Genomic DNA, 121,896 nt, shown 5'->3' with positions numbered 1-121,896 from the left:
AGCCATGACCCCCACTCTCTGCCTGCAGGGGTCCAGAGCAGCCATCCCTCCACCTGACAGCTCCACATGTGCTAGAAGTTTCTACCTCAAGCCAAAATCTGCCTCCCCATCATTTTTACCCATTGGCCCTGGTTTCACCCTTTGTAGCAACAATGCAGACTCAAATTTTCTTAACCTTATGGAATTTCTTCATATATGTGATAAGTATCCTGTTCCCCTTCGTCTTCTCTTATTGATATAAAGGCATTGAGACTGGGGCAAGGGGTGAGGGGAGGGGGAGGCTTTGAGGGCAGTGCAAATGAGAGAGAGAAGCAGTGAGCAGGAGGGGCAAAGGAAGAGAGCAGAATTCTAGCTGAGCTGGTGTTTTCCACAGATGGACAAAGAAAGTTGGGTTGGGGTTGGAATTTGGTGGACTTTCGCATCTCCATTCTCTTGTCCTCCCATCTCTCTGCTCCCTTTGAGATTCAGAAAAATTATGGAGTGGTTCAGAAAAACACACTGTATGGTGTCACTTGGAACTTCCAGGTCTTGTCTCCCACCACCCCCATCCCTAAACCCCAAGGAGGTTCCCAGGAAAGAGCACAGAATGCGTTGGGCAGAGAGTGTTAATCCTCACAACATCTAGGTGAGGTAGAAGAGGTGGAAATGGGGATGCACTGTTGTTTCTCCCCACTGTAAGGAGAAGGAAACTGAGGCACAGAGAAAGAAAGGTTATCAAAGAGTCAGAGAAAGAGCCAGAGGCTAGGAACGCAGGGCCTCCCAAACCCAGCCAAGGTGGTCTCTGGGCCAGGGACATCTCTGAGGGACTCCATCAGGATTTGAGACATTCCAAAGGAAGCTCAAGATCCTCCTCGAGGTCCACGGTGTTTGACCTCAGCCCTTGCGTGCTAGCTGAGAGCACTTTGGCCAAGACCAGGTGTCCATCACCTATGCTACTTTATCTTTAGCATCTGGTTGATTTTTTGCATTAGAGAGGCAGTGGCCAAATTGCCTCTTTGTGACAGGGCATAAGCACAGCCAAAAGGAAGAAGCTGGCGTGAGCAGGGGTATCCTGGCTCCGAGGAACCTGGGGCAGCTCTAGCTGAAAGCTGACGCCTCCTGGTTCAGTGTAGAACTGGGGGGAGGGGGGGATGGTTGGAGCTAAGTAGATGGGCTCTGGAAGTGGGGAGCCCTCCTTCAAGACAGACTTCTCCCCTTCGCCTACTCAAATGCTGCCTTCCCAACCCCGGCTGAGCCCCTCAGAGGCCCACCTAAGTCCCCATCTGCTCCTTTTCCAGTCCTCCTCTTTCCTGGACGCCCCTCCACGCTCCGTGCACTGTAAACATGAGAAAAACAAAAGCCAAGAGAAAACAAAAACAAAAACAAAACGAGAACCCCCTCCCGCCTCCCAACCTGGGTGAAAAAAAATCATCCTTTTTCATCGTAAACAGGATTTGGCTTTTTTCTTCACCTTTGATTCCTTTTTCCTTTTCTCTCGTAAAGACGGGAAGATTCGGGCTGTCGTTGGTTGGTTCAGTCAGGCACCAAAACAAGAAACTCAATGAGAACTATTTGGTGCGGATTCGGTAACAGCGACATGTCCACCACAGATGACTAGAGCACCACACACGACATTTTTCTTAAGCTAACATGCTCTGGCTGCCATCCACAGAATTAGCTAGAGACCCCTACATGGTTTCTACGTGGTCAAGAGGTATATATACAATCCTTCAAAGGACAGGATTGAGGGGCCGGGCTATCAGCTAGGACCTGCAGGATCACATCTAGATTCTCAGCAGCATGGGCCCCCCCTTCCCACCCCTGCTCCGGGCACTGCCAGCTCCCTCCCTCCCGCAAAGCAGGCGGATGGACATGGACGGACGGACGGGGCAGTCACCACTCTGGACAGGTGGGCTTCCCCCACCCCCTCCTTTCCTCAGACACGGATACCACCAACTCCTCTTTCCACAAAATGTGCTTGCAGGCTTATCCTCTACATCAAATGGCTCAGAAGGCAAAGTTTGGCTGCAAGGGCTATGGCCGTGGGGGGACCTGGTGAAGGAAAATGGGGCGTCCACTGGCTAATTCCCCCCTCAGCTGTCAGCTCCCAGTTGTGTCTCAATGTCCACTCGGCAGATGGGGCATTTCTTGCTCATGGCGAGCCACTGGTCCACACACAGTTGGTGAAAGAGATGCATACAGGGTAGGCGCCTGCAAGAGAGGAGGGTAAGTCGGAGGAATGGTCAAGGAGAAGGGCCCCAGGCTGTGCCAGGAGCCAAGGGACACTGACTGCTCGGGGAACCAGGAGACTCACTCCCAGGACCACTGGGCGACTGGCCAAACAAGGTTTTGGGGGCTCTGCCATGGAGTGAGGCTGTGGCTGGGATGGGAATTCATGACAGGAAGGAAAGCCCCAAGGCCCTCCTCCTCCTGGTCCTCCAGATCAACCTGAAATGAAGCCAGGACTTTGTCTGAGATCCATTCAGGCCAAATGTCTCTCTGTTCTCCTAGCTTTGTGTCCGGTAGTCCACACCATGGGCACCACACATCTAGAATGTTCCACATCCCACCTTCCTAGGTTGTCCTTCCTAGGACAACCACAGAGCACACCGTGCACACTTGGCACGTTCACACACGTGCACAGGCAAACAAGCACCCCTGACACACGGTGCAGGACTGATCACCAATCCCCATGAAGGAAGAGGGGGGACTCAAAAGGTGGGGCTCCTACCTCACATCTTCTCCATCTTCCAGCAGAGACAGACAGATTGTGCATTTCTCATCTGTGTCTGACTCCTCCCCCTCTTCCTTCTTGCCCTTGCTGTCCTGGGGTCTTCGCTGTGTGAAGCAGAGGAAGAGCACCGACTCACCTGGTGGCCCCTGTCTTTCATCCACAGCCTCCCCCTCCCTTTCAGCCTCTTTTCCCTGTGAGTCAGTCACTTTTTAAGTTCTGAAGTAACACCCAGACTTCTGTGCGCTTCCCAGACCCTTCTCCCTGCCTCCTCCCCATGCCCCCTCCTTGCTTCAGGATACAGAGTGCAGGAGTGGAGCAGAGGAAGAGGCCAAGCAGTTTTTGTTGTTCCAGGCAATTTATGTCCCAGGTATAAACTTTATACTGTCCTAGAGGCATAGAGTTTAGAAAGGAATTGAGTACCTAATGAACCAATCTTTGGAAAACTATGGCTTGTGCATAAACAGCTTCCTCTTCTCTAGTCCCCTCATGCTGTCCACTCCTCCTTACATCCTTTCCAGCCTATATCCTTGCCTCCAGACTTCTCCCTCCACTTTCAGGTTCAGCATGCTTCATCTATCCATCCGTCCATCCATCCTTCCATCCATTCATTCTTCTTTCCCTTCCTTCCTCCCTCCCTCCCTCCCTCCCTCCCTCCCTCCCTTCCTTCCTTCCTTCCTTCCTTCCTCTCTTTCTCTCAACTAATGTCTATTCACTTATTCATTCATTACTAGATGAAGGCAGATTTCCTCCACTGGGCATTACCTCCTATAATTTTTTTAAAAAGGTATTAATTTTTAAAAAAGGTAAGCACTAGTTCTAATACCATGTTAGACATCATGCAAGCACTCTGTTTATACTTGTTGACTTTAATTGTCCTGTTTTAAATTCTGTGCTAATTATTTGAAGATAGTTAACTACTATGTAGAAAGTTCCAGGTTCTTAGATGGTGTGGACCATGGCTCACCCTTCTTTAGATACTGCCCCACACTTGGTCAAGTACAAGGCACATCATTGGTGCTTAAAAAAATATTCTGGGGAGGAAGGAATCTAATCAGTGAATGGAATCAGCCCACTTTCTTGTTCCCATCTCCATGCTATGCAGTGAAACATTCTGATAATACCCACGGGAGGAAAACTAAACCTTTTCTCCCCTCTCCAGGGATAAGCAGACTTAAAGGTCATTTTGCCAAGAGAAATCTGAAGAGTCACAAGATAAAGACCACCCAGAGAGTGACTATGACCTTCGGGCCAGGCCTAAATGCCAGGTCTCCCCGGTCTGGTCCCTGGTCCGCAGCTCCGGAGTCTGAAGTAGTCTGGGGAATTGTGTAACCTCATTAGAACATACAAGAAAATCTATACCTTCTGCTCTCAGCCTCCCTGTGCCCTATACACCCCACTGCAATAAGTTTACCCTTAACCAGAAAATCAGAATTACATCCATAGTCCCATATAATTGTCATGGGTTTGGAGTGTGAATGGAGTCATGATGATCTGCCTGCCTAAGAACCCAGCTCTGTTTGCTGGCGGAGTGGCCTTCTTTTAGTTGGCCCTTTGAGAAAAGGGAGTTCCATAAAAAATACCATTGAGACGATTTTCTATTGTTTTCTCCCATCATTATTCAGGATTTCCTTTTTTTTTAATTTTATTTATTTATTTATTTATTTATGGCTGTGCTGGGTCTTCGTTTCTGTGTGAAGGCTTTCTCTAGTTGTGGCAAGTGGGGGCCACTCTTCATCGCGGTGCGCGGGCCTCTCATTATCGCGGCCTCTCTTGTTGCGGAGCACAGGCCCAGCAATTGTGGCTCACGGGCCCAGTCGCTCCGCGGCATGTGGGATCCTCCCAGACCAGGGCCTGAACCCGTGTCCCATGCATTGGCAGGCAGATTCTCAACCACTGCACCAGCAGGGAAGCCCCAGGATTTCCTTTTTATAGTTAATAATTTTAACTTAATAGTCCTACGTTGTTTTACTATATCTAATCTATATTTCTTTAAACTATATTGTCTCTTTTCAAATCTTATTCTATTTCTTCCTTTGTATTTTTAATCTTTTAGGTCTTCCAGTTTTTGTCTTCTCTTTTCATTATCTATGTAACTTTTATTTTAACTATAAGTTTCTTCAGCATTTTTAATTTAGTATGTATTTTAAAGGTTCCCACACAGAACCTTATGTGGGAACTGTCCCTTTTGCCCTTACCTTCTCATTTTCATTAACATTCCATTTTCACTTTGATGTTATTGACATTAATTTTGTATGTAATTTTCATATCTTTTCCTAATTCTTGTTTTTTTATATTTTCTTTTTGACTATATTTTTATTTATTCTTATCGTATCATTGCTATTTTAAAATATCCTTTTTTGTTTTATATTATTTTACTCTCAGTTTAAATTTTTTAATTTTTTTTATATTTTGGGGGATCTTAAATGTTATCATTTTGCATTTTTAATTCTTCTTATTCCTGTTTTTATAATATTTTATTCCCCTAAGTCTCCTTTTATTCTCATAATTTTTTTAGCTCAACTCTTTATCTCATTGGTTCAGTCCATTTTCCCTTTTCATTTTTAGCATTAGTTCTTTTCCTTATCTCCTCTCGGCCTGTTGAAGTAATGACAGCTGAAGTGTGCATCTCTGGCAAGAGTGAGCCTACCCTGGTCAGGAAGGTAGAAGTTCTTCCCGGGCTCCTGAACGCACCTCACTCCCTTCCACGTCCTTCTCCAGAAGCTTCAAGCTCTCCCTCCAGAGAATGATCATTTTCTCCATGCAGATGACACGCTTAATTACTGAAATACTGTTGTTTCCTCTATTAACATACTATCCATGACTGACACATAATAGATGTGTCAGTAAATGTTGATTGGAATCACTGATGGATAAATCCAGTGCCTCCATGAGGAGCTGCATTGACCAAGGTTCATGTCTTTGACATTGACACCATGGGTACCTGGGCAAGCCTAGAATCAAGGTGAGAGCAGCTCCCTACTCCTGAGCACTCACCAGGTACTGGGCACTGTGCTAAGCCGTGTATACGCACTGTCCCACTGAATCCCCAGAGTCCCCCTATGGCAGCTACTAACATATCTTTCCCATTTTGCATGAAAAAGGGCAAGGGAAGGGCCAGAAAAGCCAAGTAAGTTGTCCGGAGTTACATAGCTATAAGTGGTGGTTAGGGACTGAATGTTTGTCCCCCTCCCCCAAATTCATATGTTGAAGCCCTAACCACCCCTCCCAATATGATGGAGATGGGGCCTCTGGGGGGTAATTAGGTCTAGGTGAGGTCATGAAGGTAGGTCCCCCATGTTGGGATTGGTGCCCTTATAAGAAGGGGAAAAGACACCAGAGCTTCCTGTCTGCCATGTGAGGACACAGCAAGAAGTCAGCTGTCTGCCAGCCTGGAAGAGAGCCCTCACCAAGAACCAAATGTGCCAGTGCCTTGGTCCTGGACTTCCCAGCCTCCAAAACTGTCAGAAATAAATGTCTGTTGTTTAAGCCACCAAGTAGAAGGTATTTTGTTATAGCAGCCCAAAGACAGTAGTAAAACTGAAATTCAAAACTGGCCCCGTCTGTTTCCAACATCTAGTGCTCACAACCATTGCAGCCTATGGCCTCCTGAGGGGGTGAAGATGGGCTCCGGCTTGACCACCGGGAGCATTTTCCTGCTCCAAGTTTCTCAGTGCTTGTCAAGCTTTTAATTCCTAATTTTTAAAAAGTATTTATTTACCTGTTTTCATAGCAGACTTTATTTCATAGAGCAGTGTTAGTTTATTCGAAAACTGAGCAGAAAATACAGCGTGTTCCCTCTCTTCCCCTCTCAAAACTCACAGAGTTTGCCCTATTAATATCTTGCACTAGTGTGGTACATTTGTTACAACTGATGCACCAAGAGTGATACATCATTATTAATAAAGTCCATTAATTTACATTAGGGTTCTAAGGGTTTAACAAATACATAATGTCATGTCGTGTCCACCATTACAGTAGCATAAAAAAATAGTTTCACTGCCCTAAAAGTCTCCTATCATCCACCTATTCATTTGCCTATCCCTCTCCTAAAGCCCCTGGCAACAATGGATCTTTTTACTGTCTACTCTTACCTTTTCTAGAAAGCTGTGTATTTGGAATCATACAGTATGCAGCCTTTTCAAGTCAGCTTCTTTCACTTAGTAATATGCATTGAAAACATATTTTCTGCATCACATCTATTCATGGCTTAATAGCTTATTTTTTTAAATCATGGAATAATATTCCATAATATGGGTCTACCAAAGTTTACTTACCCATTTACTTATTGAAAGACAGATTGGTTACTTCCAAATTTCTTATTTATTTGAATTTTTTTATAATTTAACTCCAATTCCTGGGCTCCAATCCTACTCCAGAGTCTTGAGCAATAACCCTGGAGAGTCTTCCTCCACAGGCTTAGGGTAGAGCCTGTGAATCTGTGGCTTTAAAAGCAGCCCACGTGAACCTGACGCTCACCGAGGACTGGAAACCTATGCTCTGAAGCCTTAGCCGCCTGTTTGTCCACATGCAAGATTGGACTTGGAATCTTTTCTAAGGCAAATCTTAGCCTTCAGTGCAGGTGCTCCCTTGGCCCTCCTCATTCAGATACAAACATTCATCTGCCTGTACACCCACTCACAAGTCCACATGCACACACACATACCCAGCTCCCCTCCTGGTCACACCTGGCAGAAGCAAGGGAGAAGACCCTGGGAAGGTAGCAGAGCTTCAGAGCATCTAGCCAGAGCAAAAGCTTCTAGATTTCGGACCGTGCCTCTCGGTGGAAAGCTGGGCCAGGGTCAACTAGATCGTCCCCACCCCAACCCCAACTATGCAGGCTGACCTGCTGGTTGGCTCACCTTCTTGTACTTGTGGGGGAAGGTGAACCTCTCAATGGTGTTCTGTACAGCTCCCCGAGTCACATTTCCCAACCTGTCCTCGAGCTGCAGCAGCTCCTACAAAGAGAGAACATGTGGATGTGTGCATTCTGCACGTGCAAACACGCACATGCACTCATGATAAGGAGGAGGGGCACTGACAGACTTCTGCAAAGCATTCACGTCGTCGGGAAGAACTTGTCAGATGCTCAAAGACTGCGAGATCTCTACTCACTCTCTTTTTCTCTCTGCTACTCTCAACCCTGAGGCTACGCCTACCACCCATGCCCTCACCACCAGCCAGGGAAGGAGGGGACAGTGGCATCTCCACCAACCCAGCGGGAGCCAGGCTGACGGGAGGGTCCCCAGACAGAGGGGCGGGGCGTACCTCATAGCTCTCCCGCACAGCGGAGGTGTGTCTGCTGGCGTTCAGTCCCTGGAGAGCAAGGAAGTGAAGCTGAGGGTAAGGGTAGTTTCGGATTTCATGGACGACCTGTTGGGGAGAAAATGCCTCAGACAGGATTCCAGGCTCCAAGAGCCCAGCTTCTGACTCCCCCTCCCGTAGCCAATCAGCACACCCCTGAGATGTTGCGGTGTTCGGAAGCGCTGTGTTTCCTCCTCCTGTGTCCCCCTCTCCTCATCAAGAACCAAGCCTGGGCCGAACCAGCCCCAGAAAGAATGACAAAATCAGTAAAGTAACAACTAGCCTGAGTGGGCATTTATTTCATGGCAGGCACTGTTAAGCCCTTCAAACGATTAATTGAATCATCTCACCTGATCTGTAACCTGGGTGCAATTGCTATTCCCATTTTGCTGATAGGGTAAGTGAGACACAAACGGATGAAGTAAGTGACAGAACCGTGGTTTCAAACCCAGGCAGTCGGATGGCAAAGTTCACTCCCTTCCCCTCTGCTCTGTACTGCCCAGAACAGGGTGGGGCAAGTGAGGGCACAAAATTTAAGAAGACACCGAATGACTCGGTAACCAAGATAAATAATACTTTAATGTAGTATTTTTAAATCAAAATTAATGCAAAAAATCCATAATGAACAAATTATCAAAATTTTAAATAAAAACAGGATCTGATCCTTTCCTTGCACGGCCCTGCCTCACTCGCCTCACCCTGACCCTCACCCTGTCTCCAGCTGTGAGTCAGACCTCCTCAGCTTACTCCTGCACGATCCTGGACTTAATCTTTCTATGCCTCAGTTTGCCAATCTGTAAAACAGGGATAAAACCTTCTGTGTGGTGTTTTTGCCAGGCTAGTGATTAGAACAGTGCCTGGTATGCAGTGAGTGCTCACTAACCACTAGCTTTTATTCTTGGGAGATGGTGCCTCATAAGGCGAACCTTAGAACTTCCGAGCTGACAAGGCTTCTGGGATTATTCATCCAAGCCTCTCATTTTACAAATGAGGAGACTGAGGTGCTGAGTGGTTAAAGGGCAAAGGCAAGGGCTGGAAGGGCCGAATTATGCTCTAGGGCAGCAGCATGAAGAAGCTGTCTGGAAATAAGATTTTCAATCAGCCTTTCGCTGCTTTAGTGGACTATCTTCACCTTCATTCCACACAGCTCGGGGGGATGCCAGGTATGTAAAGGCCCCAAACCCAACCGGATCCTCCCACAGTCGCCTCACCCTGCAGCGCTGAAGGCCGGCCCCCTGCACAAGGCAGCACCAGATCAGCAGGCAGCCCCAGGGGCCACTTCTGGGGTCTCTTGTGTTCTCCACACCAGGCATCTTCATCCCATTTCACGGATAAGTAAAACCAAAGCCCCGGGAGAAGCTGACCCAATAAATTAACTAAATGAGGCCACATGGGGTCCAGGGACTACGCTGCTTGCTCTTAGCCCTGAGCCTTCCCCCCACCCTCCCTCACTCCATCCCCACCCCCCCAGACCGGGGCCTGCCACAGGGCCCCTTGCTCCACCCCCAATGCCCCACCTCCTTTCTGCAGCGCTGGCTTCTGGTCCAGCAGCTTTGCTTTCTTTCGCCTTCAAGCCCAGTTGGGAATAGGAGCTGGGAGGGGAGGGGAGCGGCTGACCTGCCTGTGCTCAGGACACAGCCGGGCAGGACACAAGGGAGCCACAGGCCTCAGCCCACCATTGGCACCAACAGGCAGCAAGGGAGTCAATTTCCTGGCAGAGCCTCTCACTCACCATCTGCGTGGAGGAGGAGTTTCGGGGAAAGTGGTGCATTCGAGGAGTCGCTAGGTAATGCTGATAGTGCTGAGGCATGGGCCGCACCTGGAACTGAGCGGGACTCAAGCCGGTGTCCACACTGAGATCCCTGCAGGGACACAGCCACGGTGAAGCACAGGTGATCCGGCCATCGGGTTGCAGAAGGGACCTCAGACATCAAGCCCGTCGAGTAGAATCAGAGTCACAAACTGCCAGAGCTGCAAGGGATTCAGTCTCGCCTAGCCCTGCCCCTCTCTTTATGGCGTAGGGAACCGAGACTCAGAGAAGGAAGGGCTCTGCTAGATCGAAGGAACTAGAATAGTCTGGGCCTCATACTACTTGAGACTAGTGCACCAAAGCTCCCTCCCAAGACAAAGCCCATCCCTGAGAGAAATGCTGAAAGAGGAATCCAAATAAGCCGATCACAGATACAGAGCAAAGGAATGACAGCTCCAGATAAAGTGGAGGGGGGAAGAGGCCATACTTTTACCACTTTGAGAAAATAATAGGAGAGGGACCTGCAGCTGTGAGGCAGGAAAGCTCTCCTGGACCACCGCCCCTGCTCCTCACCATACAGGAAACTCATTTCACTTAAAAATCAATCAACTGAAAAGGATCCAGTGTTCCTTGGAAAATGGCTAAGTTCCAGTCTGAGACAGAAAAAAAAAAAAATGTGCAAAATGAGATTGAAACATCTTGTCATAACTAAAAGCAAGGAAGTTATCAAGGTCAAGTCAAAAGGATTCGGGAACCATCCTGGAGAGGCTCCCACTGGCAGAGTTTGGGCATTTTGTATCAATGAGTGTAACTGCAATAGACTGAAATACATCATATAGGTTCCAATCCATGAGAATGAAATGATGCTAAAGAAAGCTGGTCCCCTTTGAAGGATGCTAGGGAACCAATGCTTCATTTTGAAAACTAATAAATAAAAGGGAAGAACCAAGCATTTATCCTGCCTTTCCTCTGTTAACTGTACTTCAGGGTAACCAAATCGTGGATGAAGGAAAATTGCTCTTTATGAAAGTTTTCTAGCTAATAAATGAATAAGGAATGACAATTATTTGTCACCTTCTCTCATCCCCTAAAGAAATAAAGGATCTGGGAGAAGATTATCAATTGCTACTAATATCACACAGGAGAGACAGCCAGCTATCTGCTGGAAGAACATAGCACCTCGTGTGAAGTGTTTTTTGCCCAAAAATGCAAGCTGAAGCTGAATCTGCTCAAGTTGCAACCTGGGTGCCAGTGTAGAGTGAGTTCAGCAAACCAAGGGGCGTCTGAGGTGACACCTCCAGAGCGTAACCAGCAAAATCCAGATGAGGGGAAACTACAGGAGAAAAAGCCTGATTCAACAAATACATTTTTTTTTAATATGAGGAGCATTAAAGGAATTTCTGCTTCCAGGTGTGATGTCTATACAGCATGACATATATATATTCCTACATTTCCTCTCTATATTAGCCCACATCCCTGGAACAACTCCGGATGAGTCCGTCACTTGGGACATGAGGTAACTCTTGGAGCCAGTTGGAAGCAAACTCAGAAATTCTTAGTCCAGCCCCTCACTTTTGCAGGCCCAGCGGAGGCCTGAAGAAGGCCAGTGCCTAATCCACGGCCCCGGGCTAGCCAGTTAGGGGCTCCAGGGTTTCCGATCCTCGCCTGGGCTCACCCCATGACCTGCCTCGGGGAAAGGAGTTCCCCGGGGCACCTCACGTGGCAGAAACTCTGACTCTTAGCACCTGCCCAGCAGTCCCAGGGAATCCAACAGATTCAAAGTAGCAGAGAGATGTTCAGGGAATTCTACCAAAAGCAAAGTCCCAAGGAACTGGGAACAGAATCCCTCCAATTCTAGGAATGCTGCGTGGAGAAGCAAAAGGCACCTCAGCCCTCAGATGAGACGGGTGATCTGCCCAGGTTGGGCCTGAGTGGGCTCTGGGATTCCCTTTTATCTTCTCATCAAAAATCCCTTCCCAAACCCAGGATCCTCGAACAGGGCTCCTTTGCTGAGGCCGAGCTGCTTGCAGGGGAAGGACGGTAGGAAGCTCTCACCCCTAACCCCCCTCTCCCAGGTGCCCAGGCAGGGCTAGGGCTGGGTGGCCGAGAGGGCTGCCATCTGCACTGGGGGCAGAGTCAGAACTGTGAAGCCAGGACTGAGTCAGAGGAGCACGATGAGGACGGACACACTGGAGCAGGGCTCAAGGTCAGGGTCAAGTTATCGGGCCCAGGCCAGAAAGGGGGGATTGGGGGGGATTTATCCCCCAAGGCCTGCTGCTCCCACACACCCCCAGGCCAGGATGCTCAGTGAGAGCAGCTGCTTGGGTAGGGCTAGAATCTCCTAAAGTAAGGCGGGGAGGGCCAGGCAGCCTCAGGCCTGGGGCTGGCCGAGAGCTGTTGGGGCATGCCAATTCCTGGAATGACTAGGGCAGAAGTCAGTGGCTTCTGATGATTCTCTAAAGGAAAGGGGGGTGCGCAGACAGACTCCCCACCTCCTCCCTCCCAGGGATCCTTGCAGAGGGTGGGAGCAGCCCCTCCTATAATGCATTTCCTGTCATCTAATTTCCAGACCTCACATCTCCTGGCAGAAGAGGCCTCCCTGGAAAAGAGGGGTGGGATGAAAAGCCCCTCGTCACCACTTGGCTGGCCCTTGCTGGAGCAGAGCTGATTACAGGGAGGAGAAAGGGCCTCCTACTTGGGAAGTGGGGACAGGACAGGCAGAAAGGGCCCAGGGTGGACCCGGGCAGGACTCAGCCCAGGGGCCTCCCAGCATCCCCTGCTGGGGCACAGGCCAGCCTCTCAGGGCCCCAGCCTCTATGTTTCTCCAGGCAAGCAGGGATCAGGAATGCAGAGCGACAGAAATGAGTGAGGAGCACAGGAGATTTGGCCAAATAAAGCAAGCTGGCGGCCTAACCCGCACCGCCCCTCCTGCATCTCAGCAGCAGCCCCCTCACCGCGTCTCCCATCCCCTCCCACTTGCCACGCTGGACCTTGTTCAGATCCCTCAGCCGTACACAAGGACCCCAGGTGCTCTGTGTGCTGAAGAGAATTAAACTGGATTGACTTGCCTGCTGAGGGACAGAATTTCATCCAAACAACGATTAAATCTTCCTAATTTGAATCTGCTAATTAGAAAAAGGCTGGGCTGAAGTTGGCCGTGGTGCAATCTATCTTTTAGGAGAACGGTAAATCTAACAGAGAAAACCTGAGAACTACCAAGGGCTGGAGACACGGAACCTGTTAAAGCAACAATTTCCTGCACCTAGAAGCGCCTTTAAGCATCCAGTCAACCAGAACTACCCTTTTGAATCATTCCTGGGTGTCCGGTCCTAGGCTGCTTCCAAAGCAACCTTTGCCCACACCAGTTTGCCTGACTAAATGGCTGAGTAATGACACTAATGCACGTCTGTTTTTTAAATAGCCCATCCCTTTCCGTTGAGGTTTTTTGTTTGTTTTTACATTCTTTAAAACACACACACACACACACACACACTTTTTTACCTCAAAGTTGCAAAAAATTCCTGGATACTCTGCACTCAGATTCCCCAAGTGTTAAAATTTTACTACCTTGCTGCATTTCTATTTCCTTCTCTCTCTCCATGTATATACATCCATACATACAAACACACACACAGAGTTCTCTGTGGATTTTTTTCCCTAAACTATTTAAAAATAAGTTGCAGGCATGATGCTCTTTACCTCTAAATACTTTAGTGAACTACACATCTTTTTCAAGTGTTCAGGTGTTTAGATCCAACCCTAGTTTAGGTCAGCCCTCCCCTGAGCTAGAACCTGTGAGTAGTGTGGGACCAAGTATCCAAAACAAAGCAATACTGCATCCCAGGGCAACAAAGACCTCTGTCCTGAGTGCAGGAGACTGTGGGAAGACTTCACAGGGGCCCGCTGCCTACAAAGACACCACAACCAAACCCTCAACCACTCCCCAGCCAATCTCCCCAGTCCTTGCCTCCAACCCAGCTGGCTCTATCTCCATGAGCCTGTTTTGCCCTGGCACTTCTCTCTGGACTCCTCAAGTCCCATGCCCTCCAGGAAGCCTTCCCTGACCATGCTAGTTCCTGAGACTCTCCATTCCGCCCCCCTCCCAGGGACCACTGGTTCACAGCACTCCCTGAGCTTGGGAAATGCTTTGCATTCCTGTCCCCTCCTCCCCTGCAGTACCATGAGCACTGAGCCCAAGGCTGGGCACATGATGGCACCTAGCCACATCTGAGCTCATTGCTGGAACCAGGACCCTGGGGGGCCATCTGGCCCTGAGGGTGGACAGGGCAAAAGCTGGGGCCTGAAGACTAGGACTCCGGCATCATTGAAGTGAAGGAAACAGGAACTCCATGGATCAAACAAGACCCTCCTCCCTCCCTCCCCCAGGGACCCCACTCACCAGTCAGTGCCCTCAGCCAAATACCTGGGCTGAGGTGTCTGTAGTTGGTGGCCGAAGTCGAAGCTGGGGTGGAGGCGGTGAGGGTGGACAGACACTCGCTCCTGACTCCGCCTGCACCGGAAGGGAAGGAGGAATCCAGGTGTCAGGGCTGCCCAGGGCCAGCCCAGCTCCCAGGAGTGCTCAGCAGCCCCAGCCCATAGCCTACGTATGGAACAGTGGCCTTCAGCCCTCTTCCCAAACTCCAAGGAAGCTTCCTGGGCAGCAGCCAATGGCTCAGAAATTCCTGCTGTCTCTGGGCTGCCCACTATACTGAGCCTCTCCCTGGGTGTGACTGCTGCAGGTCAGCTGTCTCACCCAGTCTCTTTGGCTCCTCTGCTCCTTCTCCTACTACTCCCCTCTGTCCTTGGTGGGATGTATTCAGGACACACAGACCGGCCTCCTGTAGGCTCTCCCACCTCTGTGCACCCCCTCTGCTCCCACCATGCTCTTCTCCTCTCCTCCACCCTTCCCACACTCTTCCCAGTTTTCATGGCCCAGGGCAAAGCCACCTCCTCCAGGAAGGCCTCCCTGAACACTCCAGATCATGGTGACCTCTCCTTCCTCTGACCTCCTACAGCACTCACCTTCTGTCCCAGGCACCCCAACCTCTATAGACATGGATGCTTGGGGCCTTAAAGATCATCAAGTCCAGAGGTGCTCAAAGTGTGCTCCAAGCACCCCTGGCAGTCCCTGAGACCCCTTCATGGGGTTTGCGAGGTCAAAATGATTTTCATAATAATACTATCATGTTATTTGCTTTTTCACACTCATTCTCTCACAAGTGAACAGTGGAATTTTCTAGAAACTACATGACATGAGATTCTGCCACATTTGAGTGCAGAAGAAGACTTGAGAACACAGCCATCTTCTATTAAGCCAGGCATGAAAAAGATTTATAAATATGTATTTTTAAAAAGTCACTCTTTTCACTGATTTAGATGCCAAAAATACAGCTATTTTTTGAAAAACATAATATTGGTGTTAACATATAACTTTGTTCTTGTTATTTTTAAATGAATTAATAAGTATTTTTAAATTTCTCAGTTTTAATTTCTAATAGGGTAAGTATCAATAGTCATAACCCACATAAACAGAAGCTTGCTGTAATCCCCAGTAACTTTTCAGAGTGTAAAAAGGGTCCTGAGACAAAAATGTTTGAGAACCACTTAACTTGTACAGCTCCTTCTCTTAACAATTGAGGCTCAGAGAGGTGAAGTGACTTGCCCAGGATCCCACAGCTACTTCAGCCCCATTTGATTAGTATTGTCTCATTTTACTCTGCACTTGTTTCATAGCTGGTCTCTCCAACCAGACGGTGGGCTCTTTGAGGGCAGGGCTGACCCAGCCCTGTCCTGATGTATCCCTTAGGGACCTCCAATGTTAGAATCTGGTGGCCATGAAGTTTGAGGGGACGTGAGGGGTCCCCTAGTCTAGTCTCCCACAGCGTTGAAAAGTCCACTGTGAGCATCCTAGCCCACCACTTACCCAGCTCCTGACCAGTTATCTGGGCGATATGACAGGGACACACACTAGCAACAGAGGGAAACCGTATCAGGTTAAGGCAGCGCTCACTGCCCGAAACAAATGCCTCTAAGTGGAGCAAAAGCCGCCTCCTACACAGAGACTCATTTGGTGACTGACTGCTGGCCAAGCCTGGCAGGGCAGAAGCCAGGGGTCCAGCGCTCGGCCCCGCCCCGGCCCCGCCCCGCCCCCGCCCAGGTAGCACACACACCTGGGGTGCGAGAGGAGCCTGCGGTGCTGGGCTTCCAGGAGCTGCTGCTGCAGGAGGTATTGCTGGTGCAGGGCCTGAGGTAGGAAGGAGGGACCTGTGACGTCCTGGAACTGCAGGGTGGGCAGCGGGGTCAGCGACTGGTGCAGGGCGCCGCTGTGCTGGTGGGCCGGGGCCATGTGGGCGCTGAGGCCCGGCTGCGACTGCACCGGGTGGGCCAGGGGGAAGTCGGGAGCGAGCTGCTGCGGCTGGGGGGGGCCCAGATGGAAGTGGCGGCAGGAGGTAGCGTGAGGATGCTGAGACCTTTGAAAGGGGGCACCTGGAGAAGCAATGACAAAGACTCCATGAGGACCAGCCCTGCTCCCCTCTCCCACAGACCCCGTCTCCCCCTACCCACAAGCTGCAGCTGGTGAAACTCGAGACCTTCATTAGAACACACAGTGTCATCCCTTTTGTATACAAATGATCATCGGTGCTCCCTAGTAAAGGCTCTGTGCAGTATGTGTTGGGGGGGGGGAGTATTTTGTTTAATAAATAGATAAGCATCCTCTTTTAAATTAACACACTTGTTAAAGGAATTTTAAGGTCCCTGGAGGCAGTTTGGCTTTCTTGAATTTCTCCCATGCAACCTTATTGACCCTACTACCTTTTTAAATAGATGCCTAGAGAAAATTTAGTCCAGCCTAGTCAAGTTCTGAACTTTACTGAAGACTTGGCTAGCCAGGACCCAGCCGACAGGGAGCCCAAATTTCCAAAGAGAAAACAACCAGAAGTTGTTTTCCATGCAATTTTAAGAAAAATAAAAAAACTAATCCCACAAAATTTTTAAGTAATAATGAAATAATTTGTTATAATTTATTTAAAAGCAAAGATTTCCAGCAATAAGCTGGGCTCACGCTGCATTTAATCTAGTCTCCACTACCTTCTAAATAACATTGACCCTGATGATGACAAAGCCTTACAAATTTTCCGTAAGCAAAGATCCAGCTCTCAGTGCTGGAGTCCTTTAATAAGGAAGTGGACTTGGCACCTCAGGAAGCTTTACAGAGGCTTCCTGCTAAACATGGCAGGTTCAACATATATCTGCTCCTTCCCAAACCCCACTGAAATGAGAGCAAAGGCATAAAGAGAAAATAAACAGACAAGGACAGAGAGAACAGGAGAGGTGACATCAGCAGGCAACAAATGTCAACAGATTTTTGGAAGGTGGAAAGCAGATGGAGGAATTAGCAGAGCTGAGGAATTGGAAACCAAGCACCTAATGAAGGCGCAGTCAACGAGAAGCGGACAGATCTTGCCACATGTGCTGGAAGGGTCAGGACAACTCCTGTGGTGGCAGGAGAGATGGCGGCGCTGAGAACAGGGAGGCTGGTGGCCAGTCTGTATGAGGAGCAATTCTGCCCAGGGCATCTCCCCTCTCCCATGCAGGGCAGGGACTGCCGCTCCCTCGCCCTGGCATTTTGCAGGGAAACTGAGCCAGAAAGGCTCCAGTAGAGGAGGACAGGGGTGCAGCACCGTGCTCAAGCAGGGGGGGTTAAGCAAAAGTCTTATACATGGAACTTTGGAAACCCCTGCTCCCTTTTGCCACTTGGTTCAGAGGGTGCTGCCATTCAGGTGCCCCTCCCCTGCACACCCCACAGCCCCAGGCTGGAAACTGGCCCCAGAAATAGCTCTACAGTTCCTTCTGGTTGGGAGTACCCCGTAAAATGGTTGAGTCCCCAACTGGCGACTCCATAATACAGCCCATAAGTTGAAAGGTCCATATCCATACACACACACACACACACACACACACACACACACACACACACACACACACACAGATTCTGGAAGTTATTAGCGACCTACTCTTCAATATTAACAGACAGCCAAGGATGACCAGTCTCTTGAGGAAGATTACAAAGTGAAAAGAGAGAAAGAATACACTAAATTAAAAAAAAAAAGAAAAAGAAAATAAACTCAGAGGAACAGAAGTAATGCAAGGATCCGAAAAAAATAAACTTCAAAACACTTTAATTAATATCCTCAGAAAAATGATGTTGGATCCATGAGACAACAACAAGCTCCTTTAAAAGGAGCGATGAAAAAACAAGAGAGCTCTTGGAAATTAAAAATATGAGAGGTGAAATCTGAAATTCAGCAGAAGGGTTGGAAGATAACGCTGGGGAGATTTCCCAGGAAGCAGAACAAGAAAACAAGGAGTTGAGGGAAAAGATGCCAACGTTGAAGGATGCTGTCAGAAGATTCCACAGTTTTCTAGTAAGAGAGAAAGAATGGAGAAAATTATGGAAAAAAAATATTTAAAGTATTTCCCAGAACTGATGGTCAGTTTCTAGATAGAAAAGGCCCTCTGAGTGCCCAGCAAAATGGGGGGAGGGGGAGAAGAACCACACACCAAGGCATCTCCCTGGGAAATGTCCAAGCAGTGGGGCAGAGAGATGATTCTGACACCTTCCAGAGAGAAAGCAAACTGGTCCCATTCGAAGGGTCTGGAAGCAGGATAGCACCAGATTTTTCAAGAGCAACATTGGAAGCTTGGAAACAGTAGAGCAACTGCTTTCAAGGTGCCAAAGTGGTGTCGGGGGAAGATTTTCAATCTAGAATTCTGTGCCCAGCCAAACAATCAGGCATGAGAGTAGAATAAGGCCATTTTCAACCATGGAGGGTCTCAAAAAAAATTAATCTTCTCACACCCTTTCTCAAAGAACTACTGATGCAAACCAAAAGAAAGGAGCAAAGAAATAAGGGGTGACCCCTGGAAGAGGGGGCTTTCCCAAGCACGTGGCTGTACAGGGCCTCCAGCAATCATTTCAAGGTGGGGAGGAGGGAGGGCGCTCTGAGGGGTAGCTGGGGGGTGGATCAAAAATATAACATTACCATCAGATTTGGCCACATGAAAATAGTATTTGAAGGAATTTTCCAATTTTGTAGAGCATTTGGTAAGAATTGGTAAAAATGTCACAGAAAGCAGGCACTTATTACCTCTAGGAAGAGAAAAAGTTGTTCAGAAAGTGTAATTATTACATACTACTTGGTTCAGCAGTGAACAATATTTATATATTAATAATACAACAAGCATTAATAAACTATTTTAGAACAGAAAAGGACATTTCTGCCATAATAAGAAGAAAATAGGCAATGTCAAAATTGAAAAATCAACAAAGAGCAGTAAAAGAATTTATTTAGAAGTTTTCTTAGTAATGTATGTATTTCAGGAACTAAATACTTGAAGAAGAGTTGGAAATATTGAGCTTCTAGTGGTGGGACTAGGGTGGGGAGGGCAAGGGGCAGACAATTGCTGTTTTACTAAATGTGTCTTATATTGGAGCTATCTGACTTTGTAAATGACATGCATGTCATTGATAGATTTTTTTTAATCTTTTAAAAATAAATATTTGCAAAACAAAATGGAAATAAAATGTATTTCTGGCTCACTGCAAGTGAGCCAGAAAAGAATGATCTAGAACCTTAATTCCCACAAGCATTCCAGATCAGTAGGGCCTCCTCTGCCTGGTGAATTCTGGCTTCCATGAGTCCAGGGGCTGTAGCCTGAGCAAACAGTCTCTGGATTCCCCCTTCTCCCTCACCACCATCTATCATACCTTAAAAAAGGAGGAGAAGGTCCGCATGACCAAAGGAAGGAGGGCAAGAAGGGAAAGGAGAGCTGTCGAAAGCTAACACAGTGAAAGACAGGCATGACTGCAGAGGAAGGGAATGGGGTTTAAAAAAAAAAGGATATTGTAAAGACTCCAATCCAGCACTGTCTATTAAATTACAATGTGAGCCACATATGTAATTGTAAATTTTCTAGTAGCCACCTTTAAAGAAGTAAAAAGAGACAGGTGAATTTAATTTTAATAGTATATGTTATATAACTCAGTATATCCAAAATATTGTTTCAACATGTACTCAATATAAAAAAATTATTGAGATATTTTACATTGGGTTTTTTTTCATATTAAGTCTTCAAAATCCAGTGTACATCTGGCACTTACAACACACCTTAGTTCGGAGAGCCACTTGTGGTTAGCGGCTTCCGTGTTGGACAATGCAGCTCCAAAAGGAAAAGACCAACTCCATACATAGAGCAAAGAATTTTAGCCAAGTTTGCTAACTGGTCTGCCTTCGGAGGGGGAGTCCCCATTGCTTACTGGTGAGACGCACACCCCTTAGCCTGATCCTCAAGCTCCATCCCCCTGATCCCCACGGCCCAAGCCCTCCCCAGCATCAAATCTCCAGACACTCCAGACATCAAATCTCCAGACACTCCATGCACATTCCCACCCCGGGGCCATTGCTCATGCTGGTTGCTGCCTTCCCTGTCTTTAAAGGTCATCTCTCAGCAACTCAAGAAATGCCTCCCCTGCCTGCCAGCCCCCAGGGACACCTTCCTCCTCTGCATTCCTGTAGAAGGCCCTGTCACTACCACTCATTTGGCACCTGGCAGTAGCTACCTTGAGCTGTTTCTTCACACTCACCGCCCCCAGCTGGCTGAGCTTCCTGTCTTGCTGTTTCTGGATCCCCACGCACCTCCCTGGAGCTGGCACTCAGTAAATACCTGGTTGGCTGACTGCTGGAGGGGCTGAGGGAAAAGCAGTGGCTCGAGGGGACTGATGCACTGGGGCTGGTTGAAGGCAAACTGATTTGAAATCGAGAGGGAAAGAGAGTGGCAAGTAGGCCCGGGTGAGCTCCAGGTTTTAAAGCTGCAGTGCACAGGGGCTGGGCAGGCAGAGCAGGCCAGCGTCCTCCCCTTCAGGGGCTGGTGAAGCCTCTCCCACCACCAGGAACAGCAGCTGCCTCCCTCCCACAAGCCCCTCCTGCCAGGAGGGCGCCCACCCTGTGAGGGGGGCCCTTCTGGTTTCTATGGAGGCCCATTAGGGAGAGGACCGACCACCACCCTGGAGAGGTTTCCACTCTCCTGTAACCTGTGTCCTTCAACTGACGCACTGGGCAGTGAGAACAGCTGGCCTCTCTCCTGGATGGGCAGCAAGAGAAAAGTGAACAAAAGGATCTATATGTCTCATAATATTTCAGGCAATTTCTACCTGCAAAAGTCCTTTGACTTCTGTTCTGGGACTTTGTGCCCCTCTCCCCTGTCATCTCCATCCCCAGAGGGTTCTCAGTCTCATCAGCTCTGCTCAGAAGGGCATTAAAGGCAGGAGATATCCGTTCTGGGGCCCCTGACTCTCCCCAACCCTGTGTGCTGTAGGGTCTGTGAAAGTAGCAGCTGCTGTATTCGGTCTCTAAGACCAGAGGAGTGACGTTCTTAGGGTAGACTAGTCGGGCCCATGACAACCCAGTGACCAGTGACAGCTGAGTAACACATCCCCAAATGCCCCCATCAACAAACAACCTACAATTTTTCCCATTAGAGTTACTCCTTTGGGTTAAAAAAATAATCTCCAGGTGTCCTTGAATATATTATCCATTTATCTTATTTCCCCAGGACTGAAATGCCATCAATTGGAGGATTCATCATGAACTAAATAGCATTCTTAGGGAGTGAGGAGAAAGAGGGGTTACATTTTTTAAAAAACACCACATTAAAGAAACACAGCAAGTGTAAGACACAAATTAGTTTCAGAAATGTGTAGAAAAACATGTGCACCTTAGAATTCTGGAAATTGATGCTATAGGACCCCCCTGAGAGCTAGCTGGGAGGACCCCCGAGAGCTAGCTGGCAGCACCTTCAAGCAGGGGTGCTCCCCGGGGGCCAGAGCAAGGCAAGGCAGGGCTGGGGCAGGGGGAGGCCACTGTGAGGGGGCTTGCCTGACGGCCACCTGGCACACGCAGGCGCTCCACAAGAGCTGGTGGCTGATTCGTTCCTCATGGGCAGGGAGCCAGAGAGGCTGGCAGCTGGAGAGGGGGCGGAACAGCAGAAACCACACAGCCCCATGAGGAAGGGAAGGTAAAAGAGAAGCGGAGGACGTGGGGGCCAAAGGCTATGGGCAAGGTGGGTGGAGATGACAGTGACAGAGGTCTCGAGTCTCTGGAAGGTTCATTGACACTCATCTGGTAAACGACAGAGCAGAGATTTGAACTGAGGTCTTTCCTGAAAGCCAATTGTCAATGGGAGGGAGGGGCAGAGCCAGGGAACTAGAAGGCTTGATAAAGTGAGGGGCCCTGCTGAGGAGGAGAGCAGGGCAGGAACAGGGCCTGGACACCCAGAGGACACCCTGGGCCGGTCCAAGTTTCCTGGGGACAATGGGGATGGAGACAAGGGGGCCAGAGGAGCCTCAGAGCTGGGCCTGGTTGGGAGCTGAGAGGAGCCAGGGCAACAAGTCAGAAAGCCAGAAACGTCGGTGGAGACAGCAGAGCCATGTGGCCTGATAGGCTTCTCCGAAGCAGGCAGCATCCTGAGCTGGAGGAATATTCTAGCTGTATTCTAATCTGCACCAACTTGGTCACCTCAAGGTAACGCGGCTTTCATCCTTTAGACTCCAGGGCTGAGAGGCACTGCCTTCAAACCCTCAGGTGAAGAGGGAAGGGGAAGAGCAGGCAGTTCTGGGGGCAAGGACCAGGGGGGGCCTGCCTCCCACCCCAGTGCCCCAGGTAACTGCCTCCTGCCAACGGGAGCCTCAGGGACAAGGTTGCAGACCCACGGGCCAACCAGGCCGAACGTCCCCCACTCCTCCCAGGGATGCAGGACCCTGGGAGAATAGGATGGGAACCAAACCTTTCGGCATCTCCAGGGAATCTGGCAGGTCCCGTCCTCCCCAGGCCAGTTCTCAGGTGTCAGATTCCCACTGTCCTCAGGTCATTGACCCGCATCACTCTCCCTTAGAGGTGGGGGCAGAACAGGAGGGCGGGGCCCACAGCAGAGTCACAAGGGAGGGGAGGGCCAAAGAGAGCCCCTCCCAAAGGCCCTGGGATGGAGGGCAGCCAGCCAGCAGGGACAAGAGGCTGATATTTGTCTCTGCTGAGCACTTCCTTGAAGCTGGGCTGGAGTCAGAGTCTACTCCTCTCTGAAAAGCCAGCTCTCAAGCAACAAAGAAAACGAGTTTTTTGAAAGCAGATTTCTGCCCACAAGAGGCCAGGGAGGAAGGCCTCTGCTACCAAAGAGGCTTTCAGAGCCAGGCAGAGTCACCCGGTGTAAGGGCTCCGCCTTAGAGGCCTGGGTGCCTCCCCTCGCTGTCAGACCAGGCGGGACACTGGACTTCTCTGGGCTTCAGTTTCCGAGACCGTGACCCACAGTGATGTGCCTGATGCTACACACCTGCTAACATCTCTCCGCTGAAGGGGCCACAGGCATCTTCTGGCCTGGCCTCTCCTCTTGCTCGCGGGGAAGCCAAGTAAGAAGCACAGGAAGACCTTGCGCACTGAGTGTTGTGACCGCCCCCGGAGTCCCCCAGCAGGCCAGGCCAGACCCAGGTCTCCTGCCCCCCCCTCCTGTTGGGACAAGCCTGTGTATTCTGTCCCATGTCCAGCACCGGAACTGAGCTCAAAGCAGGGAGAGGCAGAGTAGACTGGTGCTGAACTTCTAAATCCATCTTCCAATGGCTGCCACATCATCCTAAAGCCAGTTCTGAGTGTTCCATCCCTTGCACACGCCCCTTCTGGCCTCTCTCTCTCACTGCTCCCTGTGACCTTCCCTCTCACCTCTCCTGGAGCCCCAGGGGTCTTACCTGCCCCCTGGCCCCATACCCTACCTCCCAGGGCTGTTGCATTCTGTCCAACCTAGACCACCCAGGGCAGATGTTAACTCTGGGATGGAATCTCCCAGCAGATGAAACTCTTCTCTCCATCAGATTTGTGGCATTTGCCTATTATACTTGGCATTTTATTTCTGGACAAATTTTATCTCCAATAATCAGCTGTAAAGTGAGTGATTTCAGGACAAATACCATGCAGTAAACGTCCTTTGTTCTGGGCTTCCCTGGTGGCGCAGTGGTTGAGAATCTGCCTGTCATTGCAGGGGACACGGGTTCGAGCCCTGGTCTGGGAAGATCCCACATGCCGCGGAGCAACTAGGCCCGTGAGCCACAACTACTGAGCCTGCGCGTCTGGAGCCTGTGCTCCGCAACAAGAGAGGCCGCGACAGTGAGAGACCCGCGCACGGCGATGAAGAGTGGCCCCCGCTTGCCGCAACTGGAGAAAGCCCTCGCACAGAAACGAAGACCCAACACAGCCAAAAATAATAAATAAATAAATAAAATTTAAAAAAAAAAATGTCCTTTGTTCTTAGAAGGATTAAGGAAACTTCCAAGAAATGAGGGAGAGAGAATGCAAGAAAGTGAGAGAATGAAAGAGAGAAGGAAAGAGAAAGAGACAGGGAGGCGTGAAGAAGAGAGGGAAGAAAAGAAGAAGGAAGGAAAAAAGAGAAAAAAGACCTTCGTTATCTTGGAAAAGTTAAGTATTAGATTATTAGCTAGCAAGGAAATACAGTTCCTCATGAAATTATCGAATATTCAAGCTAAATGAGGCTAAGAGATCATACAGCCTTTGATCTACAGGATGAGAACCCCGAGGAGGCTGGAAAATGGGGGGTGGCTTGTCCGAGGGCTCCCAGGTCGTTATGGCCGAGTTGGGACTGGAGTCCAGGCCTCCTGAGTCCCAGTGCAGTGTGCTCCACCTTGTGCTGCATTTCAGAGTCGCCCTGCCCAGCGCCCAGCTCCTCATATGCCCACACCCAACCACACATGCTACCCCAGAGAGAGGAACCCGCCTGCCCAGGCCCTGGTGGTCCCACCTCCCCTCCCCATGCCCATCTCCATCCCAAGCTCCCCCAGGAGGAAGTCTTTCCTTCCTAGTAACCATGAGATAACGAGGGACCAGCTGCTGGTGCCCATGGGGAAGCAGTCTGAACCTCTGCTGTGAGAGATGCTGGGAAATGGCCGTGGTGGCTGACGTCGCGTAGGTTCGGCCCAGTCCACATTGACCAGCAGCCCCCGGCCTCTTCCCTGGCCCGAGGAAATGCCAAGGACAAGCCCCAACTTTAATGCAGTAGACCCAGGTCTTTCCAGCCCATTGGGTGCTCCTGTCACAGGCAACTCCTGCAGGGTCCCTGGAAATCCTGTGAAAAGCTTTAGATCATACAATTCATAGGGTTTAACTGATAGAGAGGGATGGAGGAAAATTCTGGGGTCTTGGCACAAATTCTGGGCACCTTGTGTTAACATGGATGGGGATAAACTGGAGTCTGATGAGGAGACCAGGGTTGGGAGGGGACTTGAGTTGTCTAAGAGGAGGAACAGCTGAAGAATCTGGGTGTGAGCAGCAAAGAGGAGACTCAGGGTCAGGTAATAGCTGCAGGCAAAGGGATTAGCTCTTTCTGGTAGATCTGGGTCAACATAGGAAGACATTTCTTAGAATTCACTTTGTCCTCCAAGGTTCCTCATCACTGGTCGTGTCCATGCAGAGGCTGGCTAGCTGCCAGAGAAGTGTGAACACTGGAGGGGGAGATGGCCCGGAGCACCTCCAGGGTCCCTTCTGTGCCCACCATGAGATGATGTAAATTCACCGTAACATCTACCCCCTGCCTGAGCATAGTTAGGCCAAACTGGTCTTTGAAAGCACAGAAAGGCTGGTCTGGGTGATGGGGAAAGGAGGAAGGAACAAGGCAGCAAGCAGAGAGCACACCCGAGTACTCAGGGCCCAAGCCTGCAGACGCAAGGAGGAGAGGCAACCCACAGGCAGGAGTCCAAAGACAGACTCCCTCTTCTACTCAACATGGCCCCAGGAGCCTCCTCTCCCGTCTGCACTGATATCGCTCAGAACTTTGTTTCCTGCATATTCTGAGCCTCCCAGCGGCCCCCACCAACTTCTCCAGCTTGGGACACGTTCAAGTTTCATGTTGCTAGGTAGTGCATCCTTTGTGAACCACTCAGATGCCGGATGGTTAGAGAGGTGGTACAGGAGAGATGGAGGAGGGGGCAAATTGTGGGATGTCTGAATGGCAGGACCAGGGGCTGGGGTATACCTCGTGAGCTAACTACTTGAGTGCAACCCAGAGAAATCAGAGATGAAGAATATGGAAAGTGGGTCATCTGCCCAGAACCCAGCTTCCTAGACTGTTCTTTCTGGCTTCCTTCCTTACACCAGGTAAATCGAATTAACCTCTTTTGCTCCAGTTGATCACCCCAGAGAAGCCTATTCCCTGGCTCAGTTTCTTGGCTGCCAGAGGTCTGCTTTCCTCCCTCTGCGTAGTTTGGTTCCCTGACCAATGGGAACAAACGGCCTAGAAAGGAAGTGATATGACCAGAGGGATTCTTTACAGCCGCTTTGTGAATGCTTCCCCGGGGCCAGCCTTTGATCTCTAATGAAAAGCTCAGCTTCTTCTGAGGAACTGAATTCCTGGCTCTCAAAGCATGGTTGGGAGGGAACTTTCCATCCTAAGGAAGCCTACTTGCTCATGGGCATGAGACAATTAAACAGCAAACTTCCAGCAAGCAGCAAAGGACCAGTTCTCCAGTTGTGGTTGCAAACCAGGGATAAGGGAAGGGAGCCCAGGAGCGGGAGGTCAGCTAGGGACAGGATGCAATTACAGAAGAGGAAAGCGCCTGTAGGTAGTGGGACAGTCTTCTCGGCATCTTCCATCCCAGAAGATCCTTTTTTCTATCTAATGCCAAGGAGCTCTATGAAAACATTCCCACTATAGTCATAAAAGGGCATTTTGTAGAGGGTATCTACGGTCAGAAGACCTCACCCCATGAGGGCAGGACCTGGCTCTATCTCATGCACCTGTATTCCTAGAGCTTGGCACAGATCTTAATACGTAGTAAGAACTCATGGAAGGAAGGAAGGAAGGAAGGGGGGAGGGAGGGAGGGAGGGAAGGAGGGAAATGAACTGTTGAACATGTAGGAAGTAGCATCTTGCTAAAAGCATTGGGAGTGTGCAAAACAACTGCCTCCCAGCATTTCAGCACTGGGGGGTTTCATGGTAGCAGAGGAACAAATGTGACTCAAGGAGGTAAAGTGTAACGTAGAAAGACTGATGTGGGAGACACTGCAGACAGAAAGACTGGGAATTCTTTCAGCAAGTCTAGGGATCCAGTTGCAAATCCAACGTGGACTGGGGTGGCCCAGCACACCAGCTGGTCAGTGTGAATTACAACCAACGAACCCAGAAGAAGTGCTTTCAAACCCAGAACAGAAAGCCTCCTGCCATTCCTGACCAAGGAGGGAGGGGTCTGCACTGTTGACGGCACTGGTTAACTTTCTTGTAAACCATATGTAGTTCGTCCTAGGTCATGAGTTTAGATAATCTTCTAATATTCTTGATAACGACTCAAGTAAATTAAAAAAAAAACAAAAACCCAAGCCTCAACAACTTTCAAGAAGTGTCAGGGCGGCTACCTGGGCCCATCTCATATTAGCATTGCCTGGTATCCAAAATAGGCAGACCAAGTTCAGAAAGCCACTTCAACTAGGACTCTATTGAGGTTTGCAGCACGCAGGTTACACCCACACAAAGGCCCAGCCCTAGGAATATTGTGGGCAGGGCTGAGGGTAACATCATTCCTCGGTCTCCCATTTCCCCAAGGAGAGTTCTGTTCCTTCTGACTCCGTGTTCTCCTATGCCTCCTCCGCCCTGCTGCCAGCCTGGCTCTCAGGGCCCGCTCACTGTGATGGGCAATGACAGATGTGCAACGATGGCTTTCCCCAGGAGCAGTCATGTTTTAGCAAGGTCACATCATGAAGTCCTAATGGTGGGATTTCAGATGACAGCCAGTGAGTCTAGGCACAGGGTGTGGGGGGCTCCCGGCCTCCCCATGCCCTGAAATTAAATTCCGCCAGCGGGTGGGGTGTACCTGCTTTCAGAGTGAGCCAGAGGGAATTAAATTAGATTCCCAACTGTTACTGCCCATGGGCACCTCGGTCTGGCACCCTGGGATGCGGTGTGTGTGTGGGTGTGTGTGTGTGACGGGGGGGGGGGGGGGGGAGGAGGGAGTGAGGGAGGACGTTGGTTGAAATATATGAGAGAGGAGAAAGGAAGGCAGGAGAGTGGCTGTAGGAGAGAACAGGAAGGGGGACGTCTAAAGGGAGAGAGGGAAGAGACAGGAGCGCAGGAGGGAGACGATGCCTGGAAAAGACCGCGCTGTCACCATCTCAGAACTAGCAGGCCCCAGATGCCGAAAACAGCAAAGGCCCCTCTCGGGTCACCTCAGGGGACTCTGTTGGCCCTGGCTTGGCCTGTGATGGCATCTGCTTCCACCAGCATGACCGCCCCCCACCCCAGGCAGGCCATGTCTGGCTGTGCCCATGTCCACTCGGCTCATCGCCTGGTGTCCTGTGTAGGCATCACCCCAGGCCAATGTCCCTTTGACCATGTCCCCCCAGTTGGACCAAGAGTCCCCACAGGCCAAGACTGTGCCTCAGGAGAGCAGCTGAGGCACTTCACTTCCTAGCTCTTCACTGAGCTTTCTGATATGCAAAATGAGTGCATAGTGGCTCACCTGGCCACCTGACAGGGTGACTATAAGATGCCAGCTGTGAAAGTGCCTTACAGAGGACAAGCGCTTCTCACCCTCCACTGGGCTGGCTGCAGGGAACAGGCTCAGGGAAGACCTACTTCTTCCAAGTCCCCCCTCTCCCCATCAAGCCCCAAGCACGGTCTACAGTGAAATGGCAGCCAGAGGACAGTGGCCAGGGCACCCAGCAACCAACCACCACCCAAGACCTCCCTGTCAACGGAAGCACCCTGGCTGGCCTGCCGCTCCTGGGGTGAACTTAGGACACGAGAGATAGTCATGGGCCAGTAATAACATTCCCACTGGAGGCAAAAATTCTCCAGGAGGGAGTCATTGCTTTGGATTAAGCATTACTCTCTCTCACTCCTGCTTTTAAGATGCAAACGTCCCCAAGAGGGTATCACATTAAGTCCTTAATGTTGGGTGTGGATGAACTTGCAAGGCTTTCTCTCTGTCCAGAAAGAATGGAAAAGTCACGGAGATGCTGAGTAAGGTGGCAAAGCTGGGAGAGAAAGACTGACTTTATCTCCTTCACAGCTCTGCCCCTGCAGCCCTAAGGATGAAGACAGCCAGACAACAGGTCTTTTCTGGGTCTAATGCTGTCTGGCCACATGCATTTGATTGGCCAATTGCATTTGACTTTAAACTTGACTTATCCACTCACCAAATATTTGCTGCATGCCTATTACTTGCCAGGCACTGTTCTAATGCTGGGATTAGCCGTGAATAACAGTCAAAAACGTGTGCCCTCATGGGACTGTGATCTCGTCCTGCACTGCCCTGTGTGGTCACCACATGTGAAAGTTCACCCCGTGAAATGTGGCTAGTCCAAATTGATAAAGGCTGTCAGTGTAAAATAAGCACCAGACTTCAAAGGTTTAGTACCAACAAAAAAATGTAAAAAATACTAAAAACTTTGCAAATGACTTATATGTTGAAATGATAAGTTTGGGATATATTGAATTAAATAATGTATATTATTAAAATAAATTCCATACTTTTTAAAATGTAACTGTTAGAAAAATTTTAATTTTATATTTCTTATGTTGTATTTCCATTGGACAGTGCTGGTCTAGACAGTAAGTAGGTATAAAAGAAAATATGTCATTTACTGATGATGGTAAGAGCTAGGGAGAAAACCAACAGGGAAGGAGGATGAGTAGGCAGGGGGTTAATTTTTAGACAGGATGGCAAGATGAGCCTTCACTGAGAAGGTGACTTTTCCATAAAGAGCTGAAGGAGCATGAAGATATCAGGAGAAGAGTTTTCCAGGCAGACAGAACTGCAGGTGCAAAGGCCCTGTGGTGAGAGTGTGCCTGGCATTTGAAGGCCAGTGTGGTTGAAGCAGAGTGAGATAGGGGAGAGTGGTAGGAGTTTAGGTGAGATAAATATTGGGAGCTCAATAAATATTGAGATCATGCAGGACCTCATTGGCCATTATAAGATGTTGGCTTTTACTCTGAGTGAGATTAGAAGCCAAAGGAGGGTGTCTGAGCAGAGAAGTGAAAAAATTTGACTCCCTCTGGCCACCATATTGAGAACAGGCTACAGGGACAAAAGGGCAGAAACAGAGACCAAGAAAGAGATGATTGTTCCTTGGACGAGGGTGGGAATGGGGCAGAGAGAAAAAGAGGCAGTCACATCCAAAATATATGTCAAGGGTAGAGGTGACCAGATTTGGATGGATTGGACATGGAACATGATAGACAGAGGACAAGGACTCCAGATCTTTTGTCCTGAGCAACGAGAAGGATGGTGTGTTAACAGTTTGCAAAAGTGGCCCCAATCCTTCCCTCCTGGTATGCACACCCCTTGCAAGGTGACTTTGTAGCCCCTCCCACCAAGAGGCGGAATCTATTTCCCCACCTCTTGAATCTGGGCTTCGCCATATGACTGATTTTGACCAATGTAGTGGAAGTGGCATCATGCCAGTTCTGAGCCTGGGCCTCAAAAGACCTTGCCGTTTCCACTCTCATTCAGACTCCCATATGACCGAGCCCAGGCTAACCCACTGGAGGATGAGCGAGCATGTGAAGCAGAGATAAGTTCCCAGCTGAGGCCATCTCAGAGCAGTCTGTCCCAGCTGATCGTAAAAATATAAGTGAACCCTATAAGACCAAAAGAACTCCCAGCTGAGCCCAACCCACTAAATTGTGAGCTGAATAGATGGTTGTTGTCTTAAAGCCAAGCTTTGGAATGGTTATCATGCAGAAAAATGCAAACTGATACAGACGATGTTGCCATTTATTGAGGTGGAGACTCAATTTTTTATTATGCTGTGATTGTTTTGAATGTGAGTCTGGATGCTTACAGAGCAAAAGCCTTGTCTTCTCTCCCTGCAACACTGAGAGCACCCTCAGGAAAGGGCTAGATGGAATCTGGGTGCTCAGTGCACACTTGGTGAATGGATGGATGAATGGATGGATGGATGGATTCATTCGATAGATGACTTATTAATCGGCTCCCTAAGCACCAGCCAGGTCCCCGATTTACCCTTCTCCTGACAAAGCCAGAAGAGCTTTAAATGCCTCTCCTCCTCCCCGCCACCCGCCTTCTACTCTGTCCAGAGTTTGCAGTTGAACCTCGATTTCCTAGAGCTTTCATCAGCGATAGCAACAGAGAATTGAAACCCACAGATCCGTGTGTTTCCTTGAGAACCTGAAGCACTGATTTCTAGCCTGTTTTGACCTCCCACACCCAGCCTTTTCCCAGATGTGCTAGCAAATAACAAATCAATTGTTCTGAGTTTTTCTTTCTCTCCACCCCCATGACATGTTAATTAGCGGAGAAATGCCAACAGCAAAGTCAAAAGGGCTGAGGACAATCCCCAGCCCTGAGTAGCCAGCTGGTGCAGCACTGGGCGTTCTGACTTTCCACCCAGGGCTGGTGTCCTTTTCCAGGGCTTAGGGCACTGTTTTCTGCTTCCCTGCTTGTCTTTCCTCCACCCCAGGTGCTCCAGGTCCCTCAGGAACCCCACACGGGTGCCTCTGTGATGCTCTCAGTAATGCCGGTGCATCATGTCACCTCTTACAAAGCATTTCCCAAATGCAGCCAGCCCCACAGCCATCCAGCTCGGTGAATTATGACACTATCCCCATTTTAGAGATGAAGGAACTGAGGCTCAGAGGGTTAGGCAGACTCACCCCACATCATTTGGCCCAGGGCTGGGAGTTTGGAGCCTGGTTTTCTGATTCCAAACCTGTCTTTCTTTCACTGTCAGCACCATCAAAGTATGTTCTCAATAAAGGGCCAGATACACTGAGGAGGCGGGGAGGGGGGCTCCTTAGGCAAATTGCTGGTAATTTTAGGTTAGGTCTCCCATGGATATTTAACGGATGTCAATCTCTGGCCGAGGTCATCCAGGCCTGGGGTGGGGGCACTTTGAAGAGACACGGGGACTCTCCCAGGCCCTGAAACTGTACCAGCCTGCAACTCTGGGGCTCCAGCTGTCCTCTGAAGCTAGCGGGGTATCCAAGAGCCGAGAATAAAGGCCAGTCGCCAGGTTCTTCAGAGGCCTCATGGGACTTGTAGCTCCAGTCAAGACCTGATCCCATCCACAGTCCCCATTTGTAAGGCTGTGGTGGATGAAATGAAGATGTTTATTGGAGGCAGGCTGGCCCCCACCAAACCTAACATGGCCTCTCAAGAGACCCTCCCCAGCTACCAATGCACCTCTCCCTCTCCACCAGGGCAAGGGACTCCACATGCTATGTGCCCTTCTTGAGTCTGGGGGGAGGCGTGTGGGTGTTGAGTGTATGTGAGTGTACACATGTATCCACAACCTGCCCCATGGCCTGCTGGGATTAGTCAGGCCTGCCTGTTGGCAGTGCCTACACACAGTCCAGGTTTACCAGGTCAATTATTTTTTGTTAAATACCTGCTCTATACCCAACACAATATGGGGGAGTGAAGTATTTTCCCTCAAGGGAAAGGCAAGTTGCATTTAAATGGGTCTTAATCACTCACTCTCTGTGTGGCCTTAGGCAAGTAGCCTAGCCTCTCTGAATCTCCACTTCCCAACCTGCAAAATGGGCATAAGGATATTGCCATCTCTACCTCCAGGATTGTCCTGCATTCATTTGAGATACACTGGGGTAAAACACCTTGAAAATTGTAAAGTGACTTACACATAATGAGGCCTAGTATCAAAGATGTTACAACAAGCACATAGATGGGAAGAACCTGAGGATGCTGTAACAGTTTGAATTACATTGTGTGGTTTAGATTTCAGCACATGTGCAGCAAAAGCAAATACTCAGATGATTTCTGGAAGGATCCATGAGGCCTGGCAACAGTGGTTCCCCACGAGGAGAAACCTTGGGTGGCTGGGGGCAGAAGAGGGAGGGGAATGGGGTTTTATCTGTTTGTATACATCATTTTGTGCCATATGACCTTTGTACCACGTGTATGTATTTTGTGGTTGTTAAAATACAGAGTAGTTTTAAAAATAAAATAATAAAAAATGTCCGTATAGCAAAATAAGAAAGGTGGTCAATCTTCAGGGTTGTTCTGCCCCCCTTTCTCATCCTCCCCCTCCTTCATCCCAGGTTCCCAGGACCTCCCACAACTGTCTCCCATTCCTCTCCCCAAACTTCAACTCTTTGTCTCTCCCCACTTAAAAGACAAGCAGGCTGAAGCGCAAAGAAAGTAAACACCTTGCTGTCACACCTCCCAGGTGGCAGGGCTGACGCAAGGTGGATTTGGGCTCAGTTCTGTGGAGCTTCTCTGTTCCACAGAGCGTCCACCACCCCCGATCTGAAACTACAACTCAGATCTGCTGAGAAAGCGTGGGGAGGCCCTGTAGCCGTGAGTTCAGGCCTGACACCCACAGCAGGTGTACTCTGTGGTGGAAAGGGTCTTTCCAGAGCCCCTCGGATGTCACCACATATCTACTTCAGGTTAAGGCTGTGTTCCGGTGACGTTGCTTTACAAAAGGTGCTTGGGTGTGAACTTGGGAATCAGGGCCGTTGGACAGGGTCAGGCAGCTGCCTTATTCTAATTCCACTCGGGAGAGAAGAGGCCTTGGCAGGCTTCCCAGCTTACAATGTTTTAACCAAACAATTTTGAAAACTGAGTTCAAGACCTGTCACCCGAAGCAGCAAGCTTTAGCAGAGTGCCAAGGAGCCTAGCTCCCCCTGGCTAAGGCGGGAAGGCCAGGAACACCTCCAGCTTCTGAAAGAGAGGGAGGTATTGAATGTGAGGCATCCCTCATTTGAAGCGGCCCAAGGCCTCAGGAATTCTGTGGGGAGTGGGGGAGTTGAGAATACTTGTCAGGGACAGGGAGGACCTGCCAGTGACCTTGGCCAGGGGCTACACTTTGGGCTTCTGTGGCCTCATCTGTAACAGGGCACAGTGACACCTAGCCCACAGGTGTGACGTCGGGAGCATGGAAGGCGTGCACTCCATGTTGGTTGCTGGCAGTGTCTCCACTTCCATGACAGCTCCTGCAGAGGTGGCCTGTCCTCCTCCGAGAGTGCGGGGTGGTCAGGCCATTTGGCAATTGCCATTCCTGTCTGCCCTGCCTCCCCTGGAGAGGGAATGTTTCACAGCCAACGTGTGTCTCAGAGACCCCGCAGCTGGGGGAGCTGGGGAGAGGAGCGCGGCGAGTGAGAAGCAGCAGACAAACGAGGCAGCCTCCCGGGCAGCATGACTGAGCGCCGGCCTCCCGGAGCCCTCTCCACACCCTGAGCTGCATCAGCTCCCAGAGGGAGGTTTGGCAGGAGGGTGCCTGCTCTCTGCTCTGACTCCCGCTGTCTTCAGAGCCTGACAGGCAGCTATGAGCTGCTCCTGAGAGTCAAAGACAGTGGCAGACAGGCACGGACATGTTTGCCAGCAAGCTCAGTGGTGAGTCTCCGAGGCTTCCAGGCAACAAAGAGACCAGGGTTGCTGGCTTGTCTCCTGCCAGCTGAACAGTCAGCCCAAACCAGGATGTGTCTCCACAACCCTGAGGCCCCTGGAGTCCACACTTTCCCCAACCAGGACACGCGGTCGTGGCAGGGTTCATGGACAGTTGCCCAGTGTGAGATCTGATTTTGAAGGATGGGGGTGGGGAGACTCAAGCTTGGGGGCAGGGACTGCGCTTTGATTCCCAAGGCTCTGAGATGAGATGAGCCGTCCTCTCCTGCTGAGCTTGAGATCTGCACTTGGGGAAGAGAGGGCGTTTAAAAATAGCATGACTGACTTGAATACCTCTGCTTCCTGCCTGCTGCAAGTCAGATCCAATTACTCTGCTGACAAGAGGCTTTTAGCCCAGGGAGCCTGGCATCCTGGGTGCCACTCCAGGGTGCTGGACACCATGGTGCCCTAGACCCTCCCCTCCCAAAGGGCATCCAAGGGTCCAGGAGAAAGGGACCAAGGAGAGGCAAAGGTCACATACACACATGGCCCAGCCCAAGGTCATCATTAGGGCACATCCAGCTACTTGATTGAATCTGGTTTCCTTGAACACCCTCCAACTTTTGTTCACATTGCGTGAACAGTCCTAAATATCTGACCCATGCCTGAGATTCCACCAGTAGAGCTCCACCCCTTCGGAATCCCTCTCGAAGATACAAGTGACCCTCCCCGGGATAGGTACTTGCTCAGAGTTGAAGACACACATAGAATGTCAACTCCATGAGGCAAGACTTCCATGGTCTAGTTCATTGCTGGCACACAGTCGGTACTTAACAAAGCTGTGTTGAAATGAATGGATCAGTAGTAAAGGGGATTTGGGAGGAAAATGCAAATGACTCCATGCAACCCCTCTTACTGCAAGGGTGAGAAATAATCAACTGACCCAGAAATACGTGTCCTATTAATCATGGCCGCATGGCATCACCTCATCAGCAAAGGCCTAATACAGGGGCCTCTAGGAAATGTGTCTCTTTCTTTTCTCCAGCCAATGTCACTACATCTTTCAAACTCACCCAGCCCAAAGCAACTTGCCAGTGACCCTGTTAAACCAGCAAATGCTAGAGCTGCGGCTCTCTCCTGCCAAGCCTCACCCCACCTTCTCCATGGAGTGGTCCTCTCCTTTCTACTCTGGTTCTCTCCCTTCCTTAAACTCTCGAAATTATTGGATGCTTGGGGAAGGCAAAGTAAGAGAGCTGTCACTAAGTTGGGGAGGAGGGTGCCTGGAACCATCAGGCATGTGTTGCATGTCTTGTCTATGACACTTGTCACTTTCCACCCCACTTTTGTCACAAGGAGCCTTGTCTTAGCAACTTCCCCAGGGTAGAGGCAGGGTCTTGGTCATCTGCCACCTACACACAGCCAGCACCTGGCACACACTGGTGCCCAGGAGATGTTTAATTAATGAGTGTGTATGGAGAGGACCCCGGGGGGTCCTGTAAACATTACAAAGGCACATGTAGAAAATCAAGGGATTACTTGCTGACCACTTTTATTAGCCTGGACAATTGAAGAAAGGATGCAGAAAGCGAGTTCACCATGTGCCACGTCAGTGATGAAAACTGGGGGACAGTGGCACTTCCACTCTCTGAGTCTGTTTACACTTCCTCTGTGATGGATTTCCACTTGTTTGTCTGTCAGGGAGGCCCTCCCTCGAGCTAAGCCCATGGATGGTTATTGGTGACAGCTTTGAGTGTTTCCAGGCAGGGCTCCAGGTCACAAGCAAGATCTAGGCCCCAACACCTCCCAAAGTTAAAATTCCACCAAGAATCAGGAGTCTCGTGAAGCTAATGAATGATGATCCTGATCCTGAAGGCGGTATGCAGGACACTGGACCATGAGTTCGCCCTTCAGTCTCATGGCCTAAGGGGCTCTGACCTTCACCATAACACACACAGCCGGCTGGCCGGCTCCTCCTCCACCTCCACCCTGACTGTGGGGAGCCAGGTGTGTGGACACAGAAGTTGGAATGACAACAGTTGCTGGCATCTCACAGGTGAGACATTGAGCACCTAGAACTCTCTCTCATTCAATCATTCTCATTCTCTCTCTCTCTTTCACTGGGACCAGCTGGAGAGCAGAAAAGCATGGTGCAAGGAGAGGAGCATGAAGCCAAGCCCAGCTAAGCTTTTGGTGCCTTAAGAAATGCAGCAGAAGCAGAGCAGGACCCTGCCATGTAACCTTAGAGGTGGAGGGTGTATTGGAGGGATCGTCAAGACCTCCCGCCCACCACGCTCGCCACATCAGTGAAATGGCAGGGCCCACAACTTGGCAGTAGGATTCTAATTTGGTGCAACCTCTGTGGAGAGTTATTTGGCAATGGCCATGAAAATCACAAATGCACAACCCTTGTCAGCAGGTAACTCCACCTGGTATCCTACAGGTAAACGCATACATATAAAGCTATGTATGCTTTATACACAAAATGTGCACCATTTCTCATAAGAAGTGCAAAAGACTGAAACAACCAAATGTCCATCAATAGTGAACCGTGTGTTCAGGGAACATTGTACAGTCATGAGAAAGAAGGACCATGATCTCCAGGATGCCTTGAAGTGAAGAAAGCAAAGACTCTGAAAGGCCCTCCAAATCCTTCACTTATTAATGGGAAGGCTAAGACGCAGGGTGAGGAATGAGTTGCAGAAAGCCACCCCTGGGCTACTAGAAGCAGTTCTGTGCTGGAACCCAGGCCACCTGACGCCCAGTACAGAAGTCCCGCCACTGCACCACAATTTCCACCCTACTCAGATGTGGCCAGGAGTCCACAGCCTCTTAGCCTCCCCACCCCGATACTTTACGACCCAGAGTCAAACTAGTCTTTCTCTATGAAATCCAAACTTGTAGTGTCAGTGCCTTAGTCCCTTCCCTCCTGTTCTGTCCTTGACTAAACCAAGGAAGAGTGTGTCACCCCTTTTCCCTGTAGATGTGCCCCAAACCTCAAAGCATCCTTTGATCCCCTGCCTTCCTGCCTTCTCAGAAGATGACACCAGTCAAAGAAGATTGTTTATTCTAGATTGTGGCGGCTGCTCCCTAGAACACCATCCTGTTCGGTCAAAGTATCTCGTATGAACGTGTCCTTTTTTCCCCCCTTAAGTGGAAAAAAACCTTGCAGGCTATCTTTTCTTTTGGGGCAGTGGAGCCATCAACATTCTTTTTCTCAATCTCAAAGGCTTGTGGTTATAATGATGGCTCACATTTATATTGGACCCACTGTGTGCCAGGCACTGTCAGATGCTTTACACATATTGATTCCTGTAATCCTCAGGACTCCATGGTGTAGCTACTGTTATTATCTCCTCTTACTCAGTGAGGAAACCTAGGTAGAGCAAGGGCACATAACGTGCCCACAGACAAACTTGAAGTAGGAAATGGCCCTGAGGGCATCTAGGCAGTAAGTAGAGAACTGAGACTTGAAACAGAAACCACAATTTGCAAAAAGGCCTGTGCAGTGACTCATAAAACAGTTAAATGGCACAGCACAGACTATCTAAGCTCAAATTCTTTTGACACCAGCTCATTCACACCCATATGTTCCAAGATAAGACCACAGACAAACTGATCTGACTGCAATTCCAAATAGGCTTGTGTGTTCTAAAGATATGACTTCTGACTGTTCCAGCAAGGCCCTAGTTTAGCAACTCTGACCAAGACCGTGCTATAATTAACTCCAGCCCCCAAACTCCATAAGCGCCCCTTCTTTAAGGCCCCCTTTTGAGGTGCCCCGCAGTTTCCCATGGTGTGTGCTCTCCCTTGCTGCATCAGGCTAATACGCCTGACTTTGTTTGGCTACGGGTATATTCTTGGTGGTCTTGGTTGGTGGGCTTTAATGGGATAGACCTGGAATTTGAACCTAGGAAGTCGGTCTGTGTGCTGAGTGTTCCACTTCTATAGGTGTTCTACACTCCAGGCTGTCATTATAGATGCCAGTCACATTGGCCCAAGATCAGCTCTGGCTCTGGGTAGGAGGGAGGTTGGGCCAGGGGTGGCAAGGCAAGGCTGCTCCTTGGCAGATCCCCCCTCCATCTCCTGCGGCCTCTTCACTGTTCCTTAAAGCAGACCTGAGATTCCTCCTGCCCACCTTCCCCTGAATCAGCAGCCTCTGTGTCAGCATCTTTATCAGGCACCTCCATGGTTCCCTACTCCTTCCAGGGCAGATGCTACCCTTCACATCTGCCTCCAGCCTACTACCCCTGCCTGCCCAGCTACTTCCAGGCCTCCAGACATGCTGGAGATTTCTCACCTCCAAACATCTCCCCAGGCTGTTTCCCCAGTCTGAAATACAACCCCTCCCCAAACATCCATCTGCAAAGACTTCAAAGCTCAGCCACAACCCCGCCTCTTCCAGAAGGGCTTCTCTGCCCACCCCACTGGGCCTTCACCACCCTGGATTCCTGAAGACACCATCAATCTCTGTGCTCCTCAGTAGGCAAGGCTCTCCCAAGCAGCCTGTGACATTTGTGATGACACAATACCTGTGATGTCAACCAACTTCCAACTCCCCCCCTCACATGGATCTTATCACTTCAAGTGGAATGTATGCTCCTTCCAGGCAGAAATAACCTGACATGCCTCAAGGCATCAAGCCCATTGCCAGCTCCCAGCAAGTGCTTCCCTGCTCTTAATTTTAAAAATCCAGCTATGAATAGCAGCTGTGATTCATTTTTTTTCCCCATGTAAGCCATGGCTAGAGCCGCAGGTCTGGAAATGGCATCTGCAATATAAGGGATTAACCTTCAACTTAAAAAACAAAACTAAACTAAACAAGACCTCATCTGCCCAGAGAGAAAATCTAGAGGGAAGTGCCAACAGGTTAGGCATGGTCCTGTTGAATGATGGGATTAGGAATGATATTTTCCAAATTTATTGTTACATGATTTTATAATAGCAGAAGAAATAAAGCCATATAATAATAATAAAGACAATATGTACTAAAGAGGAAGCACAGGTGAGCAAGCAAGAAAAAGCTAATCCCCACGCCAGCTGTCGGCCGCAGAGCTTGGCGGGGATGTCAGGAGATTGGCTTGGGGAGGGGGGTGGGGGCTTGTACCTCCAAAGGGCTGGGTGGGTCTGCCGCCGATGCCTGGGCCAGAGCTGGTCTCCCACCCTGCGGGGTGAAGGTCGCATGTGCCCTGGAAAGGGAGGCAGCAGCCCTTGTCACCGATCCCCGTACTTCAAATAGATCTCAAGCACAGGGGAATTCAAGCAAATCAAAGGAAGCCCAACTGTATGCAGTAGGATGCAATTTATAGTCCTCATGTCCCCCCAAGAGGTGGTAGAGGCAGGGGCAAAAGAAAAGTTCTAGAAGGTTTTAGATAACTCTTAAATAAGAGCTCCATAAATAGTCATTTTTAAAGGGAAACTAGGCTGTTTGGGGACAGAACGAGGATGATGTCGGGAAAGACAGCCCCGCTCTGCCTACCCTACCCCCGGGTGTCCCCATCAGCATCAGGATTCCGGGCTGGGCAAGCCAGCGCCTGGAGCTGTCTAAGCCCGGGTGCCAGCCATGCCCTGCCCCAGGGAGGCAACTCCCGTGGGACAGGACAGGAGCATAAGGGCCCCCGACATGTAACCTCGTTGCCGACGGGGTGCCCTGTGGCCAACCTGAAAACTTGGGCTCACCTCTGATCCTCCTCTGGTCACCCTTGTCAGCCAGGGCGCACTGAGAGCCCCCTGCCCCAGATCTTGGTGCTCTAGTCCCTAACCTGCCACCAAGGGCAGGGTGACCCAGGCAAGTCAGGCTTCTCATGTCCAACGAGCCAGACAAGAGGCTCATGACGAACTCTCGTTCCGACCCTTGGTTCCACTCCAAGGACACCCTGTCTCGTGTTTCCTGGAAGCCTGGAATCAGGAAGGACAGAAGGGCTGCAAGTCCCTCAGGGGATCGGCCTCAGTCAGCCAGCCCCAGCCAGCACCCTAGGCAAGAACCCGCGGGGTTGGTGGCAGTTGCGGGGGGGAGCCACCCCAAGTGGGGCCCCCTGACTGTGGAGCCCGGCACTCAGTGTCCTGATGGCAGCCGCCCCCAGGAGGACGAGGAGGGGCCGGCTGAACGCAGCCGGAGCAGCTCGTGGGTGGGGGTGGGGATGAGTAAGGGCAGCCGTGTGCAAGGGAGTGCACGAATGTGGGCAAGTGAAGGAGTGAGGGTGAGTGTGTCAGGATGATGGGTGTGTAAATGGATTGCAGGAGTGCATGAGTGAGTGAGGGTGTACACGATACGTGTGTGTGCTCGTGTGTGTGTGTACAATGGGAGTGTGTAAGTGTGTCTGAGAGGAAAGTGGGTGTGGATGTGTGCAAGGGTGTACACTGTGTGTGTGAATGTGTGAGAAAAGTGTGGGCTGAGTGTGTAAAGAGGCACAAATGTGTGGGTGTGTATGTGAGTGTGTGGGTGAGTGTGTAAGGGTGTATGGCTATGTACCCATATGTGAGCGCATGTGTTCTGTGTGTGGATGCGTGTACAAGGGTGCACACATGTGCACAGCCCCAGGGAGCAGCTCACCTGGGAGGCAGGAAGGGAACATCGGTTCTGCAGGGAAGTTTATTGCAGGGAAGGTCGTGCACACAAATAACTGTACGAAACATCCGCCCTCACAACAGTAAACCCAGAATCTCTCCCACCAGCCCAGACCGTAAGAAGCTCTTTGTCTGGGTTTCCCATGTACACTTCAGTCTCAATTCATCCAAATCAAATTGTTTTCCCTTCCTTCCCACCTGTTCCTCTGCCCTGGGGGCCTACAGAACTCACCGGGACCCATGGCTGGGTCCTGGGAACCTTCCAATGGTCTCTCCCTGACTCTCTCTCCTCCACCCTTTCCGTCCACTCCCTCACCCACTTCTGTGGTTCCCGTCGCCTCTACAACTACTGGCCCCCTCCCACAGCCTCAGCTGTGTCTGCTGCTCTCGTTGTCCCCGCCTGGACCACTACTCTGGCCCTCGCTGGCCCCTCTGCCCCTCGGGCCTCCACTGCCATGCACACTCCAGCCAGGCCATCTTCCAGGAGTCAGCCCATCGGCTCGCAGAGCTCCGCGCCTCCCAGCAGCTGCTCCGACTGTGTCCCTGGCCATAGGCACTCCTACTGCTGGGGAGCCTCGGAGCTGAAGGCGAGCTCACCTCTCAGCTAAAAAGTCCATCACGGGACACTCAACAGGTCACTCAATTTCTGTGTCCCAGAGAGCAGCAACCCAGTCCGCCATGCTATACACAGTAGATGGGTTCCAAAACGACAAACTCATGTGATGAATCAGCTCTTACATCAGAAGGAATTCTATGATGAACCTCATCCCGCCCCCATAAAAATGGGTTTTGCCATATTAGACTTAAAGTAAAGCTTAGCTCTGCAGGACGGTAGAAAGAACACAGATTTGAAGCTAAACAAAGCCAGATGTGAATTCTGCATGTATCACATAGCCATCCCAGCTGTGTGAACTTGAGCACCTCCTTTAATGTCTCTGAACTTCTCAGCCTCAGTTTCTCCAACTCAAAAATGGGGCTCTGCTTCATCAAGTTTGGTGAGAGTGAAATGATATAATGAATACTGAATGCATTGCATGTCTGACACAAAATAAGTGTTTAATATCTGTTACTCTCCTTCCACCACCCTTTCTCCTGTCCTTGACCTACATCCATCAAATTAGTGAGAATTCATTGGATTAAGTTCAAAAGAGTAAGGGAGCCACTCAGCCCATTCACTGAACTACATCTTCCAACTACATTAAATTACAGCGCAGCACAAACAAGGAACTTGCCAATGGGACCCCAGAACTACTGTGCAAGTTTTGAGGAAACAAGAATCGCAGCAGAGGGGCAGACGTTTCAGACTGTAAATTGTGTTTAAATTTTCCCACAAGGAAAAAAGATGAAATCCAGAAATTTTAAATTAGAATATAAAACACCTTGACAAATTTTTAATGGATTTTAAAATGGTTTGTGATGACTTAAAAAGGGAAGGGGGAGCAAGAGGGGACTGATAATCACCAGGGACCAGCAAGTTCCCTAAAGAATGAGCTTTTGTGATGGGGTCACCTGGGCTGGGAGATGAAGAACACCAGAGTGTAATGGATCTGATTTTCACCAGGCATCTGACAGATTGCACAAGGAAGCATGCAATAAGTATCCACTGAAATGAATGAGTGAGAAAATTGAATTAGACTGTTATGAAATGTTTGTAGATAAAAATAGGAAATGTCATGTGGGTAATAGATACTACACTCAGACGAGTTGGTCCAATGAGCGTTATTGTCAACCTGCAGGAAGGGAAGAAGGGAGGAGGAGGGGGCGGGAGGTCTCTCTCCAGGGCACGCCTTGGGCATCTGTGCTTAGGCTTGGTCTGTCCACATTTCCACCAGTTACTTGACTGAAGATCTACTGTCAGATTTATCAGGTATGAATATATTCTAACCTGGGAGGGATGGAACTTTTGCTAGGTGACAGACCTCTGCTTCCATGACATGCCAATGGCCTAGAAGCATGAATAAACCAACAAGATGAAATCTCATCGGCATAGATGGAGAAGCCAATGCTTTGTTCAAAACCTCTGCCTGAGGGCTGGAGGGGAGGCCTGCCTGATGGCACCAAAGTAAACATGAGCCGTGAGTTTTTGAGTGTGACGAGCTCAACAGGAGCCATGGGACTTGACTGGAAAAGGGTCACACAATCTTAATATCAATAATTAGACTCATGGCACTGAGACCAGAGCAAGCTCTCTCCAGCGCTCTGAACACCAGGAAGGTTCAAAGCACGTGGGAGCACTGGGACCCATCTTCAAACACCAGAAGGGCTGTCCCAGGACAGAGAACACGTGAATTCTATACAGCTCAAGTGGGTAGAGCTTAGGGTTGCCAGTTAGCAAACAAAAATACAGGCTACTCAGTTAAATCAGAATTTCAGATAAACAATGAATGATTTTTGAGTATAAAAATGCAATATTTGGGGCATACTTATTTAAAAATCCATTCGTTGTTTGTCTGTGATTCTAATTTAACTGAACATCCTGTAATTTATCTGGCAACCCTAGTGAAGCTGGGGTTGGAGAGTAGAATTTAGAGGAAGGCAGGTTCTAACTGAATGTAAAATTGTTTAACAGCCCATAGCATATAGTACATGCTCAATAAGTACCTGATCTAATAAATGAATTAAGTGATCAAGAAGAGCTAACCAACAGGGAAGAGATGATTTCACAGGTATATACATATGTCCAAACCCATCAGACTGTACAGTTTAAATATGTTGTTCAGTGTATTGTCTTTTCTTTTAAATGGAAGAGGGAAGACTGGATTGCCTCACACATGATGGGGGAGACCTTTCCAAGACAAAGTTCAGCTCAAAGCCTCTTGCTGGGTAGCAAGAAGAGGTGTTCTGAGTTTGCATCAGATTTATGGTTTCCAATTTCTTTTCTGTGTGAATAGATCTTACTGAGAACCCCCCCACCTCTGCCCAGCATAGAGTAAATAAAAGCAGATGGCTGCTCCCACAGTGTAAAGCCCCCCACTTTGGCAGGAGACGCTTGCCATGAGCTGGACTCCTGGACCCTGCATGGGTCTTCCTGCCCTATTTGAGGACCATAGGAGGCAACACCTCCAAGGCCTCCTCAACTCTAAGGTCCCAGGTGCCAGGAAGCTCCACTAGGCTGATGCCATGATTTGTCACTTAAAGGGCAGCCCTGCTGGTGGCTGACATTTGTTAAAGAGGGTTTAGTGGGAAGGGCAGAGGACGGGGTGAGACCCAGATCCCTTCACGTGTGCCTTCACTGTCGTCTGACCCAGGTGTGGGCCAGGCCCTGCTGCACTGAATAACAGGGTGACCCCGGGCCAGTCACTTTCTCATTCAGAAGGGGATGAGGCACTTGCTTAGGTCCTTTTTGCTCTCGTGCTCTTGGATCCATTATAGAATTTAAATACAAAGAACCTTCATTCTTAATTAAGGGACACTGAGATCTGGAAAATTCCACAATAAGGAAAAAATGTCCTTGAGTGACCCCCTGTGGTTGGAGAAGTGGCAGCGGGGGAGGAACGCTGCTTCATGGTGGCCTTGGACCACCTCGGCTGGAATCTGCTGATCTGCTGAGTTTTGTGTGGCCTATAGAGCAACTGGGAGGCCCCCGGCCAGGCCTGGGCTGCTGTGGCAGCTGAAGTGGCTCCCTGGGAAATGGACCCACTTCCCGGGTCCTCGCTCTCAGACAGGGCCTGGTAGCAGGCTTTGCCCTCGCCTCTGAGCAGGACCGAACAGGCCCCTGGGGGCCTAGGCCCAGTCTTCCTGCGCCCTTGCCTTCCCCTGGGTTCTAGGCTCATGTCCCATGGCACTAGGACTCTCAGCCTACACAGTACGCCCCTCCTTGCCTTGTGGGGATGTCTGACCTTCCAGCATTTCCAGTACAAGGCTTAGCTTTGATGGTGACAAGCTTTGCCTCTAACGGCTTCAGCCTCCCTATAGCCCATTCCCCCAACACACACACCTTCCACCTGCCCATCCAAAACCCGCTCTCCCCAATAATCCCGGGGTGGGGTGGGGATTGCAAATGTCTCCAAGCCTAATCCTGAGCCCCTAACCAGCATATTTTATTCTAACAGAAGACCAAGGAGGGAAAAATGCAAATGGTGGAGGGGCAGGATTTAGCCTCACAAGCATAGTGACAAGGCTGCTGACAAGCTGGCACAATCTGGGCTGTGTTCAGACCGAGGGAGACGACAGCAGCCCTGGCAGACCCAGGCTGCACACCAACAGACACAGGGGCGTTCCGTACAACTGCGGACCACGCGAATAGGCGCGGTGTTCCAACTGCCTAGGAACAACACTATACAGGCGATGTTTTCCCTATTTCTGTGGGTCACACAATCTAACAAATTGCCCATCAACAGACCGAAGGTCCCCATTTGATCTGAGTCAGAGAGGGATGCAGGCCGTACAAGCACTCCTTTAGCAGGCCAGGAAGAAGCTGGCAGAGTCCTTAATAAAGTCAGAGCTATTTGCCAGGAACCTGCTGGGTGGCCCATCCCTCTTCTGAGGGACCCAGAGAAGTGAGCAATCACGTCTCTGCCCTCCATGCAGACACTGGCCAAGCCCAAGTACAAAGACGTGGTCAGAGTAAAAGGCTCAGAGGAGAGAAGCTGATGAGAGGGGAGAAATATCCGGCCCATTCTCAAAAGTCAGGGCTGGAGCTAAAGAGCAAGGCCAGGACATCCAACCACAAGAAATGAAGCCAGCTGAGGGTAAGCAGTGGGATGAGGGTCCCATCTGAGCTTGGGGGTGCCCTGTCTAAGAGCCATAGTGCCCAGCATTCCAGGGGCCTGAAGACCAGAACACTGAGTCTGGGCCTATATCTGCTCCTCACTAACCCTATAAGCCTCAGTTTCTTTACAGGTAAAACGGAGTGAGGTCGCTTGTCCCAATAACCTTCCAAAAAGGTGTACACAAAAGTGCTTTGGAAAAGCCAAACACAGCGTAGAATGTGAGGAGTCAGTATCAGGGAATTCAAGAGAAAATGAGAGTAACGGTCAGAAACCGGTGAGAAGAATAAGAGTGGGGCCTGGACCCCGACGCTGGATGAGCGGCTGTTGAATCTGAAACACAGAATCTGAGCATGTCGTTAACCAGGGCGTGTCGTTAACCAGGGCGTGGCCTCGGGTGAGTTAATTCCCTGCTCTGCATCTCCACATCCTCACCTATAAAATGAGATGCCTTCCATTTGAACAGTCTACGACTCCAGGGACTCTGGTGGCCCTCCCGGAGGTAAGAGAGGAAGAAGCCAATACCTGCCTCCAGGACAGGCCGCAGGCCACACTGGACACTGTCATTGTCAACTGACCCTGCCTTTCATTGCTGCCCCCTTTTCTTCTTTCCTATCAACGCCTACCCATCCACATTAGTTAATCAGATAAAACAGGTCTCCCCAGGGAGTCACATGCCTTCCCTTCCCTGCCCACCACCCCCCCAACCCCCGTTCAAGTGTACACATTCCCAGGAGGCCTCACTGCCTGATCCAGTCTAGTGGGGGTGTTTGATGGAAAAGTGCACCCGAGTTCCACTACCTATTTACTGCCTGTGTGACACTGGGCAGTGCTTCTCCTCTCGGGCTCCACTGTTCCCATCCAGAAAATGGGCACAGGTATCCCTACTCAGCCAACCCCATAGGGCAGCAGAGAATTCTAGGAAAACCCTGTAGTTGAAGGTATTGCACAATCATAAAACACCAAAGCAGTTTCTCAGGTCCTCCTGGGGACTTTGTTAAATGCAGGTTCCCAGGCCCCGTGGCAGGTTTGCTGAGCCAGCATCTCTGGAGCCATTCCCAGGAGCCCACACCTCAACAAGAAGTCGCTGGAGCTGCTTTAGCACGTGCCGTTTCAGGACCACTGCCCTACGCGTGTGTCCTGTGCAGCTACTAGATGTTGGTGACATGTCTCGTGTGAGATGGGGATCCAAGGAGGAAGGACAGAAGCCAGAGAGAGAAAGGACAGGAAGCAGCCACCCACCCAGGAGCGCTGAGTGGAGGAGGGAGGAGTCACAGCATTCAGGATATTCGGCCTCTCCTGTCTCAGGCAGCAGACCCCTTGATGGCGGCAGCTTTAAGGCCACTAGTCTCCATAGAGCCCCTGGGGGCTGGACTGTGGGCTCTCAGTTCAACAGCAGGTGGACCCCCTGCAATTCAAGGCCCACCAAGCGCACAGTGCCAATCCAGCCCAAACCATCCTCTTCCTCAAACTTTCCCTGACATCCCTCCTCTGTGTCCCTCCTACCCCGAAGTCCCGGCCACACCATCTGACACTTCGTGGGACTCTGTCCATCATGGCTGGCCAGTGGTCTCCCCTGTGCCAGATTCACGGCCTCAACAGTGATGGGCACCTTGGGGGCAGGCGGCTGGGTTTATTCTGCTGGACCATCCACATCTTCTGGCAAAGGCTCAGGCCACCAGATAGGCACTTAACAAATGATACCGGGTCTCCTGGTATTTGTTCTTCCCTCTACCTGCCTCCTTCCTCCCCACCCGACCTCCTCCCTATGACACACAAACACACACACACACTCCACACACACTGCCTCCTCCCCATTACCACACACACACACACACTCCTCCCCATGACCCACACAAACACACACACACACACTGCCTCATCCCCATGACAACACACACACACACACACACATCACATCCTCCCCAGGACTAGACACACACACACACCCTACTCCTCATGACCACACACACTGCCTCCTCCCATGACCAGACACACAAACACTCCACACACACTTCCTCCTCCCCATGACCACACAGACACACACACACTCACACTTCATACTCCCCATTACCACACACACATACACACACTGCCCCCTCCCCATGATGACACACACACACACACACTCCACACACACTGCCCCCTCACCATTACCACACTCACACACACACTGTCTCCCCCCATGACCACACATACACACAAACACACACCCTCCTCCCCATGGCCCACCGACACACACACACACACACACACTGCCTCCCCCCATGACCACACATACACACAAACACACACCCTCCTCCCCATGGCCCACCGACACACACACACACACACACACACTGCCTCCTCCCCATGACCACACACACACACACACACACACACACTGCCTCCTCCCCATGACCACACACACACACACTGCCTCCTCCCCATGACCACACACACACACTGCCCCCTCCCCATGACCACACACACACACACACGCACACACTGCCTCCTTCCCATGACCAGACGCAAACACACACACAAACTGCCTCTTCCCCTTGACCACACACACACATGCACCCACTCCACACACACTGCATATACTCCCCATGAACACACACACACACACTCCACACCCACTGCCACATCCCCATGACCACACACACGCACACACACACACCCTCCTCTTCATGACACCCTCCCACACACACACTGCCTCCTACCCTTGACAACACACACACACACACATCCACACACATTGCATCCTCCCAATGACCACACACACAAACACACACACCTCCTCCTCCCCATAACCACACACAAACACACACTCTACGCACAGTTCATTCTACCCATGACACACACACACACACACACACGACCTCCTCCCCATCACACACACACACACACTCCACACACAATGGCTCCTCCCCAGGACCACACACACACACACACACAACTCCCCACTCACTGCCGCCTCCCCATGACCACATGCACACACACACTCACACTGCCTCCTCCCCATGACCACACACTCACACACACTACCTCCTCGCCATGACAACACAAACACACATACACATTGCCGCCTCCACATGACCACACACACACACGCACACACACCCTGCCTCATCCCCATGGCGACACACACACTCACACACTGACTCCTCCCCATGACCACAGACACACAACGCATATACACACACACACACACACCCTCCTCCCCTTGACACACACACACACTCCACACACAATGCCTCTTCCCCATGACCACACACTCACACACTGCCTCATCCACATGACAGACACACACTGCTTGCTCCCCATGACCACACACACAAAGTCCACACACAATGCCTCCTTCCCGTGAACGCACACACACACTCCACACACACTTCCTCCTCCCTAGGACCGCACACACACATGTTCCACCTCCCCATGACACACACACACACACACAAACAGCCTCTTCCCCATGACCACACACACACACACACACACACACTGCCTCCTCCTCATGACCATACACACACACACTGTCTCATTCCAATGACCACACACACACACAGACACTGCCTCTTCCCCATAACCACACAAACACACACACTCCACACACAGTGCCTTTTCCCCATGACCCCCCCACACACCCTCATCCCCATGACCACACACACACTCCACACACACAAGGCCTCGTCCACATGCCCACACACACACTCCACACACACTGCCTCCTTCCCATGACCATACACACACACACTGTCTCATTCCAATGACCACACACACACACAGACACTGCCTCTTCCCCATAACCACACACACACACACACACATACTCCACACACAGTGCCTTTTCCCCATGACCCCCACCACACACACCCTCATCCCCATGACCACACACACACTCCACACACACAAGGCCTCGTCCCCATGCCCACACACACACGCACTCCACACAAACTGCCTCCTCCCCATGACACACACACACACACACACATCCACACACACTGCCTCCTTCCCATGACCACACACTCACACACACACACTCCACACACACTCCCTCCTCGCCATGACCACACACACACACACACACTGCACACACTGCCTCCTCCCCATCACACACACACACACACACACACACACTCCATACACACACACTCCACACACCCCTCCCTAAGTCTGACATGGTGGTCACGACTGAGAAACCACACACACTGGTCTGATTATTCTCTGATCTGGAAGTAGTCCCACTTGACCTCCCACCCACAGGCCCCACTCCTGACCTTGGGAAAGGCTGAAGGTAGAGATGAGGGAGAGGAATGACCTCTAATTAGTGTCTGTTCCTTCCTCTTCCAAGCCGGAGGGCAGGAAGGAAGGACACCTCTGAGGCGAACCTCCGTGACTCCTGGCAGAAGGCAGCTTCCTGTTTCTAACAACCTGGTGTTTTGAAAGGCTTCTCCTCTCCCAGCCAGCCTTACACAGACAGCATTGCAGGGAATCTCAATTACAGTCTCAGATTTCCCTCCCAGAGCTCTCAGGCTTTCAAAGGAAAAGGGAAGCCAGCAGGCTGCTGAGACACCTGTTGGATTTGACTAAACTGAGCCTTTTGGAAAAGCAGCAGAAAATCCACCCGATCCACATGGTGCCAAGACTGGGAAGAGCTTCCAGAGCCCCTGGCATCCACCACGCCCTTCCTTGGATGGTCCAGGCTGTCACAAGGGTGCGGTTTGCAAAGGCAGCACTTCTAAGGCTGTCTGGATCCCTTCTCTGGATCCCCCATCAATCATGCCGACCTTTGGTCATGGTCCTAATGTCCAGGCTGAGAACTGGACAGCCTTCTGACTCTCTTGGATTAAGCAGGGTTGAGCTCAAGACGTAGTAGGTACTTAATAAAGACCAGTGAAATCAAGTTATGTTGAATTGAGTTGAGGAAAAGTCACTGAATTAATTTCATATTTAACAACTATTAGCTGAGAACCTACTGTGTGCCAGGTACATGCTAGATTCTTTGAACTCAGGGGTGAACAAAGTCCATATCCCCAAGGAGCTCACCATCCTGAGAAGTGCATCCAGGCACCTAGAATCTCTGCAGAAGCCTGAACCTGCTAGCATTCCCCTCCCTCTCTCACTAATGGGCCTGCGCCTGCAGAGACTGAGCTGGATGCCAGCCGGAAGCCAGCCAGATGCCAGCTGAGCACCAGGAGAGGAGGAAGACAAAGACGGCCTCAGCTGCCCTCCCCATCTCCACTCCTTCACAGTGTGACATTGCAGCCGCTCCCAATAAGAGGAAATTCTAGATTTCCTCATTCTAGAATCTGGGCTGGCTTTGTGACTTGTTTTGGCCGACAGAAGGCAGCAAAAGTGGCTGTTCCAGTTCCAAGCTTGGGCCTCAGAGAACCTTGCACGTTTCCTCTCTCTGTCTCTCTCTCTCAGGTGCTTGCAAGCCTGAGCTAACCTGCTGGATGACGAGACGGCAGAGAACAAAGCCGAGACAACCCAGCCAAAGAGCAGGAAACTACACATGCATGAGCCCCCCCTGAGCTGCCACGAGGCCAGGCGAACTATTCAGGTGTCCCGGAGAATCATGAGCTACAATAAATGATTATGTTCTCAGCCACTGGGTGTTGGGTGACAGTACGCAACAGACTGTGACTCTAGATATCAGTACAAACCCCTCCAGCCAACCTGCTGCAGACGGAAAGCAGGTTTACCTCCCAGCTACTTCCCATCCCCACCTGGCCCCGGACAGCCTCAGAGAATTCAGAGAATTCAGGGCTGGGACCCTTGCATTGAGTGCTGCCTACTAGCTCACTTCTCTGAAAACCCCAGCTTGGGCATGTCCTCAGGTGAACACCAGGTGAAATCCAGGGCTCCTTGGAGCTTCAGTGTGTGACCTAGATGTCATCCTCTGCGGCAGGAATCAGGGTAAAATCATGGACTTTGGTGTCAGACAGACTCGGATTTGAGACCCGGCTCTGCCATTTACTAACTGCAGATAAGTTACTTAACTCACTCAGCCTCGGAGAATTCATCTGTAAAGTGGGGATGATGATAAAGTGGGCTCCTCAAAGGACTGCTATAAGGATTACATGAGATGACCCGTGTAAAGCAGCAGTTCTCAAGTGGGGGCGATTTAGCCCCTCAGGGGACATTCAGCAATATCGGGAGGTATTTTTGGTTGTCACAAAGTGGGGCGGGGCGGGGAGGGGGCGTGGGGCGGACAGGTGCTGCTACTGACATCTAGTGGAGAGAGGCCAGGATGGCCCCCACAGTAAAGAATTATCCAGACCCAAACGTCAAGAGTGCCAAAGTGGAGAAACCCTGGGCACAGGGCAAGCCGGCAGCAGTGGAGATCGTCACACAGACCTCTGGAGAAGTGGGGCTCCAGGACCCCTGCACCCTTCCTGGGAGGTTCAGGTAAAAGCAATAGCAAACTGGGTGATGATAGTAGCCGGCCCACCTTCCATCTCTGAGCCCATCTGCCCTAAAGGTCTGTAAAATGGGAGTCTAGCTAGTCTTGACCAATATTAAGTGTCAGCTTGAGTTCCAATGGGGGAAATGACATTTCTGAGTTTCTGGCAGTTAAGATACTATGGCCTGAAGGTAGCCATCTCCACAGGGTAAGGGAGGCTTTGCGTGGGATTTGTAGCACATTTGGCACAAAGCCACACATATATGAAAGTTCATGTTAATTGAAGGTTGCAAGTTCACAAAGTTACCCTGCATCCTCTACTAGGGGCTTGTTTTCAAAGAACTAGCCTATAATAAAATACACTGGAATCTTCCATTGTTGATTCAGAGGCCTTTGGTCCTGCAGAAACAACCATGGGGCCATTTATTAGGACGCATGGTTGTCCGTGTGCAGTACCGGGGACGTGAAGGGACAGCTCTGCCTCCTTGGATTCCTGTTTGTTTGGATTTAGGGTAGGTTGTGGAGAGGCCTATTAAACCCAAATTAGAAGTAAGTAGGAAAAACCCACCAAGGTAGTTAGCTTGTTATCAATACACTTCAAACCAGCTGAAACTGCGTTCCATTTGATCAATATGAGTCTCTCAGAAACCTCCTCCACTACCCACATAATCAAAGGTCTTGGAGGATCACTTGGGTATCAGTCAGCAGACTATTTGGGAGGGAGGGGGAGAGGCATGGCCTTCCCAGGAGTGAAAAATCCAGTGTCAGGAACACCTGGCAGGCTGGGAGGAGCGCTGTCTCAGTCTTGGGTTGTGAGCTAGTGCAGGGGCTGGGACACGACTTCGATGGCCAGGCCAGGGCTCTCGCAGGTGCCCCAGACAGATTGTGCTTCCACAGTGAAAGCAGGCACGAACTTGATCACTTTAGGTTCATGTTTTCACCCTGCTTAAATTCTGTTCTCTGTAGGAGGGCCCCCATCTGTCTCACCACCCCTAGTCATTTGCACCTTTCTGGAGGAAGGAAATCAGTGAGGGTCTGGTTTGTAGCAGGGAGTGTACCCCGCCTCCCCAGGCAGCAGGAAGCCAAAGAGGAAGGTTGGGGCTCCTGAGACAAGCTCTCCCTGCTTCCCAGCAGCCAGCCCCACTGGAGCCACCTGGATCCCTGCCAGGCAGTGGGCACCTGATCTCTTCCAAGCCTCATATCAACCAAGATTCAGAGGGGTTAAGTAACTACACAGCTAGTAAGAAGCAAAGACAGGCTTTGAACCCTGGTCTGCAGACTCTAGAGCCCGTGTGGGCAAGATGAGTTCTCGTGACTTCCAGGCTCCCCACACCGTGACTCCACGGTCCTTTCTACTTACTGGACCATCTGTCTCCCTACTGACCTCTGCACAGTAGCTAATGCCCCTGGGGATTGGGACATGGCTTCCCTGGGTATAAGGTTCTAGAACCTGGAGGATACATCAAGGTTTAAGAAGCACTGGGAGTGAAGAGACAACAGGTCTGAGACCTCACATTTTGATGAGTTAAACCCTAGGGTCCAGGTCTAGTCCTGCCTGGAGGGCAGAGGAGGGGGCCCCGGCCCAGGCAGAGCATGAGGCTGCGGAGGAAAGAGGAGAAAGCCTCCCAGCACTGAAGACTGGGTTTCTAAAGCCCTGGGAGGGAGGGAGAAAGGGAAGGATAACAGTACAGCCTGGGGTCCACCCTCCGGAAGACCCCGTTTAGGCAGCTGTTGACAAGGAGGAAGATGTCACCTGGTCAGGTGCAGCCTGGTCAACTTCCCAGGCCGTGGCCCAGCCCTGTCACCCAGGACTGCCCTCCGCCGCCCAGAATAAGAGCTGCGAGGATTCATACAGAGGAGCTCTCTCAAACTTAACCAGATGTTGTCAGGATGATACCACGGGCATGTCCTCTAGACAAATACCAGATTTCATAACCCAGGGCGCTTTCTTGGTGCCGTGTCCAGCTTGAAGTGAGAGAGTGCAGGAGCCAGGCTCTGTGCTCCTCCCTGAGCCGCGATGTCCTTCCCACTGATGGACCGCAGACACGCTGCAAGTTCATGACAGCGCTGCCTCAAGACTAAACAAGACAATTTGCGTGAATACAACCCCCGAGGAAGCGGTTGTGAAGAGTAAACTGGAAAAAATGAACAGAGAAGCGGTGGCCCCCATTTAGGGAGGCTTGACTGGCACCGTTTCGTCCTCAGCCCTGTGAGCTAGGCCACCAGCTGGTGAAAGCTGAGCTCGATTCCAACCCAGTCCAGCACACTTTCAGACCATCATGAAACGGGAAGTATTTCCATCGTGCTCATTGCTTTCAAGAGTTTCAGGGACGCTTTCATAAACGGTGGCGGTGCAAGTCAATGAAGATCCCCTTTAGTAGAAAAATCCCTCCCGTTCACTGAAGGCTTCCTAAATGATTTACGTTCATTGTCTCCGTTGATTCTTGTGGCCCTGCGAGGCATCCACGTCCCCCTCCTACAGGTGAGGGAAATTAACTACCAAGCCCCAGGGCTCCCAGCTCAGAAGTGGAGCAACAGGCCAGTCTGCAATTCCAAGCTCCGCTCTCCCCGTGTTCCCTTTGTTCCTCCTTAGTCTTCACTTCCACACGCCATCAGCGCCCATGGATGGTGCAGATGGACTCGTTGTCCTGTACGGGGGTGGGGTGGGGGGAAGAAGAGAAGAAACTGGCCTATTTCCAGCACTCAGAGAAGGGTTAGTGTTCGTTTCACAGAAAGCTTGAGGTCCACATGCTTTACATTCGAGTTCCACTGAAAATAGAATATACGTGCCAGAGCTTCTATGAAACCAGCCACACCACCTGAGGACACAGAGGCAGTGACCCCCGTCTCCAACCGCTGTCATCTGCTGTCAGACGAGTGACGGCTGATGCAGTCGCTTCCCGGAGAGACCCCCGAAGCCCCACAAGGCCCCATTCCTGTGCCAGCTCCACCCTGGGGAGGTGAGGGTGGGGCAGGAAGGGGAAAGTGAGTCACAGGGTCCGGAGATGCGAGGGAAGGTTGAGGGGCTTATTGGCTGAGGGAGACAGGGGAGCCTCAGACTATTCCTGCCTCCAGCAACTGAGCACCTCTGACTGGGTGGCTCCCTGCCCCCCGCTTCTGTGCCTACAAAACACACGGCTTGATCCCGGTGACTCCGACATGCTTTGTTTCTTATAACGTACGATGTGTCTGTCTCTTAATGTGACCCATAGGAATTTATCTAGAGTGTTTAGAACTTTCAGTGATGTTTCGTTTATCAGCCTTGTTGAGAAAGATTCACATAAGTGAATTTTCCCCGTAACAGAAACTTATCCATTTAATCCCCATCATTTAGTATGGAAACCTTTCCTAAATGCTCACACACTTAGCTTTCCCAGCTCCTTAAATAGTGACTAAATGCAATGTACCCCTCCCTATTTCCTTGGGGTCAGAATCACCTGACGGTGAGTAATGGGACGAGATAACTCTGTCCCCATTCCTTCCCCGAGCCTGTCTTCCCTCTTCCCATTGGTTGTTTCCAATCCATTGTGGACTATAAACTATATAAACTACGAAAGAAATCCAAGAAACTGGGCCCCAGAGTTAAGTACATGAGCTCCATGATAGCTGTTTCAGTGTTCTGTATCTTTTTTTTTTCTTTTTTTCGCCCCTGTGTTCTTAGATCTGTTTTTGACCACCCTGAGTGGGGTGTTAAATTTTCACTCATACCTACCTCTCCACACAAACACGTCTCTTGGAGTTCTCTAGGTTTACTCCTCACTCTGGGAAATGGAACTTTCTTTTTTTCCCTAAAACCACCTTCCAAAAGAGCTGCTTTTTCTTGTTGGTTAGGATTTGATAGGCTCGTTCATGCCCCCGCCACGCCCCCCACACGCACACACACTCCCCACCTGAGAAGCCTAAATCACCAGAGTGCAAAGAAGCCATAAAGGCCAAGGACCACACAGACCCCGACCAAGGGCAGGTTTGCGTAGCGCCCAACCCCTGCTTCCCATGCCCTCCATCACGGCTGAGGCAGACCCTGAAAGCAGAGTGCGGGCGTCTCGCCACCTCATTTCTTTCTGCTCATCCTGCAGGTCCCAAAGTGTGTTTCAGAAACAAACTGTTCTGCAGGATTGAGAGGTTTCTATGACACAAGAGGGTCCCAGGACTAAATGCATCTAGAAAGCAGTGGGTTTAAAAAGGTCCAAGCCTGTAATATAACAGTGAGTGGTAAACTGTGATGGGATACACACAGGATATGTCAAACTTACCAAGCCAGGACCCAAGCACCCCTCAACAAGGCCACCTTGCTACGCGGCTATCTCCTTTCACCTCCCAGCAATAATTCTATTAACCACTGAGCAAGCCTCTCTCCCTCCCCCGGCCGCATGTTCTTCATGTGTCAAGTGGGGGACTTAATCTAGATGGAGAATGGCAAAGAGGCTTGTATGGAACTCACATGCCAGCTAGGATCTTAGAACGTCCTGGCCTGCAGTGCTGGGTTAAGAAGAATTCTGACGCTGCCTCCAGGCTTGGGGGGAAAGCTGCCATGGTCAATTAAGATATCTGCCCCCTGTCCCGGAGACAGGCTGGCATCCCACGTGCCCCACATTGGCTGTCCCTGTAACTAGACAACACCTAAGGTCACCTTCGGCTTCAAGAGTCTGCTTTTGGGGCCCTGAGCCTGGGGTTTCAGAAGTCCTCGATAGGAGGACTGGAGAGTGGAAGGCTATCCCTCAGCCTTGGCTGCCTCAGTGGAAGTTGCCTGGGTTTCTGTCTGCTCCCACTGGTGGACCCTTGCACGGCCCATCAACCCGCTTGCTCGGCTCCGGACCACCCCCGGTTCTGTGATGCTGTCCTCACTGCCCACCTTCTAGACCTGCACTCAAGTGGAATTGGAAGCAAGGAGTTTCCACGTTTTGTACAGCCTCAAGGGGACTTTGGCACTGAAATTTGGACAAATTTCTCCCCTACAAGTCCTGGAACCCTGCAAGTTCTGTACAGATTCCCTGTCCCAGAGCTAACTGCTGTTTTCGTACTGGATTCACTTCCAAAGATGTCGACTGTCCTGAGGAAAGCTGTCTTCCCATCCCCAAGTGGCCCGGGAACGCTGCACTGGAAGCACGGCATTGGGGTCAGGGGAGCGGCTTATTTTAACACAGGGGCTTGTGTTAACCTCTCACGCCCACCATGGGACTCTCTAGAGATGGCGCCTGGTTATCTGTCTTTTTTCACATGTGCCTCGGCTGGACACTGAAGGTGAGAACCACAGGGCATCAGGAAATCTGTCTGCTGAGCTGGCCAGACCAGAGCCCTATGCTAACAAGGCAGGATATCACTGCAGGAGACCACCAGGTACCACTGTCTCCCTGACTGGTCCACTCTCAAGGAGGTGGTGAGAAATAAGCTGTGTCTGCAGAGTGCCTGGTCCGGGCCAGCGCCCAGTGGTGCCCATAAACATCAGTGTCTTTCTTCCTCTCTGTTAGCGTTTAGCTGCTCCTCTACCACCCAAACCCTGCTCACCTGCCAAAGTTTCTAGAAATCAGAAGCTGGAGGGCTCCCAAAATGACCTAAATCCAATCTGCTGTGGACAGAAGGAAGGATGAAATGTAGGCAGGGAAACAAGATCTTCCTCTGAGACCTTCATGTCCAGACTCCCACTCCACACCCTGGATCTTCCTATCTACAGAGAAGAGAATCTGCACTTAACTGGCAGCAACTAGGGGCAGGGAGCAGGTCTGTTTTTGTTAACTACTCTACCACTACTACATGCTTGGCATGAAATGGGCTTTTTGTAATTATCTATTGAGTGGATGGATGGATGGATGGATGGATGGATGGATGGATGGATGGATGGTTAGGTGGTTGGATGGATGGATGGATGGATGGATGGTTAGGTGGTTGGATGGATGGATGGATGGATGGATGGATGGATGGATGGATGGAAGATGGATGGATCTGAGATCAAGACAAAAGATACCATAGAAAGAGACCTGAATTCTAGTGCAGGCCCCAGTACTTACTGGCCCTAGAAGAAAACTGATATTAACCTCTCTGAGCTACTGCTTCCTATTAAACAATGATGGTTACATCTGCCACAACCCCATCCTAGTGGGAGTTTGTGCCTCTAATAGGATGACTACATATGTGGTGCTACTTGGTAGACTATCAGATTACACAAATGCCAGAGGTGATGGTGATTATGATGCTAAGGCTCATCAATACTTTAAAGAGTAGCTAGGGTGTCAGAGTCTCCAGATCCTCATACAAGGATGGGAAAGCCTTTTATTTCAGTTGTTTCGCCAGTGTGGGCACTGAGGCAGCCAGGAGAAGGAGGAAAAACCCTGGCACCATGGTTACCCATTTCCTTCTCACCCATGAGAACTTTCCCCTTGAACTGATGGGCCCAGACATTTGCTGCTAAGGCCCCACAAGGCTGTGGGTAGACCCCAACACCTCTTTTTGGCAAAACAACTGAGAGGCAGGCCCAGATGGCAGGCAAGCTCCCTCCTGTGAAGGAGAGGGATCCAGTGAGCCAGAGTGTCGGAGCTGGCAGACACCACCACGAGGTCATCTAGCCCCATCCGCTCGTGTTATAGAGACAATATTACAGTCTTCTTGGCACGTGTTAATAACAGCAACTCCTCCAGCCCCAGACTCCTCGCTGGGATCAGCTGAAACACTTATTACTTACAGAGGGGGGAAAAAAATCACTTTTCCAAGAGGAAAGCAAACACTGATTTATTAACTAATTACCTCCAGGAGGTCCTGCCAAAACTGCAAGAGTGGAGCGAGAGGCTGGGGGTTGGGTGGCAGCGGAGAAGCTCTAGGAGGAGGTGATGGGTGCTCGGCTCACACGCCAGAGGGTGAGAGCTGACACGTTCCCCTGAGGGGCTGTGGGACTTGTATTTAGGTGTTCTCTCTGTGCATTTTAAAACAAGGCTCGTCTTCCTTCCAGCCATCATCAGAGAGGAGCAGTTCTCTAAATCTGGGGATCTAGAGGCTCTAGGGGCAGTAGGGTCCAGTAGGGTCAGCAGAGCCAACATGGAAAAATCCCAGTCTCAGTCTCAATGTCCTTGTACAGCACTTCCTCTGCAGACCCCTCCCTGCACACACACACACACACACACATGCACATGCACAGAATCTTCTTAGAGCCCTCCAGACCAGACAGTCTGTCAGCAGTCATTTACACCCAATTGTGAAGATACGTCACCTCTTTCATCTCCCAAGAAAACACACCATGTTACTCTCATTTCTGTGCAATTTAATTTAGAGTTCAGGAAGAAACTGTAATTGGTGGGGTAGGGTGGGCTCTCCTGGTCCCTGACATCACATCACCCGGGCAACCACAGTCTCCAGCCTAAGAGAACAGAGCTGGCACCAGTGTGGTGAGCAGGATCTCAGGGAACATATGCCAGTGTGGGTTGGACTATCTCCCTGTTGGGACATCAAAAGGTGCACCAACCAAGAAGGTGAAGGGAGCCCTGGAGACTACTCTGGAAGTCTCCGAGGAGGAGGGAGTGGGGTCACTATATGTAGACGTGCCATCTGTACCAGGCACAGAGATGTCCTGCGAGGGGGTGAGTGGGGCTGAAGCAGCCATGTGTGCCCTGGCACCCGCTGCAACTGCCAGCAGTGGGGGAGCCATTTTCTAATTCATGCAAAGGTGCAGAATGGGCTAGACTTGGTCCCAAGTGGAAAGAAGTAGAAGGCAGAGGTAGGCCGCCTCTCTGCTGGAGGCTGTGCTGCCTCACAGGGCATCTAAGTGATTGTGTCTACTTATATAGGAGGTGTTATGTGTGGGCCTCTGTGGTGGGGCGGGGGGAGGAAGGGTAATATGTCCATGGGAAAAATTCAAAGAAAGAGCAATGGATTTGGGAGAGGATGGAAAATAGGGACCAAGAAAGAAGAGGTCCTCAAGCCCCAGTTCTGGGCACAGCCCTGAAGGAGAAAGTCTCTGTGATGAAAGGAAGTGGGATCCCACGCATACGCACATACACACCAGCCTGCAGGTCCCTGGGGAGACTGGGCACCTATGGGAGCCCCAAGTGAGCTCTTGGCATCCCCAGTCTCCCGAGACTCATGTCCATCATAAAATGCCTAGGTTGTTCTAATAACCAGAGTGGGGTTCTAGATGGAGGAAGAGTGGGGCTGGGTCCAAAAAAAGGGTAAAAACCCTGGACGGTAAAAACCTGCCATGCCATCTCTGTCTTGGGCTTTCTCTGGCTGCAATCCCTCAGTTTTACCTTCTGTTTCTGTCTGCCGTAAAGGAAAAATATCCAAAATTTTGAAATACAGCAAAAAGAAGACTGTGCGTCCTTTCAAAGTCATACTAGAGCACTGTCTAATAGGTCTGCCTAAGAGTCATCTGGCTTTCTAGGGAAATATAACTTTATTTGACTTAACTACTTACTATTGGTGGTCTTATCACTGTAAAGTTAGACATTACCATTAGGAACCTGATATGGGTGCAAACGATTTTTGTCCCATGGAGAATACCAGTTTTATCTCTAATGTAGAGATATTATTTCAGTCTTCTTTTTTCTCCCGTTAACATGTGTGTGTATATGTCATGTGTGTATGTGTACCATCCTGCTGGTTCCCTCATTAATGACTTGAATAAATCTTTGGCTCATGCTCACTGTATATTTGTAGGAGAATTATGTTTTTAACATTTTGTAAATTTGATTTCGACGCTATCTTGGGCTGACCCTCTGTCCTCAGCCCCCAACACCAACTGCCTCCCAAAGCTGGACGGCGTCTGACCGTGTCTCCCTCTTGGGCAGCCATCGTCCGGCCCGAGTCTGTCTCACCCACCGCTCCTATCCCAGCCTGGCCTGAACCTGGCCCAGCACAGTGAGAGGAAGGAGGGCACAGGTTGTGTCCCCTGCCCCGGCCAAGCTGGCGCAGCAGGTGAGAGTGTGCGTGAGTTTCCAGACCTGGGGCGGGGAGAGTGAGATATGTCAGGCTCTGCCCGGGTCCGCTGACCAGCCTTGAAGCTCCATGAGCCTCTTCCTTTCCCTGCACACAGAGGAAATCATACCTCCCAGGGCTGTGGTGGCATCAGAGGAGATGGACTATAGATGGAGGGTGGTTGGAAACGCTGGAAACTTAAGATATGCAACTGTCCGCAGAGCCTGCCGGGATTCACGGGTGGGTAGGATCTTACCTTCAGCAGTAGGCGAAATAAACAATGGGAAAACAAGAGACTGACACCAGGTGAATGTATTAATTTTAAAACACTAAATGACATACAAGGGCTGGAATTCCTCTTTGAAAAAAAAAAAAAATTCTCATGTCATCTTGAAAAGCCACAGCTTTGCAGACACCCAGCCCCAGCAGGGGCCCAGCCCAGGGCTCTGAGCTGTGCAGTAAATCTGAAGCCAGACAGAGCCTGCGGGGTGAGGCCCTGACTGCAGCGTCTGACTTCCTCTCCAGCTGTGGCCTGAGGGACCTCTGCCTCCCTGGGGCCTGCCCCTCCCAGGAGGAGGGGAAGATAGCGGTCCAGGAAGGATCCGTGATGCCAGGGACCCAACTGCTCAGATGCCAAAACTTGCCTTTGAAATCCTCGCAGCCTCTTATTTCAAAAGCAGCCCTCCCAGAGCCGGCCGGCTGCACAGACTGAGGCTGCGCTGAGGAGGCCTGCACGATCACGACAGCTGTTTCCCAGGGCCTCGGAAGCTGAGCTACAGGGCCCTTCGGGAGCACCTCAGCCGCGAGGCCTGAGGGAAGGCGAGGCACTGCCGGAGCCTGAGCTGAACCTGCGGCTGAGCCGGAGAAAAGCGCATTTCTCCAAAAACTCCTTCTCACCGGTGGCACCCGAAATTCCACCACAAGAGTTTTGTTCCTGAGAGTCTTAAAGGATATTTTTCCCCTCCAGGAGGCCTCTCTGGAACTGGGAGGACCCTGAGAGGGGCCAAACCTTGATGCAGTCAGAGCCCAGGGAGCTCTGGGCGAGGGGCAGCCGGGGGAAGGAGGGAGGGGCAGAGAAGCACAGCATTGCCTGACACAGGTCACTGGTTCCCGGGGCTGGCCCTGCCCTTGTAGCCTGAGATGGGAGAGCCTGGCTCCTCAGAGACAAGAGCCAGAGCAGCCAGGTGTGGATGGAAACCTGGCGGCAGCTGTGGACAGCAGAACACATGCCTGGCCTGGCAGTGACTTCTGACCAGCTTGGCCTCCCTCCTCGCATTCTATGGGGAGGGCAGAGTGACAGTACTGTCCCCTTTTTACAGACGGGGAGACTGAGACCCAGTGACGTGTCAAGCCCAAGGCTTCACCACACTCCCACACATGGCCAGAGAAACCCAAGAGTCAAAGATGTTCTCTACAAGTTGTTTCAGAGAGAAAGAAATCCAAGCTGGCTGGGTTATGTTCTGTGTAAATCTCACTCTGTCCCTTTCCTTCCTTCTCCACCAAGGGCCTGGCTCTGGGCTTTCTCTGATTCTTTGGGGAGGAGGGCTGGAGGGAGTGTGATGGGGACCTGACCCAGGAGACAGCTCTGCCTTCCAGCCTCTGTTTCCCCTTAGCTAGCGGGCACCACTCACAAGCACTAGCCCCAGGTACCAGGCGGGGTTCAGAGCTCCAGGACCCCAGCTGCGTGGAGTGGGGGACCTCAGAAGTCACCAACTCCCAGCTCCCACCCACAGGAGATTCGCCAGCACCCAGCAACGGGCAGCATGTTCAGAAGCATCCAGCCTGAGGAATGACAGTCCCCTGGGGCCAGAGTTCAGAGTGGTAAAGCTCTGAGAACTGAGGCTGGCAGGTGTACACTCCACGCAGTGTCCGTCAACAGGATGACACTGCTACTGGTCGTGATGTGGCTGTCACCGTCATCACTACGTTTCCTTCCCTCTCAATGAAACCTGAGGCAAGGTCTTTTGGGCCTCGTCCAGTGGATGTCCCTGCTCAGCCCTACCCCGGTCAGCGGGGGAAGAAGGAAGGCTGCCCAGGGGACATGCTCCTCCGGGGCCCACCTCCAGTCCCATCCCTGGCAGCACCAGATTGGCCACAGGTTGGTCAGGAGGGGAACCCTGACACCAGAGCCCCGCCCAAGGGCAGCCCTGCCCAAGGGCAGGTGCGCATGCACACAGGTCCCTTGAGCGTTTCCCATACTTCCGATGATGGCCTCTTCATCTCCTTGGGAGTCACTGAGTGAGGGACCGGTAGAGCTGAAGGCAGTGGAGACACCCTCCAACCCCACTCTTCTATTTTACAGGGGAGGAAACTGAGGCCCAGAGGTGTGGGGTGGAGAGAGAGGTGAGGTTCAAGGCCCTTCCACTCTGCCCCCTGCAGGGAAGGGGTGGCTGGGATCGAGCTATTTTTAAAAAGCTGTAGCAAGCACAGATCCTGGATGAAGAGAATTTGAGATCAGTGGTCAGGAGGAATTTCAGGGTGGGCGTGGCCTTCGCCTTTGGACCCTTATCTCTTCTTCCCTCACATTCCAGTTCCATTTGAGATGAGGTCAGCAAGCAGACTTAGAGGTGAAACCAAGCAGGACCCTGTGGGGCTCCTGGGCACGGAAGCCTTTCTGGCCCCCGTTTCTTGTTTGTAGGGAACAGACTCCAGACTCCATGATCTTCCCTGAGTTCCAAAGGGCAGATTCAAACAGTTGCTGATCAGGGAAGGGAGGGGATGCAGAGACAAGGGAGGAACAGCCAAGACACAATAGTGCAGCCTTGGAGCAGGGTCCTGATTCCCCCTAAAGAGATACACATAACAATATCTTTAAGGTCTTACAGAACTAAAACCCCCAACAAATGGAAGATGTCAGCATTCTTCATTCCAGAGAAGACCATATGAGGCCAGATTAAAGGAACCAGAGAAGCTCATCAAAAGATTACCAGAGTAAAGGAGTGCAGGCCCTGCACACACCCTAATTTTATCAGCAACCCCACCCTTGAACTATTGTTATAAAACTCCTCACCAAATCTTCCTGGGCTGGGACACAGTTTTTGAGGGCAGGAGCCCACTGTGTCCCCCTTTACCTGGCAAAAAGCAATAAAGCTACCTTTTTCTACTTCACCCAAAACTCTGTCTCCAATACTCGATTTGGCATTAGTGCACAGAAACTGAGGTTTTGGCATCAGTGGCAGGAACTTCCCCGTGGGCCAAGGACCCCTGGGGCAGAACAGCCCCTTCTGCAGTTTGCTCAGTAACTACTCACAGGGCACCATCTTGAAGCAACCCTGAAACAGACCCTTTGCATCAAGCTTCTCCTCCCCTTCTGTGTCCTGAGTTATATCCTGTAGGTTCAGAAAGCTCATTAGCTCCCCAGGGTGGCTGATCAACTGTGGCCACCCCTAGAAAGGCCAGACCTTTGCAGTTAACAGGGAGGACACTGGGCAAGGAGAAGAATCTGGAAGGTGGCCTAAAGGAGGAACCTTGCCCTGGGGGACTGGTGAAAAGAGACGGCTCAGGAGAAGATGAAGACCAGTGCTGTTGTCCAGGCCCAGAGGCCAAATTACTGTGTGACCTCAGGCAGGTCACTCAACCTCTCTAGTTTCATTCCCTCACATGTAAAATGGATTATTGTGGGGGGGGAGAGGTGTTATGGGACATAAATAAGAAGAGGCCTCTCAGAATCTGGAGGGATGAGGTATCAGCCCTGAAAAGAAACCAGCACTTTGTCCTATGAGACTGATTTGTTCTCTCAAATTTCAAGTTAAGTTTAAAGGAGAGGGTATTGTGTTTGTCAAAGTGGGAACAAGTGGGGTCAACAAGCTTAAAATCGTCTGGACTAGATGCCCCCCAGAAGGAAGATAAGAGGGTTTTCCTTGGCCGAGTGACTCGCCAGGGCCTTTGCATTTCCAGGTCCCCCTTATCACAGGGTAGGGCGGGGGGACTGGGCTTCCAGCAGGGATGTGAGGCCCCAAAGCCTCCTCTTTCCTTCACCACCTCCGCCACGCCCATGGGTCCTGGGGACCAGATGCTGCTGCTGCCCTTTGGTGCCCCGCTCCCCTCCCCACTCCAGTCCTGATTAGGAGCAAGTGAGCCTCGTACAGGCACCAGGGTCCCTCTGAAACAGGACGGAAGGAGGCAGGGCACAACCTTTGAAAGAATGATGTAGCCCGAGGACATGACATAAATTGATTAGAACCAAATGGGTCCAAGATGGCAGACAAGTTGACTTCCACTAGACCTTGAGCCTCAGTATATGCTCACTATAACACATCAGCAAGCTAAATGACACACCCACAGGCACCATGACAGTTCCAAGGCTGACCATAAGGATCAAAATGTGGGTGGTGGCCCAGTTCCTGGAAATCCCCACCCCTTCCCAAAATAGCTGGAATACTCCGCCCACTCATTAGCCTATGAAATTACCCATCCCTATAAAAACTGACAACCCCATACCCTGGTGCCTTTCTCACCTTCTGAGATGGCCCACACTCTGTCTGTGGAGTGTGTTTCTCTCTAAATAAATCCACTTCTTACCCATCACTTTGTCTCTCACTGAATTCTTTCTGCAGTGAGACATCAAGAACCTGAGCTTCATTAAGTCCTGAAACCAGGTGTGTGATCTCAGTTGAAAGACCATGGGTTTTGGCCAGGTTCGAGTCCCAGCCACATGAGCTCAAGTCCCAGTCAGGGTTTTGGCTGGGTTCAAGTCCCAGCCGTGTGGGTTCAAGTCCCAATCTGGGTTTAGGTTGGATTCGAGTCCCAGCACATGGGTTCAAGTCCCAATCTGAGGTGCATGGTGTCACCTCCACTTGACATATGGTTAGTTTCAGCTGTTTATCCACCTGAGCAGTGCTAGGGGAAGGGGATGGGGAGGGAAGTTAGGCACCCGGCAGCAAAGACACCTCAGAGCTTCCCCCCAGGCTCCCTGAAAGCTTTCCAGTCTGGGTGGTGATTTAGAGAAAGAGGTGCAAAAGGTCACAATTTTCACCCTTACCCCTCCCACAGAACATGTTCAGAGGGATGAATGTTCTACAGGGTGTGCCCCAGGAGCCTGACTGCTAGGCCTGGCGCTGACCCTAACTGCTATGTGGCCTTCTGCAGACACCCAGCCTCAGTTTTCTCATCTGTAGTATGGGCAAAGGGAGAAACTATTGTGTGGTACTGTGTAGACTAGAGCTAGGTGGCCCAAGAGAGTGTGTGGAGTCCTTATCTCACTTTCAAACACCACACCCTCAAACTTGCTCCCTCAATACAAATTGATAAATGGCTGGGAGCCCCTTGGAGCATTAATGAAGTCTGCACTGGGACCTGGGAAAGCAGTTAGCTAAAATGAAACCCCAAGGCCATCTTCCACTGGCCTCATCTCTCAACTACTGAGATTCATCAGCTGCCAAGACCCACCACCCTCTTCCCAAAAGCCTCTTGAACCCACTCTGCCTCTCCATTCCTGTGCCACCTCCCTAATTCAGCCCACCATCACCTACTAGCAGTCCTCCTGCCCCAGATCTTCCTCACAGAGGCCTGACCATGCCAAGTCGCACCTTCTTGTACCTTTTGCCCTAGACATGGTGTCCTGAACATCACAACCTAAATATACCATTCATTGTGTGTCTAGCATATAGCAAGTTCCAATAAATACCTGTTGAAGGGAGGGAGGGAGGGAAAGAGAGAAGGAAGGAGAGAGGGAAGGAGGGAGGGAGGGACGACATAAACTATAAGTCAAATTTCCAGTCTCAGTTTTATGAAACATTCTTCTTTTCATTAAAAGTTATCTACTAAAGATGTAATAAAATGTGATACAGTCTGTATCTTCTTAAGATTGTCCCTATAAATATATTCACAGTTTAAAATAATCCATTGTCAGATCACATGCTGACTTGAACTTCGGATGCAATGGCCACACTTGAACTTCTCTTAGTGCATATCCAGTGTCCTGCCGCCTCCTTCCAGTAGCCTAGATGCTCGTAGGGGCAGGAGTAGGTTGCGCATCTTTGAGTCTCTCCCAATCCCTGCGCTTAAAAGATTCTTAACTGGTGCTTGCTGAATTACTTCAGATGAACTGGATTGAAGCCTCAAAAGAAATTCCTTTTCAAGTCACAGGGCCATGATTCTGCAACATTCCACAAATTCTGGTCTAATATTCCAGTGCACAGGTGAGGTCCCCCAACTGGGAAGCTTCAAAAGACCCTCCCCTCCAAGGGGCTGCATCTACTGTTTCCTTCATGCCTGTGCTCCTCCTCTTCACCTGCCAGGAACAAAGTTCAATACTGGGCAGCCTGGGCCTGACTGTGGCCTTTGTCACGTCCTGACCACGCTGTCCTGGGTATGCTCTGAACCACTCCGAACCTCAGTATCCTTGTTGCTACGTTCGGCATGCTAATGCTTGCCTCACAGAGATTCTGACACAGAGAAGGTACCCAGCTAATATCAGTTCCATCCCTATTGTATGTTCATTTTAGAAAGGACAAAGTGGATACGAAGCGCAGGTGACAGCTTTGCCGTTTGAAGCCAGGGGCCTAACAGCAGTGCATACAGGAGCCTGTAGTCCCCTCAGCCACAGGCAAGGGTGATACTCAGAGTGACCATGGCTGTGACAGACTGTGCCCGTCCCTCCAAAGCACTCCACACGCTCCATCTCACTTAATCCCCGTACAACCCTAGGAGAGATTACCGCCCCATTTTACAGGTAAGGAAACAGAAGCAAAAGGAAATGAAGTAACTTGCCCCAAACCACACTCTCATTGAGGGCAGAGTCTAAGCCTGTTTGGTTGTTACCCCTGCACTTAGCCCAGGACCTGGAGCGTAGTAGGTGACACATACACAGCCATATGATGTAGCAGAGCCACTGGTTGCCGTGATGGATTTCGGGATGTCCAAAATGTATTCATTCTACTCCACGTGCTGCTGCTATCCCAAAATATTGCCCCCACCTTGCCTCTCATGGGGTCTGAAATTCTGTGTGCTCTGGACCTCACATAAAACTGCAGGGAACCAACAGTCATCTGACAAATGTAGAACTCCCCAGAGCGCTTAAATTCATGCAGCAACTAATATTGCAGTTAATACTGCAGTTAATTAATACTCACAAGATGCTAAGGAAATGGAACTCAGGACACGTAATATTTGGGGAAAAGGAAAGGAACTGTCTAGAGCCAATATCCAGATGAGGCCAGTGGGAGCAGAACAGAATGGGGCCGCAGCAGCCTGGAAGGAGCTCGAAGACTCTGAGGGCAGGGAGAAATGGGAAGATACAAGATGTGAGTGGGGGTCGGAGGGGAGGGGAGGCAATGGGCTTCCATCAGGTCCCGGAAGAGACTCAGACAGACAGATGCAGATAAACCCAGCCTGGGGAGGTTTGCAAGAAGAAACTCCAAATCCCCCAGGCAAACGAGGTCTTTAACTTTCTCTGGTTCTTCACTTGTGTTGGAAGAGTCCTGGGGTCCTGGCCCAGAGACATGAAGAGGCAGTTAGGAGGAAAGCAGAGGAGGCAGGAGGGAGTCCAGGTCCCCAGTGCCAGCATGTGGGCCCACCGTCAATCAAATTGTCACCCCCTGTCTGGGACATGCAGGTCCAGCGGGGGCAGAAGCCCTGTGGTGTGCCCGGGAGCTCCCGGAAAGGATCTTTACGGATGCCAAGGTCAGGCTGTAAGGTCCCCTGTTCTCCCCCTTGTTCAGCCAGAGCACCTCTGCTTTGTGTGCCTTATTTACTAGGTCTCCAGGTAAGATTTTGTTTGGGAAAGAAAATAGCTGGAGGAAGATTCCATTGCTTTGTTTCTTTGTTTGTTTAAAAACCAAAGAATTAGAGCAAAAGAAAAGGCATAAAACTTCCTTTTCCTGTCTGGGGAAGGAAATTCTGACACATGGTAAAACATGGAAGAAACTTGAAGACATTAAGTGAAAGAAGCCAGTCACAAAAAGACAAATACTGTATGATTCCACCTATGTGAGATTCCTCGGTAGACAGACTCATAGAGACAGAAAGTAGAATAGCTAGGGCTGCGGGAGAAGGGGCTGGGAGTTAGTGTTTATTGGGAACAGTTTCGGTTTGGGAAGATGAAAAACTTCTGGAGACGGATGTGGTGATGGTTGCACAACACATGAATACTTAATGCCACTGAACTGTGCACTTAAACTGGTTAAGATGGTAAATTCTGTATTATGTGTATTTTACCACAATAAAAATAATTAATTAGCTAATTAATTAATTAAAATACAACAATTTTTAAAAAGCTGCCTGGCTGGTGCACAAGCTGCCTGAGCCCCAGTTTTCTTGTTTGTGAGAAGGGCTCCATCCGGGGACACTTGGTGGGGAGGGGAGGAGGGGGACCAGGACGACAAGAATGCCCCAGCCTGGCCATGCTCACACGGAGGGGAGAAAAGCACACCAGGAGTAATTAGAAACATGAGGGGCCTGAGTTTGCCATGGGAACCACAGCACGGGCACCACACATCCCTTTTGTGGGCGCAACTGTCCGTCTGCTTCAGGAAAGCAGGCAGCTGCCAGGGGCGTTCAAGGCCACGGGGCTGGGGGCTGAGCCCAGCTTCCCACATGCGTGATACAGATGACAACTCCTCCTACGGCCTGGATCCCGAGGAGGGTCCAGTCCGGGGAAGAACCCAGAGGGCTGGGTACACAGGTGTCTGCTCGGGCGGTCACCGCAGGCGGTCCTGGAGCCCATGAGCCACTGCAGGAGTGCTCAGCCCCATCTTCCGCACCAGCAGTGGTTTATTAAGCCCTCCGCGTCCCCGGCACTGTGCTCTCTTTTGTCACGTCACTGTCAACTGAGTCATCAACAGCAAGAAACAACACTGCGGTGACAAGCTCTGTGGCATGCAACCAGTTCGGCCAGTCCTCCCAGCCACGACAGGATCGGCCGCTGGGGAGTCAGGAGGTCTGGACAGAGCCCCCCACTGGCCACTCCCCACGGTCCCTCAGGCCCCCTGGGCCTCACTTTCCTCACCTGCCTAGTGGGCCAGCCGGCTTCACAGGTGCTTGTCAGGATGAAGGAGTAATAATGGAAGCTTAGAAGGCTCAGTTGAAGCTCTGAGGAAATGTGAGCTGCTATTATCCCCAGGCTCTGGCTGGCTTCCCCATCCCCCGAGACTGAGCACTGGCCACACCAGACCCAGAGCCTTGCCCCTAGAGGAGACCACAGCCTTGCAGGGCCCCAGTGAGTGGCAGAGGGCTCTTCTGCTCAGTCTAGTGTTTGTGATGAGAAGGCACATCCTCCTACACACACACACGCATGCACACACACACACACATGCACACACACACACACACACACACAAGAGCTGGTGGTGCAGTTGGGAGGCTATGGGAAAAGAAGGGAGAGGTGGAGGTTGCAGAGGTGAGAAATCTCCTTTTCTCTGTGCCCCAAGGCTTCCTGGACACCACGCAGTCCTTACATAACAGCACTGCAGTGTGGTTAGAATAAAGGAAACACACAGATTTTGTCCCTTTCAGGTTTTAACAAGTATGGATAAAACAGCTCAGCCAGAGGCAGCAGAGCCCTTGGTTCCTATTGCCAGAGCAAGAGATGTCTCGCTCCCCAGCCCTGTCTCCCCTCCACCAAGTCCTAACAGGAGACCCCTAACCCCTCAGGCTGGCCCCTCCCAAGGCTCTGTCTTCCTGTTGCCATGGTGACATGGGCTAGTTCAATAGCTGGTGACCCTCTCCTCCAGGACAAAACAAGCTAGAATGTGGGGTGAATGAGAGTGAGCTCACACAAGTGGCCCACACAGGGATGGTGGAGATGACTACAATACTCTTGAGGTCAAAGAGCATGCTTTCTAGTATAGTGTCCTGTGCACTATTTTTCTGGGTCCCCACCTGGGCTTCTGGGAGGGACCGTGGCAGGCTTATGGCTCCCAGCACTGGGGCATGAAGAAATGAAATGACTTGCCTAGGGATACACAGCAAGAGAGTAGTGGGGTCAGCATTAAACTTAGCTCCCCATTCTCCAGCCAGGCTCCCTCCAGAAAACTATGCTGTCACCCTGATCAGCGTGCTCTGAAGGACCTCATGCAAGGCCTGGTGGGTTCTAAAGCACCCCTGGACATGGCAGATAGTCCAGCCGGCGAGGACCTGCCAGCCAACTCCCAGCCCACCAGCACTGCCCCCATGGCGCACTCCTGCGTAGACACTCCCTTGTTCTACCCTAGAAAAACTCTACCTATTCCCCAGGACACCTCCTGACATGGCCTGTCCAGGGCTCTGTACCCAGTTGTCAGAAATGACATGTGGCCAAGTCCAGCTCACTGTGAGTAGGTATTTAATAAACAGCTATTGGTTGAATGGACATGAGTAAACAAACATGAGGACATGGAGGTTCAAAGATGTTCAGTGACTCGCCCAAGGTCATTCGGCTGGTGAACGGCAGAGCTGGGGTTTGAACCCAAGCATTCTTGCTCCAGACTGTACTAGACTCTCAGCAGAGGCTGACTGCTTCTTTATTCATAGCCAGGCCTTGGTCCATGGTTAGCGCTTCATGACCCCTGTGTGCCTGAAAAGACTCAGCTCCATGGAGTTGTCCTGAAGGGAACAGGCCTGCAGACCCAAGTCACCTCAGGAGAAGGTCAGCTGTCTTCTCCTGGACAGCCGAGGGCACCAGGGACAAAGCTCGCACCAAACTGTGACCAAGGTGACCCGGGTCCCCCTGGACCCCAAGGAAGCTGGGGACACTCATGGGCTTCTCCCTGCTCCTCTATCCCATGACTAGGTCCTGTCCCAAAAGTCTCGGTTTCCCACCCAGTGGCCCTGGGGTTTAGGTGGTGATTTGGGCAGGGTATGGGGGAGAAAGGAGGCAGATTGGGGAGAGCGAATGATCTAACCAACATTATCTGTTCTCTGTTCAGGACCTCATGCCCCAAATCAGTCTCAGCCAACACCAGACAGGCATAACCTACATCTCCAGGGATGAACCCTCAGTGAACTTCCAATAAACTTCAGCTGGGAAGGATTTCTTTGCACGAGCACAAGGGTGCGTAGAGGTCCAGGGGAGCAGACAGGGCCTGGCACAGTGGTTCTCCACCATCTGTGTGCATCCGAATTACCATGTAGATTCTCGTTCAGTAGCTCTGGGGAGGGGGCCCAGGATCCTGCGTGTTCAACGTGCTCCCCTGGTGAGAGCACTGCTGAGGGGACCACAGTTGGAGACTTGCTGGCCCCAAGTTCTCAACCCTAACCAGGCATCAAAATCAAGTAGGGAGTTGGTTAAAATATACAGATGCCTGCCCCGCCCAGACCAGCTGCAATAGATACCAAGAGAGCCCAGCAGTCTGCTTTGTTTAAAGCACTGACGACAAGCTGATGCTCAAGAAGGCTTGAGAAGCCTACCTCTGATCTGCTATTCAGTGGAGCTGGGATCTGGTAATGACTGAAGCACAAAGTCACAGGCTGCTGGTGGGGGAAAAACCAAGGCCATTTGGGTAGAGTGTGTTGCCAAAGGTTGTACAAACACATCTTGCTCCTTGCTGGAAGGTTTATGCAACGTAAGTTTTAAGGCCCAGTTTGGGGGCCACATTTTCATTGAAACTGCCGAATTATGGGTCCAGTAGACCCATCTGTCATTCAAGAACCAAGACCTCAGAGAGGATCAGCATAAAGCTTTGGCTCAGATGCATGGAGCAGAGAGCCACTTTTCTTCTAAGCAGGAGCCCACTTCCTTTCCAGGTCACTACTCTGGACAAGTTGTTCCCCACCACCCGAGCTGAACATTAATACAATCCTTCAATTTGAGCTCAGATCCTGAAAATCCCCGAATTGCTGAATTTTAAAGCAGATGGAGACCTCAGGGGTCATCTGGCCTACTGTACATCTGGAGAGGGTTGAATCAGTTGAATAAGAAGCTAAATCCCAAAAGATCCTCGGAAAATCCCCAAAACTCGGCATCTGTAAGGAGAGATTCTACATCCCCCAGCAGGGCAGCCTGGAAGGAGTCTTTCATCCACCCAACCCCAGTGTCTTCCTGTTGTGTTTGCTTTATAAGGCCCACAGTGTTGTTTTGCTTGGTGATTTATTTCCTTTTTCTTGGAAATTAAGTATATGATGAATTTCCTCTTGGTGTGAATCCCAGAAGCCCAACAGGAGGACTGGGCCCTAAGCCAGTTCCAGCAAATCCATTCTCTCCAGCAGGACACAGAAAGCCTTCTGCTAGACTTGCATTTTCACTCTCCAAGACGGCTTTGTTTGCTTTTGTTTCCCTTGCCCTTAGCACAGCGCCTGACAGACAGTGGACAATCCATGTGTGCATAAGTAAATGAATACATGAGTGAATGAATGAATTTGACCTAATCTCAGGACTAGGAAAGGTAGAGAACAGTCTCAAGGCAGAGCTGCACTTTAACCCTTGCAGAAAGAAATACCTTTCTCCCAGTCTAGAAGCTTTTCAGAAATCTGACTCTTCTTCCCAGTCAGGACTCCAGGGTTTAATAACCATTGTGCTGTCAACATATCATTGATATCAATGATATCACTGTGCTATCAAGTTCTCCCCCAGAAGGCATTGCTGGGTACTCCATTTACTCAGAGCGTAAAGAAACCAGGCAGCAACTCTCCATCACCCTCACCAAGCTCTCAGGGGTTTCTCATAAAATGAACTACAGTGTCTGAGGGGCACTTGGGAAGAACCTGATGTCCTCCAGGCTGGGCTGGGCCTGGGGAGCAGGAGGTGGTAACACTGTCAGTTGTTCCCAGCTCATCCCCCCTAATCTTCCAGAGGCCTTAAGTCTTTGTCACAAGAGTTATCTCTTAGTTAGACCCCAATGTGTACTGATCCCCCTTTGTTTGGTCACAAGGTATGACATTTCCTTTGCAAATGATTTTGACTTCCTTCAGGGCGACCCCCTTGCTTTATACCTCTTTTGCCATTGTGTCTATCCCTTGCTCACACCCTGCACTCTCAGGAAAATCTAGCCATGGAGTTAGAGCTCCCCGTTACTGAATGAGGTTGTGGAAGCCCAGGGTGAAGTGAGATATCCGAGGTCACAAAAGAGAAGTTATCCAGCCAGATTTTAAGCTTGGAGCCCTGCATATCAAGGGCCCACATCCTTGTGAAGAGACAACTACATGTGTTCACTTAGCATAGAAAAGTCTCCTCCAGAGACTTCTGGAGACAGACATCGGTCATCCCAAAACAGAACCCCTGGACTCTTGACCCTACGTGACCCTGAGTCAGGGGTGTGGGGTGGGTAACACAGACAGGAGACGGGTTCTGGAAGAGTCCACATTGGAGCCTCAAGGCCTAGGCTCAGGCCACCTGTTATCCAAGCCCCTTCCCCTCTCACCCAGGTCTGGTTCCAAAGATAAATTCCCCTCCCTCTCCTCTGACAAGAAGGCAGGAAACTGCCTGGAGAGAACACGGCAGGAGAAGCAGGGGAAGGTGATAAAGCAGGGGTACCTGGAAGAATTAGAGACTTGCAAGGCATTGGAAGCAAGGGGAGTCCCAGAGACCCCCAACCCAGCCACCCTTCTCTTGTCAGAGACAGAAACAGACCCCCAAGAGCCAGGGAGGGACGTAGCAGGGACCAGAGGGCCCAGCTCTCCTGAATCCTGACCAGGGCTCTTTCTCAACTCCTGAAGCATCCTGAAGGCCCAGGAAACCAATGAGTCCCCTGAGCCTCCAGCCTGCGGCCCAATGAGGAGGTGCAAAGAGGGATCCATTGGTCTTTGTTCTCCTGGTGTTTCTATGCTCCTGGGGGCCCCCCAGCCAGCTCAGGTTGTCAGAGGGAGCCAAGTGCAACCTTTTGAAACCACCAAAGGAGACTCCATGGTACCTCCAGCTTCTCCTTTGGCCTATTCTGAAGAAAACAAAATCCAATTGTAAACCAATCCTAAAATCTAGGCACCAAGCAGTAGATGGAGGAGGACGTCTTACAATGAGGGGTGGAGATGACCTGAAATCACAGGCCTGGGTGGTCACCTCATCTATGCGTGAGGGGGCATCTCCAAGGGCCCTCTAGGGACCCCAAAAAGTGAGCTTCCCTGAGGTCACGTTAGAGTGTGTGTTCTATGTCCTTGCAGCTTTTTCTCTGAAGCTTTCCTAGACCACGCCAAAACACACTTTGGGTAATTCTTGAGGATTTTTGACCAAACAAACTTCTGGTTGGGGAAGAAGTTCATGGGTACAGGGTGGAGAGCACACGAAGGTCCTGAAAGATCTCGTGTCCTTAGGGAAGCGGTTCATGGAGAAGAGCCTGGGCCTCAGGCCCTCTGAGAGGTGAGTCTAGAGGTCACCCTCTCACTGGTGGCCTCAGCTACTTCATGTGACCTCTTCAACTCCGCTCAGAAAGTCCAAGGAGACTCAAGACACAGAGGCATGTTCCCTGCCCTCAAGGTCAGCTCATCGTGGCAATGAAAGGCATAACTCCTTGACCCGCTCCTCACCCCCAAAGAGGGCTGGGCTTCAACTTGACCTCCTGGTCTCCCCACATGAATCAGGGACCCAGAGAGCAAAGGTGAACACTGATTCATGGGTGCCTCAAGTCGGGGAGCAGCTAAGGCGCTGAGAGAAGCCAGGCAAAGGCACCACTTCAGGGCTGGCACGGTTCCCGTGAAAACTTTGCAAAGAGAAGATCTGGCTGGGGGACTGCAGTGTGTTCCTTTCAATCTTTTTAACACCTAGAAAAGAGCCACCTTTTCTGCTAGGATAGAAGACTTGGCCTTTGCTTCCTCTGTGGCCAAAGGAGATAGAAGAATTAAGAGTGCTCATCTTCGGGGCCACATTCAAAGCCCAGAGGATGAGGGATTTTCCTGGCTGACAGCACAGCAAAACCACATCTATTTAAACCCTGCTGATGTAGAATGTGTTGTAATTCCTATTTATTTGGTCAACGAATACTTATTGAGCACTAGCTCTATGTCAGCCCTGGGCCAGGCACTAGGGATACAATGAACAATTGGGCAAAGCCCAGGTCCTCGCGACCCCCATCCTGGGTGCAGTAGAGGCCGACCTCGGTTTAACTCTGTGCTCTTTCTGCAGGTGTGGAAAGATCTCTGTGGGCTCCGCACAAGAGCCCTGGGGTCTGGCCTTCCCTTTGCTACTTATCTCATCCTGTGATTTTCCCCTTCGAGACTCAGTCTCCACCTCTGTGAAATGCAGGAGCTGGGCAAAAAGCTCTCTGAAGTCCTTTGGGCTCTGATGTGCTGAGCTTTGGTAATTTAAGGAAAAGGACCGGAGGGGGACTATCGGAAAGAACTTGTCAAGCACTTCGAACACACCGACTTATGTACCATTGAACTTGGTGTGGTTATCACAGATCCCTCTTATTTGTTCACCGAAGCAAGTTCCCAAAGTTTCATTGGCCAAGGCCATGTGACCCTGTGTCTGTAAGCAGCAAAGCTTTGAGGCTCTCCCTGGTTCACATGAGTGAGGCGTGGCTGTACCACCACTACCTGGGCTGCTTCTGGGCTGCGTTCAGGGTTTTCAAGAACAGAACACGAGTCACAAGGAAGAGACAGAGGACGGAGCCGCAGGCAGTCCGAGTGAGTGGGCCAAGCCCCTGGAGCCAGAGCGACCCTCCACTCACACCAGCCCCCGCCCACTCCTGGAAGGCAAGCTTCTTGGGGAAATTCTGTTATTCCTTTTAGGAGCGCCCTAAGGGACTCGCCCAACTGGCTCTAAGTTAAGAAAACCCAGGCCTAAAAAACTGTGGGTAGAAACCAATTTTTTCACAAAAACTTGACGGGAAAACCTGGCCTCCTCAAGAATCCATCCCAAGGGCTTACAGGGTGCACAGCACGGCCTTGTGGAGAAAAGAATGGCCTTGGAGGGGAAGCCACTGCCCCCTGACCCCCTTGTCACCTTGGACCGAGAGCCTGGGGCCTCCCCTCCACACCCCCATTTCCAAGCGGGGAGAGGGTGGGAGCGGGGCCGAGGGCAGGCCAACCACAGCTGAACTTGAGCGGCATTTTCCTCGCACACTGTAAACTCCTTTGAAATCCTTCGGGGCCATAAATGAGCTATTATCTTCAGTGCTGCCCTATTTCTTAATTTCTTTAAGTGGGGAAACGGGGCATGAAGTAGATAATAGGATCGTGGAAATTTGAGCTGAAAAGGATCTTCAAGAGCATCTCACCCAACCCCCTCATTCACTGGTGCACAAGACTGAGGCCTGGGGAAGGTCAGAAATTGGTTCCCACATGAGCCAGCTGGGGCGGAGGACAGCGGCCTCCAGAGCCTTCCCGCTCGCACCTGCAGAGGCTCAGGCCTGGCACTCAGGCCGCTGCTCTACTGTGGGGCCTCAGCGAGTGACGTGGATCTCGGGCGAGTTGCTGTCCTCTTCCTGCCCTGTTCCCATCAGCTGCTCACTGCGCGGCCGGCCAGCGTCCAACGTTCTCTAGTTACAGAGACCTTCCTTCAAAGGAAATGTCTGTGGGAGCCCACTTTGAAAGCTGATAGGAAGTCGCCTGCTACGGGGCCGAAGCCCAGCCCCTGAGCTCCTCCACAGCCCTCCTCTACAGCTCCACAGTCCCCACGGGTCCCCAAGCGCAGCTTGAACACCCCAAGGCTGGACAGCTCCCTCCCAGCCTGAGTGCTCTCGTGCCTGACCCTGCCTGGCACCACCCCATGCGGAATTCCACACCTCACCTCGTGTGTCTGGGAGAGGCAGCCCAGCGGGCAAGGTGGTCTTCTCCCACCACACCCCCGCCTCCTGTCCCCCAGGGGAGCCCTGACAACCTTCCTAACGCAGGGACCTTTTGCCTGGTGCTGCCTGCTGCTGCCTGGTGCCGCCTGGCTCTTTGGTCCCAAAAGAGAGAAGAGGAAGGCCAGGCTGGAAAGCAGGGATTGCCATGGAAATGTCTTCGAGAAAAGGACACAAGCCACCTGGTCTCAAGAGTTTGTAAACAAGTTGTTTGGAACTCCACTTGTAATTTCCCAAGGAACCCGGGGCTCCCACCGAAGCAGGAAGACCATTTTTCCAGTTGGTCTGACCACCAACCTAGTCCACTGTCTGTAGAACAGCTTCTGTTCCTCCAGGACTAGTCACAAACACACGGTCCCTCCTCCTCCCATTCTTGCAGCAGTGAAGACTTCCCACAGCTTCAGCACCCACGGTGGAGAGCGCGGCCCATGGCGGAGAGGAGGATCGCTCTGATGAAGCATGTTGGTGGGAGGAAGGAAGGCTCTATTTGGAGGAGTGAGGTGGAAGCCCCTCAGTGGAGCCAGCACATGGATTCATGATGCATCTTGTGATATTCTGGACCTAGAGTGCCCTCATCAACTGAAATACTAAACATGGTGACTATGGTGGAGGCCATGAGTTATCCCCAATAGCCAACTGCCTCTCTTTCCATAACAATAGAGCCCCTCATACTTAGCTGGCCCATGGCTGTCTGGAATAAAGACACTTCCCCAGTTTCCCTTGAGGCTAAGTGTGACTACATGACTAAAATCTGTCCAATAGGATTTAAATGGAAATGGCGTGTGCAACTTCTAGGAAGTGCCTTAATTTGGGAAAGCATCCCCATCCCTTCCTCCTTAGTATTTGCTGGAATGCAGACACAAAGGCTGGAGCTTTAGCAGCTGTGTTGGGCTATGAGTGACTTTGGGAATGGAAGTCAAGAATGGCAGAGCAATTAGAAAGAGTCTGGGTCCCTGACACTATGGGGCACCACACCAGCCCTGGATTATTCCTGCCAGACTTCTTTTAGACAAGTGAGAGAAATAAATAAACTGTATATACTAAACCAAATAGAATGCTAACTAATACAATAGCCCTTCCACTGGAGTCCATCTGGTCTCTCTGGCCTCAATTCTCACATACCCTTTGCTCTCTTTGTTCCAACCACACCAGACTGCTCTCTATTTCTAGGACAGGCCGTGAGCTCTAGCTTCCAAGATGCTATTCCCTCTGCTGAGAATTCTTCTCCCACTCTCTGCCTGGCTAACTCCTCTTCACAGGCCACTTCCTCAGGAGGACTCCACTGACCCTTGAGCCAGCTGAAATCCTAGTCATGCCTTCTCAGAGCTCCCTGCACCACACCTCCTTGTAGTGTTTCTCATTTTGTGAACTCCCTACACATGATGCATCCCCTCTGCAGGCAGGGTGCAGTCTGCCTGGTCCACCCTGCATTACCCAGCCTGGCATAGGGCTCAGATTACAAAGCAGAAGTGCAGATGGTCGGGCTGAAATAAATTGCTCAATTCTAGCTTCGTGACAGCTATTCACATGTAAGCCCTGCGAAGTGGGTACTACCACCTCCATACTACAAGGAGGGCTACTGAGGCCCAGGAAGGGGAGGTGCCTCTCCCAAGCATCAGCTCAGCTCAGTGGCAGTGGTAGGACCTGGGTGCAGTCCTCCTGGCACAGCAGTGTGTGTGAAGGGCTGGGGGAGCTGGGTCTCTGCAGGGACAAGATCTAAGCGTGTGACTATCAGGATGCTCTCATCTCATTGTGGTTTTTCTTTAAGTCAAAGAATATCTTTTGCATATGTGCTCCGAGCAGACCCTCTCTAGACACTGGGGATACAATGGCAATAGGGTGGGGGTCAGCCCACACACAGGTTTCTCCCTCAGTGTGAGAATAAAAGGGATGGAGGACTTCCCTCGTGGTGCAGTGGTTAAGAACCCACCTGCCAAAGCAGGGGACACGGGTTCGATCCCTGGTCTGTGAAGATCCCACATGCCATGAAGCAACTAAGCCTCTGCACAACAGCTACTGAGCCTGCACTCTTGAGCCCACGAGCCACAACTACTGAGCCTGTGTGCCACAGCTACTGAAGCCTGCGAGCCTAGAGCCCATGCTCCGCAGCAAGAGAAGCCACCACAATGAGAAGCACACGCACTGCAACAAAGAGTAACCCCCGCTCGCTGCAACTAGAGAAAGCCCGCACGCAGCAACGAAGACCCAATGCAGCCAAAAATAAATAAATAAAATAAATTAATTTTTAAAAAAAAAGAAAAGAAAAGGGATGGAAAAAGAAGCTGGTTGGTGTGGGCGTAAGAATGAGAGGAACAGACAGCCTTGGGTGTTTGGAGCATGTCATCAAGGGCCAGAGGCTATGAGCTTTGCGGACATGTGTTAGCTCATCCCAGGAGACCAGGTGGCAGTCACTCCTCTTTCTGCAGCCACCACACCTGAAAGCCAGAGCCAGGGGGAAGGAAGGTCACAGAGGAAGCCTGAGGACACCCAGGGCCCCCATCACTTCCTGTAGGGGAGAAACAAATGGGTTCCCTTTAGGATGCGCTGAAGACTATAGCTGGTGGCCTCATCTTGCTGAACTCACAGTTCTAGAAGGCAGCTCTGAGCAGGTCCTGGGAGCCTCTTCCCTATGGCTGTGTGTGCTTTGTGCATTCCTGCCTCTGCAGTCTTTTACTCATTCACTTGTTCATTCTCAGTCCTCCTCCCCATGTACCTGGACCCTCAAACCCTGGAGACCTTCCCTGAATCCTTGCAGCCCTCACAGGCTGTCCCGCTCCCTGGGCCTATGTGTCTCATCCTTGTTGTGGATTGAGTTGTGTCCCACAAAAAAATACGTTGAAGTCCCAACCCCCGGCACCTTATTTGGAAATACGGTCTTTGCAGATGTGACCCAGTTAAGATGAGGTCATCCTGGATTAGTGTGGGTCCTAATCCAATGACTGATGTCCTTATAAAAAGGCCACGTGGAGACAGAGAGACACACAGGAAGAGCACCACATGATGACAGAGGCAGAGATTGGAGTGATGGGTCTGCAAGGGAAGGATTGCAAGCAACCACCGGAAGCTGGAAAGGAAAGATCCTTCCCCAGAGCCTTCAGAGGAAGCACGGCCCTGCCAACACCTTGATTTCAGTCTCTCAGCCTCCAGAACTGTGAGGCAATAAATCTCTGTTGTTTCAAGCCCCCCATTTATGTGTCACGACCGCCTTAGGAAACCAATACAATCCTTATCATGGGTGATGTCCTGTCTCCCTAAATGGATGGTGACTCCCAAATGTCGGGAGGGGTCTTGCTCCTCTCTGTACCCCAGACATCAAGTGAGAAGTGAGTGGAGAGGGTCCTGAGAGCCTCCCCGCCTCCCCCGGCCCCGCCCTGGCCAGCCCCACCGAGGGTTCCTTCAGAATCCCCTGAGATTCTGGACAGGAGATCGGGAAGCCTCATTCCATCCCACCACCTCCTCCAGCACAACCCACCAAAATGAGGTTGTTCCTGCTATTCTGCCCCCAACACCCCATTCTGATCATGCCTAGTCCTTGTCACACTTCATGATTATGCATGTATTTGTGGGTCATTTGTTTATTCCCAGTCGCCTCCACTAGACCATAAAGCTCCATGAAGGCAGGGACATACAGGTTCTGTTCAACACAGTACATGTGTGCATGTGTGACGTCTAGTGCAGCGCTTGCTACTATATCAAAGGTAAGCATTACAGTCATTGCCTCTGGGGAGGGGCCTGGGGACAAAGGCGAGGTCGGGGAGCGGGAGTTCGGCAATGAGTCTTCCACGCTGCTTACACTTTCTCCACATGCGTGTCTTTCCTCTTTAATGGCAAAACAACCAGCTTGAATTTAGCTTGTATTTAAAATTCACAAATCCGTATTTTTATAGATGTAGATTCCTATTTCAGAAAGTTAGCTCTGCCTTGGGGGCTGGGAATATGTATCTTTGCAAGCTCCCCAGGTAACCCTAATGACAGATAAGAGTTAACTACTCAAAGTCAACACTGCAGCTCAAAGGCAAAGAATGTTGCCTTTCCGAGGGGCTCTGAAGGAACCCTCTAATCTTTCAGGGTCTCAGTTTTCCCTGAGTGTAAAACCTCGGACACCTGCACCATGACTGGATGTGACCAAGGTGTAGAACAGAGGCAGGGAGTCAGGGGGCGGAGAGCTGACACAGTGAGAAGAGCAGATGGCAATGCCATTGAGTGTGGCAATGCCTGGGGTGTGGCAGAGCCCTGGAAGGGGTTGCTGAGACCCTGGGTGCCCTCTCAACCCTCAACTGCCCGTGTCTCGGATTTGATTCATGGGAGTCCTTGGTGGAATCTGAATATACACACATGTGCACGCATGTGCACACACCTTCATACACAGAATGTGCACGCACCGATACACACACGTGCCCACACAGGCACACAAAGACACGTGCATGCACATCCACGCACACACTTTGTCCTCAGAGATGGTCCCCAGAATATGGACAGACCCATTGTGCTTCCACCTCCTCCCACCCCCAAGCATGCCCCTGCCACGAGCCCTGAAGCTTCCGGGCAAAGAAATCAAACAAAGGGAGGAGAATGAGGGAGAGAGTCCTTGAACCTCTTTGGTCATTAATTAGTATATGGTTTGAGCAAGTCAGTTCCCCTCTCTGGGCCTCAGTTTCCTCATGTGTAAGAGCCACAGCAAGACGTGCACTGAGAAAGGTTTGGAACGCCATGCCGGGTGCCACACCCGCCAGCCAGCACCCCTGCCGAGGGATGAGCGTGGGGGAGGCAGCTGTCTGGCCCCAGGGCTCAGAGAACCACTGGGTCCAGGGGTGGGACACAGATATACAGCGGCCAGTGTAGCAGAGTAGTCATAGGTCAGACTCTGGGGTCCCCTGCCTGGGTCTGAATCCTGGCTCCACCCCTACCAGCTGTGTTACCTTGGGTGACCTCTCTTTGCCTCAGCTTCCCCATCTGTAAAATAGGGGTAATGACAGTCTCTACCTCCCAGGCGTGAGGACTGTGCTGCTAGGGTGCCTGGTACGGAGCAGGTACCAGCAGTGTGGGCACCCTGTCCTGATCAGGAGGCAGGAAGCGCCAGCCCCACCCATAACAAGGGAGGCAAGATTCACCCCGTTACATCCTCTGGGTTCCCTCTCTCACTGCCCTCAAGTTTCGGGCTCTGGTAAGCATGGCAATGACAACAGGGTTCTTCCTGAGTGTGGACATAAAGTGAGCACCTCCTGCCTCTCCCCCACCCCCGCCCCAGCATCACTGGCCCCCTTACCCTGTGCTATTTTGCACCCTAGTCCCTGTCACCTCCTACATGCTGTCTGTTTACCTGCTTACATATTTGCTGTCTGCCGTCGTCCCCCACAAGAATGTAAGCTCCTTAAATCCAGAGAAGGGGTCCTGACTGTCTTGTTCCCTGTTGTGTCCTCAGTGCCTGGAACATACCTGGAACAGGGTGGGCCATTCAATCAACATTTGTGGGATGAGCGAATGAATAAACAAACAAATGAAAGGAAGGAAGATAAAGCAATTTTTTTCAGCTTCTGCACAGACTCTGGGGTCCCCTGCCTGGGTCTGAAGCCTGGCTCAGCAGTTCCTGGCACAGAGTAGGGGCTTAATAAATATTTAAGTAATAGATAAAGGAGAGAATGAGAGAGGAATGGTAGAGATTTGGACCGGCATTGAGCCAACCTCATCCTGGCCTAGAGCCAAGGGCCATGAAAACCCTGCCAAGGACCAGCCCGTGGCCTTGACTCAGCAGCCCCCATCACCTGGCCATGCCTCCACCGGCACAGAGGTCCTTCTGTGTCATCCTCGTCACGTCCTTACCATCCATGGCAGTCAGATACCCCCATGCGGTGGGGCTGTACTGGGCATTTAGGTACAGGGATCCTGCAGGAACAGTGGGGCCATGCAAGGCTTTGGATCCTGTGTACAAAGCTGGGCTTAGGGAAGGTCTTGAGGGGGCAGCTGAGTACACGGGGTGGGGGCGGGGAGGAGAGAGGGAGCGGGGAGGCCAGGCAGGCACCGAATGCAAGGGCAGCAGAGGCCCTAGGAAGGGACATCCCAGGGCACTGGGAGACTGCAGCTGCTGGAGGAGTGGGAGGAGGAGGGGTCAGCATTCCAGAAGGGTCACCTGTGTGTCTAGAAGATTGGTGGTCCTCAGATAGGCACGGGAAGAGGGCTTGGACAGCTGGTTTGGGGAGAGAGGGAAGGTTAAGGAAGTTAGCATTTTTTCTAGAATATTAACTCTAGGGCACATCTGTCCTTTGCAAAGCTTTTTAGACAGCACGTTTCCCTGAGGTCCTCACCAGCCCCTGAAGAGTGAAGCAGAAAGGATGCTCTTCCCCTTGGACCAGCAAGGAGCCCAAGGCCCCCAGAGAGCTTAACAAAGCTCAGAGAGGTCCCAGGACTCCTATCTCCAGATTCGCTGCCTTCTGGTCCTCCGGGATGTATTTATCCTCCTGAGTCCTTGGATGTGAGGGGTCGTGAAATGTTAAAAACAAGGTAAAGGGGGATGTTTGTGGTGAGAAAGAAACCGAGGTCTCGTGAATCACAAACTTGGCACTGAAGTTTGCCTTTGAGGGTTTTACAGACTTAGCTGTGGCCCCCAAATCTTTGTGAATGGGAAGCACTAAAAAGAATGCTAAATTTCAAAGAGGCCATCAATTGCACAGTGCACCATCACTTTATGAACCCCCAAAAGATTTTTAAAAGGCAATTAAACTGGGACGCACGGGCATCTAGAAAAATCACATCCCAATTTCAGAGACGGGAAATGTACAAATGTACAAATGCACCTTAGAGCTTACTGACTGATTGTAGTGGTGTGTTCTGTGAAACCCTGAAGTGTCAGGCAAACGCCCTGGAAATATCGTAACCAATTATTGAGATGCTTGTAAAGATTTCTCCTGTTTGTCCTCTAAGATATAAGTAGACCCTGTATTGTCAATAGCACTGTTGGATTTGGATGCCTACACTCCCTCATCAGCCCTTCCCGTCCTGTGCTTTGTGTATGAGAACCTCATCTTTTCAGCCTGAGTGAACAGAACCTCGCATCTGAATGGCCCCACATAGTCTACAAACTTATGTGGGTTAATCTCTCACCCTAACCTTGGGCGCGGGTCCCATTTGCCCACTCTTGCCCTCAGCACACACCGGTGAGCCTCGGGACTGGCATCGGAGCCCAAGCCCCATCCCTGACCCTGCGACGCTCCCTCCACATCGCAGCTGCTCCCTTAAGAGGTCGTCCCTGGCCCCTGCAGGTGCCTCTGCTAACATGCCTGACCCTCCCTGGCCTCCCACAGACTGGACATGAGGACTGCACTGGGAAGGAATGACCTGATTCACAACTGGGAGCAGAAGGAAGAGAAGAGAAAGAAAGTGGGAGACATGGAGCTTTGTGGCCCCTGCCCTCCTGGTCCAGGAGTGAGTGGGGGGGGGCATGGGTCTCCACCCTGGCTGGGTGCCCTTGGCCACGTACCCTCCTCTCTCTGGGTATCTGTTTTTGCAAAATGGGGCTGGTTGGAAGGGGTGGATATCTCTGGGGTCCCTTCCAGCCCTGCCTTTCCAGGCTTCCAGTAAAAACCCTGAGAGCTGGGTCTTGGTGGACAGGGTCCAGCCAGGCCCCCAGGTCTGTGGGCCCTCGACATGGGATATCCGTGTCCGGTTGCTGCTTCTGGAACTCAAACCTCCTTTCCCTCACCCTCCTTCGGGGAGGACCTGAGGTAGGAGCCTGGGGCGGTGGGCACCATCCTGGCCTGAGGGGCCAGAGTCCTGGGTCTCTGCCTGCCAGCAGCTCGTGTTTCCTTGGCCGGTCACTTCTGCTCTGATTCTCAGAGTCCTCCCCCTGCCTCCACCCACCATCTGGGGGGGGGATGGGGTGACACCCTTTGCCCATGGCATCAGAGAAGAGGACAGGGAACAAACTAGCATTCACGGAGTGCCCACCCCTTGCCAGGCACTGTGCTAACGTTGTCCGTACCCCACATAATCCTCACAAAAACAACCTCTCCGGAGAGTACTAAGCCTCACTCGCTCCCGGCAGCCTGACCTGGAGCCTATGCTCTTGACCCCCAGGCCACCCCGCTGCTGTGGCAGCTTCCATTCCTGCTCCAGACGTTGCGCCGGTGCTACCTGTGGACTCTCGCTGAATCTCGCCCACAACCAGGGGCAGGTCATGGTTACATCCCCATTTCTCAGATGAGAAAACAAAGTTCCAAGAGGTTACATACCTTGCCTGAGGACACACAGCTTCTGTTGAGGGTCTGTACACCACACCCCTGGCTGGGCACTCACAGTTATGACCTCCTTCTTAGCTCACACATTCTACTGTATTCTTGTGGACAAGATGGAAAAGGCAACCTAGTCGCCAGGGCAATGAGGAGAATTTGTAAATAAATGAATGAGCACATCCTATCAACATAGGTCAGTGGTTTGACACCAACCTGGACAGTGGCTTCTCACTTCCTGTCTTGGTGTCTGGTCCTTGCCTGTTAGGTGAAGCCATGGCGGGCATGTTAGCCCCATCCACCACAACACTCAACTGAGAGGAGTGGACACAGACAATTTCTTTTTAATTTCCATAGGCAAGGAGTTTGCTTGTGAGACCATAAGTTTCTCTCATAGGACAGTCTTTAAACAGGATCAATGTAAGGCTTCATCTGTGGGTACTAAGAACCAACTGAGGCAGAGGTGATGAGCTGTCTCCCAACATCTGTTTTCTCCTTCTATGGTAATAGAACCCTCAAATTTAGCTGGGCACATGGTCTTCCAGAATAAAAACTACATTTCCCAGCCTCCTTTGCAGCCATGTGTGGTCATGAGACCAAGTTCTGGCCAATGGGATACAAGTGGAGGTGCCAGGCGGCAATATATCATGCTCTTCCTGCCCTTTCTCTTCTTCCTCCATCCTGCTGCTTAGAAAGTGGACATGGGGTGAACTGTCCTGGACACGCAGAAAAGGGCCATACCCCAGGGAGGGTGGAGCAAGAAGAGAAGAGAAGCCTGCATCCCTGACATCAGCACCTGCCCAGGACCACTAACTCCAGGCTGATTGAGATAGTTTGTACCCCGTTTAAGCCACCTTTATTTTGAGTTTCTGGCACCAGAGCCAAACTAAACCTTACCCAATAAACCGACTCCACTAGATGAAGACATAAGTGTCTCCAAACAGGTGTTATCAGATTCAAGAGTTCAGGTCTGCATGAATTAAGCTCAATAATAGGATGACGTGTACTCAATACATCTGATGCAAACTTAGGCCACGTTAATGGAAGCATAGATTTTTCAACGAAGGGAGGGCATCTGATGTAGTCCATACTGGCTTCCTTCTCATTTTATGGACTTCGACCAGCTGGAGTTCATCAAAGTCAGCATCTGGATGGAACCAAAGGCACTGGAGGAACCAGGGATGCTTGGCCTGAAGGATTCTCAAAAGTGCCTAGCAGAGCCCTGCAAAGGCTGCCAAGAGGAGAGTCAGTGGTGGGAAGGAAAGGCCAGGGCCTGGGAGGCAGAGGACACAGGCTGGCATCCTGGGACAGGCTGAGGAAATGCAAGGAAAGGCAAGGGGCAAGGTCGCTGCCCATGGGCCACTCACTTCCATCAAGGCAAGTCAGGGGCCATGTGTGTGAGTCAGGCCCTCCTGCCCCACAACCATGTCCCCCACCGACCTGCAGTGACAGAGTCTGCCAGGCCACGAGTGGAGAAAGATCTGCTGCATTGGGCCCAGGGGCCCCAAGGAATGTAGCCCCCATCAGAGAGGAAGACTGCTCAGGAGCGGGGGCACCTCTTTAACACCTCGAGTTCTCATGGACCCTGTCCCCACACACCCCGTAGGTTCACTGTCTGCCGAGGGATGCAAAGTCTGGTGTGTGCAACCCTGCCCCCGGGGTAGGAATACTGCCTCGGGTCATAGCAGGGACCAGGTGTCCCAGCCTCAGTTTCTAGGCCATGAAATTTAAAACCACCTCTTACCTTGCCTGGGTTTTCTCATCTCTCAATGGGGTTTAATAAAGGGTAACCCAAAGATCAACATAAGAAGAGAGATGGTGCCTGTAAGCCCCAGCATGACGTTCATGAGCTGATGCTTCTCTCCTGCCCGGCAGGAGGGGCTCACAGCTGAGGCGTGACAGTGCTGGGGGCTCCATGGGAGGAAGGAGACAGCCTTTGCCGACTTTACCATTCTGCTCAAGACCCAACCTCTTAGCTTTCCACTCAGGGCCTATTTTTTGCCAGCCCTTCTCCTGTGTCCTTCTCTTCAGACACCCAGGGAAGGGAAGCCACGCCTGGAGCAGGGGGAACCTGGAGGGGCCACTTAGCCTGTTCACAGGCCAAGGCCTACCGAGGCAGGACTGTACGAGGCAGGCCTCCTCCGAGAAAACTCCAGACTTGGGAAAGTCAAAAGCCCCACCCCCCCAGAGGTGGTGACTCTGTAGGGCTGGAAAAATCTGTGTTTTAACAAAGTTCCAGATGATTCTTACTTGGTGTAGACTCTAGAGTTTGAAGGCTCCTTGGCCAGGTGATGCCCCAGATCTCTCACAGCACGGATGGTGTGCATCCCGCCAGGCTCCATGGGTCTACAGACCCGCCCACCTGCCGGGACATCCCTCTCCAGCACGTGGCCGGATCGGGCAGCTCCCGGGCCTCTGGGCTCAGCGCTGCTGGTGCCTTCCGTGATTTATGGCTGAGACTCCCACACACACTCCAGGAACAGGAGAACCCAGCACACTATTCACAAATTAAATCCAGCCCTCCTCTCCTCCCAGGTAGTGGGCCCATCTGATGATAGAAGAGCTTATGATCAGCTGTCATCAAATTAATCTCAATGTCAGAGAAATAATAGCAGCCGTAAATAAGACTGAGTGTGCCCGGCTCGCCAGCTTGCTAGGGCACTTTATAAAACAGGGCAGCGCCATTCATACCGCACGGTGTGTTTAATTCCCCAAGCCACCTGCGCAGAGGCTGAGCACCGGCTGAGGAGTCTCCCAGGTGTCAGGACCAGCACCCAGGGTGGCGGGTGGAAACCCCAGCCGAGCAGGGCTGCTGGCCGTTTCCTGGCCCCACTGCTTCTTCTTCCACCTCTGCCCAAACTGTCCTCATAACCGCTGCCAGGGTTCTCAGGGTTGAGGGGCCACCAGCCGTGCTCAGTCCTCCCCGCGCCCCTCACGCGGCCTCCCACCTGGGTGCCCTCCCCTTTCTCACCTCTTACTGACAGGGACCTCAGCCTTCAACACCAGCTCTAGGCCCACCTCCTCCACAAAGCCCACCAGGCCACATAGCATCCCAAAGGAGCTGGGCGATGTTTGTCTCATGCATCACCAGGCAGCTATAGCAGATACCATGGCAAATCAGGGGTGCCCCCCTCAGTAGCCCACACAGGCCACTGCCCCTCCCAGGCCGCAACAAGGGCTCATGGAGACAGTGGAGCCCTGAGGACGGTGACAACTGGGGGTCACAGGCTCTGCTGGGGCACGTGGCCATGCGCAAACTCGGTGGCGTTATCCTGGCTCAAGGCTTGTTGGAATATTAATTTTGTGAATCCAGTGATGGTGTCCACCTCATGGGGTTCAGGAGGCATGTCAGTGGAAAGAAGGGGAAGTGGACATTTAAGTTGTATCTCCAGAGATAACGTGCGTGGGTATCATGGTGTCGCCGTGTATACTCACATGTGTGAGCAGCAAGTGGCTGTGTGCATCTATTGTCACCTGTGCATGTGACTGTGTAATGTTCTGTGTGTACAGATATTTATGAGTGTCGATGAGTGGACTGCTGACGTCACGCAGGTGTGTGGCCTGTGTGTGAGTGTGTAAATGTGTATGACTCGGGGACTGTGTACAGATGGGCATGTGTCAGCCTGAGCATCCAGGTGCACAATTATGTGCACATCACGTGCTAGACGGGTCGTGTGCAGTGTGTCAAACGCAGCTGTGGGTTCCGGGGAACAGGGGTTCACAGGTGGGTAGGGAGAAAGCCCAACCCGAGGAACATGGGCAAGGTCATAAATGTAAGAAGGTGGGAGGAAGTCCTGAGCAGAGTCGGGTACAAGTCCCTCCAGTGGCCAGGAGCTCCCTCCAGGGCCACCTCGGCTCCCTGGCTGCTGGCAGAGCTTCCCCAGCTAGCCTGCAAGGGTGGCACTGGGAGTGAGTGACCGGCTCCCCACTGACCTTCTGATCTTAGAGTATTCTCTCGAGTAGGTAAGGATGGCACTCCCGGGAGGAAGACTGGGCTGGAGGGGGTGGGTACTTTGAGACAAGCAGTCACCTACTGATGAGCCATCTTTTGCAGCCTTTTTCTCAGTCTCCATTTCCCCTCAGTATAAGGAGTTGCTTTTAGCCAGTCTTGAGCTAGATGACCTGGCTCCCAGGCCAGCATTTGCCAAACTGTGCTCCATGTTCAAGACATATTTCTAGGAGTCACACACACACACACACAAACACAGACACACACACAAACACACACAGAGTTCTATGTTCAGATAGTTTGGGGAAATGCTACTGAAGCAGAACCAAAAGGGGGTTCTTTATTACAGGACTTATCAGAGCCTTTAATAAGCTAATAGACATAAGACAGGGGTATAGTGTGTAGCATTTTTTCAAATTGTTGGAACACATAATCTTTTTGCATAAACAGCTTTTAACAGCTCAAGAGGTCCCAGGATTTGGTTGGACAGTGTGTTCGGAAATGCTGCCCCAGACCCCTGCTTCAAGGGTCAGCTCAATCCCCACATTCTCCAGGTCTCCCAGATACCACGTTCCCCTCCCCTTCCCCTCCTCTGAACTGCTCCATCTCAGCAGTAGACCATGATAACATTATTATTATTATTATTATTATTATTATTATTATTATGCCCCATTATTATTATTCTGGGGGTCTGTCAGGATTCCAGCTTGTTTTCTGGACCTTCAAAGGCATCGCCCAGGTCTCACCCTCAGCCCTTATTTCATACCGGACATACCAGAGCTCCGCGTAGACCGTGTGCACTTCATTCTTGACAAAGGCCAATCAGCCACCAGCAATGCCGATTAGCAGGCAACACTGATATGGTGACAATTCCGAGTGACAAGGGCCCAGCTGCCCCACAGGACATTAGCCTCCTCCCACGTCCCCTCTGCAGTACTCTGCTCCTCAGCCCACCCTATGCCTTGCAGTCCTTGTGCCCTGCAGCCCCTCTGCCTGCAACACCCTGCTCCCCAACTCCCCCTGGCCAGCCCCACGCATCTTTTAAGACTCAGCTCAGCCTGAGCTCCTCCTGAGAGAGCACACAGCATGTACCTTGAACCACACTTTCTTGATTGTTCAAGTGTCTGTTTCCCACGGGACGACACCCTTAGGGCAGTTAAAGTGCTTAGGAGAGCACCTGGCACAGAGCAAGTGCTATGTGAGCATTTGCTGATACTCATGTTGTTGTATTGTCGTCGTGCCTCCAGTGCCTGCAGGGCACCTGGTCGAATGCCGACACAAGGTACACATCTGTGTGGTCAGAGATCAAATCTGAGCCTCATTATAACCCTGTTGCAGGGGTTACTAGGATTGTCCCAATTTTACAGATGAGAACACTGAGACTCAGCGAAGTTTTTCCCCTACGCTTTGTTCCCCTTACCAAATTCAAAGTGCCTCCTAGGAGCAGTCAGGGGATCCTGTACGTGGCAACTACCTAGCAGGTAGCCGCGTATAACAATAAGCGTAGCCCCGTGCTCTGTGCCAGGTGTCATGGTGGGTGCTTTCTATCCACCGTCTCATTTGACTCTCACTCAGCCTGGCAGGTAAGAACAGTACCCAGTTCTGCAGGGAGAAGACCCAGTGCCTGAGAGGGTTGCCCACTTCAGAGGAGGTCACAAACCCTCAGCTCCTCCAGGCAGCATCCCACTCTGTGTGGCCCTCCCAAGGGGTGGCACGTGGACCCATGGGAGCACTCAGGCAGTCCAGCTAGGCAGAGGGGTGGGAGGAGGCAGGGGATCACAGGGGAAATGGCTGGGGCTGGGGGAGAGCAGGGAAGAAGGGGACTAGCGTGGGTGGGATGACAATGAAATGAGAGGGCCCGATGCTCCAGAAAAGAAAAAGAAAAATCAGACAAGGTAACAGCCACAGGACTCTGAACATTCACCTCTTGGATCAGATCTGGGCCTATGTGGGAGAGGGGCAGAGGGCAGGCAGACCTGATAGCTCCCCCAGGCAGCAAGCTGCAGATCACTCCCTCCTTGGGGAGCAGCTCCAGTTCTGTCTTCTCCAGGAGGCCCTCCTGACTTACCAGGCCTCAGTGACTTCCCATCCCGGGCACCAACCCTGGCCAGCTGCTCCAGGCTGGGCCATACTTTCCAGCCAGCATGACCATCGGCCTGGCCCTCAGTGTAGCCCAATCTGCATTCTCCACCCCACTCCAGGGGTGCTCGGGGGTCTCCCCAGCGAGGCTGTGGGCCAGACGCTATCTGTGCCTCGGTTGCTCACAGCCCAAAGTAGAGTCTCAGTAACTGCTTACCCAGTGAAGCTGAAACATGCCAGTTCTTGTCTGTTCCCTTTGCACTCCCTTTGGACCCCTTAGACTGTTCCAGGCCCAAACAAACAGGGATGTGTGTTCAGAGGGCATGGGGTGAGTGAGGAGCTGAGAATGAACACCTTTTGCTAAGCACTTCCCAGAGGTCCGTGTGCTTGTACTTTAAATGCATCATAACTCTCTTTCACCCTCACCTCCCCATGACACTAGTATTAATAGCAATTATCTCCATTTTTTTCTGATGAAGAGACTGAGGCTCAGAGAGGTCCAAAGTCACCCAAAGTAGGTGGCAAGACCAGGTTTGAACCCTCCCTGAGGCCAAAACCTGTGCTTTCCTTGCTACCGCTTAATCTCCCCCACCGTCCTGGAGGGGGCCCAGCAAGCACAGCTTGGCCCTGCCTGGGAACAGGCCTCAAGGTCAAGGGGGCCCTGAGTTTCTGTTGGGGGTAATGAAGAAGTTTTGGAAGTAGAGAGTGGTAATGGTGGCACAACATGATGGATGTACTCAATGTCACTGAAGTGTACACTATAAAATGGTTAAAATGGCAAATTTTATGCTATGTATATTTTATCACTGTAAAAAAAAAAAAAAAAAAAAAAGAGTCCTTACAGTATCATGGGCAGCCCTCTGCTGAGTGTCCCCCACAGGAAGGCCCTCCTCCCACACCAGTTCATGGGGTTGTCTCCGTCTGCTGCCCTCTCCTCTCAGACCGTGGCTCCCACTCCTGGCCTTGGCTCTGCAGACTAGGAGTATATGTGAATCGGCCACCATGTTGAAATGCCACCCTTCTCCCTCTGCCCAGTTAAACCCCATGCTGTCTTCAGCCTTGCCCAGTCCTGTCCCCCACAAAATGCCCCTTGACCATCCTGCTGGAGTTACTGGAGCTTGGGCCGCCTCCAGCTGGCCTAGAGTCAAGACCCGAGAAGAGCGCTGGCCCTCGGGGTCAAGCGGCCCGGGTCCCAGTCCTGACCAGGCCCCTTGGGAGCTGGCTTAGCTACTCCAGCCTCTGGACAGGCTTGGGTTCCCACTTCTGCAAAGAGGAGGCCTTGGATTACCCAGGAGCACCCCTCACACTCTTCCCCAGGAGGGCCCAAATGTCAGAGGGGTGTGAAACGACCCCAGCCCCCCAGCCGTAGGGGTATGGACTGGCCTGGAGTGCGTGAATGCAATATGTCATTAAAGTCCTATGTTTTCACTCAAAAGTCCATGCAAAATTTGTAACTGGTGGCATAAGAGTTCCTTGCTTAGTTTAATATAAAGATCTCCTTTTATCCAAATTTAGTAAGAAAACTGAAAACCACGCTGTGTTTATTCTGTGGTGTAGCAAGGCCCTTTTTTTGACCCAAGTCAAGGGTTCTGCCCTTTGTCCGTTGCACACCTGTCCAGTCTCCCGTCTAGTCTGGTGGGCAAGCCAGACCCACCCACCCAGGCGAACACAAGGCAGGACTCTGCAGGCACCGGCACAGACTTAGCAAGTACCCAAGAGATGGGTGCTTCCTGCTGAGAAGTGAGGCTCAGTGACCAGACAGTGCGTCTCTAACTTCCTCCTCCTACCCTCTATCCTTTTCACTCCTTCCTTCCTCCGCCTCTCTCCTGCGGGAAGCTTGGGCTGGGGGGGACCCTTCAGGATGGGATGGGGATGGGCTGGGCAAACACCGTCCCAGGTTCATGTCTGGGCTCCTCCTCCGCCTACGCCATCACACTCCCAGCTCACCTGCTCAGGTGGGAGCTCATGACTGTGGCTCCCTTTATGCCCACGTGACCTCTCTTCCCCTCCCGCCTCCTGCAGCCCCATTCCTCCTGGTGGGGAGAAGGCTGGATTCCGCAGGTGCCAGAGGGCCCAAGCTGCCTCTCGGGGCCTCCTACTACCTACCTTCCCCTCCCCCTCCAGCTCCGGCTGTGGCTCTGTGGCCGCCCTGCTTCCTGGCACCGCTGCCTGGGAGCCTCAGTTTCTCCTCAGCCAAAAGCAGTCAGGCAAGAGCCGCCTCCCAGGCCCAGCTTCCCTGTGGACCAGCTGACTGAACTCCTCTCATGCCTGACTCCCTCCTATGCCCCGAGGGACTTGAGTCCACCAAAGGTGAAGCCAAGGTTGGGCCTACCCACCCTGGTGTCCAAGAGGGGCTCTGGCCACCACCAACTGAACCAGGGCCAAAGTCTTGTCCAGCTACCTCTTCTGGCTCCCTCCCTCAGTACCAAGTGAGGCACACATGCCGCTGGGCCAGGGGTGACCAGCAGTTCAGGGAGCCTCGAGGGAGGGAACCGGCCCGTGGACCCAGGTCTTTCCATCACTGCCTCCCCATCCCCAGAATTGGACCTCTCAGCTCTGGTTGGCAGGGCCGTGCTGGCGGAGGAGTAGGCCCGCCCAGGCCAGCTCCCCTTCCAGGGAGTGCCAGGGAGACTGAGGGCCCCACAGGAAGGGCCACCCCTTGGCGGAGGGAAGCCTGGTGCCCCCAGCCCCGGCCGGGTGGCCACAATCACCCATTAGCACCCTCAGAGTCATTGTTGTAGGAGGCAGCACGATGGTCCTGGGGGCAGGCAGCATGGAAGGGCCCCTGAGCAATGGGGAGGGGGTGGCCTGGAGGCCCTGGCAGATGCGGGGAGGAGCGCTGGAGCCAAGCAAACAGGCTGTGGGGGTAGGGGGAGCCCTGAGCGGGCCTCCACCCCCTTCTCTCCCACTCGCAGCCCCAGAGAAGGAACAGCAGCTGCTCCAAAGCTTCCTGCCCTTCCTTGAGACAGGTGCTGGCTGAGTCCTCACTTCCTCCCAGCCTCGGAGAGCTCCTCCACCCCCTCTCCTCCCCGCAGGCTGGTGCTGAGTCAGCAGCCGCCACTTCCTCTCCTCCACTCCACTGCGTCCCCACCTCCTGGGAGGCGCAGCTGAGCCCTTCCACGTGGGCGACTTCCCGGAGGGCTGACTCCCCTGCTGCCCCGAAGTGGCACACCTCAGGGGGAGGTTTAAAGGAAAGGATGGCAAGAGGAAGCAACGACACCCCAGGGAAGTTCTTGCTCACAAGCCGAACGAGAGCAGCAGCCCAGGAAGCAGGATGGAGCCCAGGCTCAGGACTCCCAGCGGGAGAGCTCACGGCCGGGAGTCCCTGCTGCCCCCCTGTCCCTCCAAGGGCGGCCGGTGGGAGGGCAGGTGCCTATCTACTGAGCACCAAACTTCATGGCTGCTGCCCAGTGAAAAGGCCGAAAGACAATGGAAATGTAAGTTACTCTCATCAAGAGGAAATCACAGCTTTTTAGAGCAGGAAGGGGCAATTAGGGGCAATTATCTCCTTTGGCAGATAGGAGGTACAGACCCAGAGCAGTCAGACTCGCCAGCATGTCACACGGGGGGTTACTGGCAGGGCAGCCTCAAAGCAGGGCTGCGCCCACCATCCTGCACAGCCTGTCTGAGCACTACCTCCTGAATAATGGGCCATTATTGTTACTGTTGTCTCTGGCTGGCTTCTTCCTTCTTTTCATGTGTATTACTTCACGTGACAAGTCCTGTAAGGCAGAAACAATGGACCCATCGTCCCCATTTGACCGATGGGGGAACTGAGACCCCATGAAGGAAGCAGACTTGCTCAAGATCACAGTGGACGTTTGTAGCAGAACAAAGACCAGAACCCAGATCTCAGAAGAATTTATCCAAATCTTCCTTCCCCCCACCCTCTTTCCTGCCCTTCCTTCCCCCTCTTTGGGCCCATTGATGGAAGGGGCTGATGGTGAGCAGAGAGGCCTGGAAGCTGTCAGATTCCACTAACCCCCTACCCGCCAGTGGCCAAACATCAGCCCGTGGGAGGTCACAGGTAGACCAGCAGGAGTGGCCCGTGACCCAGGGCCATTGGGTGCCTCACAAACCACCAAGCCCGAACGCAGAGCCACCATTCAAGTGGAATATGGTGAAGCCATTCAAAGTGATGCTGGTGAAAACAGCTTAGCAAAACATGAAAAGGCTTCTGATATGTTAAATTTGAAAAACTGGAGAATGCAGAAGCATATATTACTGTTTACAGCTCTACAAAAAAGACGTATATGAGTATGAACAAAAATGTGGAAGGCCTTTCACTAAAGTGATCACAGAGAGGTGGACTCCTAAGAGATTTTTTTCCTTTTGGTCTATTTTCTAAACTTTCCACAATGTGATTCTACTACCTGATGATATAACATAGACAGAATCTGCGAAGGCATCGCAATGACCTAAGGAAGCTTGGGAAATGTGCTCATGACTTGGGAGCCAAAGTCCTCAAAGGGCGACACCTGGTTATTTAGGTGGCAATCAGAGCAGAGTGCCCCCCAGTTAAGCCGGCCAGGCCTCCTCCGAGCCAGAGTCTGCAGGCTGAAGGACTCACCACGGAGTTCCAGCCCCTGCTCATTCCTACCCAGGGGTCTCTCTGGTCCACTATGCACCTTCCCTGGCTCTCAGCCTCCCCTTCCAGGAGGAGAGCTCGAGGTTGGGGACTTGACCTGCCTCACAGCATGGTCATCTGCGAGCTGGACAGAGACCTCTCCCAATGCGGACAAATTGATGCCCCCAGACATGGAGGAAAAGCAGGGATTCCTTTCCAATGCTTGTCTTGGTTTCCAGAGGTTTCCTAACAGTGTACAGGCCATGGAGGCAGTGCAGGGAACCACAGCCGGCCGGCTAGTCACCTGGTATCCACTTCTGGCTCAGCCATTTCCTAGCTGGGGGTGGGCAGGGATGGACTTTCCCCACCCTTGGCCTCAGTTGCCTCCTCTGGCCCCCAATTACCTCCTCCCGGGCTGTGTTGAGGAGGAAATAAGATAACAGAAGAGAAAGAGCTTTGAATTAGGGAAAATCCACTCTCTGCAGACAGGACGAATCCTGAAGTCGGAGCCCGGGCCCCCCCTCTCACGCCCTGCCCTTGTCCCCAGCTGCCAAACCCCTGCCCCATCCTTCTCCCCGACTCTGCTATCCTCCTCACGTGGGGAGGGCCGACCTTTTCTGCAAAACTGTGGAGGCAGTGATCCTGCCACCTGCCGGCCTTGGGGTTCTCTTTGCTCAAGAAGGGTGAAGTTTGATAAAAGTTGTTCCAACTGAGATACGGGGGCACAGCTCCCTGAGGGGGTCAGTGTCGGCAGAGAGGTTGCTGAAAGTGTGACCTGCATAACTAAAGATGCATCTGTATAGCCAAATAAGGCACGGAGGGAGAGTTTTTTGAGCGTGTGTCATGTAAATATGATACATTTTTATCATCAAAATTAATTTTCTACTCCATCCGGGTACTAGAAGTCTCAAATCCCAGGACATTGCCATGGTCCCCTTCCCTCTGCCACTTTCTGCACCGCAAATTCTATTTATCTGCATGCTGAACTAACCTATCCCCCAAATTGACTGTTCCTCCCATCTTCCCTGTTTGTCTTCATGGTCTTACATTTTCCCAGGCACCCCCAGAACTCCCACCCCTGAGCCCCTCCCCATTGACTCAGTTCTGCTCACTTCCTCCTATGGGAAGGCCCCTCTTGCAAGCCCTCCTCCCCCGGAGCCCTGGTTTGGGCTTCCAACAGCCCTGGATGCCCACCACGGCCTCCTCCCCGGCTCAGCCCCCTGGGCTCACCCCCTGTCATCAGTTGCCAGAATAAGAAGTTGTTGAAGCACCACTCTCCCAAGACAGCCCCCAGTGGCTAAAGGAGCAAGTCCAAACTCTGCCGGAGCTTCCAGAGTTCTTCAGAAACTGACTTCAAAACATCTTCCAGCCTTTTCTCCCTTATTCTCCCAACCTCATGTTGCTTATCCCCTGGAGTTGTGCTCTCAGGAGAACCATTCAAAGACAGGACAATGGTCTCAGTGCCTCCCGAAGATGTGCAAGGCAACAGGTCTGCACACATACCCCGAGACACACACACACAGACACACACACACACACACACACACACCCCTCCTCATAAGCACTTTCTGTTCTTGGCAAATCAGCAGAGCTACTTGGCCTTGGCCAAAGTCTCACTCCATTCCGGTCCCCGCCTGGAGCTCTCGCTCCTCTTCCTCCTGTATACATACCAACCTTTGAGGCACATCTCAACCCCACTTCCTCAGCAAGTCATCCCTGACTTTATTTGATCCCTTGGCCAGTAAATTCCTACAGGTGTGGGGGGATGGGGGCAGCCACCTAGCATGCCCTAGGCACCCGCTCCGTGCCAGGTGCCTTTGAAAAGTCTGCACACCACACACCCTATCAGGTAGGTATAATGATAGGCATTGTTTAGATGATGCTCAGAGCAGTGGCCTAAGTTCACCCTTCCCAGTCAAGACTGGCGTAGGACTCAACCACTGGACTGCTCCAAGCTCCTCCCACCTCAGGTCAGGACGTTCTTGCCATCCGTTTGGGTGCTGTGGCACAGAACATCTCAGCGTCTGGTTTGCTAAGCATTCATCTTCCAGCCTCAGCATAAGTCTCAGGAGGGCAGGCACCCAGGTCCTACACTGCTTCACTTGGCCCCAAGTAGGAATTCAATGAACACTCATTAACTAAATGAACAAAGAAGTGAGTCAGTGAATACATGAAAATACAGGCATTGCAAGTGGTTCGGCTGTGGGGTTCTGAATGTTTGCTTTTAGTTTTTAAATCATCCAGAAAATCTGAGCCTCTCTAAGGTAAGCTTTCCCCTCTGATTCTCTTAGAAATATATTGGTTCATCTGTGGCCAAACCATACCATACTAACAAAAACTAATTCACATTCATATTATGTTAAGCCAGGAATTTTTAAAGAGCTATTTAGATTCAAAGAGAAACCAAGGCACAAGTGTCTTGCACATTTGAGCAACCGTGGTCAGCTAGGACTGAGACATCCAAAGCACTCCCTGAGTCGGAGTCAAGGGCCTGTGTCTCCTGGCCAGGAAAGGGGTTTCACATTGCACTTGGATCCAGCACAGAGCTGTTGCTTCCCTAGCCCAGAAAAGCATTAAGGTTTCCAATGGACACCCCAGGCTGCTTATTTAAAGATGGGAAGGACATAGTGGGTAGGGCAGGAAGTGAGCAAACTACGAAAGGAAGAGAGGTGAGAGGTAGCCCAGTCTCTGTTATCAGCATATTAGGGCATGGAGACTCTTGGTGGTCTTTTCCCCTAACCTTGAGTGATTAATAGTATTTGCTGATTTATGAGAAACTATTATTCAAGTAAGCTCCTCAATTAGGTGGACCTTATCTGGTGCTAGTTTCAGGAAAGAAGTTCTCTTATTCAAAAGGAAAAGCCATAAACAAGAACTATGTTCCATCTTATTACAAAGTTCGGTGTAGGATCTATGGAGCAGAAGACTTTTCCAAAATCTTTTAGAGTTAAACTTTATTACAACAGGTACACATCTGTTGGCTGAGAGAGTAGATATAAAGTACACTGGCTTTGTAATGACTGGATCATCCAGTCAGAGGAAAAGCCTCCTTCAGATAAATATGTTTATTCTGACAATCTGGATGAAAACATAGTATGCATTTGATAAATTGCTAAAACATGACTTCCCACTAACCCACTAACTTTCTTTGTTATTACTAGGTTACTAAAGCATCCTCAAAACGTATTGACCAAATAATTCCAACATACATAACATTCACTTAAAGAAATAAAATCTTAGAGTTGCTTAATAGCAATCTAATGAACTACTGCTCTCTAGGACAAAAATGACAGCAATCACCTGAGTTGGGGTAGTTTTCCTTATTGTTGAGGTTGGTTGGAAGATGGTTTATTTTGCTTTCTCAAACTAGGAACAAAATTAAACATTTCATTAGAACCAAAATAAAATGAGAAGGAGAGGAGAAGAAGGAGGGGGAGAAACAAAATCCTTGAAGAATTGCATATCCCTTCTTACAAAAACTACAACATGAGCCTCTGCTGGGAACTTGCATGTGTGTCCATGTGTCACAGTAAATCAGCTCAGCTTTCCCTTCTGGGCTGGAGAGAGCATGAGAACAAAGGGCCAGAGCAGAAAGGGCAGCCATGGGGGGAGAGGAGAGCCGCACCAAGCCACAAAGAAGGCAAGGAAGCGCTGTGGTCAGGCAGGGGTGCGCCTGCCTGGGAAAGGAACGCTGGCAGGGGGCAGAGGCGGGCCAGGAGACAGCCCACAGGAGCGAGGAGGAAGCACGTTGGCCCAAGGAAGAGCGGCTCCAGAACGATGACCCTTTGAAGGAACCGTGAATTTCTTTAATCAACTAATTTCCGTGGTGACTAAAACGCCTCATTTGTCAAGGCTTGTTCTGAGCTGAAATTGAATAGGTGTAATTGACAAATGCTTGAATTTGGGTTCCACTCTGGGGAAAAAAAACCTCTCCACTGGCTCCTCAAATATAATTATGGAAAAAAGACATATTTTAAGGGCTCTTCTTCCAATTGAATTTGGGGTAAGGTCATGACTTCCCTCCTGATCTCCCCAACACACTCTGACAATGGCAGAGACCTGGCTTTCTTTCTCAGGACGGGCACTACAGCCACAGATGAGGCAGCTGCCAGGAAACTAGGCTGTAATCAGCTTTAACTGGCTCACAGCCTACAGAGGGCACAGATCCTCTTATTCCTACAGTAACAGGTCAGGCTGCTGGCCCTGGGATGAAGGTGGGAGTGGTCTGAGTTGGTTTCTGTTTCAAACATCTTCCTTATGCAGGATCTCAATGTAAAACTTACATCACAGGTCCCAACAATTTAAATATGCACACAGAAGAGGGTACTTTAAAATTCCACATCATGGCTTCAACTGCATGTAACATGTCACCCCCAGCATGACTTATAAGGACAGTAAATCAATAAAACAGTAAAAAGAAAAGTTAAAACACAACTGAAAATGGGTTTTTCAGGCGAGTCTGAAATGCTACAAGATTGCTAGTTAAGAACAGTATCCCTTTTCTCAACCTAAGTGTTACAGCCCCATCTCTTCACCAGCATCATAAACTGAGTGCCCATGTAACTTGGAAACTGAAATGAAATGTGGAGGCTATTGGGTGGGTACACAGGTAGCCAAAGATAGGAGTTCCTTCTATGCAGTAGAGCTATTTTGGTGTGACAGGACAACTGACCCACCCCCGCATTGCCCCAGACATCTACTGTAGAAAGATATGGACTAGATGAGATTAAAGTCACCATATCTGTACCACAAAACAAAACAAAACAAAACAAAAGTTAAAAAAAAAAAAAACCAGAAGGCATTCACTCAAATCTTACAATGGGAGGTGGGAGTGGTGGGTGGGTGGGTGAGGGTGGGGATAGAAAAGCAAGGGGGAAAATCTAAACAGCAGGATACAACAATAAATGGGAAAACAGCAAGAGAAAAAGCACACTAGGTTAATATAGGAAACTAGTTCTTTATTGAGAGATTGTATATTAGTATTAGTGGATTCTGTGTGTAACAATGTCGTCATGCACACGATACAAAAAAAAAAAGGCTGGGCCCACCATGCTTCGGAAGGGCAACAGAACAAAAGCAGCATACAATGAGCAGATGGCCCGGGCTACACGAGCACAGTACGTTTCAGCAGGGTAACATCTCTAACCGAGCGCTGTACATTGTCAACTGGGGGATGTAAAAAAATACAGATCATGCTTTAGTTTTAGTACAAGAAAAGGTGAAAAAGATACACAACCGAAAGGATATTTGATACAGAAAAAATTACCCACAAAATAAGAACAGGAAGTAATTCAGCACAGCAGAACACGCTATCCCTGTTTAATGGAAAACCATTTTGCTGGGGATCCTTTTTCTTTTCTTTTCTTTTTTCTCTTCTCTTTCTTTTCAGATTGCCAAATGGCAATCTGGGGAGGCCACTTGGGACTTTATTTTGGAAGGGCCCTCGAAGTAGGGGCCTTATTCTTTATTGCTGCTGTTTTGTTTCAGTTTTCAAGCAGGTCTGGCCAGCGAGGCAGCAGAAGGGAGCCGGCTGTTAAAGGGGCAGCTCTGAGGGTCAGGGCGGATGTCCAAAGATGCTCTTGACATTGTACAATTAAACAATTAAGACACCATGGCTATGGCTCCCCCTTAAGTCAAGGACCTTGCTACACCAAATTTTCAGGGTAGCAGCAACTGTCATTTCATCAAAATTTTTCATATCTATATTTATTATTTTTTGCCTCTGACTAATTGTAATCTCTTCACTTATGCCTGGGTGCTACCAGGAAGCTAGCTGATGGCCACCCAGATAAGTGGGAAATGGGGTGCTACAGCCTCCAAGCCAAGGCAAAAGGAATCCACTTAACAGGGATTTACAGTGCAATGTACTCGGCTAAACAAGATGAGATACAAAAATGGTTATTTCTCTACATCTATTCTGAAATGGCCTACATCCTATACTACTACAATGGAAACTAAAAGGAACAGATTTAAGCTGGCAAGCTATCTAATAGTTTTACAAGAAGATTGTGGTTTAGGACCTTGTTGAGTTAAGCATTAGTATCCTCTATCGGAAGGTCATGAATTCTTACCACATTGTGCTAAATTTTACTCACAGCCCAATAAACCCTCAGCCCTTGAATTTCCTATGGGCGTGTTTGCCATGGAAGTAAACTTTGACTGACTGGCAGAATTTGTTTTCTTGGGTGTTTTTTTTTTTTTTTGAGGGGGGGGTGTATTAAAAATAAAATTTAAAGGCAGCTGAGCAATTTGAATTTCAAAACATGGAATCAGCATCCTGCAATGGTATTTAGAGATTGGTGGTATTAATGAGGATGATAATGATTTAATCAGGATAATTATACTTTCAGGCTCAACATCCTTCTTAATCATTTTTGAATTTCTGCCTAGTGTAATGTTCCACACCCGTTTTAAGAGGAAATGCCAAGTAATAAGATATAATTGTGTATTGGGGGAGGGGTTGGCATTTCAAGGGAGATCTCACCCAGCCCCCCCATTCCTATTCTTCACACACCCACTCCACCACCGCCCCCCACTGCTAGGCTGGCCTGAGATAGGGGATACTGCCGCTTAAATAGCAATGCCTTCCTCAGATGGAGACAGGAGATGGTTAAGAGGGGTGTCACAATACAGCTAAATGCGGAGGCAGAAGGGTCACAGCGCACACAGCAGCGAGTTGACCATTCACTGAGCTACACAATGAAGAAAAAAAAAGATTTGATAAATGCAGAATGTCATCATTCTATCATCACACGAAAAAACTGTGGTTCAAACAGGCCTAAGGGGGCCAACCTTGCCTTTTAGGTTCTGGGGAGAGGCTGGGGCTGGGGACAGCTGGGCTGAAAGAAGGAGGGCTGGGCTTTCATTCTCTTGCCCAGTCGGGCCCCTGGGGCGCACTAAAGCGCCGGCTTGCGACGCCACCCCCCACTCTGACTTGGTGGAGCAGCCCTGGCCGCAAAGGGAAGACATCATTCTGAGCTTGAGGGAGGGGGAGTGGGGGAGGGCCTCAGCCAGCAGGGATTTAAGCAGACGTGGAGTGGGAGAGGATAGCAGAAACATTTCCAAGAAGAGAAATGTGAGTCCAGAGGCAGAGTACAAAAAGAAAAAATAATAATAATGAATCTAAATGCATCTCGGATTTGCTTTGGGAGGTAGGAGTTTCTGATTAAAAGAAAATGAAAGAAATGTGAAGGGAGGAGAAGAGGGGAAAATCAAGCTATTGTTGTAGCAGAATGTAAGGGAAAGGGGATGTGGGGCAGGGGACCGTGCAAACACACCCCATATATCACAGTTAAAAACAAAGCCGGCGCCGGCCTGCTGCTTTGTCAACGCCTGCCTGGGGCAAAGGCCTGGCTTGGGGGCAGCGTCCCACCTCATCCTCACACACAGCGCAACAGCCAAGGGCCGGCACCCCGCTCTGGCCCGGCCCAGGGGTGCACAGCAGTGCACGTCTGACTCTCCGAGGCGCGCACACACTTGCACACACTCACATACACACACACACACACACAGCATCTTGAACCCATAAATGCAACTGTCATACAAAGACCATGGGGTGGGAGGGGTAGCACAAGGGCGATACACAAAAAGGGTTAAAGGGGAGGAAAAGATGGGACGGGAAATCGTGCAAGTGCCCACGAGAATGCGGGGGCTGGGGCATGGCATAGGGCAGATGGGAGATGCAGATGCCAGGTCCCAGCTAACCAGCCATCGGTATCAACGACCAAATGATGGAGAAACACAAACAAAAATGACACGAAACACACACACACCTCAAAAAAAAATCACAGGAAGCCAAGTACGCTTACACACACAAACACACGCGCGCGCGCACACACGCAGTCCTGTATCTCTCTCCGTCCTTCGATCACACAGGGCTAGGTATTGGGGGAAGGGGCTATGATTTGGGGGAACCGGTCCGCCGCAAAGAATAAATAGTGGGGCTGGGGAGGGAGGGAGGGAGGGACTCAAATCGCCAAATCCTAACTTCACTGCAAAAGCTCCCACGAGGGCAGCCACCTCCACACTGGGGGTCCCCCCAAAAGGGAGAGGGGAGAAGCCACCGCTCGCCCCGCGTCCTCGCGGGTGTGCCCTGAGCCCTCCGCCGCCCTCGGCGCCCGCCCCCACCCCGGTGCCCGCGGCGATCCACGCTCCGAAGCGGACCCCGAAAGGAAAAAGCGATACCTCTGTTTCGCACAGAGCCAAACACTGGAAGCACGAAATAGCCGACGTGGACCAGGACCATCCTGGCTCCTCGCGCGGCTGCGGCGGCGGCGGCGGCTGCGCGCGGGCCCTTTGTGGCGCGGCTCCGGGGCGCGGGCGCGGGCGGCGGCGGGGCTGCGGGAGCCGCCGGGGCGGGAGGCGGAGCGCGGGGCGCGGGCGGCGGTGGGGCGGCGGCTGGCGGGGAGACAGATGGCCCATGGAAAGGCTCCCTTCCCGGCCCCTCTCGACATTCAAAGGCGCTGGGGCCGCAGCTGCCGCCACACAAAGGCGCGCGCAGCCAATGGGAGCGGAGCGCAGCGCGGCGCGGCCTCGCCGGAACCGCGGGGGACAGCGGGGACCGCGGGAGCGCGGGTGGCGGGGGGAGGGAAGGAGGGGTGACGGCTGAGACGGAGCGGGCGGCCAATCGCGGTGGCCCGTGGCCGGGCGCGGGAAGGGGGTCAGCCCCGCGGGTCGCGTGGAGCCCCGCGCGGGTCCCTGGTCGCCCGCAGGCCGGAACGCGCGCGCGTGGAGCGCCCAGCACACAGACACGGGCGGCGTGCACCCAGACATGTGAAGGTGCCTTCGTGCGTCAGGAGAGACAGGCTCGAGCGCTCCAAGTGCACACGACCCGGAGGTCCTTGCACAGCGCTCCCGGGTCACTCGGGGACGTGCGCATGGAGGCTGGCACACGTGCAGAGCCCGACTGCGGGCACAAGTGGAGCTGGAAAGAGAGCAAGCGCGGCACACGGGACCCAGGCACTGCCACACAGACCTGCACACACCGAAAGCCTTGTTAACCAAACACGTGCCAAGAACGCATTCCCAAAGACACACAGAGAGGACACACAATGCAGATATGTACACTCCCAGGCTCCTTGCCTTCGCACCGCTTTGTTGCTTCTGCAGAGCACAAAGCTCACAACATTTATTTGCCGAATTGAAAACCGCTCGTACACTGAGGTGTGTGCACACGTTCTATAGAGGCACGCTCACCCAGAAAACCATTCGACCACCATTCTCCCCACTCGGACACAGGCACAACCAGCCATGTGCACAGACACGCCCACTTCCACAGCCCACAGGCACATATATGACATCAGGGCTAGGAAGCTCCTCAGATTCACACGTGGAGGCACAGCCACAGTGTCTCGCGTGGCCTGTGACTGGCCTGCCAGGTACAAGCAAGACAGAAGCAAAGAGCCTTCACCCCGCAGCCCAGTTGTCAGGTGGACTGCTAAGACCTAGTTCCTACACACTTAGCCCACCTGCTGTGAAAATCCCAGCACAACCCTCAGACCAGGCTCACAGTCCTCAGCAAGACCAGGGTCTGCTTGGCATCCACACGCAGAAAAGACAGAGGACATTTCCTACACCGAGACTTGCCTTCAGTGGCTCCTTTATTTAGAGTCTGGGAAAACTAGATGGTAAAATTGCAGTATGTGGAGCTGGAAAAAAATCTAATCAACCAAACCTGCCTCCATTTTTGAGATAAGGAAACGGAAGACCATTCAGTGAATACACCTTGTGTTGTGTTTGAGGCCCCAACGCTTGCAGCCCAGAGGGGCCTCAGAAATGGAAGAGATGGGTATCAGCATAGGGTGCTGGGAAAGGGGATAGCTAGGAGGAGCACCTAGCTGAGTAGGTGGGAGGTAGGGAAGGCAGTAGGAGTCGACTCCAGAAAAGTGACTTTTAAGTGCAACTTGAAGAATGAAGAATGGGAGAAGTGAGGTCAGGGGAAGAAGAAGACAGCAAAGTGAACACTGCAGATTGGCTTTGCCGAGACACCTACCATATTCCCAGTGGGCACAGCAGGGCAGGATCCCAGTGCACGCATATCCCTCAGACCTCTTCCCCACCCCGAACACCTCTGCTGCCCTCAGAGAACTCAAGGATGAAGGCAACTGGAGGAACACACCAACAGTTCCAGGCCCCACTTTTGACAATCCTGTCAACCCACTCCTGCCCAGCTCTTTCCTTTCTTCATTATCTATCGAATAGACATAATGCCACCACTAATGAAAAATCTTTTAAATGAAAAGAACTTAAACACCTAACTACTAGAGTTTTTTCCCGTTCTGTTTCAGGCTTTGCCAGTATGCTTATATATGAGTTTTGTCATCATAATCTGCATATTTTTTACCCTGCTTTTTAGACTTAACATTTTATCAGAAACATTTTCCCATCCTTCTACATAATTCTTCCTAATTTTCATTTTAAATGTTTTCATAGTATTCCAACAAGTGAATGTACTGTGAAATTACTTAATCATATTCTGTTCTTGGGCACTTAATTTGCTCCCAGTTTTCCATTACTGCAAATCATACAATGAACTTTCTCATGCCTCTAGCTTGTTGCTTTTGTTGAACTATAACTTTGAATAAACCTCTAGGATTGGCTGGCATTATTAAATAGACAAGTATGGAAAACTTTTAAAAGCTGCCTGCCACACATTTTAAAAGCTTTGTAAAACTCATTGTCAATGCTACCAGCAATATATAGTGTGCCAATTCCTCTGCAACCTGGCTAGCTTTGGGTGGGCATTCCTTTTTTTTTCAACATTTAGTTAATTATTTTTTAAATTTTATTTATTTTTGGCTGCGTCGGGTCTTAGTTGTGGTATGCGGGATCTTCATTGTAGCGTGCAGGATCTTTCCTCACGGAGCGCAGGCTTCTCTGTCTCTCTAGTTGTGGAGTGCGGGTTTTCTCTCTCTAGTTGATGCGCGTGGGCTTAGTTGCCCCATGGCATGTGGGATCTTAGTTCCCTGACCAGGGATCGAACCTGTGTCCCCTGCATTGGAAGGCGGATTCTCTACCACTGGACCGCCAGGGAAGTCCCTGGGTGGACATTCTTTTTTTTTTTTTTTTAATTTTTGAATTTTATTTTATTTATTTTTTATACAGCAGGTCCTTATTAGTTATCTATTTTATACATATTAGTGTATATATTTCAATCCCAATCTCCCTGGGTGGGCATTCTTTATTTTACTTTATACCAGAGCAGCTCACAAAGGCTAAGACTGCCCAATCTGACCTTGACAGCAGAGTAGTTTGGGTACACACTCCAAAATCAGATTGCCTGGCTTCACATTCTGGCTCTGCCACTTACTAGCTTGGATAAGTTATTTAACTTCTCCAGGCTTTAGTTTCAATAGCTGTAAAATGAGCATGATTATAGCAACCTTCCTCATAGGATTGATGTGAGGACCAAGTAAGTTAATACTTGTAGAGAACATAGAATGGTGCCTAGCTCTTCAGCCCTTAGTTCTTTCCCCTTTACTTGTCCATCTCTCCTTGCCCACTACCTCTTGCCCTCCTGTTGTTATTTATGAGTGCCTAGTTAATGTGTTTAGTGGACATTGTACCATAACATGGAACATCCATCAGACGAAAGCAATCATCAAGGAACAGACCAGCACTATAACTAGGGAAATCCACCTACTAACCATACCCTTCATACCTGCATATTCACACATCAGAGAAACATAACAGGCAGATGCCGCCATTCACCAATATACCAACATTCCCTCACAGGCCTACGTCTTCTGCTAAGAAGGAATCACTGTGCGTCAGGAAGACAAGCTTCATTTGTAATGAAACCTACCATCTCTCAGCCTCAATGCACCCATCTGTCTAATATGGGTAATAATAACCCGCATTAAAGGTTTATTGTGAGGATCAAAGGAGAAGATAGGTATGGATTCTGTAAATAATAGAGAATTCTAGAAGCATAGATACAGTAGTGTCTCCAAGAATGAAACTTGATTATTGTCTTGTCCATCTCCTTGTTATACAGATGAGGAAACTGAGGCTCAGAAGTGGGCTTATGAACAAGGTCAGAACAATTCAAGGCTGAGTTACAACCAGAATCCATTTTTCCCAGCATACAGCCTAGTACTGTCCTACTTCCCATTTTCTTCCCATTATGCTGGGATGACTGTTTTCACTCCCCCTCCCATTACATAAAGTCCACAAAAGTACAGTAAAGCAGGTTCCTAAGAATAGAGAGATTTATAGAAATATTTCATTCATCGTGGTTTTTTCTTTCTATGTTCTTCCCACCCACTGCCAAAATCAATACCTAGGGCATGTTTGCAGGCTTAGCATGTAAGACTCAAGAAGAAATATTAAAAATGAAAGGTGAAGGTCAATCTATAATTCCTGATCCAAAATGGAGAAACTTGACTCTATAAAGTAGAAATAGCACTGTCACTTTGAACCTTGACCCACACTTTGATTCCTCACTCTCTCGTTTCCACTCTGGCCACCTGCAGAAAGGGTTCTATAGAGCATCATGTTTCTGGAGCCCAGAAGCATCTGTTTCAAGAACTACTCCTTTGAAGCCCAATATCAGATCTGGGTTATGACCACCACTGCCGTTTAGTCAACAAATGAAAACAAATCCACCTCTTCAGTCACGTAGACATCAAAAATTTTCCAAGACTGATGACCAGATTCCTGCTCTTCTCCAGGTTGTGTTGGCAACAGGTAGACACAGCTTTCAAAATCTGTGCACAACAGCAGTGCCTCAATCAATGCACCCCCATGATTGGTGTCACAACAGCTCCTGTGCCGAACAAGGCAGGAGGTCTAGCTAGATGCAGCCTGCTGGGGACAGAGGCATGGCCCCCGGCACTGATGATCAGTGGGGGGATCTGGACATAAACACAAGAAAAGAAAGGGATCCAAGTGGGGCTTAACCAGGCATGACGGTGAGTCAGATGGAAGTCAGGGTGGGCTTGAGTACTCAAAGAATCCTTCAGGATAGAGCAGGGAAGGAGAGGACCCTAAAGGCTGGGTCCATTTCCAACAGGCTGAGAAAACTGGGGAGGCATTGAGTCAAGGAGGCAAAACAGGAACAAAGGCCAGAAGTAAATGCAGAAGAAGGAGCTGGAGATGGGGGAAGGGGAGGGAAGAGAAGGGGAGAAAAAGGAGGAGGAGGAGAAGAGGGGGAGGAGGAGGAGAGGGAGAGGGAAGGAAGAAGAGGAAGAGAGGGAGGGGAAGGAAAGGGAAAGGAACAGCAGCAGGAGGAGCTTGGGGTGAGTGAGGCTGCAGGAGGCAGCTCAGGGCCTGGCTGAATGGGAAATTGGGCGGTGGGACAGATAGGACCGGCGGGGACTGAACCTGTCACTCCTGCGCTCCTTGCGCACTCACTAAGTGCCAAGAGCATGTCTCAGCCCTCACACAGGTGGAGCCAATGGGAAACACAGACAGGTACCCAGGGTCCACAGCCCCCCTCTCCATTGTAACAGGGAAATTGTCTGAGCACCGGCTGTCCAGGTTAAATGCTGAAGATCCCAGACCACCTGGCAGGGAGGTGGGGTCCTGTGACTCTACCCTGGGGAAAGGGATGGAAGCAGGGATGGCTTTCTTAGAAAACAGAGCTGATTTTGAGGATGCTAGGAAGCCATTAAAAAAAAAACCAAACAAATAACTGATAAATAGAAAGAATCAAGCATCTATCCTACCTTTTCTTCTGTGAACTCCATTTCAGGATAATGAAAAATTGGATGAGGCAAGCTTCTCTTTATAGAAGTATTGACTAATAAATGAAGAAGTGATATAATGAGAGTACCATCTTAATGAAACAATAGTTCTACACAATGACCATCAACAGCTGTTAAAATCACCAAAAGAGAGACATGGGACATGACTTGCCTCCTGATAAAAGAACAGACCACCACTCATAAAGTAGTCCTTCCAGAAAATGGAACCTGAGCCTAATCAAACCTCTAGGTCTAATTTCCAATTGATATGAAGCACCGGAAACAGAGAAACATATTAAAAGATACTATAAGTGTGCACTTAGCAAAATCCAGATCATGGAAACTCTATGGGACAAACATTGTGTTCAAAAAAAAATTATGAAGGGAAAAAAGGAGATGGAGGGGGGCCCTATAGAGGCATAAGGGATATATCAACCAAATGCAACATTTAGACTTTCGTGAGATGTGATGAACAAATAAGCTATAAAAATAATTGGGGAAATGCAAACACTGACTAGATACTAATGATACTAGGGAATTATTGGGTTTTTAGATGGAATAATGGTATTGTGGTTGTGTTTACACAACGAATCCTTATTTTCAGATGCTTTACAGATATATTAAATGATATATCCCAGGGAGAGGGGTATAGATGAAACTAGATTGGCATCGAGTTGATAACTGTTGGAATTAGATGAAGGATACATGAGGGTTCGTTATATTATTCTCTCTACTTCTGTTTATGTGATGGTTAATTTTATGTGACAACTTGACTGGGCTAAGGGATGTCCAGATAGCTGGACGTTATTTCTGGGTGTATCTGTGAGGGTGTCTCTGGAAGAGATTAGCATTTGAATGGGTAGACTGAGTAAAGGAGATCACCCTCACCAATGTGGCTGCACATCACCCAATCCCCAGAGGGCCCCCATAGAACAAGAAGACAGATGAAGGGCGAATTTGCTCTCTGCTTAACTGGGACATTCATCTTCTCCTGTCCTGGGACATCAGACATTGTGCTCCTGGTTCTCCGGCCTGTGGACTCAGGCTGGGAGCCACGCCATTGGCTCCCCTGGTCCTCAGGCCTTGGGGTTTGGACTGGAACTACATCCACTGGCTTTCCTGGGCCTCCAGCTCACAGACAGCAGACTGTGGGACTTTTCGGTCTCCATGATTGTGTGAGCCAATCCCTTATTGAAAAATCTCCTTCTATATATCTACATCCTATTTGTTCCATTTCTCTGGAGAATCCTGGCTAATACAGTTTATATTTGAATTTTTTTTAAGTAGGAAATACACAAAAAGACAGCAGGCACACATCCTTCACGCTGCAGGCACACAAAAAGATGTTTCTTTGGGTTGGGCAAAGTAGAAAACGGTGCTTCTTCCTCATATGCCTCACAGCCCTAGGCCAGGAGCTCGGGCTGAATTTCAGTTCACACACCCATGGCAGCTGTGGACATTTTACCTACTTCACAACCATCGTATGAGAGAGAAGTAAACTCCTGTCTTGTTTAAACCACTGTTTCTCTGGGTTGTGTTCACATCCAAACCTAATTCTTGCTGAAGGTAGAAGTGATTCATACAAGAGGCACCGAAAATACTGCAGGGGTTCAGATGAGGAGAGAGGTATCTAGTCAGGTGGATGGGCTAGCTATTGCTACGATAATATTACATGATAAATACCTATAAAATTGCAGTGGCGGACAGCAATAAGCATTTATTCTCACATACGTGCGGGCTGGCTGGGGATCGGCCTCACTGGCCAGCTCTGCCTGTGCGACGAGGCAGCTGTAGTGATGCTGCTGGTCTGTGGGTTGCTGGGAGCTCTGCTCCACGTGTGTCTCATCCTGCCTCAGCCAGCCAGGACCTGGTCTTCTCCCGCAGTGGCAGGGGGAAACACAAAGCCCCTTAAGGTACACCAGCTATGAGAACAGCTTACACGGAGGCCAGAGAAGCCAAGACACTGGGTTAGTTAAGGAAACAGCCAGAGGGTTTATTTGATGGGAATGGAGTCGCGGAGCGGGGGTGTGCACACCTGGTGAAGAAATTAGGAGTTTATTTGGTAGGCAGTGGGGAACACTGGAGGCTTCTGAGCAGAGGTTTGAGCTAATCAGGAAGAGTAATCTGTGCACAAAATGAAGAGGTGTGGGTAGATTGGGACTGGGAAATCAGTTAGGGAGATAAATCATGGGGTGGGGTCAAAAGTCAGACTTCAGAATGGCACATTGATCCAGAAGTGTAAAGGAGGAACAGGGGACACTCCTGAAATTTTTAACCAGGAAAAAGAATGTTCTATAGGCACTCCCTCCTTTATGAGGATGTAAGATTCCAAAGGTGGTTCCCAAGCCCAATTGTTCCTAAATCCAAAGTGATGCCATTCAAGGAATCTCATATACTCATCTCTGAAAAGTTCCGCTTTGCTCTCATTCCCTTTGTAATTATCTGATTCTAACTCTTACTCACTGTTCCACATTTTCTCCAAGTTTGCTCTTATTTGCATGAGGCAGTCATATATATTCATAAATCAACTCAAATGTAAGGACGACCACAGCAAACACGCCTCGGATTGAGGAGGACTACAATGGTGCTGCAGAGTGCTAGGTGCCCCCATTGTCTGTGTGACTACGTTATGACCAGTGAGATATAAGCAGAAGTTCATGTATGATTTCCAGAAGGTGTTAAGGCGAGGAGGTGTGCCTTTCGCCTCTCCTTTATTATTTGCACTAACTGGAAGATGATGTAAGGGCAGGAGCTGGAGCAGCTATGTAAGACCATAAAGTGGAAAGTACACAGTGAATCTCATGCAGATGGTGTAGAAGCAAGTTTGAAAGAGCCTGGACACTAGATGCTTTCATAAAACCACCCTACCAGCCCCAGATGGCCTCTCTGTGACTTCTTTAAAATAGGAAAGAATTAAATTTCTATATCATTGAAGCCATTGTTATTTTGCAACTTTCCCTCACTTTCTCCCACATACAGCCAGGTGTAAAATCACCACGTGACCTGTGATTCCTGTCTACATGGGTACAGACAGAGGTGAGATGTTTCTCCTGGAATGCAAGAATCTGTTCAGGCTTCTGGACACGTGTAAGCTCTAAGTTCCTAAGTAGAGGCACTACTTCCATGCACGTCAAGATGCAGAGAAGAAGGGAAGGAAATGTCCAACGTAGTCAACGAACGTTAGGGCAGATGGAACAAATTGAGTGTGAGGGGATGAAAAAGTTAGCCTGCCCTTGAGGCAACGGGGGTGTTAGGACTTTTCTTAGTTCCTTGGTTTCCTCATTCTCCCTCCGCAGTGTCCACCTTGGTTGGTGGGGCGGGCGAAGGGTGGAAATCCACGTATGGGGTGGAGGCCAGTCCCTAGAGTCGCCATCCGTAGGGGCTGCTTCTTACACTTCAGTGTGAGTAAGAATCATACGGAAATGTCTTAAAAGGTAGATACCCAGGTCCCAGTCCCTGAGATTCTCAGGAGGCCCCAGGGCCGGGCCTAGGAAACTACATTTTAGCCAGCCCCACCTCCCTTCCCTGGTGAATCTCCTGCAGATGGTGAGGGAGCATTTGGGAAAAATCCAGATGCGAGACCTAGACCACCCGCCCCCGAGGGCTTTGCTCTCCTCCATGTGCCCAGCACCCAGCACTCTGCTGGCACCAGGGGCTGCTCCATGCTGTTGACAGTGGGGAACCACGAAGTGATCTTGGGCAAGAGAGTGACTTTAAAATCACTTCCGCTCCTCCTGACTCTGCCTCTCTGAGCCTGCTTCGAGAGAACAAAAGAAATTTTTAATCCAACCGGAATTGAGGATTTTCTTTTTTAAAAGAATCAGACTCTCAGGCCAGCATTTTGATCTTCAACCTAGTTTCTGACTTTGCAGCCGTTGTGTGATCGGCCCACAAGGAACTCTGGTTAGAATGAGGTGATCCAGCCTTTAAGAGACTGGAAGCAGGGCTGTGGGGGTGAGGCAGAGCTTGGGGCCTGAGGCCTCCCGCTTGCACAGCCTGCCTTCTCTGTCCTCACAACTTCTCACACTCGCTCCTCTTCCCTCCCTGCAAAGGACGGCGTGGCTCAGCTTGTCCTCATTTCACGGCTGAAGACACGGAGGCTCCCAGAGGCCAGGTCGCTTTATCCAGGTCAAGGGCACAATATTCACACCCAGGTGTGCCGCCTACCCCTGGTGCTCCCCTCCACCATGGGATTCTGCTCTAGTTGCCATCATGTCACTCTTGGTCCCAACCCCAAGAAGCCAGGCTGGCCCTACACCTCATTAGAGGTATTGGCCTCACTTTTCAGAGGGACTTGAGGAGCCCAGAATTCCCACCCATCCCCTCAACACTTCTCCCCAAATCTGGCACAGAGCCTTAAAATGCCACCATTCCTCATTGCTTTGGCTTAAGACATTGTCCCTGCTGAAAACCTTTCCTGCCTTGGAAAAAGGCAGTAAGTGTTCAAGCAAATATATGCACCAGCCCCCTCTGACCTTCAGCCTTCTAGAAGCTGAGTCTTCCCACAGCTCAGGAAGCACTGCTCAGCCCTCCTTAGCATAACTACCATGGGAGCTGAATTTCCCTCCAGAGCCTTTGCCTCCCTGTCCCCTCTCCTGGGGCTCCTGTCCCCGCTTCTCTAGGTAGTCATACCCTCAGATTCCAGAAATGGACTTTCCTTTTAGGCCTGGCAGAGAGGTGGATTTGAGGTCTTGGAGGCCAATCGTGGGGATGTGGAAGGCGGAGGGAAAGGTTTAGGGCAGGGACCCAGCCTCTACCCCCTAACTGGGCCTGGAGGGAGGTGGGAAGAGGCCAGAGGCCAGCCAGACCTCCCAGGGCTGTCCCCCTGCAAGGCAGTTGTGGTCCAGGCTTCGCCCCACATGTGTTCAGGTTGCGTCATTAGGGTTAAATTGATGGTTGATTACCAATAATAACTGCTCCAAAGCAAAGCCAGATGGGGAGTGTTCAAATTGAATGAACAAGGAAATGAGCTGCCATCCACAGGGAGAAGGGCTTCGTGGGGGGCCTGGGATCAGGAACTCTCAGAACCAGAGGGATGGTTTACAAAGTCCAATCCATCCACCAACTCAGAAGGAGACTCCTCATTGTAGCGTCACCCACGAGCGGTCACTCAGCCTTTGCAAGAATACTTCTAGTGACAAGGGACTCCCACTTCACATTTCTGTCCTTCTGGGTCCCATCTTCACATCTGTACATCGAGGGGTTCATTCAGATGCTCTGCAGAGTCCCTGCCTCCTCCAGCGCTCTCTGGCCCTCAGATTCTTAACCCCTTTTAGCTTTCTGACCCAAAGGACTTGCCCTCATGCCAGCTTATAGCAGTCATGGCTGAAGGGAGAATCTGCAGTGTGGAGCCAGGGTCTGCAGCATATTCATCCTAGATGCTTCCGACTGACCATGAGACACCTGGACACTACCCGAGGTGACAGCACAAGGGACCCTCGGCCATTTCCTGGCAGGTCACAATCTGGCAGCCACACAATGTTCAGGGCAGCAGATGTGGGGGCTTTGGTGGGTGATTGTTTAGCCAGCAGAGCCTTGGCTGTGTTTGGTGTTTATTGCAAACCTCCTCACTCCACCACATAACCTCACTCCCTGTGGTCTTACTCCCTACCCAGCCTCACACGTCTCATTTCATTACCTGCCCCCCACGAAGGCTCTTGAATTTTCCATTCCTGGTCCATCTCTGCCAGGATAACCTCCTAGATAAACACCTCCCACAGCTGGCCCTCCCCTGCCCCCAGCATGAGGCTAAGCCCACCTTGAGTTATTATTTTGCATGTGTTCTTAAATCCCTTCATCTGCCCTGCTTCCTCCAGGCCCAGGCCTCTCTGTATCATTTTTATTTCTCTACCTAAATCAGTGCCTGGCACATAGTAGGCACTCAATAAATATTGAATGAATAAATTGCTAGTTTATCTTCAGTTACCATGAGGCATAGCTTTTGTTACAAACTCACAGTTTGTGTCCCCCTAAAATTCATATGTGGAAACCCAACTCCCCCACTTAGTGTGATGGTACTAGGAAGTGGAGCCTTTAAAATGTAATTATGATTAGATGAGGTCATGAAGGTGGGGCCCTTGTGAATGGGATTTGGGCCCTTTAGAAGAGTTGCTAGAGAGCTTGCTTTTGCTCTCTACCACCATGAGGATACAAGGAGAAGAGGACAGAGTGCAACCTGGAAGAAGGCCCTCACCAGAACTTGCCTATGCTGGCACCCTGACCTCAGACTTCTAGCTTCCAGGACTCTGAGGAATAAATTTCTGTTGTTTACAAGCCACCTGGTCTGTAGTACTATGTTATAGCAGCCCAAACTGACTAAGTTTTTTTCCAGGCACCAGAAGAATCTGAGACCAGAAACATGGTCTGTGAGTGTTAATAGTCAGGCTTCTTTTAACAGTAATGAGCAGAAAACCTTATTTATGGAAGCTCAAATCACGAGTTCATTTATTGTTTTTGTTTGTTTTTAAAATAAATTTATGTATTTATTTGTGGCTGAGTTTGGTCTTCGTTGCTGCCTGCAGGCTTTCTCTAGTTGCGGTTAAGCAGGGGCTACTCTTAGTTGCGGTGCACGGGCTTCTCATTGCAGTGGCTTCGCTTGTTGGAGGAGCACGGGCTCTAGGCTTGCAGCCTCAGTAGCTGTGTCTAGGAGGCTCTAGAGTGCAGGTTCAGTAGTTGTGGCGCACAGGCTTAGTTGCTCCGTGGCATGTGGGATCTTCCCGGACCAGGGCTCAAACCCGTGTCCCCTGCGTTGACAGGTGGGTTCTTAACCACTGAGCCACCAGGGAAGTCCCCATTTATTGTTGACTTGGCAAGTCCCCTGGTGGGAGTAAATGTGGTATCAGGATGGGTTCAGAGGCTCATCAATGTAATCAAGGTCCCATACTCTTTCTACCTGTGAGTCCACTAACCACAGTGTACCCGATTTAATTTTCTGGGTTCATTGCCTCATGGTCGTAAAATGGCTGCCTAGCTCAGGCATCATATCCTCACATGATAGAGTTCAAAACAAGAAGGAAAGGAAGGGGAGAAAGGCTTCATCTCTGGGCAACTCTCTTTTTCATCAAAAAGGAAAAATTTTCTCAGAAATTACACCACACACTACACCATCCCCTAGCCTAGCCCAGACACATACCTCATTGGCCAGAACTGGGTGGCATACCCACCCCTGGAAGTCAAGACACAGGGGAATGGGATTGCTATGACTGACACTGACCCCTCATGATCCACCCTAGGGTTGGCATGACCCCAGCCGTACCAATGAATATTCTGTTAGGCAGGAAGAGAGGCTGCAGCTGTTGGGTGGGCAACAAGAGTGTCCCATGAATTGCACTTCAGACTCCAGAGCAAGAGCTGCCAATATATGGGAGGCTATCATCACCAGGAAGGAGTTATCCTAACAAGCAAGAGTCGGCCCCAGTTCTGAACAGAAGGAGCCTGGACCCCCAAAATGATCAGGCTTCAGAAGGCAAGCATTTGAATGAAGAGCGGAAAGAGCAATGTCAGTGTCCTTCCAGTGTGCGGTCCATCCTCTCTGCCATCCACAGCATCCAGCCATGTGGACCTGAAGGCAGCTGTGCCGCCCACCCAGGCTATTGGGTTGGGTTGTCCTTGGCCACGCCTGGCTGGACTCCACCCCTCACACAGAAGTAGTCACCAATGGCCAGGGCCTCCCTCCCTCCCTCCCAGCTCTCTGTGAAGGAGCTGCAGGTCTGTGGGGCTCTGAGAGGCCTGGACAGGTTGGGGCTCTGTCTCTAGGGAACTTGTCTCCGCCTCCCAGCTGCAGCAATTTGAGAAGCAGCCCATGGGGGCCTGGCCTAACTGCCAGGTGACAGACAGATGAAGTCAGCAGGACTGAGGCTTCTAAAAGGATCTGATCACTTGGTAGGATAATTAGAACATAGTGAGAGAGAAGGCAAAAAAAGCAGATTGAACACATACCCTGAAATTCACTCCCTTCCAAAATTCACTAAAACTAATAAAAAGATTTGTTTAAAGACATAAACCTACGAGGACAGGGAAGACAGAAGAAGAGATTTCAGCAAAAAATTTGAGAGGCTGGAAAGCAAATGGACAAATGGTAACTGGAATGGGCAGGCCTAAGGGAGCTGAATACGAAACAAATGGTGAAAAAACTGAAAAAGGATCCAATTCCACTGAAGAATTCTCAAAGGGCTCAAGAGCTGACCTCAGTGGTACCCTTGGAATTGGGAGTAAGGGACTGACAAAAATTAGGAGATTTGAGAAGTGGCCAGATTCCCTAGGTCCCCTTCCCCACTCTACAGTGCTGGGGATCCACCCCCTTCTCCATCGTGACAGGGGGTCTGGATGTTTATTCTCTGAAGAAGATAAAGCAGAGTCTTTATCTCTGCTTTAGGGGAGTTAATTAATGTTCCCACACCTCCTCCCCCTCAAGTTCTCCTCCCCAAATCAGCATCCACAACACCGGCAGCAGACCTTCACCCTCCAGACAGGAGATCAGAAAAGAAGTCTCCGGGCATCCAAGAGGAAAGATCTTCCCCCAACAAAGGGCTAACCAAGATCACCCTACAGTGAAGCTCAAAGTCAAAGAGCCCCATCCACCGCTCAGAGTTTCCAATCAGTATTTTGGTTCCTCCCTGCCCACCACTGCACTTAATCATAAGCAGACAACCAAAGGTTACTGAACTTCCCATTAAAACCTCCAGTAATGAGTATAGAGACCAAACAAACTGGAGGCAGCAGAAACTATCCAGAAAGAAGGAAAAAAGATTTTTAAAGATCATTAATATCCCCAGAGAAATAAGAGAAGATGCTGCGTACCAAGAACAGAATGCTATTTTTTAAAGAATATTCAGAGAACAAAAAAAGAGTTCTTGGAAATCAAAAACATGAGAGCAGACACATGAAACTCAATAGAAAGTTTGGAAGCTCAACTTGAGGAAATCTCCCAGAAAGGAGAACAGAGACACAAAAAAACCCTGGATACTCCAGCGTCAGAATAATAGGGGAGGGAGAGAGAGAAAGAGACAGAGACAAAGAGACAGAGAACACAGAGAAAACAGAGATAATGAAATCATTCTCAAAAGAATTCAAGAGTATTTTCCTATCCAGAAGAACATGAGTTACAGAGCTATTGTAAAAATGGGTCCTTCAGGGTCTTCACCTCTGACCTGTGTCAGGCTTCAAGGAGAATTTCACAGCATTTCTCAGTAAGTGGTAAGGAATAGTCTTTACTGGGGAAAGAGAAAGCCACAAGCCCAGGGTCTGTACGAAGAGACAGGAAGACAAGGGGTGGCAATCTCTGAATCTCCCATTATTTCACAGGGAGGTTTGTTGGGGCCATGGTGCTGCTTGGATGCAGTGTGGGTCTGGTTCCAGTGGAGGGACCCCATCCTCACTGTGGGTCTCCCTTGACAAGTCTGCTTTCCTACAGTTGCCTACAAAAGGGAGACCCAAAGTGAAAAAGCTTTTAGGGAAAGGTTTTTAAAAAAAGGGTGATGGAAAGGGTAGTGAGGTGTGTGATCAGCTTGTGGATATTCTTCTGATTGGTTGGTGGTGAGGTAACCAGGAGTCAACATCATCAACCTGGTTCCATCTTGTCTGGGGTTTATGTGCTTGTGGTCAACATATAGTTAACTTCTTCTACCTGGTGGGGTTTTCAGTATCTACAAAGCAGCTTAAGGACGTGGCTCAGAATATTATCTATAGCCTTTGAGGAGGAACTAAAGGTCCTTGACTTTGTCTAATGGGTAAACTATTATTATTTTGTCTTGCTTGACTTTTCCTTTGTTTCTGCATTTTCTCACTTCTCTGATTAAATTTATTCTTTGGAACTTGGGGAAGGCTTAGGATGCTAAAGTTTTTCTACAGACAAGAAGCAGGTGGAAGACATGGGAGTGGAGTGTGGGTTTCTGTCCTGGGAAGGTCCCTAGGGTCCTGTGTAGTTACAGCTATGCTTAGACATAGCTCCTCCTACCAGGACATAGGGATCCTGGAGCCAAGGTGGCTTATGTCTAGGCAACCCAGAGTAGGTTCCAGGGTCTTTTAAATCATTCTGCACCACGAAGACTGAATAGCCCACTGAGCTGCCAGCATAGCAGCTGAAAACAGTCCCACTCTAATGCATGACAATAGGAATTTTCAGAACACTGAGGATAAGGAGAAAGTCCTGCAGACTTCCAAGAAGAAAAGCACTGGTCACATATGAGGGGTCAGTGATCTCAAAGGATTTGAACCTCTCAGTGTCCAAACTGGCAGAGAAGACAATGAAGCAAGCCCCTCAACATTCTAAAGGAACATGATTTCCACCCCAGAATTCTATATCTAGACAAATTATTAAGCAGGTGGGAGAGTGATATTTTTCAGCCATGCAGTCTCCAGAAAGCACCACTCCAAACTCTTTCTCAAGAAGCTACTAGAACTTGTTCACCACTGAAACCAAGAAAGAGGGACACAGGAAACAGGAGATCCAACCAAAAGCCAAAGGAATTTCCTGGAGGATAGTGGAGGGAGACCCTGGAGAGCAGTCAGTCCAGACTGGAGCAGTAGTTATCAAGCCCTTTGCTGCTATAACACATAGTTTCCCTGACGATGTGCTTTATGAAAGCAAGGGAGTAAACCAAAGAAGAGAAAGCCTTGAGATGCAGGACATATAAGCACACACACCCCCCAACTCAAGAGGAAAGCAAAGGAAATTTTACAGATGACAGCAAAAGAAAGTCCCAGGATGACAACTGGATGGCAGGCCTAGAGGACAGCAAGTCTAGCCTGCAGACAAATGAAAGTCTCCAAGAGGGACAACTCCAGGAAAAAAAAAAAATGGAAATGATAGATTACCTCCTACGATTGACCTTATGGAAAAGTGTACCTTGGAGGAATATGCAATGGGTATAAAAAATGTTAAGAAAATAAAAGCAACAAAGCAATTATTAATTTGGGGGGAAAACAAAAGCAAGAAAATAAGAAAGAAACAATAATATGCATTATAACGCTCAGCTGTGAATAATTTTTACATAGGCATAATAACAGAGTCTCTGAATGTTGTTTTAAGAAAAAATGTAAAATAACCATATTGGGAGGATGGAGAAGGGAAGGAGAGAGGATACTGGTGTAAGAGCACTAACCCTCATCTGTCATGATAAGAAAGCAGTTGTATATAGTCAGAAGCAGCTGCACAGCACAGGGAGATCAGCTCAGTGCTTTGTGGCCACCTAGAGGGGTGGGATGGGGGGGTGGGAGGGAGGGAGATGCAAGAGGGAGGAGATATGGGGATATATGTATATGAATAGCTGATTCACTTTGTTATAAAGCAGAAACTAACACACCATTGTAAAGCAATTATACTCCAATAAAGATGTTAAAAAAAAAGAAATCAGTTGCATATTTACAAATGTTATATCTTTTTGTTGAATTGAACCTTGTGTCATTATATAATGCCCTTCTTTGTCTCTTATTACAATCTTAGTTTTAAAGTTGATTTTGTCTGACATAAGTATAGCTACCTCAGCTTTCTTTCATTTTCCATTTGTATGGAATATTTTTTCCATCCTTTTATGTTCAGTCTGTGTGTGTCTTTATAGCTAAAGTGAGTCTCTTGAGGCATCATATAGGTAGGACTTGTTTTTTCATCCACTCTATGTCTTTTGATCAGAGAATTTAATCCATTCACATTTAAAGTAGCTATTGAAGGACTTCCCTGGTGGCACAGTGGTTAAGAATCCACCTGCCAATGTAGGAGACACTGGTTCGAGCCCTGGTCCAGGAAGATCCCACATGCCACGGAGCAACTAAGCCTGTGCACCACAGCTACTGAGCCTGTGCTCTAGAGCCCACGAGCCACAACTACTGAGCCTGTGTGCCACAACTACTGAAGCCCATGCTCCACAACAAGAGAAGCCACCGCAATGAGAAGCCCGCACACCACAAAGAAGAGTTATCTCCCGCTAGCCGCAGCTAGAGAAAGCCCACATGCAGCAATGAAGACCCAATACAGCCAAATAAATAAATAAACAAATAAATAATTTTTTAAAAAATAAAGTAGTTATTG

The 121,896-nt window shown here is 50.6% G+C and overlaps 1 protein-coding gene across 2 annotated transcripts; it reads right to left on the bottom strand.

The window, feature by feature from the left end:
- Nucleotides 1–1,961: 1,961 nt before the first annotated feature.
- Nucleotides 1,962–104,431, bottom strand: ARK2C (arkadia (RNF111) C-terminal like ring finger ubiquitin ligase 2C). 2 transcript variants are annotated; one of them, XM_068563468.1, is made up of 8 exons: nt 104,371–104,431; nt 15,935–16,250; nt 14,164–14,274; nt 9,747–9,876; nt 7,979–8,083; nt 7,573–7,668; nt 2,711–2,817; nt 1,962–2,190 (listed from the first exon to the last, which is right to left on the bottom strand). In XM_068563468.1, exons 1-8 carry the CDS (start codon nt 104,429–104,431, stop codon nt 2,073–2,075), a joined length of 1,044 nt encoding a protein of 347 aa, XP_068419569.1. In that variant the 3' UTR covers nt 1,962–2,072. The 2 variants fall into 2 exon arrangements, with proteins under 2 accessions (XP_068419569.1, XP_068419570.1); XM_068563469.1 differs by lacking the exons at nt 15,935–16,250; nt 104,371–104,431 and adding an exon at nt 14,369–14,426.
- Between the last annotated feature and the right edge of the window lie 17,465 nt (nt 104,432–121,896).

The sequence above is a fragment of the Eschrichtius robustus genome, chromosome 14 (genome assembly GCF_028021215.1).
Source record: "Eschrichtius robustus isolate mEscRob2 chromosome 14, mEscRob2.pri, whole genome shotgun sequence".
Classification (NCBI taxonomy): Eukaryota; Metazoa; Chordata; class Mammalia; order Artiodactyla; family Eschrichtiidae; genus Eschrichtius; species Eschrichtius robustus.
The sequence above is the reverse complement of the archived record's forward strand: the minus strand, read 5'-3'. Positions and strand labels throughout refer to the sequence as shown.

What these genes read in the sequence shown, in the direction of transcription:
- ARK2C (XM_068563468.1), bottom strand. Translation starts at nt 104,431, where the DNA reads ATGGTCCTGGTCCACGTCGGCTATTTCGTGCTTCCAGTGTTTGGCTCT. An exon ending in TGGCTCTGTGCGAAACAGAG is followed by an intron (nt 16,251 to 104,370) that starts GTATCGCTTTTT and finishes TTGCTTCTCCAG; the next exon opens with GTGCCCCCTTTCAAAGGTCT. An exon ending in TTGGCTGAGGGCACTGACTG is followed by an intron (nt 9,877 to 14,163) that starts GTGAGTGGGGTC and finishes GTGTCCCTGCAG; the next exon opens with GGATCTCAGTGTGGACACCG.